This window comes from Melanotaenia boesemani, chromosome 24, assembly GCF_017639745.1.
Source record: "Melanotaenia boesemani isolate fMelBoe1 chromosome 24, fMelBoe1.pri, whole genome shotgun sequence".
NCBI lineage: Eukaryota > Metazoa > Chordata > Actinopteri > Atheriniformes > Melanotaeniidae > Melanotaenia > Melanotaenia boesemani.
In genome coordinates, this window is record NC_055705.1 from 2,232,431 (window position 1) to 2,376,609 (window position 144,179).

At 42.1% G+C, this 144,179-nt stretch overlaps 3 protein-coding genes and 8 non-coding genes across 11 annotated transcripts; 7 read left to right on the top strand and 4 right to left on the bottom strand.

Annotated features, from left to right (window-relative positions):
- Positions 1-30,214: 30,214 nt before the first annotated feature.
- On the bottom strand, positions 30,215-30,287 carry trnak-uuu. The gene has a single exon. It is a non-coding gene; the product is annotated as a tRNA-Lys (tRNA).
- A 5,959-nt stretch (positions 30,288-36,246) lies between these two features.
- trnap-cgg lies at positions 36,247-36,318 on the bottom strand. Its single transcript has one exon. It is a non-coding gene; the product is annotated as a tRNA-Pro (tRNA).
- A 5,936-nt stretch (positions 36,319-42,254) lies between these two features.
- Positions 42,255-42,365, top strand: trnal-caa. Its single transcript has 2 exons — positions 42,255-42,292; positions 42,320-42,365. It is a non-coding gene; the product is annotated as a tRNA-Leu (tRNA).
- A 384-nt stretch (positions 42,366-42,749) lies between these two features.
- Positions 42,750-42,822, top strand: trnak-cuu. The gene has a single exon. It is a non-coding gene; the product is annotated as a tRNA-Lys (tRNA).
- Positions 42,823-49,607: 6,785 nt separating this feature from the next.
- LOC121635323 (glycoprotein hormone beta-5-like) lies at positions 49,608-50,353 on the bottom strand. Its single transcript, XM_041978469.1, has 2 exons — positions 50,273-50,353; positions 49,608-49,949 (listed from the first exon to the last, which is right to left on the bottom strand). Exons 1-2 carry the CDS (start codon positions 50,299-50,301, stop codon positions 49,658-49,660), a joined length of 321 nt encoding a protein of 106 aa, XP_041834403.1. The 5' UTR covers positions 50,302-50,353; the 3' UTR covers positions 49,608-49,657.
- A 7,677-nt stretch (positions 50,354-58,030) lies between these two features.
- On the top strand, positions 58,031-58,765 carry LOC121635316 (N-lysine methyltransferase KMT5A-like). Its single transcript, XM_041978460.1, has 2 exons — positions 58,031-58,250; positions 58,391-58,765. The coding sequence occupies exons 1-2, from the start codon at positions 58,121-58,123 to the stop codon at positions 58,735-58,737; spliced, it is 477 nt and encodes a 158-aa protein (XP_041834394.1). The 5' UTR covers positions 58,031-58,120; the 3' UTR covers positions 58,738-58,765.
- A 9,106-nt stretch (positions 58,766-67,871) lies between these two features.
- Positions 67,872-67,981, top strand: trnal-caa. The gene is made up of 2 exons: positions 67,872-67,909; positions 67,936-67,981. It is a non-coding gene; the product is annotated as a tRNA-Leu (tRNA).
- A 14,191-nt stretch (positions 67,982-82,172) lies between these two features.
- Positions 82,173-82,282, bottom strand: trnal-caa. Its single transcript has 2 exons — positions 82,245-82,282; positions 82,173-82,218 (listed from the first exon to the last, which is right to left on the bottom strand). It is a non-coding gene; the product is annotated as a tRNA-Leu (tRNA).
- A 6,242-nt stretch (positions 82,283-88,524) lies between these two features.
- LOC121635314 (glycoprotein hormone beta-5-like) lies at positions 88,525-91,065 on the top strand. Its single transcript, XM_041978458.1, has 3 exons — positions 88,525-88,641; positions 89,051-89,249; positions 90,827-91,065. The coding sequence occupies exons 1-3, from the start codon at positions 88,547-88,549 to the stop codon at positions 91,016-91,018; spliced, it is 486 nt and encodes a 161-aa protein (XP_041834392.1). The 5' UTR covers positions 88,525-88,546; the 3' UTR covers positions 91,019-91,065.
- Positions 91,066-97,337: 6,272 nt separating this feature from the next.
- trnak-uuu lies at positions 97,338-97,410 on the top strand. The gene has a single exon. It is a non-coding gene; the product is annotated as a tRNA-Lys (tRNA).
- Positions 97,411-111,910: 14,500 nt separating this feature from the next.
- On the top strand, positions 111,911-111,983 carry trnak-uuu. The gene has a single exon. It is a non-coding gene; the product is annotated as a tRNA-Lys (tRNA).
- The last annotated feature ends 32,196 nt before the right edge of the window (positions 111,984-144,179 follow it).

Genomic DNA, 144,179 nt, shown 5'->3' on the forward strand with positions numbered 1-144,179 from the left:
AAAAATCACAAGAAGTGGAGAGGTTATTTTTTGGCAGAAGACAGTGTGTTGTGATTGATATCCTTGATTTTCCTGAAGGAAATGAAACGGGGAGGGTGAGTTTTATACAGAGACACACTTATTTTGAAGGAGATTAATTTATGATCAGAGAAGGGAATGTGAAGGGCTGTAGAATCAGTAGGAATTTGTACAGTTTTTAATTATTGTTAACTCTAATTTCTAGAGTGAATTGTTTGTGCTTGTAATTTGTGATCTTACGATCTGATCGGTGTACTTCCAGGCAGTTCATGCTTTCCTTCCAAGTAAAAATAAAAGAACAGAAACACTGCTTGTTTTTCCTATGTTTCCTTTCCTAAACAAAACAAGAAATAAGATAACAGTTCATTATCTAATTTCTGTATTGTGCTTAGAACGATAATAGAAAAAACTGACAAGCATCACAATTTTACATGTTTCTCCATCTGAGACAAGTTACGTGACCCAGAAATGATTTCTGGTCTGTAAATGCGTTCTTCACCACTCGTCCAAACCTGTGTTGACCTCATTTGTCATACATGCATATAGCATGTTTAAACTTGTCTCATATTTAAAACTAAATCAAGTCAAGCAACTTGTGATCCTTTCTTTTCGATTTTCGTTCTGAGGACATTGGAAAACAGATAACCGTCTTTTGGTTAGGTTTAGTAGAAGGAGGAAAACAAGAGTTTTATTTTGTGTGTTTTTTAATTTTATGTTCCAAAGGAAATAAATGAACTACCTGAAAGTAAACCAACCCTTATGGAAGTTGGATTATAGTTATACCTAAAAAAAGATGATTTTTCTCTACAGTAGGGAAGATGATAAAGTTGGTTACTTACATTGTAGTTAAAAACAGGCTGATTCTCAACTTTCTGCTGATGCAGGAAAATGTTTTTCCTTCCTAGAAAATCCACGAGTGTCGCTGTTTTCCAAAATCGTTGGTGAAAAAGCTCTGAAACAAAGCAAGTGCTTTCTCTTGGTCTGGTGTGTGACTGAAATGGAACTCTGTACTATAGAACACACGGTCAGATGCTCTTAGAATGTTCCATTGCCATAGAGAATTATGACAAACATGCAAATTAGATTATTCCTTTGATATTTAAAAAAATGCTATTTAAATTAACACAGAACTAAATGTAACACCAAGTGCTTTACAGAGTTCAAATTTAAGAATAATGTAAAATATGACTGATGACATCATTAACTATAATCTTAGTAATAATTATAAAATAAAGATGCAAACTCATGAGCCAAATAACATTAACTTTAGGCTACTGAAACTTTTGTGTTCATCTGAAAATGTGCTGAAAACGGGGTCATTGATCCAGGAGTATTATTAATTAAAGCTGCAAGCAGCGATGAAGACCCTTGCACCTACGGCACCACTCCGGCCTATTGTACCGACCCATCAGCAGGCAACCTCCCTCCTACTGCACAGCCGCTCTCGCCGTATGCCCATTCTTCAGGAGGTTATCTTCATTAAGTGGTGATTTTCCTCATGAGAGGATCAACTTGCACCTCAGTCTGACCAGTGATGACATCTGAAGCGTTCATGATGTTTCTTACAAATTGTGTTGAATTCTCACAAACCAGAGCATGATTAAATTCCACATGGCCACTGGGTGGCGCTATAGTCGTTTTTCACGTAGAGCCATGTTCAGGTTGGAACTCTAACAAGAACAGGAAAATATCACCTCCATTGGTCAACCAACGGCAGGGTTAGAGCCACTTCCTGCTTCATGGCAAATGATATAACCATGACAGGAAGCCACTTTGATGATGATACTGCAAGAAGTTAGTCATATTTTCAACCATGAGTTCATGAAGGATGATATTAATGAGTTTGAATTTGTTTTACAGGTATTAAAGGGTTAAAATGATGGGACTTCCTGTTTCCAGGGGCTTGGGCTATGGTGTTGACAACATCTGGACAAGAAGAGGCCATTTTTTTGTCCTGGGATGTTGTATTAATATGCTGAATTTCATCAATGTCAGTCATTGCAGTGGTTGGAGAGGATAAATTAAATATGGAATTTAATGGAATGGAAGAATGGAATTTAATGGAAGAATGGTGGATACCATTCGCCATGGTTCTGCTTGATGAAGGAAATTGAGGTTTTTTTCCTGTAGTGTCATGAAAGGGTTTGAGCTGATCTGAAGCACTTTTGAGTGTGTGAGGTTCATTCCTGAGGAGAGGGACCCCGGTGTCTGAAAAAGGCACTTCCTGTTTTAAGTGGGCGGGACTTAGGCCGAGACCAGAATTAGTTATATGTATCTGTTCAGGACCAGACCCTGATTAAAAACTGTAAGTGTGGTTTTGCCTGGGGCGGTCGGGCCCCGTCGGGTTCCTGGGTGGGGCTTTGCTGGGGGCAAAGGGTGGCCCTTGGGCCTGTGGGGCGCCTGCCCTCCGTGCGGCCCGCACCGCAGCGCCCGGTGTCCGCTGGGCCTGCTCGCCATCGCCCTGGGCTGCCCGGTGCCCCTGCCCCGTCGCGCCGGGGGTTCCGGTCTGGGGGCCCCTCTGCTCTGGACCGGGTGGGCCGCTGCTCTGTCTGCTTTGGCTGTCCCGGGCTTCGTACTCTGTGGATCTGCTTGGCCTTTGGGGCCTCGGGCTCCCCCCGTCCCCCGCTGATGCTTCGGGGTGCAGCGTGATCGCGGCCCCCTTGCGGGTACACATTTCCTCCTTGTTGCATGGCCACACATGCATGTTAACACGTGCGTGCTCACAAACGTGCTCGTCTCTCCATCCGCTTCTCACTAGATGTAGTTGATGTTTGTGTGTTGGTACGTTCATCTGCAGGTACGTTTGATGACTATTGTAATTTTTTATATTATCATCATTCTATCTGTCTTTCGGTATCATGTAGTACTGTGGTAGTTTATGTTGTTGTTTTTTTGTGATATGTTCTAGGCAGCATAGACAACAGTTATTTCCCGATTTTAATCCTGTCCTTTTCTCCCTTCTTTTTTCTCTCTCTTCCTCTATCTCCCTGTCAAGTTCGGCACTGACATATAAGACTAAAGAAAATAAGATAAGAATAAAAATAATAAAAATATCAAGGGCAGCCATGTATATAACATGTCTCCCTTGGTAGAGCAAATCTGTCAAGCAAAATATGGCACACAGACCACCGTTCTGTATGTTAGGATGCTGGACAGGACAGGGTTAAAAAAAAAACAAAAAAAAACTGTAAGTGTGATGGTGATTGGATGAAAATTGAGGGATTTATATTGAATAATGATGTCATGGCGTCTTATCCAACATTGCCTAAAAATTGTAATTGGCCAGAGAGTGTACTCATGTAAAGGTCGAACAGAGCGTTTCAAACACAGAAAAACAGAAAAACACGGAGAGCATTCTTCCCCTCCTCCCCCTCGGAGAGTTGCACGTAGGTTTGTGCGTGGATGGTTCTTTTATATACAGTCTATGAAGGAGGTAGAACATAGCGCCAGCAAACACCATGATGCGGAGTGAAGATGATTCACACACACACAGTAAGTTGCTATGCCTTGCAATGCTAGCGCTAACTTCAAGCGCTAATTTACGTTAGCATGAAATAGTGTAAACAAAGCCCACATTAATCAACAAATGCCACACAGCGGCAGTTTTCCCTTAGTCTCACTTAATGAATTAATTTGATAGTAATTTCATAAGTTTATAAGGACAAACACAGTATTCACTTGGCCCAAACATCATTACAGTTGTTGTAAACTAATAGCCCACCAATTTACTCCACTAATACATAAGAAACTTTGCCAGCTCAGACTTCTCCACCTTTCAAAAGATCCTCCAAAATTGATCCTCGTTTTATTCTATGTTTGGCCGTTTGCTTATTTAGCAGGATGCCGAGGCTTTTTAGGTTTTTCTGAAACTATTTCTGGTCCGGTTCTTTTACTAGTAGTTTAGAATGAATACCAGTTGTTGTTGTTAGGTAACCGTGGGGAGTCGTATATGATTGGTTAAGGAACCAGGAAGTTGGAAAGAGCAACACGGTGCACCCAAGTTATTCCTGCATGGAACTCTTATTTTGAAGGACAAAAGCTTGACAAAAACAGTGTTGATATAGGAGACAGATTGTTTATAGGGAAGCTTCCTTTTATCCCTCACAGCAAATGAGAACATTTTAAATTATTTTTAAGGAAAAAACCTCAACTATTCAGCCTTTAAGGGCCAAGGAAAGAGGGAATGGTGGGGCTGAGCAATGAAGTGAGAAAGATCTTTTCTATACGCCTGAACAGGGACTTGAACCCTGGACCCTCAGATTAAAAGTCTGATGCTCTGCCATCTGCGCTAAGGACATAGCCTGTTAGTCTAGGTAAGACTACCACGAATGCGGGAACGTAACCCGAGATCGCGAGTTCGCGTCCCGCATTCGGCAAGCCCACAAATACGCGAAAATGACCAGATGCTGCCAGAAAAATAAACATATATATACACCCATGTAAAAACGTATTCGTGTACACACTTGTCCACGTGCTTACACAACATATTACTTTGAAATATTTGTCCCTTAACCATGCCTTTTGTAGTGTTTCTAATGTTTGTTTATAATGTAATGATCTTGCAATTAAATAAAAATAAATAAATGAATAGATAACCTCTACTGCATTAATTTAAAAAGAATAGCAATGCCACATTCTTGTGACCTACATATTTTTTATTTCTACAGATTTCTACAAACATGTACATTAGTCCTATTGCATTAGTGCTATTTATTTTCATATTTAAATATTTTTTAATATTATTTATTTTTATTCAATTTTTACTAAATGTATCATGTATTAGTCCAGGTTGCATATCACTGTTCTGTGTGTGTGTGTGTGTGTGTATAACATTTTTAAGAAAGAGAATAAAGAAAGAATTAAAAGAAAAATTAATATATTTAATATACAGAAAAAACTATTTACAAATGGAGCAGAAACAATACAAAGAGAAATCACAATAACAACAGTACCCATAAATTTCCCCAAAAAACAAGTATTAAATAGAATAAAAAAATAAAATGGGTATAAAATAGGATTAAATAATAAAAGTCTTTGCCACATGACAATAATAAATTAAATTAAACTGCACTGCAAATGGACTAAACAAAAAGCAGATTTGCAGCGTACTGTGTACTGAAACTGCAGTACTAAGTGTTCCTCATTTTCTGCTTTATTTTTTTTTGTTTTGCCATACTCGCGTTTCTCCAGTAAAGCCCTCCACTCCTCATAGGACTGAGTCTCAGTCTCTTCACAGTACCAGTTATCGAAATACTGCCGATGTGTTGGTGGCTTCCTGTCCTTTTGGCACTTGCTGCAAACTATTATGACTGTCTTCTTTTTGAAATGCCTGCCTGCTCTACCTCCATTTTTCTGCGTCTGTACTGCTGAGTGGTGTAAGGAACAGCTTGTGGTGTTGACTGTGTGGGAGATGATGGTGGTATGGATATATAAATGGGTGTGTTTGCAATATTTGACAGTTTAGGCATTGCTGGAAGCCGGGGTACCATAATGGGCAGAGGAGCAGGCTGAATAAAAACAAATTGCTGTGGGGGTGCCTGATGTTGTGGCCTCCCTTTCAGCTGGGCCTGCCTAGCTGTGTTCGGTGGCAGAACGAAAAGGTGAGGCTGAGCCAAAGTGCCAAAAGCAACAGTTTGTCCTTTCTGCAGGGCAGCCGGAAGTTTTGCCGGGGCTGCCATGGGTGCTTGTTGAGCTGGAAAACCTGTTTAAGAATGTCTCTCTCCTGTGCCTTGCACCGCCTGCAGTACCTATGAAAACACAAAATAATGTATATGGAAAACCAAACTTTTCACATAGTATAATGCACAAAAAAATGAGATCTTTCTTTTGATGTGATTCATATATATTTTTGCCCCAGACTGGAATATGTAATCACGTCTCATAAAGAAAGTCTCATAATTAGTGGTCAACAAAATCAGTTCTATGCAAAGTGTAAATATGTACATTTATCTAAATCAAACTCACCGCTGTGAAACTGTAGCAGCATTTACTTCAGGCAGCTGGATTGTGGGCTCACTCATCAGCCTGGCATTTGTGATGTTTTTGTAAGCGCGTACCACCACAGTGTTTCTTGAGTCCCTCACAGCGGACAGTGCTTGGGTATATGGCAAAGAGCTTCACAAAAACAGCCTCAACCACTCTGTTGCAGTCGGGCCGCTGTGCAGGACTGATCCCAATGAAACTCCTGTAGTAAAAAATTATATGTGCAAAAAAAGTATTAGAGTGATGTGATAATATCTTTGACTTTTTACATTATCCTAATATTGTGTTTTCTTAGTTTAACTCACCTTTTGGTGCTCTCCACACCTGGAGCCACATGGGCAGGGGCAGAGGAGGGTCCTGGGACTGCAGACGTGGATGGAGTTTCCTCCACAAAGGCAGGGGAGGGTCCTGGGGCTGGAAGAGTGGATGCAGGAGGGTGACTGACAGTGGATGAGGGCTCTTTATGTGACTGCATCAAAAATAAATCAGTAAAAGACCATTTCAGCACTCTGCTGCTTAGTTGTAATAGATGAGCAAATTATTATGTATTACAAAAAAAAATTTGCAGACACTACATATACACAATGACTTACAATTAATGTATTATTTTACTACAGTTAACTTAGAAAGGGCAACTTGTTAAAAGGTTTAGCTGCAAACCTCAAATAAATTTAAATAAGTGCTGAACTATCTATATATATTTGCCCTGTAAAGGGAAAATGTCAGAGCAATGAATGAATGAATGAATAAATTGAATGAAAAAATGAATGAACAATATAGACCCATCTACAAAATAAGGGTAATATATAAGTTTAGGTTAGTTGTCAAATTACCAGAGCTAATGTAAGCCCGCTAAGTTACTGTAGTAATAGTGACCATGTCCATCCAAAAAATATACATACGTCTGTTTGTAACATTATATAACATTATATAACATTTAGTTCATTGATGAACTAAACTAGCAAAATATGCCGCCGGAAAATTTATTTTACCACTTAGCCACGACTTCAACAATGGTAGACAGCGGGTTAAAGTGCGAAAACAACCCCAGGAAAATAACCTGAGTGGGGGTTGGCCCAGGTAGTAGTCTCGTTATTACTAGCGTGGATATAATTTAAAAGCTACCGCCAGACAGTCACCCACGCCAACAATTGATACAAAAAGTGTATAGATACGGTATGTTAAACGTACTTACCTCGTAGATGTCAGTATAAGATAGAACGATGCCGTAGAAAAATAAATGTACGCTACTAAGTCCGATTCCGCTAGCCAAGAATGAAGGGAGCTCTCTGATTGGTCCATTCTTGGTAGACCTGGGCGGGACTTCAGACCGGTCCCCGAGATGCGATTGGTGGATGAGCTCAATTCTTGGTCAATTCTTGGTTACAAGCCAACATGTGATTGGCCATCACTACCAAGAATTACCAAGAATTACCTCGACCAACAAGTGCCCTGGGGAGCTACCCAGGCCCTTATGAGGTAGTTTCCTTTACTTTTTGTACCTTTGTGTTTGTCTTTGTGGTCAACCAGCTTGGCCTTCCTCAAGTCTCAGCTCTATCTCCATTATTATTTTGTCTCTACATTAATGACTTTCCACACAGTTGCCCATCTAATGTACAGTGTCAGTTATATGCAGATGATGCAATTATTTATGTCCATGCAAAAAATAAAACTCTTGCAGCTCAGGAACTAACATCTGCCTTGAACAAGGTTTCAGAATGGTTACAGAGGCAACAGCTAGTATTGAATGTATCTAAAACGGTCTGTATGTTCTTTTCTAAGAAGGCAGTTTATGATAATAATCCCCCTGTATTGATAAACGGAACAATGATTGAAACGGTTAATGAATTTAAATATCTTGGAGTAATGATTGATTCAAAACTTAATTTCAAACAGCATGTTAAAAAAGTAGTGAACAAAATGAAATTTAATCTGTCAAATTTTAGACATATTAGAGCTAATTTAACACTGGATTCTTCTAAACTTTACTTTAATGCAATGATTGTCCCTCATATGATGTACTGTATGACAAGTTGGGCTTCAGCATGTAAGACCACTCTGAAACCTGTTGAAACGGTTTATAAACAGGCCCTCAAAATTTTAGACAAAAAACCAAAGTCATATCATCATTGTCTAATTCTAAAACAACATAACATATTAGGATATGACAATATGATCAAACTGGCAGACTGCACACTTGTGTATAAAATTCTGCACGGGTTGGCTCCTACAGTTCTGCAAGAGTTTGTAAAAAAACATGAAATTAGATCTACAAGAGCAGGTTCCAGAGGTGACTGTACAATTCCTTCCAGAAAAAGCACTTTTGGACAGAATGTTTTCTCCTTTCGAGCTACTCAAACTTGGAATACTATCCCAGGAGCAATACGTGAGCTGCCCACTCTCAGCTCATTTTCAGCACAACTCAAATCATGGCTCTTAGACAATCAAATTTGTCCACACAATTACTAACCAGAATGGAGTTTAATGGTAATGCTGTTTTTCTGTTTTGTATATGTACTGTAAATGGAATTGTAAATGTAGTTTGCTAGATGTGGTGTATGAATGGACTGTGTTGTGAATGTATGTGCTATAAGTTTGTGAGAGACCTATGATCTGAGGGTGGTGGTGTATGGATGAGTTTTTAAGATGTGACAAAGCGTTTGTATTTTATACTGTGTATTTTGCGTTCGTTGTTTTTATAAGCTGTGGTGTTGCTGGATTTTTTTTCTCCAGCAATGGGACAAAGGATGGAAATTAGCACTGGCTATAATCCTGCATATTTACAGGTATGGGATTTGTCCCCCAGGCCTCTGTAATCAATATGCATTGTCCCTTTATTAAAATAATAAAATAATAAACAAGGAGCTGGAGAAGAGGGGTCCTTTATCTCCTTTTACAAAGTGACACATAAAGTTTGAAAGATCCAGTTTATCAGAAAAGCCAATTTTGCAAAAGTTGTGATGGGGCTTCAACTAAGGTGGTACTGAAGTTGAGCTAGACCCAAGAAAACGAGGAAGACACCAAGAGATGGGTTCTACTGACCGTTTGCTCCCATTTGCTGTCACTGCGAAATCACCAGAATATATGAAACGAGCAAATCAAATCAAATCAAACTTTATTTATATAGCACCTTTCATACATAAAAATAGCAACTCAAGGTGCTTTACAGAGAGTGAAATAAAATCCCCAGAACCCCAACCCAAAAACAAGAAGGCCACCCCCCACCCCTTCCATTCAGCACACACACAACACAGAGGGTTTTTACCCTCTGTGTTGTGTGTGTGTTAAGAGGTTAAGAGTGTTAAGAGTGTTAAGAGAAGTTAAGAGGAAACGCTATCATAAATTCTGGAGTCTTGTAGTGTGGGGAAACACTGAGATAAAACACTGTAAAACCAAATCTAAACAATCTAAAAAACCAACCCTGAGAATAAAAATAATATTTCTCAGTCCCATAAAATAAGAAAACCCGCAAAATAAGAGAATACAAAATGATAAAACAAATACATAAATGATAGAGGAATAGAAGCAAAATACAGCCTTTGTGTTAAGAATAAATAAATGAATAAATACAATAGTAGTAGAAAAAGAAATTTGGGTCTTGAGTCTGTTTTTAAAAATATCCACACTAGGTGCTCCCCTCACGTCCTCAGGCAGGCTGTTCCACATACGAGGGCCGTAGAAATAAAAGGAGGACTGGCCGTGGGTTTTTGTTTTTACTCTGGGAACAGTTCAAAGGCCAGTACCAGAGGACCAGAGGGGTCTAGTGGGCTCCTAAGATAAAAGCAAATCAGATAAATAAGGTGGGCTAAGACCTTTAAGAGACTTAAAAACCAATAAAAGAATCTTAAAATCAATTCTGAAGCTGACAGGGAGCCAGTGCAGAGACTTTAGAATTGGTGTAATATGGGCCTTTTTTCTGGTCTTTGTCAACAGACATGCAGCTGCGTTCTGTACATGCTGCAGCTGGTTCAGGTACTTCTTTGGAAGACCAGAAAGAAGAGCATTGCAGTAATGTAATCTTGATGTGATAAAAGCATGAATCAGTGTCTCTGCACTGGCTCGAGAGAGAAACAGCCTGACGCGGGAGATGTTCTTCAGATGATAAAAAGCAGTCTTTGTTATGTTTTTAATATGGGGCTCAAAACTGAGATCTGGGTCTAAAATCACTCCCAGGTTTTTTAATTGATTTAAATGGTTGAGTGCTACTGTTTTCAGTTTGGCCTCCAGTTTCACTCTCTCAACTTCAGGTCCAATCATTAAAACTTCTGTTTTATCCTGGTTGAGCTGCAGGAAGTTTTCTGCCATCCACCCTCTGATATCTAAAATACAATCAGGGGATCAATGGGCCTGTGCTCATCAGGAGTCACGGCAACATATAACTGTGTGTCATCAGCATAGCTGTGGAAATTTATGCCATGTCTCCTGATGACATCACCAAGAGGAAGCATGTAAAGATTAAAAAGGGTGGGGCCTAAAACTGAGCCTTGGGGTACACCACAGGTCAGTCTATATCTCTTGGACGAGGATTCCTTCATGCTAACAGAGAACTCTCTATCTGTTAGATAGGATTTAAACCAGTTAAAAACAGTACCAGTGAGGCCAACCATGTCGCGGAGTCTGTTTAAAAGAATAGTGTGGTCAACCGTGTCAAAGGCTGCGCTGAGGTCAAGCACCACTAAGACAGAGAGTTTTTTCATGTCAGTATTGAGCCTAAGGTCACTCACAACCTTGACCAGTGCCGTCTCAGTGCTGTGATTGGTCCTAATACCTGACTGAAACTTCTCAAATTTATTGTGTGAGGTAAAAAAATAATTTATCTGATAAAAAACAGATTTCTCTAAAATTTAGCTTAAAAACGACAGGTTGGATACTGGTCTGTAGTTGTTAAGAACTACAGCATTTAAATTGCTCTTCTTCAGAACAGGGGTCACCATGGCTGTCTTTAGGGAGGAAGGGAAGACACCCATCTGGAGAGAGCAATTCACAATGCCCAGTAAATCCTCCTCAAAAGAGCCACAGACAGTTGAAAAAAGGCAGTAGGGATGGGATCTAAAATACAAATTGCAGATCTTAACTGTGAAACAACATCCCTAAGCATTGCAGCATCAACGAGGGCAAAACTCTCCAGTGTTTCCCCACAGATAATCAAAACCCCAGACCATTTAAAATCTACAATGTGATGGTGATGCAGGTCAGATCTAATTTTCTCTATTTTATCTCTGAAATGGGCTGCAAACTCTTCACACCTGGCATCAGTGGGTATATCAGAAGGATTGTTAGAAACAGGGTTAATTAGGCAATTCATTATGGAGAAGAGGACACGTGGTTTGTTTTTATTTTCAGTTATGAGTTTGGAGAAGTGGGCCTGTCTTGATATTCTAACAGCCTCATTGTAAATACATAAGTGTTCATATAGAATTTGATAATTTCTTGTTAGTTTGTTTTTTTGCCACCTCCGCTCTGCTATTCTGCAGTTCCTTTTTAACCTCTTGATATCTTCAGTTTTCCAGGGAGGAGCTGGTTTTGTTGTTACTTTCTTCAGTTTTAGTGAAGAAATAAGGTGACCACTTTATCCAGGGTAGCACGTAATTTACTATTAAAATGGTCAACAATAAAATCACAGGATGAAGGTGAAATAAAAGCTGGGGCGCTGCAAAGTTGATCAGTAAAGTTTGCAGCCACTTCAGCATTAAGACAGCGTTTCCTAATAATCCGTTCAGGAATAGCTTGTTTCATAAAACCTTCAACCTTAAAAAAGACACAAAAATGGTCAGAAATACCTAAATCAACAACTGATGTTATGTTGGTAGATAGTCCATAAGTAATAACAAGGTCTAACGTGTGGCCCTTGTTGTGCGTGGGTACTCTGACATGCTGGGTAAAATTCATACAGTCTAAAAGATTTAAAAAGTCCTGGGGGAAAGAGTCTGACTGATTATCTATGTGCAAATTAAAATCACTTAAAATAACAATCCTCTCATACTGGTTGATTGAGAGCAGCTCTGAGAAGTCTGTTATGAATGATGAGCATCTTCCAGGAGGTGTATATACTGTTACTCCAAGGACAGGTGGGCTGCTGAAAACAATGGTGTGATATTCAAAAGAAGAGTATTCTTCAAACGAAATGTCTTTAAAACCAATGGAAAATGACAGGATAGAGGCTGTCCCACCACCCTTTCTGCCTTTCCTGGCCACATGTGTGAACATGTAGTTATGTGGTGATGCTTCAATTAGGGTGATGGAGGCATCTGTGCTGAGCCATGTCTCTGTTAAAAACATACAGTCAATGCTGTTGTCTAAAATCAGGTCATTTATAAGAAAGGACTTATTTAAAAGTGATCTGATGTTCAGTAGGGTCATATTCAGGGGACCAGAATGAGTGTCCTTAGAAACCGGGTGTGTGTTGGGTGGGCTGTTGAGTGTCTGTATTGACGTGAGGTTAGCAGGGTTTCTGTGGGACTTTTTACTGAGTATCTGTGTTCTGTTCGTAATTATGGACTGTATGGGGAGAGACACAGGTGTAGGTGGTGATGCCAGGTGGTACTGATAGGGCACTGGCAGGGGATACAGTGCTCAATGGTGCAGGTAGGGTGTTGTGGTTGGTAATTAGTCAGTCATGTGTAGAGCATGTACAGCATGCTGCATGTTTGCAGCTAGCACCCTGCTTCCCAGCGGGCTTGGGTGAATTCCATCGCCTCTGAAGAAAGAGGCCCGGTTCCAGAAGAGGTTAAAATTGTCAATAAAACCAACCTTGTATGCACTGCAGGAAGACAGAAGCCAGGTGTGGAGGCGAAGGATTCTGCTGAAGCGCCCCATTCCACAGGCTAGTGTTGGGATCGGACCTGAAATAAAAACAGATTTTCCGCAGCTGCTGAGAAGGTTAAAAAGGTCCCTAAAATCCTTTTTTGTCAGCTCAGACTGCTGACAGGCTGTATCATTTGTTCCCACATAAACTATGACGCGTTCAATAGAAGATGGCATAGAGTTCAGCAGCCCAGGGAGCTTGTCGAGGATGTCCAGGACCGTGGCTCCAGGAAAACAGTGTGTGGTGGCGTTAAAAAGTTTGATGTTTCTGGTGATGGAATCTCCCAGAATTATTGTTGTTGGCGCAAACAAGGGAGGAGGAGATATTGAGACGATGCTCTCCGGACAACCAGGTGTATGTTTTTGTACAGATATGGCCTTCCTCGTTTCACCCAAGCAGAGCGCACAGCCAGAGCTGGCTGGGTTCGCAGGAGAGAGGTGATCAGTGGTGGGCAGAGGGCCAGTGCCGGCCCCGGGAGTGCCATCTGAGTCAGCTGGCAAAAGTTTGCTGCGGGACCGAGCGGCCATGTTGCACGACTCTAGATGTCCCTCCTGCTTAAAGACAGAGATAGGGACGTCCATCCCCAGTCTGGGCGTAAAGTGAATCGAGCCAGGCCGAACAACCACGGACCGACGTTGGCTTTTACGTTCCATAGGAGAAGCGGGTCTCATCACTGCCTTTGTGGAAGACGGAGGGGAAGCCAGGTAGCCATCACGCTTTTAAGAGGAGCCAGACAAGCTGCGATCAGGGAGAGGAGGGAAGTCTTACTCGCTCAGGATGGAAAACTTATTTGAAGCTTGAATGGCCGACGGAGATGCCGGGCATCGCCTGATTTTGCTGCTGTGTTTCCCCTTAGCGACCGAATTCCACATCTCCTGGTTAGGAGTGGAGACAGCCATTGAGTTAGCTTTGCCCTGTTCAATCTTTTTGACTTCATGCAAAAATACAAAGACATCATTTAAATATTGTTCCCACACTGCAAAATGATCATCACTGATGGTGAGTAGCTCTGGAGGGGAGGAGTTTCTGTGAAATAACAATCCTAATGCTATCACCACTGCGGTGGAAAGCCTCTGATAGAAGAGTGGCCAATCTTCTTTTAAGACCACGTTCCTTTCCATTGACATCAGTGCTTTCTCCCTTGGAACAGAATGGAAAGACATGTATGGATTCTTGCTCCAAAAATGAAGTATGGTCTATTTTGTTGCCAAGATTTCACATGACAAATTGTGGATACCCACCTGAAAATGGAGGTATCCAAGATAGATTGGCAAAAGGTTTTCAAAGCGGCCCATTCAGTTCAGGTGGTCGATCTCGTCCGCAAACCAAGGTTGCCAAAGTTATGATGGGGGTTAAACTAAGGTGGTACTGAAGTTGAGCTTCCAGCAACAGACCCAAGAAAACTAGGAAGTGATCAGAAAATGCGTTCTATCGACCATTGCCTCGAATTTGCAGCCACCGTAAAATCAGCAGAATACATGAAGCTAGCAAGGCCTTTGCCCTGTTCAATCTTTTTGACTTTGAGAAAAACTCTAAAGACATCATTAAAACACTTCTCCCACCTATAAGGTGAGACGACAAACCTTAATGCTATCACTGCTATGATGGAAAGCTTCCCACAGAGCGGCCAACTTTCTTTTCCCATGAAATCTGCGCGTAGTCCTTTGGAACAGAATGGAAATTGATGTGTAGATTCCTGCTAGAGAACTTAAGGCACCTCTGTGCTCACAGACAGAGATTGAACACTGTAAATGGATGATAAGGTATACAACAGTGACACCACAGATTCAGAGTCACTGTGACCATGGCAGGTGGCCTTGTACATTTGCTGAACCCCAGGATCAAACCAGGGACTTTCAGATCTTCAGTCTGACGCTCTCCCAGCTGAGATACTTCGGCTTGCAGCAGCTTTTCCAGCATTCCAAAAAGAAAAATTGTAATTGGCCAGAGGGTGTCAAACATGGTGGCATGGCAGCACGGTCTTGCCATGCAGCATTGAGCAATCTCCAGATAACAACATCTAGATATAGATGTTGGAACTGAAGTGAAACATGTGCAGTTTGATGCAGACATGATAAAGAAAAATATACAATAAATATTTTCCACTGATCTGTGTTAAAAATGCATTTTCAGTATGACTCTAACCAGTGGCGTCGTCAGCCGATTTTTCCGGGGCTTTAGCCCCGGGTCTTTTGAGTCTAGCCCCGGCAGCAAAGACCGATGCTGTTAAACTTAACTGCCGCCCGCTCCTCCAGCCGCTCAGCTCCGTTATTTCTCAACAGCCGCAGGTTACACACACACACACACACACACTTATGCTCACATCCAGAGCAACGCTGGGCTGAGCAGGGCTGGACTGTGGTTTGGAGGGTCTGATTAGCCCTGTCACTAACGTAAAATTACGTTACTGGGTGTCAGATGACAGTACGTTGCTTCCATAGCGCTACAAACTCACAGCCGATAACCAGGGGGCTCTGTGTGCGCATGTGCAGAGAAGAGAGCAGCAGTCAGAGCGCGGCAAACCAGAGCTAATAAAATGGACAAAATAAAGCAGCTACAACTCCTTAGCTTTTTTAGAAGAAAAGTAAAGGGTAAGATATACAGTATTGTCCCAGATATGTGTATCTTTTGTTTGACACAAGCAGATCACCGTCGGGGGTCGCTACACAAGACATTACATTATGTTACACGCGCGCAGGTGTCAGTGTGTGCGCGCATCTTGGGGGAAACTCCGAGAGCGCGACAGAGAGATCCTCTGACATGTCATGTATATCCTATACAGTCTAGGTGCATATCAGCTAAATAACACCACACTGTTTAGTTTTTAATAAAAATAACTCAGTATAAACCGTTTATTATTACCGTAAGCAAATGAGACTTAAAGGACGTCTGCTGTGACTTCCTATTACATAGAAATCAGAATAGTTCAGTTTGATCTGGTAGGGGTATAATGTTAGGGGAAATACTGATAGTCTTTTTCTGAAGATTAGTTATGGAAACTTGGGGGTTGTCTTATAATCAGGGTTTGGAAATGTAAGCGTTTACAATAGCCAACAATCATTCTGACTTATATAGCATTTTAGTTTAGGTATGCTAGTGCTACCTAAGCTGCTATCCTTAGTTATCCTTAGTTAGAATTAGTTATCATTAGTTATACTTAGTTAGCATTAGTTATCCTGAGTTAGCATTAGTTATCCTTAGTTACAATTAGTTATCATTAGTTATCCTTAGTTAGCATTAGTTATCATTAGTTATACTTAGTTAGCATTAGTTATCATTAGTTATCCTTAGTTAGCATTAGTTATCCTGAGTTAGCATTACTTATCCTTAGTTATCATTAGTTAGAATTAGTTATCATTAGTTATCCTTAGTTAGTCTCCATGGATGGCCCGGGGGCGGGGCGGGCCGGGTGGCCTGTCGCGTTGGCCCGGGGCGTGGGCGGGCTGTCCCGGGGGGTTTGGCTGCTGGCCCTGGGGGGAAGGTGCTGTTTTGGGGGTGGGGAGTGGGGGACTGGGGCGGGGTGGGGGGGGTGGGGGCCTGGCTCGTGTCTCCTCGCCTCCTGGCTGGGGCTGTCCCCCCGCGGCGTGGGGTGGCGGGAGGATGGTGGTGGGGGGATGGTGTTTGTGTGTGTGTGTGTGTGTATGTGGGGGGGGGGGTGTGGGAGAGTGGTGTGTGTGTGGGGGGATGGGTGGTGGAGGGATGGTGTGTGTGTGTGGGAGGGTGGGGTGTGTGGAGGTGGATGTGTGGTGTGTGGGAGGGGGGGTGGTGTGGGTGTGGGAGGATGAATGGTGGAGGGATGATGTATGTGGGGGAGGATGGGGTATGTGTGGGAGAATGTATGGTGCAGGGATGGGGAGTGTGTGGGAGGATGAATGGTGGAAGAATGGTGTGTGTGCAGGAGGATGGATGGTGTATGGGAGGGAGGATGGTGTGTGTGTGGGGGAGTGGTGTATGTTTGGGAGAGTGGGTGATGGAGGGGTGGTGTGTGTATGTGTGGGAGGATGGGTAGTGGAAGGATGGTGTGTGTGTGTGTGTGTGGGAGGTGTGAAGGTGGAGGATGGTGTATGTGTGGGAGGATGAGTGGTGGAGGGATGATGTGTGTGTGGGAGGATGGGGTAGGTGTGGAAGGATGGATGGTGGAAGGATGGTGTGTGTGTGTGGGAGGACAGAGTATGTAAGGGTTGGATGGTGTATGTGTGGGAGGATGAATGGAGGAGTGGAAGGAGAGTGTGTGTGTTTGTGTGTGTTGGTCTGGGGGGGGGGGGGCAGGACTGGTTCTCGGGGTGTGAGGCTGGGCGCTGGGGTGTGGGGCTGGCCTCTGGCGGTGGCCGTCTGGGCGGGCCGGGTCCCCCCGGGTGGCGTGCTGGCCCTTGGCCTGTGGGGGTGGGGGGTGTCCCTGCGCTCCTGGGCCCGGGCCCTCTGCCCCGTCTGTCCCGGGCGGCCGGTGCCCGGGGGGGTCGGGGACTGCTGGCCTCGGCCTGCCGGGGCCGGTGCCCTGTGTCCGCGGGGCGGCTCCTGCTGGGGTCTCCTGCTGCTGCCTTCCTGGGCGGGCGAGTGGTCGTCTCTGTGGACCGGTCGGGATCTGTAGCCTACGGGGGGGCTGGTGGCCTGGGTCTCGGGACCGCTGGCCTGACTCTGGCCTCTGTTCAAGTGAGGTGGCATCTGCATGATCACTCTGCATGGTCACTCCTTCCTGAACGTCTCCACACAGTCTTTGCGTCGCCATGTGGCCGAGTTCTCCAGCATATCCACACAGGTTTCTCTGCGCGTGTTCTTAAATACAGCAGTTTCACTTATATCTATTATCATTTTTTTTTTCTTTTTTTTTATTATTTCGTTTCTTCTTATTATTATTATTACTCTTACTCTTATTATTATTACTACTACTATTATTATTATTACTATTATTGTGATTATTATTATTGTTACTATTATCAACTAGTTGTGTAATGACCTACTGGCCAGGATGATCTTAGCTATATATGTTGCAAGTAGTATGGATTACATGGTCTTCTGTATGATGTTTCAAGTCCCCACCCGCACTCCCCACACCCTTTCTGTCCCTCTCTCTCCCCTCCCTCTTCTCTCTACTTTCTTTTCTATCTCTCTCTCTCTCTGTCCCCTCCGGTCGAGTCCAGCATTAAGAGTCTGATTTAATAAAGTTTTTCATGTCATCAAGAGGGACTTTATACATGTAGTATAAATCCCTGCTGGATAGAGTAAAATTGCCCAGCACCAGACAGCAGCCAGACAATCATTCTGTTTGCAACGATGCTGGACAAGACAGGTTTAAAAAAAAAAAAAAAAAAAAAAAAAAAAAAAGTTATCCTTAGTTAGCATTAGTTATCATTAGTTATCCTTAGTTAGCATTAGTTAGCATTAGTTATACTTAGTTAGCATTAGTTATCCTTAGTTAGCATTAGTTATCATTAGTTATCCTTAGTTAGCATTAGTTAGCATTAGTTATACTTAGTTAGCATTAGTTATCCTTAGTTAGCATTAGTTATCCTGAGTTAGCATTAGTTATCCTGAGTTAGCATTAGTTATCCTTAGTTAGCATTAGTTATCATTAGTTAGAATTAGTTATCATTAGTTATCCTTAGTTATTAATTAATGCAACTGAACTGCAATATCTCAACACAAATGAAAGCTGCACATTTAAGTCCAAATTTTAATAAAAACATGTTAAGTTATCATATCTTGAGTCATGATTGCTTATGCTCTAGCAGGGGTTCTTTTTCAATACTTTACCCCTTTTGGAATATTTTTTTTCCAGTCTTGTACCCTGGACCGGATCAGGGCAAACCCCTTGTCAAGAAAAAAATGACATGGGAAATACTTCAATAGTAATGTTTTCTAGGAAATATTATTTTGTTCTTTCATGTCATTTTTTTTAATTATTAATTACTCAAAGTTTTCATTACCTGGTGTTGTATTTATCTCATGTACCTCCTGTGTACTCCATAGTACTCTTCCCATTTCTGAATGATGGCTCTAGATAGCCAGGAAAGGTTCATGCTTTCATTGTGCTGGAATATGTTGATTTAAAAAAATTGTATTATATTACAACATTGTATTATTATCAGCTTGTTTTCTGATTTTTGATTTCATTATATTGTAGACGGTAGTAAAGATTAGTTACAGACAAAGGAGGAGCCAGTAGCAGACATCCGAATCAGACATGGACATTGGTAATAGTTATTTAGCTCAGCTAAAGAAAGATAACTTTATAAGCATTTTGTGGCATCTGGTTCTTTGTTTGAATTTATAGGAGCTGCCTCAACGACTCCCTGTAAAAACCCTCAAATGTTTTCATTTTGTACCTTTTACTGTGCAGCAAGTGCATAAGGCCTCAAATGTTTAACTCACAGAAAACCTCCTGGACCAGATTTGATAGAGCCTTATTATTTGAAAAAGGCTGCTAATTTTGTTGCACAGCCTCTTACAATACTTTTTAATATTTCGATTGAAAGTAAAGAAATTCCATTGGAATGGAAGTCAGCTTTTGTTGTTCCTCTTTTAAAAGGAGGCCAGTTTTAACCAACTACAGGTCAATATCTAAGTTGTGCATTTTGTCAAAAATTATTAAAACTCTTGCGTGTGATCAACAATTTTATATTAAAATATAATACTCCTGAATATACACACACATATATATATATATATATATATATATATATATATATATATATATATATATATATCAAGCTCCCCGGGCTAAGCACAGGGTGTCCTCAAAAGCTGGAGACGCCCCTGACTCTAACACGTTTCTGACAGTTTATTAAGTAAAACTTGCCAAATTTGAGTATTTCCCGATCAAATCCAGTGCAGAAACCCCAGTGGGGACACGAGCGAGCTGTGCCTCAGCTTTGACTGTGCCATCCAATACGAACTAGGTTGTGTGACACATGCCGTTTTCTGTTCCTCAGCATATCGCCAATATGAACTTTACAGAAATATTTGTTATACACCATGACTCTCAACAGTCTGTGTAATGTATTTAATGTATTTGTGAGAAAAATATTCCCGTTTATCATACAATAAAGTGCAGAGAAAAGTCAGTAGGTGAGGCAAACAGTACTCTGCCTTACCTCGAGGGGTGCACTGCCAACTTAGCGATCTTTTTTTTGTTTGTTTTTTTTTAAAGCGACTAGCGACAAATCTAGCGACTTTTTCAGTATTGGAGACTTTTGTAGACTGACGTATGTGAAAGTAGTTTATTCTTCTCAATGAGGAGTGGGTGCTGCTGCGCAGGCCCCTCCCCTGTCCAAAAGCAATCAGAAGAGGCTTCTGGCAGCAGCAAAGCTGCATTCAGAGCAGGAGATGATCACCTGTTTCATGATAAAAATTAAACGTTCAAAGCTGGTGCAGGATGATCTTGCGCTGGCTTACAGTCATATATTAATGTCTATTAATGAAGCGTGTGGAGGAAAACAAGTGTTATGAAATGTTGCAGCCTCCTAATTAGAAAATAACCCACACTTATTAAAATTAAACTAGAATAAAACAAAATATTAACCAAAGAATTTGTTTTATTTTTATTAGTTTTGCCTTTTAAAAATTTTTTAGCTTGTCTTTTCTCTTCTATAATTCTATTCTACAGTCATTTAGCAAACGCTTTTATCCAAAGCGACTTACATTTGAGAGTAAGAACAACACAAGCATGAATTAAAACAAGATGGGACATCATAATTAAGTGATAGTCAGACTGCTTTGAGTCCAGTTGGAGCCAGGTGCTATCATGTAGTGCTAGAGGCAGTGCATAAAATAATTTAAAAAAATTTTTAAAAAGTAATTTTGTTTAAATACAAGATCACGATTTCATCACACAATATCAACTTGGGCATAAGTCCACACAGTTTCTTCAGTACTTGGTTGAGCCAAAGAGCTGGACAAATTTTTCTAACTCATTCTGTTGCGTAAAATAGTTAAGCTAAGTGTGGAAATGCTCCTTAAACAACTGAGTCTTTAGCTTGCTCTCAAAAGGATAAAAGGATAAGGACTCTGCAGATCGGACGGAGTTTGGTAGATGGTTCCACCATCGGGGGACAACAGAGGAGAAGAGTCTAGCTACTGATTTTGTGCCACCTTGTGGTGGGAGCACTAGGCGTCTTTCACTGGCAGAGCGTAACTGTGGAGAGGGAGTGTAGCTCTGGATTAAGGAGTGGAGGTAGACCGGAGCCATTTGGGTTATTGTTTTGTAAGCCAGAGGCAGAGCTTTGAATCTGATGTGCTGCAACTGGAAGCCAGTGAAGAGCGATTAGCAGCGGAGTGACATGAGCTCTTTTGGGCTGGTTGAAGACCAGACGTGCTGCTGCGTTCTGGATCATCTACAGAGGTTTAACTGAGCATGCAGGCAGGCCAGCCAGTAAGGAGTTGCAGTAGTCAATTTGTGAAATGGCCAGAGCCTGGACCAGGAGCTGTGCAGTGTGTTCAGTCAGGTAGGGTCTGATCCTCCTGATGTTGTAGAGAGCAAATCGGCAAGACCGGGAAACCGAGGCAACATGGTCCTTAAAGGTCAGCTGGTTGTCTATCATGACACCAAGATTCCTGGTAGAAGACGTAGGCACAAGTGTGATTGAGTCAAGCTGCATGCTTATCTGTGGCGGTAAGGAAGGATTGGCTGGAAAGACAATAAGCTCAGTCTTGGACAGATTTAGCTGAAGGTGGCGATCCATCATCCATGCGGAGATACCAGCAACATGCTGATATTCGCATTGAGACGGTTGTGTCGTCAGGTGTGAAAGAAAGGAAGAGCTGAGTGTCATCTGCATAGCAGTGGTAGGAGAAACCATGAGAGCTAATGATGCACTGAGTGAGGAGGTGTATAATGAAAAGAGAAGAGGGACAAGCACCGAGCCCTGAGGCACCCCCGGATTTAAGAGAGGAGGTGATAATATGGGTTATTGCAGTTTTGACTGTAGGTAAAATGCTCTGCAGGATGTCAGAGGGAACAGGATCAAGAGGAAAGGTTGTGGGTTTTGAGCTGACTAGAAGTTTAGAGACTTCGTCCTCATTTAGACAGCGGAAAGAACAGAGTGAGGCACCAGTAGCTGGTTTGGTAAGGCTGAGTTGGTCAGGTCTCGCGTTACAGCATGCTGTAAGAGGACTTCCTGTTTCTTACAGGATCCCCCGTCCAACACTACATTATCAATTTAAGAAAACATACTCCCTCTTGTCAAAAACATACAATTACATATCCTTGCAACTTATATTTTGAAGTAGTAGTAAATATCTAAATTCATACAAGTTAACTTTACAAGATAAATAAAGTCATGTTTTTCTGACAGCAACTGAACTTAAAATAGCAAGTTAATTAGACTAATATGTTCAAATTATCCCCCTTATCTCCAATAATTATTGCAAGTAGACCAATTTTCCAAAAGATTACAAGGAATTACTACTTAAATGTTCAAAAACATGTATTTTACAAATTTCTCAACTTACTGCTTGTTAATATGATGCACAAAAATAGTCTGACTACACATTAAATACCAGTTGCATTAAAAAGTCCAGCCAACTAACATCAAATGTGTTGAAACAAATTCTGCTAAACAGACCGGAGGTCTGTACTACAAAGCTGGATTTTCTCTTATGGTGGTAACTTCAGGGTTAACTCAGGGTTTTCTGTACTACGACGCTGGTTCACTTCTTACCAAGCTGTATCACTGCAGCAACAAACTGTCATGGTTCCTGGGTTTATGTTCTTTGGTTTGTGTTAGGTTTTTATCATGGTTTGGGTTTCTGGTTTTGTCATGTTTAGTTCAGTTTGTAGTTTCCCCTCATGTGCTCTGTTTTCTTTTCCTGGTTCGTTAGATCACCTGGTCTGATTCTCATTCTCTTCACCTGTTCCTCATTACTCATTATGTATATATGCCCCTTGGTTTTTAGTTGTCTTTGTCAGATCATTATGTGGTTCATCCCCTTTAACGTGTGTTTTCCTGTTCCTGAGTTTTGGGAGAATAATCCCTTTTGCCCGCACCAATTATGCCTCCTGCCTGATCTGCCTGCATCTTGGGTCCTCACCTCCTCTGCTCACAAGTGACACAGATGCTGAACGGCTAACCTGCTCCAGAGCAGGTTATGTTCTGGATAAGAGATCAGCGAGTATAAAAGCTCCTCCTCCTGACCAATCAGATCTCATGAAAAATGGCCTGCCCATTTTTAGAAGATCCCGTTGACGTTGGTGCACGGATAGTGAGGGGAGAGCTTAGGAGAGAAGGAGTCTTTAGAGACAGATCCAACCCGTTGGACTTTCCTGATGACAAACTGTACCAAAGGTACAGATTTTCAACTAATGGGCTGAGATACATGTCAGCTGTTGGAGCCGATGGTAGCAAACGTGACCCATCGTAGTCGGGTGCTTACTGCCCTGCAGACAGCATGCATCACACTGAGGTTTTTTTCCACAGGTAGGCTGATCAATCTGTCAAATTAATCCATATATGGGCTAAAATCACAAGTTGTTAGTGGGTTTCAGAAACTGTAAATCTTATGGATGGATGGATGGATGGATGGATGGATGGATGAATGGATGGATGGATGGATGGATTTGTGAGCTTACGATCTGATCGGTGTACTTCCAGGCAGTTCATTCTTTCCTTCCAAGTAAAAATAAAAGAACAGAAACACTGCTTGTTTTTCCTATGTTTCCTTTCCTAAACAAAACAAGAAATAAGATAACAGTTCATTATCTAATGTCTGTATTGTGCTTAGAACGATAATAGAAAAAACTGACAAGCATCACAATTTTTACATGTTTCTCCATCTGAGACAAGTTACGTGACCCAGAAATGATTTCTGGTCTGTAAATGCGTTCTTCACCACTCGTCCAAACCTGTGTTGACCTCATTTGTCATACATGCATATAGCATGTTTAAACTTGTCTCATATTTTAAAACTAAATCAAGTCGAGCAACTTGTGATCCTTTTTTTTAGATTTTCGTTCTGAGGACATTGGAAAACAGATAACCGTCTTTTGGTTAGGTTTAGTAGAAGGAGGAAAACAAGCGTTTTATTTTGTGTGTTTTAATTTTATGTTTCAAAGGAAATAAATGAACTACCTGAAAGTAAACCAACCCTTATGGAAGTTGGATTATATTTATCCCTAAAAAAAGATGATTTTTCTCTACAGTAGGGAGGATGATGAAGTTGGTTACTTACATTGTAGTTAAAAACAGGCTGATTCTCAACTTTCTGCTGATGCAGGAAAATGTTTTTCCTTCCTAGAAAATCCATGAGTGTCGCTGTTTTCCAAAATCGTTGGTGAAAAAGCTCTGAAACAAAGCAAGTGCTTTCTCTTGGTCTGGTGTGTGACTGAAATGGAACTCTGTACTATAGAACACACGGTCACATGCTCTTAGAATGTTCCGTTGCCATAGAGAATTATGATGTCATTTAAACATGCAAATTAGATTATTCCTTTGATATTTAAAAAAATGCTATTTAAATTAACACAGAACTAAATGTAACACCAAGTGCTTTACAGAGTTCAAATTTAAGAATGATGTAAAATACGACCGATGAGATCATTAACTATAATCTTAGTAATAATTATAAAATAAAGATGCAAACTCATGAGCCAAATAACATTAACTTTAGGCTACTGAAACTTTTGTGTTCATCCGAAAATGTGCTGAAAACGGGGTCATTGTTAGACTTAAATGATGGTCTGAATTGAGGACAGGCTGATAGATAAACCATGAATGAAACTACAGTTTCCACCTGCATCCCCAGCCATTGATCCAGGAGTATTATTAATTAAAGCTGCAAGCAGCAATGAAGGCCCTCGCACCTATGGCGCCGCTCCGCCACTAAAAGAACAGGAAAATATCACCTCCATTGGTCAACTGACGGCAGGGTTAGAGTAACTTCCTGCTTCATGGCAAATGATATAACCATCACAGGAAGCCATTTTGATGATGATACTGCAAGAAGTTAATCATATTTTCAACCATGAGTTCACGAAGGATGATATTAATGAGTTTGAATTAGTTTTACAGGTATTAAAGGGTTAAAATGGTGGGACTTCCTGTTTCCAGGGGGTGGGGCTATGGCGTTGACAACATCTGGACAAGAAGAGGCCTTTTTTTGTCCTGGCATGTTATATTAATATGCTGAATTTCATCAATGTCAGTCAATGCAGTGGTTGGAGAGGATAAATTAAATAATCATAGGGGGCTCTATAGAGCCATATAACCAGCATATGTCAATTTGAATGAATTCCAAGCCTGACCACTGTCCTCCCTGCCAGGTTTGGTGGAGATCAGTAGTACATTGGGTCAGTTACAAGTACTTCCTGTTTCATGGCGGTGGACGCCATTTGCCATGGTTCTTCTTGACGAAGGAAATTGAGTTTTTTTTCTGTAGTATCATAAAAGGGTTTGGGATGATCTGAAGCACTTTTGAGTATGTGAGGTTCATTTCTGAGGAGAGGCACCCCGGTGTCTGAAAAAGGCACTTCCTGTTTTAAGTGGGCGGGGCTTAGGACCAACAATCCACAACAGGTCAGGGACAATGGTCTTGTGTCATATGTCTGTTGTATGATGGTAGGAAAAACTTTTCACACCTTGTAAAAAAAAAAGGCTACTTACAAATGGACGAGACTTTGATCACTTAGAAGTGTTTGGAATGTGCACAGCATATGCTTTAAAGGCGAAATAAGGAGCACTGACACCTACTGTTTCAAATCAGAACTGCAGTCGAAAGAGAAAAACACGGAGAGCTTTCTTCTCCTCCTCCCCCTCGGAGAGTTTCACGTAGGTTGCCGGTTTGTGCGTGGATGGTTCTTTTATATACAGTCTATGAAGGAGGGAGAACATAGCGCCAGCAAACATCATGATGTGGAACAAAGATGATTCACACACACAGTAAGTTGCTATGCCTTGCAATGCTAGAGCTAACTTCAAGCGCTAATTTATGTTAGCATGAAATAGTGTAAACAAAGCCCACATTAATCAACAAATGCCACACAGCGGCAGTTTTCCCTTAGTCTCACTTAATGAATTAATTTGCTACTAATTTCATAAGTTTATAAGGACAAACACAGTATTCACTTGGTCCAAACATCATTACATTTGTTGTTGTAAACTAATAGGCCACCAATTTACTCCACTAATACATAAGAAACTTTGCCAGCTCAGACTTCTCCACCTTTCAAAAGATTCTCCAATATTGATCCTCGTTTTATTCCAGTTTTGGTCGTTTGCTTATTTAGCAGGATGCTGAGGCTTTTTAGGTTTTTCTGAAACTATTTCTGGTCTGCTTCTTTTACTAGCTTTCATACCTGCACGCTGCTGCTTTTTTGCCGACATAAAATACCAAACGCTGCCTTGTTGTTGTTAGGCAACCGTGGGGAGTCGCATATGATTGGTTAAGGCATCAGGAAGTTAGAAAGAGCAACACGGTGCACCCAAGTTACTCCAGCACGGAACTCTTATTTTGAAGGAGACAAACTTGACAAAGACAGTGTTGATGTAGGAGACAGATTGTTTATAGGGAAGCTTCCTTTTATCCCTCGCAGCAAATGAGAACATTTTAAATTATTTTTGGGTCATTTACGGATAAGACTTTTGAATAGGCCAATTTTAAAATACTAAAAATAAAGATATATTTGGCCATTGTTAAAACATTAGTAATATAGCGTACGTATTCATTATTACAAAAAACCCAAATAAAGAGATTTTTGTGTTTTTATACTTGAATTATTAGGACACAGCCTTATAAAAAGTAAATTTGGTGTGACCATGATTTATCTGAACATCAATATATTTCTTTAACGTTGCTAATAGTTTAACAAGTATTGCTAATTAAATTGACAGTTTGAGAAGGACAGGCATGTGTGCCTTTAAACTTTTGGAAAACTATGATTCTATAAATTTTGTCTATATTGGCACTATCTCCCTCGTAATGCAGTTACAATGCCCAATTTTTTATCTAAAACCCTTAATACTGTTTTTAAATGTGTACAGATAGTATCCACTTAACTATAGTATACCATTGATTAATATTTGAGCCAAAATGGATGGATATTGTGTTTTGAATGTAGTACAGTTATTTTCATTTGTTGGTTACTCCAAATGACAGATGGTCGCCCCAAATGATGAGAAAACCGCAGGTAGTTAGGTCTATTTAAAATGTACACAATACAGTTTAGACAGAAGAAAACTGAACAAACATTTTATTTAAACAACATTTAAACTATTTAACATCCGAATATCACAAACGATAAAAAAAAACATTAAAAATAATTTAAAGTGCAACACATTACATTCTTCAGGAGCTCACATTGGACAGGGATGAACAATTTTAGTAAAAAAAAATAAACAGTTGTATAGATGGAATAAAATCAGAACAATTTTCAAAGTAAACAAACACCATCAACATAGCTGCATGGATTAAATCAATGCTAAAAGGTAGATTTTTCTTTTACTTTTTCCTAAAGAGTAACAGAGTACAAACATCTGGCCCTGTGCCCTCCTTCCTCTCCTCTCCTACAGTTATATTAGTTTACTGTATATCACCTACATTTCTTTAACCCAGGTATTTCTAAACTTTACCCAATCTTGGCAAGTGAGCTTCGAGAAGCGTGAGGTTGCTGGCTCAGGCTCTGAGATTACAGCATGCACATCTTTCCTGTAGTAGAAAATGACATCTACAGTTTGAGGCCACATGAACAGGTTCTTGTCACCAGACTGCCTCATGCAGCTGACCTGCACTTCCTCTCCCACAACCTTGAGCACCTGGCCTACAAAAGGAGGTTCATCGTAGGTGACAATAACAAACTTGCCACACAGATCTACAACACTTTCTTGTTCCCTAGGTGGCTCAGGAGGAGAGCTTGGGGGATCCTCAGTGTGGTGCATGGTGTTCCTCAGCTCTACTGTTACTGGCTTGTAACAAGGACATGGACTCCTCTCTAAGCGCCTGCAGAAGCATGACACCTCCCTGTGAGTGATTTGTGCAGGCTGTGAAGACAAAACCTGGTGTATTTTAAATGTCCCCTTCACAGCCTCCAAGCTGTCAGGAACAAGCTCGTCACACTTTTCCATGCTCTCTCTGCTGACCCAATAGTGAGTGATGCTTGAGCCTAATCTATTGTTCAGCATCTCATACAGATCCTGTGGCGTCTGAAGCTCACCTCCTCTTTGAACGTAGAGATCCGCTTCTCTCTTTATTGCCCCACCAATCTGCTGCAGAGCTTGTTGACCAGCAGGTGCACATTTTCGTGTTCCATGCATGCACATGTGTCCCGATCTTTGGTCTTTGGCTCGGTAACATAGAAGGGGCGTCTTCTGGCAAACTGCCTGTAAGATAGGCGGAGACTCTTTTCCATCTCACCGTTGTAAAGCACATGAAGCTCTGTGAGTGGTTTTGTGAGAATTCTTCGTTGTTCTTTCATTTTGTTTTTTGTGATGGTGTCCTTCTTTCCTGGTAAAAGTCGACTGTTTTCATCTCTAGTCAGGAAACCAACAACAGCTACCTTTCTCTCGATTGCCAGTTTCTTCCCCTCTTTTGGCTTGAGCCTTTCACTCAGACCTAACCTTCCTTTTGCTCTCATCTCACTTTTTCTGGCCCTTTCCTTTTCTTTTCTTATCTCTGCTAGTTGTTTCTTCAGATGTATGTTCTGCTTTCTCAATTTACGCTTCTCAGCTTGCAGTCTTTTACAACGTTTCTCTGCTGTATTCTCTCTTTTCTCTCTGTGGTGTGGTGGGGGATACTGGTGGATTAAAATCCTCATTTAGACGTAGACAATCCACCACAGCCTGCCCTGGCCTCTCCTGCTGCTCTTCCACTACTTCTACACCTGCTGGATGTGGCAGAGTGTTCTCCATGGATGGTGGTGTCAGGTCCAGCATCACCTTTTCCATCTTTTTCCTCTCCCTGTATCCCCTGGATGCAGCCTTCCACTTGTTTCTCAGTTTTTTTCTCCCTCTCTAACAACTCGTCTGGCTTCACATATAAAATCTTGCCCTCTTGCTTTCTTCTCTGGTAACTGGAACAACATAGAGCTGTCCATCATGACAAGACAAACATTGTACGCCTGTGCTGTTCTCCCCTAATATCTCCCCTGGTGGACTACTCTTTTAAGTTCAAAATATTGCAGAAAATATTATTCCTAATCCTACTAAAATAAGTGCGTGTTACCAAGAGTTTTTTTTAACCTCTCTTTTCCTAGCAAGATATTCTGCTCTTGCTGCAGGTCTGAGTTGATCCGCTGCCTATAGCGAGCCGTCTTTTCTTTACATGTTAATGGTGCATCTAGAAAATAGGTTAAACTAGTTAAACGTGATTAATTAATTCCTAAATGGAATGTCATGCCATGCAGTTTTTACTTTTCTCTCATAAGATTGTACAATAATAAAAAATAAATGTTTATTCCTAAATAGGAATGGAAAATGACTAAATTCTGAAAAATATATATTAAAGTACACAAAGAGTTATGCTGAAACAATGCACTTTATATGAATTAATCATGTATAAAATATAAATTTACAGGAACTAAAATAAAGGAAAAGTATTTATCATGTACACTCAGCTCAGCAGTGGTCGCCCCACATGATACTCGGTCACCCCAGAAGATGTTTTCAAATTCATTCAAATATTACAGGCTAACAGTTAGCTACAGAAACCAAGCTAGGTACATTTTAAGACATGTCACTATCAAATTTATCATCAAAATATGAATTTGTAGATAATATTTATTATTTACAGTTTAAGGACGGTCGCCCCACATGATATCCAAAAGTGGCTAGTACATTACAGTAGTTAAAACAAAGATATATTTGCCAGTATGAGAAGAACTTACTAACCTCCCAGATGTTTTGCTGGGTCCCTCAAATGTGTCTGGCTGATGCAAGATCCTGTCCTTGAAGTGTTTTCAAAATAAAAGTTCAAAATTGTGTTTTTCTTGACGGTCACCCCGGATGATATTTCAGAAAATAAACATATCCGGACAAAATTCATTTATATATTTTGATGGAAATGTTTATCCAAATACTTTATAATTTTATCAATGAAAGCAAAACATGTTAGAAGTTATGCCAAATAGGGCAAGGGATATATGTAAATTGATTTAAATTGATTTTAAACCAGATGTCCAAATAGCAGTGAAGGCTGGACGGTCGCCCCACATGATGTTTTGACACTTCAGAAGCAGAAAAATGACCAATAACTAAAAGGTTTGGAGAAGTTAAAGTGGGTCTATATATAGGGAAGGTAGGACACACACAGAGTATCTTTTTATGTATTTTGAGGGTTTTTTTGCTGGAAAAATTCAGTTGGACAGAAAAAGGAGACGTCACGTCATAGACCCTTTTAAGGAGAAATTCCATCTCTTCAGTCTTTAAGGGCCCAAGGACAGAGGGAACACTGAGGCTGAGCAATGAAGTGAGAAAGATCATTTCTACACACCTGAACAGGGACTTGAACCCTGGACCCTCAGATTAAAAGTTTGATGCTCTGCCATCTGAGCTACCCAGGCCCATGTGGTATGATTTCGGTGAGTAAAATTTCCCACTCACCTTTACTTTTTGTACCTTTGTGTTTGTCTTTGTGATCAAGGAGCTGGAGAAGAGGGGTCCTTTATCTTTTACAAAGTGACACTTAAAGTTCGAAAGATCCAGTTTATCAGAAAAGCCGCAAAATGTCGCAAAAGTTGTGATGGGGCTTTAATTAAGGTGGTACTGAAGTTGAGCTAGACCCAAGAAAATGAGGAAGACACCAAGAGATGTGTTCTACTGACCGTTTGTTCCAATTTGCTGTCACTGCGAAATCACCAGAATACATGAAACGAGCAAGGCCTTTGTCCTGTTCAACCTTTTTGACTTCATGCAAAAAAAAAAACAAAGACATCATTTGAATATTGTTCCCACACTGCAAAATGATCATCACTGGTGGTGAGTAGCTCTGGAGGTGAGGAGTCTCTGTGAAATAACAATCCTAATGCTATCACCACTGTGGTGGAAAACCTCTGACAGAAGAGTGGCCAATCTTCTTTTAAGACCACGTTCCTTTCCATTGACATCAGTGCTTTCTGCCTTGTAACAGAATGGAAAGACGTGTATGGATTCTTGCTCCAAAAATGAAGTATGGTCTATTTTGTTGCCAAGCATTCACAATACAAATTGTGGATAACCACCTGAAAATGGAGGTTCCAAGATAGAATGGCAAAAGGTTTTCAAAGTGGCCCATTCAGTTCAGGTGGTCGATCTCGTCCGCAAACCAGGGTTGCCAAAGTTAGCAAGTACTAACCCCTATTCAGAGGGAGGAAACGTGGAGCTGTGGACCACTGATGCTACATGTTGGAAAGTGGTTTCATCTGTCTGCTGGGTTTAAGACAGAGGTGGTCCTGGCTAGTTTTGTGCCCTGGGCGAACCACCTGACAGATTTTGTGTTGATGTTCAAACAACAGGAGTTCCCTTCGTTCTAAAGACGACTGCATCCTGTTCTGTTATGTACAGCATTAAATACGGTTATGAAATAAGAAAACGCTGCAATAAATATCTGTATGAGTTCAGCTTGGAGTGAAATGTGTCCTGAGATCAGCTCACATCAGTTCAACAGGCCTAGATTCAGTCGGTAAGGCTGCTGTCATTAAATACTCAGTAAAGCAGCCATTGTAGGGTTTTTAAAAATACAAAAACGGATGAAAAATATTTAATAGGATAGAAAGACAAAACATCAATCCCTCTCATTTGTTCAGACTGATGTAACTAAATATTTTAATATGTAGGTGTTGACAAACATGCAGTTAATGTGGTATTTATGTATTTATTTATCCAATTTACTGGTAATTTCAGTTTGATTCACAAAGTATTCTATGAAAAAGTTACTACCCCTTCCTTTCCCCTCAGTGGAGCTGCTCTCAAAGTAATTTTCCAAACACATGAAGTTTCTGGACAAAGTACCGGTATCAGACCAGTATCGGATCGGTATCAGACCGGTATCGGATCGGTATCAGACCGGTATCAGACCGGTATCGGATCGGTATCAGACCGGTATCGGATCGGTATCAGACCGGTATCAGACCGGTATCAGATCGGTATCGCTGATACTGGCTTGTATTTTACTTGGTATCGGATCAGAAAGAAAGCGAGTGGCATCGTACATCACTACTCCAGTACTCCTGCTGGCAGCACGCGGTGTGACGGAAACCTACGAGCCTGCGTGCTCTAGTCTGGAGCTGCTCTTAAAGGGCCAGCGTCACTAAAATACCCCACACAGTTATCACAATACCAGCTTTACAAGCAGAACGAATGTGAACAGGTAAACAGTTTAAAACATTATAAGCTCTATTTCACAATGACAGATGTTTAATATTAGTTCTCTTGGCTACAGATAAATATATTTAGTTCAGTAAACGGCCTCTCGTTACACAGTTCTTACCTTTCAGTTTACCAAACCAAGACTTGGTGGTTCACATGTTGCAGCTGCAGAGCCGAATGTCGCCATGGCCAGGAAAGTGTCTCAGGTAAACTGCAATCACACATCAGCTGTTTAAAAGTGGGTTGTTAATACAAGTTACTTAGACTCTGTTTTACAGAAACAAGTCATGGAAGGTGGAGATTACTGGTTCTCCGGTCAGCACTGCCATCTCAGTGGTTTCCAACATGGGGTCCAGGACCCACAAAGAGCACAGAGGGTCCCCAAGGCTTTGGACATTCAGAGCCATTGTAATTAATGTCCACACGTTGTCCCTTTTTTAAGAAAGAAAAGTAAGGCTCTATGTTGTTAATTTAACTTTGGCTTTATCAGAAGGATGCTCCATCTTTTTCATTAATTTAACCAGATGAGTAAAAATTGCACAAGCCAGTTCATTTAGTACCGAAAACGTTTGGTGACATCGATAGAAAAAAAAGAAAAAAACTAGGGCCACGCATCCTTAAATTGTGGGCACCCAACAACACCTCAACAACCCAGTTAGCTCAGTTAATTTTCTATAATTACTCTCAACGTTAAAATACAACCACATGAAATGATAATTGTGGGTTTAACTAATACGTTTCCTCAAGTTAATGATCTCTTCCACACGCTAATAATGCTTGATCACATGATAACTTTTTTCTATCGATCTCATCAGACGGACTCGGTAGTTTTGTGCTATTAAGTTATAAAGTTTTAAGAAACCTGTTCATTTCCTCTTCAAACAGAGCGCCTCTGTTTTCTTTACAGCTGCTGTGTTAGAAACACCATGGAAACAGCAAAACACCGAACATTAAATTGTGTGGTTGATGTCACCACCGTTATTTTCAAGCCACGGATTTATTCTGAGCCGGTTAGCCTGAAACTTTTATTTGGGCTGCTTGGTAACGTTACCGGCACCAACGCTACCACATCACTGACACCAGCACCGCTACTAGCGCTGATCGTTTCTTCTGTTTTCTCTTCAGACGATGTGAGGCCAGATTTACATTTAAACCAGCTGTCCATGAATGCATCGTCTTACGGCAGGAAATCGCCAACGTTTGGTTTACCAGCGGGAGCGACGCTGCGACAGCAGAGGAAGCTCAGAGCTTAGAGAGAAGGAGAGAGATGAATCTGTAGTGGAAGTCCTCTCCCTGCTTTTAGATTTATGGCTCCGATGCAAACCTTCACTACACATTATTACACACAGCTGTCCATCACTATGACTGGGTAACACACACCTCACCAGTCTGATGCTCATTTCAGAGCTTCACCCTCCCCAAGACCAGTTTGACTTTACTGGAACTCTCATCAGATGGAAAGAGATTAAGTAGAAGAGACAGAGGAAACAATAGAGCACGGAGGGAAATGACTTATTACACTGATGCAGCTCAAACAGTCAACAAATTACAGCAACAAATCTAGTTTTTATACCTAGTATAATACTCAAATTAGAAAACTTTATTGTTACAACTAATTTTCTATTAAATGCTGCAAAAGAGACGGAAACTAACTCACCTGAGTTCATCCATCCTGATCAATAATCCACTCAGACCAATAATCCACCGCTACAATAGTCAAAAATAATCAATAACAGACCCAATATTTATTAGTTACTTAATAAATAGCTGGTGTTTAGAAAGCATCAGCACACTTCTAATCATAGGCCTATAAAAGCCACAGTAAACTTAATAAATGAATCATCAGTAATCCTAAAGTAATCTAAGAGTCAGTCCACAACAGCCCGATAATCTTTGTGTACCTAGCTTGAGACCACTCTGCTGATAAACATGTAAAACTAGTAGATGATTAACCTCGTAGGAGGAGAGTCTGTCAGGGTGGGATTTGAACCCACAGCTCCTTTTAGAGACCAGAATTCCCTGTTTTATAGAAGGAAACAACCGCTGTGTTTGGCGTCTTAGGCCGTTCAGCCTGAGTCGTATCTGACATGCAACATACCTGATGTTGAAAACCTCTGAAACCTGACAAGGAGTAAAACCTTAAACATGACAGCAATAAAAATACAGTTGTCACAGAAGAATGACTTAAACGACTATTAGAAAAGCTTTTGTCACTTCATTTTTTCCATGAGATTTTGTTGCCCCTGGAAATCTGTTTATAGTTGTTGATGTGAAGTTATGAGTTGTTGATGTTGTTATTTGTTAATGATGAACTCTGAGCAATAAAATGCTGCAAAACTTTTAATGTTTAGTAAGACTTGTGTATAGTCGTCAGTGTGTGAGAGCAGCAAGGAAAGGATGACTTCAGCTCACCTAGTTTTTTCTGGTTATTTGGTGTAGTTGTGTCCATGTCAAATCATAATCTGTTGCACCTGTAAACACGCTGTAAAGATTCGTAGCTGTAGATGTTCTCCAAGGAAGCGATCAGCTGAAGGTTCCTGACCAAGCATCACTTTATGATCAAAATTTCAACACCCAACGTGGGGCTCAAACCCACAACCCTGAGATTTAGAGTCTCATGCTCTACCGACGGAGCGAGCTGGGCCACATTTGAGGTAAACTGTTCAGAAAAAAGCCATGAAACAAAAAGTCTGATTAGGAGATGTGTAATGGATCGCATGACGTGACTATGGCTTCTTACAGAAATGGGCCTCAGTGTACTTGGAACTCTGCAAAGAGAGGATCTTTTTTATTTTAAATGTGCACCAATACATACTGAAGTTGTCAGAAGTGGGATTTGAACCCACCCCTCCAGAAGAGACTGCAATGGAAATAAAGGCAATCCATGAAAATGGGTCTTGGGAGGGTTTTTGGACAAACTTCACCTTCCTCGCATGGGCTCCCCAAGGGGGTGTAAAGATACACCGGGGGCATTTGTGTGAGCATCCCTCCCCCCTCTAGCCTACAGGAAAGGTAAGCATGCACGTACGTCTGACCATCACTAATATATAAAATCTTTCATATTTTTGCAAAAAATTCCCTTACCCATCAGCAAAGTACCATTTTGTCCATCTGCAAGGCCAGCGATGTAAAAATTTGTCCAGAAACCCTGTTTTGTATTTAAAATGTGTCATTTTGTCCATTTAAGAAGCTACAACATTTCTTTTATGTGAGTCTTAATCATCCTGCAGACTGGATTTTTCTACTGATGTTCCAAGATTCAGTAAATGACAAGAAGATCTGTCAGTGATGAATGAGACTTCTTTGGAAAGGTTATGAGCTGGTTTTTCCAGGGACAGTAACCAAAATCACACTTTATATACAGCTTTTTTAAGCGGGGCTGGAGGACAAGCAGACATCCAGCCTGCTTGTGCATGGCTGCGGCAGGCCCATCTGATCCCCAGTTTCATCTCCAGCAACAGCTGGATCCCTACTGGACCTGTGTGTGGCTGCAGCATGTACAGCTGCTAGAGCTCTGTTGGGTCTCCAGCACACACGGAGAGCTGCTGCTGGTCAAGCTGGAGATTAGGTGGGACTGCAGCAGCCATGCACAAGCATGAAGAGCCACTTGAGGTCTGCTGGGTCTCCAGTACACAGAGAGAAGCTGGTGGTTGGATGGACCTGCAGTAGCCATGCACAAGCAGGCTGGATGTCTGCTTGGCCTCCAGTCTCGCATTAAAAAGCTGTTCCTTTATATAAAGTGTTATTTGGTCACTCATATGTCCCCGAAATGCCCAGCCCATTACCTTTCTAAAGAAGTCTCATTCATCACTCACAGATCTTCTTGTCATTTACTGGACCTTGGAACATCAGTTGAAAAAAGTGTTTACTTTGGGTGATGCTGCTGTAGGATATTTATCACTGCTGCAATCACACTTCAATGATAAAGGGAAAAATGTGTTTTTATCCAGATCATCAGTTTTATCAATTCCTTCATCAATGTTAGCTGTTTTTTCTTCACTCATCACATCTGGTGGTTTTATGACAGATATGATCACCATGGAAACGGTTGGTGAGATGATTATATTATACTGCAGATGTTCTGATGACTGAATGGTGCTCTGAATAAATGTATTAAAACCACCTGAATTGTTTATAATCAGCATCTACTTTCTATGTTAAACATCTGTAATTTAGGGGCTCGTCCGGGATTTGAACCCGGGACCTCTCACACCCGAAGCGAGAATCATACCCCTAGACCAACGAGCCAGTCCGTCTGCCTGCAAGATGAAGCTGACTGGACAAAGCTCCTTTAGGGGTATAAGGAGGACACAGTCAGTATTATGTGGATTGTCAGACTCTTATGGCAGATTGGAGCCTTGTACAGTTTTGTTGATACCCTCATTGTCACTTCTGTGCTTGACCATGTCTTCTGGTTATGTAATGCAGGCCTTTAACGTGATTGTAATGGATCCAATGCTTTAACAGCCCCATGTTGATATTCTTAGCTTCTTGCCAACTGCAGAGATATTATTACCTTCTATTTATCCCCAAAGTCCTTGAAAACATATCTGGTATGAGCTAGCAGCTGAATTAGGGAACAAGTGTTTGTCTTAAGAGTTTCAGTGTGGATGAAGCATGCACCATGGTAAAAAAAATGTTTTAGGTGATAAGATATTAGATAGATTTGTGACAAGAAAGGTTTCTGTGTGGTGGTCCTGGAAATGTGCTGCTGACAAGATTGGCAATAAGTATATACAACAGAAACTTAAACATAAGACAGGTATGAAGGGCTGAAATTGGGATGGGGGTTTTGTGAAACCACCGGTGCTGTTTGAATGCATATGGGATTTGTTAAATGGTTGCTCTAAATTTAAAATACATGGGTGGTCGCTGAAGTGGTACTTCTTTCCTACAAGGATTCTGAGTTTTGTGAGGGCTCATAAATCACCCAAAGCGAGAATAATACAACTGGTCAACATTGAAACACATTCACACATACAAACACTGTTACACAGTTCATGAACCTGTTAGCTGTTAGCCACCTGCTAGCTTTTAGCCATCTGCTAGCTGTATGAGGCTGATATAAGCAGAAACATCTAATTTAGATAGAAAGTTCACAAAAAGCAGCAAATGAAGTGTTTATATGGCTCACAGCACAATGCTGCTAAAGAAATAAACTTTTATGTTTTATATACACACAATGATAACACATGCTGTTCTTTTAATTGCCACATTTTGTCCCCTAAAAAAGTGTTATTTATAATTTATTTATAATTTTTTATTTAAATTTATTTTAGTAGACAAATGAGTCAAATAATAGACACAGACATTAATATTGTAACCTTAAGCTCTAGTGATATCTGGAAAAATGTATTAAAATGCATTTAATTTCAAAACAGTTGAAAAGGAAAAAATATTCCTGGCCCAAAATGAACAGACCTAAAGTTAAAGTGTCACTCTAAGTACTTTAACTTGCAGCTCCAGCTGTTCTCTGATTAAGAGCCTGGAACATGTTACAGATCTTTTAAATTCTTTAATTTTTTCCTCCACACTCGTCATTAATAGGCAATAATATCTGACGGTAAGCCAGGACAGGATCAGCCAGCAGCAGCTTTGATTCTGGTCCTGGAGCAAAGGTGAACATTTGTTCTGACTGCAGCTGGGAGCTGGGTGCTGCTTTGGCTCCAAGCCTCCTGTGTTATTTTGGATGGGGGAGGGGCCTGCAGCAGCACTCGCTACTCATTGAGAAGAAGTAAACATGCTTTCACGTCAGTCTCCAATAATACCAGAAAAATCCACTAGATTTGTCACTAGACACTAATTTGAGATGCTAGAAGGGTCTGAAAACGCTGTAAATTTGATTTGAACATCACTGTCCATAAATGTGGACCAAGATCCACGTCTGCATTTCCTCCCTTTCATTCATTTCTTCAACTCCTTGTCTCCACAGATAATTGACCAGTACTACATGTCAGTACGACCAGACTGTATCAAAGACGTGGTGGACGAAGACGCAGATGGACATGAACGACTGTTTCTGGTGAGAAATGGAAGACCGATTAACAGTGCCACCAACGACCTCCGGCGTCTGCATGAACAGTGAGTTTATGAATCTAAATGCATTTCTTTCTAGCGTGTGATGTAAAAAGTTGGACCAAGTTTATGAGATGAAACAAAGACATTTTAGTTTCTCTTCCATTGCAGTTACAAGTTGAAAAACATCACAAGCCAGGAAACCCGCCGGGCTGTTGTTATTGTGTTGTGTCAGTGCAGCAAGTAATTGAAGGTTGGTCAGAGAATGTAACTTTTCCATTGCTGCCCTCATGTTCCTTTCTTCACTTCCACAAAGCTCAAGAAGAGTGCCTTATTTATGCGCTCCATTAGATTTCTATCAATAACCAGGGTCCTCACTGCTACAGAGAGACTTCTACAGTCATGTATGAGTTGATGTTGACAGGCTTTAATTTCACTGGGAAAAAGACTGAGCTTCAGCACCAACCGGCAGGTTTCCGAAGGTGTTTGTGTCTCCTAATGAAACCACCTGACATGGTAGTGGTATGAACAGAGAAGAGCTTGTGCAGCGTTTGAATCAAGCAGGACAGAGCTGCTAAATGCAGTCAGTGACTCCAGCAAATCATCTGCATCCAGAAAATAAACAAGAAGTTTAGTCCAGTATCCAACCATTACACTATTATTTTCCCCACAAATAGATATATGAGCATTTTCACTGCCTAATTCAGGTCAGACGGCGAGATAAAAATGAAAACAGCTGACTGTATTTACCAAAACAAGCTAATAATCAGTTAGAGTTATGTCAGGAAGTCAGGTGATTGAGTGAGGTAGAGGGAGGAGGGACTGCAGGGAGGGGACCAGATCAAGGACGGAGAAACATCCTCTTGTTCAGGCCATGAGGAAAGGTGGTTCCCAGCCTGCCAACCCAGTCCCTCTCAGCCCTCCTCTGTGCATCAGTCTAGTGTGGATTGCAGTCCAGGACTAAGGCCTGCACTGCATCCCAGCCATGGAACGCAAAGTGCTGGACCAGATGTTGATGGGTGTTTAATCTCCTCTGGAAGTTCTGCTGAATTAAAAGTATTTTAGATTTTTCCCACCAGCCTCACTGTGTGGAGAGAAGGTGGTGATAAATGGGAGAGCAGCTGAGACCTGGATGGGATTTACCTGGAGAAATGTTTTAAAACAGGACCTGAGGAAGGTCCAAGAGTGCCCCCTAGTACTTGTGTTCATTTCTGAAATTGAGTTTGATGGAGGGGTTATGTCTGTTGAGTGTGTGGATGAATGTGTTAATGTCCTCCAAAGAGTGGGTCCAGATCCCCAGATATCATCCAGAAATCTGTAGTTGATCAGGTGGTTTTAATACATTTATCCAGGCCAGCAGGCTCCCATTCAGCCATAAAAACATCTGCATGATAATATAATATAATATAATATAATATAATATAATATAATATAATATAATATAATATAATATAATAAAATATAATATAATATAATATAATATAATATAATAAAATATAATATAATATAATAAAATAAAATAAAATAAAATAAAATAAAATAAAATATAATATAATATAATCTAATATAATATAATATGATATAATATAATATAATATAATATAATATAATATAATATAATAAAACATAATATATAATAATATAATATAATATAATATAATATAATATAATATAATATAAAATTAAAGTAAAATTAGGGCTGTCAAATGATTAAAATATTTAATCAGATTAATAACAGCTTCCAAATTGCTCATGATTAATTACCATTCAGGAGTTTTTATATGCCTGAAATCTTCCTGTTTTTACTGTTTTACATCAACAAAAAGAGCCAATGCTACAGATATTTACTGTTGACTGACCTTCCCTTGGATAACTGTCAGATGTACAATGGTCAGTAAATGCAGCATGTAAAGTACTTTTATCTGTTGTTCTTAATCATTTTTACCATGATCTATATCATAATTTAGAATTCATGTATCATCGTCTCACCAACCGTCTCCATGGTGATAATATCTGTCATAAAACCAGCAGATGTGACGACTGAAGTTAAACAGCCAACATTGGTGAAGAAACTCTGATAAAACTGATGATCTGAATAAAAACATGTTTTTCTTTTATCATTGAAGTGTGTTTGTGCAGCAGTGATAAAAGTCCTACAGCAGCATCACCCAAAGAAAATACTTTTTATTCAAGTTTTTCTCCACTTGTTTACATTAGATGATCACTTTAGTTGTAATGATCAGTTCAATATTTCATAAAAAATATGAACATTTATAAGTGTTCCTGCCTGGCCCCCATCAGAACTTTTCTAGACCCGCCCCTGCATATGTGAAGTATAAACCCTGTCAACCACCAGCAGCTACTGTGTTAGAGAAGGTCCTGCTAAACACAAAACTTTGAAGTAAACATTGACGGTGTGAACCATGAACCGCTATTTTTTCTACTTTTCAAATGAACAGTAAACGGGGTGAAAGTAAGCCGGTACGGTCCGGTGGTGGTAGCAGTACCAGGAAGATGGAGAGTGGCTGCTGCTATACAGGCCAGAACCAGTCACGACTGCACTCTGTGTCAGACAATAGATCCATGAGCAACATGCTTGTCTTGAGAAACTACTTTGTGTTTAAAAATTCCTTCATTTGGAATTGTTTCTGGACTGTCAGTGCTGTTTTAGTCCATGCTGGACGGAGCTTTGACCGGGCATCTCCCTCTCTTCCTCAAGGCTCTTGCCCTGCTCCCCCCCACCTCCTCGGAGAGAGCCTGGTGGCCTCCTCTATGCCCAGCCTTGGAAATGTGAACCACATGTCTTTATATTTGTTGCTGAATGCTCAGATTTAAATCAGTAGGAGAGGAAGCAGCAAGGGGTTGGTATGTCCAGCAGGGATGCACTGGGCCAAAGGTGTACTCAAGGTCTGGCAGGGTTGAAGCAGGCTGATGGTCTAACAGGGATTCAGTGGTTGATGGATGTGTGCTGGTGTTCCTGCAGGTATGCAGGAGCTGCTGAAGGTGTGCTGGTGGCCGAGTAGGGTCCCGGCTGTTGCTGGGGGTGAAACTGGGGGCCAGATGGGCCTGCAGCAGGCACACACAGGCATGGAGAGCCACTGGAGTTCTGCTGGGTCTCCAGCAGACATGGAAAGAAGCTGGTGGTTGGGTGGGCCTGCAGCAGCCATGCAGAAGCAGGCTGGATGTCTGCTTGGTCTCCAGCCTCTCATAAAAAAGCTGTAACTTTATATAAAGTGTGATTTTGGTCTCTTATATGTCCCTGTAAAGCGCAGCCCATAGCCCTTTTAAAGAAGTCTCTTTCATCACTCACAGATCTTCCTGCCACTTACTGGATCTTGGAAAATCCAGTCTGCAGGATGATTAAGACTCACATATAAAAAGCTGTAACTTCCCAAACACACAAAATGACACTTTTTGGACAAAATGCCACGTTTTGGACACAAAATTAACATTGCTGGCATTGCAAATGGACTAAATGCCTTTTTGCTGACAGGTAAGGGCTGGAAGCCCCTCCTGAATGGGGTGAATGCTACACTTTGTAGACGGGGAGGGCTCATGGACAAAGGGAGAGGATTTGGACAGATTCTCCATCCACCTGGTGTATTTGTGCAGTCCTGCAATTTTAGTAAAAATATCAAAGATTTTTTGTCTCAGTGGTGGTCAGAGGTACACACACTCTTACCTTCCCTGTAGGCTAGAGGGGGGAGGACGCTCGCACAGATGTCCCCGGTGTATCTTTAACCCCCTCTTGGGGAGCCCATGCAGGGAAAGTAAAATTTATCCAAGCCCTCCCTAGAATCCATGTTCAGGGGTTGCCAATGGACATCTTTTGTTTTCTGTTGCAGTTTCTTGTGAAGGTGTGGGTTCAAATCCCACTTCTGACAACTTCAGTATGTATTGGTGCACATTTAAGATCAAAAAGATTCTCTCTTCACAGTAAGTGAAGTTCCAAGTACACTGAGGCCCAAAATGTCATGGAAACAATGAAGTAACAAAAGCTTTTCTAATAATCATTTAATGCATCTCAAGACGTTCTGTGACAACTGTACTTTTATAGCTGTCATGTTTTACACTTTACTCCTTGTCAGGTTTAGTCAGTAACTTCATAGTTACAAATCAGACACTATTCAGAAGATTCCTTACCACATGACAAATTTGGCTCAATGTGTGTCACGATGGCCGAGTGGTCTAAGGCGCCAGACTCAAGGGCTGTTACCTTCCCTGAAACAGGGATTTCTGGTCTCCAAAAGGAGACGTGGGTTCAAATCCCACTCCTGACAAACTTCCTAGGATGTTTATTGTAATCTAAGATCAAAATCTCTGCCAAGTATGTTCTGTTTTAAACAGCAATGGCGTCTTTATTAGCTTGTGGAAGAAAACAAAGAAATAATTTGATCAGCCTCTCTTCCATTGGCTAGTGTTTTTAAAAATGGTGGTTACCACACAAATTCAGCGAGAAGATCCAGATATCCGGCAACACGTGATCCCAAACTGATCAATTACCAGGGGTGTGTGTCGAGCCTCTGCGGAGCTATGCTGAGCCTACGGCGGTTACGCAGACAACCATAAATCCACTTAGAGTCATGTGAGGCCGTTCAGCAAACCCCTCCTAATTATATGTTTTGTTTTATGAGCTTTACTCCGAATATACTGCTTCATAAGCAGCCAGGCTAGCTCAGTTGGTAGAGCATGAGCCTCTTAATCTCATAGTCGTGGGTTTGAGCCCCACGTCAGGTGTACAAGTTTTGATCAAAAACTGATACTTGGTCAGGTACCTTCAACGGATGAAGCTGTGAGACTGTCTTTACAGCGTACTCACAGGTGCAACAGGTACGGAATTTAGCCAATCAGAGATTGAGATGACTGGAGAGCAAGGAAGGATATATAGTCCGTGTTCACGCTGTCTCCAGTCTGTTATTTCTTTCAGTTCTGGTGCCTCATTCATCAAACTGTCCATAGCACATCAAACTGTCCATAGCACAGCAAACTGTCCATAGCACAGCAAACTACAGGTGGCATCTAGAGCACAAAAAGGAAATGTGGCGCACAAAAACTTTCAGATTTATTAAAGCATGCACACGCACGTCCTACACCTTACATCCATCATTATCTGACACTTAACCAGAGTCGGGTCGCGGAGGCAGCTGCCTAAGCAGGGAAACCCAGACTTCCCTCTCCCCAGCCACATTCACCAGCTCATCCGGGGGGGATATCGAGGCGTTCCCAGACCAGCCGCGAGATGTAGTCTGTCCAGTGTGTCCTGGGTCTTCCCCGGGGCCTCTTTCCGGTGGGACGTAGCTGAGCCACCTCATCTGTTATAGACCAAACAGTGATTGCCTTATTATAACAGTGTTATTTGAAAGCTGGACCAAAGTGTTAAAGTAACCAGCGACGAATCAGCTTTCGAGCGGTTTCTGTGGTGTAGCATCTATCAGCCAACAGTTCGAAACCAGGCAGAAACATTCTGTTCTTCTGAAACCACTACACACATACAAATGAAATATTCTAAAAGAAATTCTTACAAGAAGTGGGCAGATTGAGCCAGAGATCACACCACCGTTCCCTGGTAATGATACCCATCTTTCAGAGCAAGAAGATGGGCCAACACACAGGTAACGTTTCTGAAGATACACTGCAAACAAATGTTCAAAAAAAGCAGTTGCTTCCTCAAACCCTATCTGACTGTCTCTTCTCCATTCTTCATACATTCAAATACACAGTGCTGATATTAATATGGAAGTACTGGTGATTTTGGGGCAATACAGACTCTCATCAGACATTCTGGACATCCTGCAAACAAAGCATTAAATGTTGTAGTGTACGGAGTATGTGTCATGTCCTGCTCCATATCAGGAGTATCCAGGTGGCAATCTAGAGCATTTTGACTGTGAGAAGGTATCTGCACCAGAAAAGCTGTTTGGCAAACTACAGTCTCAACACACTTTCAAGACATTGCCAAGTGTTGTGTGTGTTTTTGTGTCTTAGAAAGGGTTGGGTGGTAAGAGAATATGGCTCAGTTAAAAAGACCATTCTGCTTTTGTTACAAGCTGCCAGAGCTTCATTGGAAAAGATTACAACTTGTATACTTTGTGCCACCTTTATGGTGTCATATCTCTCTTTGATGTCACTGTTTGATATTTGTGTGTTCTTTATGCCACCTTTATGATGTCATATTCCTCTGTGATGTCACTGTTTTATCTGCATATTGTCTTTGTGCCACAGTTATAATGTAATATTTATCAGTGTGATGTCACTCTTTGATATGCGTATGTTGTCAGTGCCACCTTTGTGATGTCATATTCTCCTGTCAATGCTTTCTGCCACCTTTAACCTTTATGATGCCATAATTCTCTTTGATAAAACTGGTTTGTGTATATTCTTTGTGTAACATTTATACTGTCATATTTCACTTTGATTTCACTGTTTGATCTTTTTCAAATGAGCTTCAAACCTCAGAAATTACAAACAAAACCCAAACAAATTTTTGTAACATTGTATATGCTGTTTGTGTAAACTTTTAGATGTCATAATTCTCTGTTTTGTTGTTTATTTTTGTGGTGTAATGGCTAATACAAAAAGTATGATTCAGGCAAAATCTATGTTTCCGCCCGGTTTTGAACTGGGCAGAAAAATACCTTTGATGAAGATTGTTAACACTTAAACACACTGCTACAAACATGCAATTCAGCAATGAACTGTACATTTCTAAAAATGTGCAGAAATAGGTCAAAACCCACACCACCAGCTCCAAGGTAATGATACCCATCTGTCAGAGACACAACATGACAGATAACGTTTCAGAATATATTCTGAAAGCCAAGAACAAATGCTTCATCATATTCTGTCTGACTGTCTCTTCCCCGCTATTCATACAGTCAAATAAACAGTGCGGATATTAATATGGAAGAACTGGTCATCTTGGGACAATAGAGATTCTCATCAGGCATTTTACATCCTGCAAGCAAAGCACTAAATCTTATTCAGTGGTATTGTTCGCCATGTCCTGCTCCGTGTGAGAAGTATCCAGGTGACAAACTCCGGTCTTCTGCATGTCAGAAAGAGATACTGGTCACTATACTAATGAGGAATGCTGCATAGCTCCAAAAGCTTCATAACTGCTACCAAAGATAAACTATACAATTTAGTAGAATATTGTTTATTCTGCGTATGGAGGTCTACTTCTCCATGCTGATGTTCAATTGTTGAGTCACAGCAAAGTGCTCTTGTGTTTTTTTGCCCTGCTGCCTGAAATGAAGATTTTGACAGATAAACAAGGAATGAGGATCACCATGAACTATCAGATGATGTGTGGCTATCAAGCTCCATTTTGTGGCATTCACCCTGTGGAGAGAGGGGGCTCCTGGCCCTTAACTGTCCGCAACGTGTCATTTAGTCCATTTACACTGCCTGTAATGTTAACTTTGTCCAGAAGCCCTAATTTTACTCCAAAAAGTGTCATTTTGGCCATCTGGGAAGTTACAGATTTTTATTTTTTTTTAGTCTTTCACCTCCAACCAGCTGCACCTTGCAGGACCTCCTCCATCCACCCTGGCCTCCTGCCGACCATCAGACAGCCTACCACTACAGCGGCCCCAGGCTCACCAGCCGAATCCCCTCAACCACCCTTAAGCACCCTTCACTCTCTCCCGCAACTCAACCGTTGAACATCACCATGACGAAGCAGCTGTCCATGACTCTTTCAGAGCCACATGGCATTCCTCATTAGTATAGTGGCCAGTATCTCTGCCTGTCACGAAAAAGACTGGGGTTTGATTCCCCGATGGGGAGTGTTTCTTCTTAATTTCAGTGGTGTTCTCTTACCACCCAGCCTTTTTACAGACACCTGGGATGCAGGAGCTGCTGTTATATGACAAAGTAGATATATCACCAGTGATATTTGCAGGGCTGTCTCCAGATTCACAGCTGTGAGCCGTTCATTTGTGAGCCATTCTTTTTATATACAAATTTTTGACACTGCCTTCATCAAATCAAATCAAACTTTATTTATAAAGCGCTTTTCATGCCATAGGCAACACAAAGTTCTTTACATGATTAAAAACATTTATGCATATCTCAGTGCATATCTCTATCCCCCCTTTCCAGCAAAAAATTACTGAATGAATGAATAAATAAGTAAATAAGAAGTAGTACAGTTGAGTAAAATAAAATTATAATAAATAACATTTGTGACATCATAGACATCACGCTCCATTCATGTGAAGCATCTGTAGGCAGAGAGTATTGTTTGGAAACAAAAACTGTGAGTTCTATCCAAAACAAGAATTTGCACTGACTGCTCAGGTTTATCCTTTTTTTTATTTATATTTTTTCTATAATTTTTTAATCTTGTATAGTAGATTTCATATAGGTACATATTTTGATTGTTTGTCATTCTTATATATTGTGAAATTTTGTAAGATATTGTGAGAATGAGCCAGTCTTTTGAATGGCTCTTTGAAAGGAACGGCTCCTCAAGATCAGGCTCCCTTCAAAGACCCATAAATCCCATCTCTACTAACTGTGTGCCGAAGGGTACATATCTGCCACAACTGTAGCTGATCACGGGCTTATATGGGCGAGGAGTCCATCCGCTTGACTCAGCTGAAATGATCTGGAACTGTAGTTAACCAATCCCGATGGAGGAGGGAGGAGTATCGGTGCAGATTTCACAGTCAATACTTGAGTCGCTCCAGCTCAGCAGGATTTGCATACACGGCTCCAGCGTAACAGGCCAGGGGCCGTAACAACTTTGGACAACTTTAGTGGGCAAGTATACAGAGGACATAAGGTGCCTGCACTTTGTACAATTGGGCTCAAGATTGAAAATAGGGACCTCAGGGGGGAGCAGGAAGCTGTAGTGTGAAAATGGTGCCAATTTGAGAATGCTGAATTTTCACCCCTTGCAGCCAACTCTAAGGTCCAAGGTCAGTTTAAAAAAGGTTCAGTAAAGGTATGTTTCTGCTTAATGCTATTAATTAAGCATTGCGTTAAAGCGCCCAGCCATAATATATAAATATAAATATATATATATATAAATATATATAGATCAGTATATATAGCAGTAGCCTACTTATTTTTTTTACAACTTTATTTGTAGTTTTTATACAATATGTCTTGTTTTTCTCTCCCATTGATTGTAATGGCAGAAGAACAGCAATGTATATTTGTTCAATATTGTTTATTTGTACATTGCAATGAACCCACTGCATGAGGGAAGCAGTATTAATCGCTCGCGTGATTTTTTCTTCCCTAATTCAGGGGTATAACAATGTCACCACACGTATGTACTCTAAAATTAATCCGACATGATCATTTAAAGTCACATTTCCTCTACAACAAGTTTACACGTCCTCCTTTTTATAAAAACAGTCTGATGCTATTGATCTGTTTTACATGACGGCATGTCATAGCTGCTCCGTGTGTCCATGGCAGTAAGCACACACACGTGCACGCACACACAGGTTTCCGTCAGAGGACAGAGTGCATTCGTTGGAAAACACCAGCTGAAAATATGACAAAAATAAGAGTTTCCTAAAGTCTCTCAGCAGGTGAAGATGGAAGCAACTTGCTCCAGTCAGGAGCAGATGGAGGATTTCTCCTGCTCCGGTGTTACGCACATTCATTACTCAGGTTTAAAAAGACTTCTGTAGAAGAAAAGTATCAACTCCAAGTTTTTACCTAAGTAAAAGTGTAAAAGTACTGGTTTAAAATTACTTAAAGTATAAAAGTAAAAGTGTTGCCAGGGTGAAAAGATACCATTAAAGATTAAAACTTAAACTGTGGCACATGAGCCTACAGTGCACTCCCCCACCTCCCCCAAATAACATTTTTCTAAAGGTCGTAACGTCTATAATGTTACATCAAAATGTTAATATAGAAAAAGCTGGGATGCACTAAACTTTTTCAGCCACATAGATGCTCATGAAAAACACATTAGAAAGAAAAGTTTCTTAGTAAAGAGTTTGTGTTGTCTTTTTAACTGAAAGTAACTCAGATGTAAAGAAACTACTTTTTTGGTTGATCTTTTATCACAGGAAGGACTGATGCACTTTCCTGTAGTTCTGGTTCCCTCTCAGTTCTGCAGCTCCTCAGAATCATGTGACTACGTGGCGGATTACATCAACCTTTTCCTCCTAAATAGTGATCATTTCAAGCACTCGGGGGAAAAACTGATTAATGCTGCAACATTTAAAATGCTCAGTTTTTGCTTTATTTATAAAGAAATTATACAAACAAAGGTGGTTAGATCTTTAAAACTGTGAAGTGAAGCAAGTTTAATGAACTCTCACAACTGCACATTCAGCATATAAACTCTGCAGATTAAGATTACACAGAGAACATCGCAGGGACAATGATCATCAATTACATAACATGACCTCCATGTGGAAAACAATCTAAATTTAAAACTAATTAATTTGATATCAGGAATGAGTTGTGTTTAATGATGAGTGCAATCATGCAACGATGCCTCCTACAAGGATCAGAAGCAGAGAAGGACTCAGGAAACCAGCAGCCACCACTGAGTATAAAACACTGACCTCACCTCAGGGAAACTAAATGTTTTACTCTTTTGTCTCCTGATTCTGGGACCTTAGCTGGAACTTTTCTGTGTAGTTTCCATGATCTCCATGTGTCTGTGTGGGTTCTCTCCACATTTTCTGGTTTCCTTTGATGCATATTGGTTTACTTGGTAATTCCAAACTGGCTATCAGATTAAACAAACTTCAAATGGAAATGAATCCACTTTATTGCACATTTAACATTTTATGGATTATTTTGTTCCTCTTGTTTTAGTGACCAGTTACATGACTAACCTTCATTTTCTTATCAAATCATTTTTTCATGGGAATTTCTGGCCCACCTGCAAAGTCACTGTTAATGTATTCCTGTATGTAGTTCATCTTATTTTGTTGCTGTTTTAAGAGAGTTTATTCTGAATTTAATTCTAAGAGGAAGTAAAAATGTAAATCTTGAAGCTAATCGGTGCCTCCCTCCCTGAGTCTCTGGACCCACTTCAGTTCACTTATTGGCCAAACAGATCCACGGACGGTGTCCCAGGAACCGCACACCACCCTCACCCACCTGGACAACGGGACACAGGGGACTATGTAAGGATGTTGTTCATTGACTTTAGTTCAGCTTTCAACACTATAGTCCCCACCACACTCCACTCCAAGCTCCCTCAGTGTCCTCAGCCCTCTGCTCTTTTCCCCGTACACTCATGACTGTGTAGCCATGGACAGCTCCATCACCATAGTAAAGTTCACGGACGACGCTGTGGTGGTTGGATGCATCAACAACAATGATGAGCGGGTGTATACAGGGGAGCTGGAGAAAGCAGAGGAACTACACCTCTCTGAGGATTAGTGGGACTCTGGTGGAGAGGGTGTGCAGTTTCAAGTACCTGGGTGTGCACATCACCGAGGATCTTTCCTGGACTCTGCACATAGACAGCCAGGTGAAGAAGACGAGGCAGCGCCTTTTTCACCTCAGACAACTGAGGAAGTTCAGAGTGTGAAAATCATGAGGATGTTCTACACTGGAGTGGTGGAGAGTGTTCTGACTGGTAACATCACCCAGTGGTACGGGAACAGTACTGGTCGTGACTGGAGGGCCCTGCAGAGGCTGCTGAGGTCAGCAGAGCAAATGCCTCCCTTCTCCTCACCTCCCAGGTCTCACAGCGCCCCCAGCAGGCATCGGTGGTGATGTGCAGGCTGCCGCATCCGGGCTTCCTGGCCAGGAAAATAAACTCCCGAACTGCACAACCAATGAAACGCCGCAGGTTGACTGCTGACACATGATTACGGGAATCTGGCTGCAGAGACATCCAGAGCAGGAAGCAGCTGAGCATCAGTCCAGACCTCCTGTGGGATGAAGAGGAGTGGAGATGAAGGAGAAAATGTCTTCAGGTCAAATATCAAACGTTTACAATATGTTGTCTTTAAAACAATAAAAGGAAAATGCATCTTTTAACTCAGAGTTTTCTAAAGGAACTTAAGATTAATATTGGTTTACATTTTTGGTAACTCGGCCAAGAATCAGTTAGATAGTAAACAAAAGTGTCAGAGGTAATACAACAATGAATCCTTACTGCAGAGTTTCTTCAGTGTAAATGTTTTCCTGGTTACTTGTGTTAAATCAGTAAAAATCATCTGTACTTTGCTACATTATTTTCTGTATCACTCACCCAGGTTGCTTTTTCCTTAGGAGGGTCATCTCAGCTGTAACTCACGTTGCTGTTTGATTCAAAATAAAAAATAATCTGACAACACTATAAAAAGTAGTTGAAGTTTCTGTCTAATGAGCAGCCACTGATAATTTTTAATTCTCAGATGTTAGAGTTTGTTCCAAAGCTACTCTCTTGCTGTGTGTTCCTCAGTCCTGAACTAACTGCTGATGGAGCTGACGGTGCAAACCAGGACTTTTTATCATCTCATGTCATGACAGCCAACAGCTGAAGTCCTCACCTCACTCCTCCTCTTCTCCCAGCTCCATGAACCCCCAGGAGGGCCTTCATACCTGTCACTGCACATCCAGGTTAGTCACCAGCTTCTTCCCACTCCATTACCTTAATTAGGGAAAGATTCTGTCCTTTTGTTGATAGTCATTCACACAGAAGAAGTGGAAGAACACACTCAAACACTGTTTCTACCCCTGTCTACTCTCACTCATGCAAGCTCAATTAGCTGGCTCCAGAAACCGGCCATGTTCCTGTTCTCACATGTAGCTGCAACAATTTCACCCACACTTATTGCCTGTTTCTCATTTAGCTTCACGTTTTTGTCAGTGACATCATAGCATATATTCAGACAGAAAATACAAGCTAGCTGTTACTTAGGCTGTGGCTACCTTATTACTTATTTTATTACTTGCTACCTCATTTGATTACTTATTACAGACAGCACGGATGACGTGTTAGGGTTAGCAATGTTAGGCTCATAAGGAATTAACAGGTGAGAGGAAGATGGACCTGAACAGGTGGCCAGTCCATCACAAAACCAACACAGAGAGACAAACACCCACTCACATCCATTCCTAACACGCATGTCTTTGTACGGTGGGATGTCTTTGTACCCACGCATGGGAGAACATGCAAACTCCACAATGAAAGGCAAACTGTTCGAACCTCCCCCAACTGGTTCCAACCAAGGTCTGCAGAATAGCATCTCTGAACACACAACACGTCCAACCTTGAAGCAGACGGGCTACAGCAGCCCAGACATTTTAAACATTTTAAATCAAACTCCTCCTTTTCATCAGTGCACCACTCATACTCTATGATTATTTCGTAGCTAACAGCTCTTTAATGAATGACGTATCAGAAACTAGAATTTCCATCTCTATCAGTGGTCATGCACAAGTATGAGGGGCCGGTTGAGACATTATTCAGAATTACCCTCTCACAGACACATGTGAAATTTAAGTCATTCACACATTATACTGAAACCTCTCGTATATCATACTGAGATCATTCACACGTTATAGTAAAACCTCTCATACACTATACTGAAACTGCCTCTTATATACAATATTGAAATTCTCTTATATACTATACTGTATTATATAGTATATATAGTAACTGTGTTATTGTATTTATAACGGTATATTAAAATTTGTTTCCGGGACACAGACATTTTCAACTTGTCATCTTGTTTGCAGAAAGCATAGCAGGTGTTGCTTCTGTTCAGTGGCAGTGGGACTGTTTAATTCTATTCATGTGTCCATGAGTTTATGATGACTAAGTGAAGCAGCTGGCTTCTTCAATATTATACTGGCCTCAGCAGAGACTATGATAAGGGTTAGGTCTAACGCGACAGCAACCAGATAACTGACAGTCACAACTCTGAATGAGGACATGCTAACTAGCCACCTAGCATAACTCGGCCATTAAGATATGCAGTGCTGTCAAAGGAAGACCTGGACAGCACTGGACAACATACTCTTCACCTGTGTTTGGAATATTCTCCAGGATATGCCTTACAGTGCCCCCCCCCCCCACAGGCCGAGGGCCAGCACGCCACCCGGGGGGACCCGGGCCGCCCAGACGGCCACCACCAGAGGCCAGCCCCACACCCCAGCGCCCAGCCGCACACCCCGAGAACCAGTCCTGCCCCCCCCAGACCAACACACACACACACAAACACACACACTCTCCTTCCACTCCTCCATTCATCCTCCCACGCATACACCATTCAACCCTCACATACTCTGTTCTCCCACACACACACACCATCCTTCCACCATCCATCCTTCCACACACACACCATCCTTCCACCATCCATCCTTCCACACACACACCATCCTTCCTCCCACACACTCACCATCCTTCCACCATACACTCTCCCACACCTACCCCATCCTCCCACACACACATCATCCCTCCACTACTCATCCTCCCACACATACACCATCCTCCCTCTCATACACCATTCATCCACCTTCACACCTCCCACACACACACACACACACCATCCTTCCACTACCCATCCTCCCACACATACATCATTCTCCTACACATACACCGTCCTCCCTCTCCTACACCAAACATCCACCTTCACGTACCCCATCCTCCCACACACACACACCACCCCTCCATCACCCACTCTCCCAAACATACACCACTCCCCCACACACACACCATCCTCCCTCCCATACACCATCCATCCTCCCGCACACACACCATCCTTCCACCATCCATCCTCCCACACACTCCCCCATCCCTGCACCATACATTCTCCCACACATACCCCATCCTCCCACACATACATCATCCCTCCACCATTCATCCTCCCACACCCACACCACCCCCCCTCCCACACACCACGCATCCACCTCCACACACCCCACCCTCCCACACACCATCCCTCCACCACCCACACCACTCCCCCACCCAGCGCAACAAGCACACCTCCCACAGCCCTACCTGTGTATGTAGTGAAGAGTGGGGGAGGGGAGGGGTCAGGAGATGTAGGTCCAGAGGGGAGTAGGCCTCCCCCCTGGAAGACGACCCGCCAGTGGCCTAGGGCGCCCCCGTCCCCCGCCGGCCCCGAAGGGCGTCACTGGCCCGGAGCAGGCACCCTAACCCAGGCACGCCACGAACCCCCCCAGGGGCCAGCCACCAGCCCAAGGGGCCACTTTCCTCTTTCTGAGTGGGAGGGGGCGAGGCAAAGGAAGGGAACCCCAGGCCCACGCCCCCAACACCCGGCCAGGGCGCCCCCCAGAGGACACGTCCTAACCCCCTGCAAACGCACACACACTTTTTTTTTTTTTTTTTTTTCCCCCCAGCCACTCACACACCCTCTCACACACCTCTATACACCAACACCTCAATACGTGCACATACCTCCACACACACACTTCACGCACATACCTATAAACACACACACCGGTGCCCACATACACACACACTCTCATACCCCTCCATACACATACACCACTACATACGCACTCACATACATACCTGCATATACACACAAGCACCTCCATACATACTCACGCCTCCACCCACTCCTTCACTCCTCCACACACACCTCGACCTCCACGTGCACACACTCATATATACGCACCTTCACACACACCCACACACACCTCCCACATAGACCTCCACACACACACCCGCACACCACTCACACACACATACACGCACACACCTAGACCTTCATACACACCCACACACATATAGCACACACATCCCTCTACACCCACCCACACACCAGCATACCTACAGACACACACACACACACACACCCACCTATATACAAACACACCCCCACCCAGGTTCCGGGGCTGCGACCAAGCACCAGGGCACGGACCAACCCCTGGCACGGCACATCCGGACGGGCCCAGCCCCTTAACAACTGTATTTCTGAAGGAAGACTGTATTTAAACTTCAACCAGCTGAGCTGCCTTCACTGACTCAAATTAAATCATCCACGATACAGACTCAGAAACAAGTATAATCATTTCTGCTGCAGATGACTGAGTATTTTATTACCCAGATAAAACTGAAGCATCTCTTGGATAAACACAGTTCAATGCAAGTAAAACTTTGAATTCTCCACAACTTGAAACAGTTAAGGCCAAGATTCAAATTCCTTTCCTTATTGCCAGCTATCAGTGAAAGCACCTTCAGTTAGAGAAGCCACGGCTGAGATTGCTGCTCTGCTCTGAGACAAAGACCTCTAAATGGGCCTCTGATGGGTGGGCGTAACCCAGGTACATCACAATGGCAGAGTTTAGTTTAAACTGGTCTGATTTTATAAACCTTGCTCATTGTTTCCTGAGAGGCACAGAGTACGCTGCTGGACATCGCTGGATTTTTTCCTCATTTTGCTTTTGCTTCGTCAAGGCTTTTTGCTATGGCTCAAGACAACAAGTAAGTCAGACCAAACCTTTTCACTGCTCTTATTTCCTGTATTTTATTGTTAAACATGTTTTATAGTCACATACCTGTGGAAAACAGCAGTGTAGTTATCTGTACATGAACAATGTGTGTCATCTCTTTGTTACAGGAGCTACGATCGCCGTGTGGTTCACTGCCTGAAGTGCTTTAAGCCATGTGAGACCCTCTCTGTGCACCTCGCCAGGGTCTGCATGAAAACAAACACACCAGAGGAGCAGCAACAGGAATTATTGAAGGCCAAAGAGTCAACCAAGGCCTGGACTCGTGAGGGGAGGACCTGGGATTATGATCAAATCTGCCAGTGGTGTCCTCATGGTCCTTCCCGGTATGCTCTTGTAAAAGAGCTGAAAAGAAGAGGTTTCTTTGTCCCAAACATGTCCAAAGACATAGACTCTGCAGAAGCAGAGGAGACAACAGTAGCTGAGCAGCCATCAACCTCTGCTCCCCCACTTCCCTCTGCAGAAAACAACACCGGTGAATGCAGCCCCATCCAAGCCTCTGAAGCAGAGGAAGGCAGCTCCAGTGATCCCACCAGGCAAAGGTGAGTCCATCAACTTCCACACAGACAGGACTGAATTACTGGTCTCCTCTGTGGACATGTATGAACTACATTTCTCTGTGCTTTCTCAGGTCAACTCCCCAGTTCTCCACATCTTTGAGAATCCGGATGCAGGAAGAAAACCTGTATGCCAAGTTTCCTCCTGAGACATCAGTGTTGCAGCAGTTTAGAAATCATTTGGTTTCTGTGCTTCAGATTCCAAACTGCCAGCAGGAGGTAGGCGTCTGTTTTCTATTGTTTTCTTTTTTGCAGACCAGGCTGGTTTCTGCTCCTCTCTCTGCATGTTCATTACCATATGTATGGAGGCTTCACTCAGACACTAACTGCAGCCTGATTTGTTTTTAATTGCTGTGTCTTTACAGGTAGACAACGTGTCCAGAATGCTGAGGTACATGCAGCCAACTGGAAATGAGGTCAGCTTGGACTTCCTCCAGGACACCACAATGCTGGGGGACTACTTCAATGAGTTGAAGAGAGTGGGGCAGTCAGCAGCCACCAGGATCAACTACATTAAAAGCATGATCAAATTCATCAAGTTCCTGAAGCTGGAGCATGGCTCATCTGACCAAGGCTTAGTAAACAGCTGCAGTCATTACCTGGAGTTTCTGACTGTTCTGAGAAAGCCAATTTCAAAGACACACAACAGAGACCTCTGCAGTATAAGGTGAGTTTTTAACTTCCCCCAAACTTAATTTTCTGTCTGGTGTTTAAAGGTTATACAAATAATTCAGCCTCTCCTTCTCACTGGTGTTCTGGCCCGTCTCATCTTTCAGACATGACTACTTTGTTGGTCCGAAGAAGGCAGTTCATAGCTGCCAGAAAGTCCTCTGAGAGGCCAAGAAGGATGCTCTTGGAATTTACAGGCGACTTCTCAGTCATGAACCTGTTACAGAAGAAGAAAAGACGCAGTACCGTTATTACTGTGAAGCCATCCTCCTCCTGGGTCATTTCCAGAAGCCTGGAGCAGTGGAGGAACTGACAGTAAGTGCTTTTCCAGGCCAGGTTTTTCTCAGCATGCAGTGGACATCTTAAAACAGACAAGCTACTTTGTTCAGACCATTAATGTGTTCATGATTGTTTCTCAGGTCACAGAATGGCTTCAGAAGGAATATTGCAACGGACGGGTCGTCTTGGCCAACAATCAGGTGGCTCCATTTGCCCTGACACAGGAAGAAGCTGCAGTAAGTAACATTAAAGGCTGGTCTTTGTAGCTTAACTTATAGTTAAATTTAAATAGTTATTGTTTAAAATTTTGCTTATTTAGTAATGTATCTTTCTATTATTTTTACCACCTATTTATATGGCTTTCTGTTTTATTTTATTTTTACCCAAGTACAGTTTTTATAGAGGCCTTCATTTTATTTTTATTATTTTTCTGAACTCTTTTATCTGTATTTTTATTCTTGTGGCTTTTATCCGTTATTGTTTCTAAGTTTATTTAATCTTGTTTTCACTGTTTAACTCCAGTGTTTCCTCCTGGGGATCCTTCACACCAGTAGCCTGCTCTGTCTGCGGGGCTGTTGCCATGGTGACTGCCCTTGTCTGGGTGGCAGGAGGTCCTGCACTGCAGCCATGTGGTTGTGGTGTGGACCCCGGCCTGCTCTGACCTGGGTGGTTCCTGTGGTGGCGCACCTCTGTGGTCATGGGTGGGCTGGCTTCTGGTGTGACTGGATCCCCAAGATATCGTTTCCTCACAGCAGCATCAAACCAGATGTTTTCATTTTATCATTGTTTTTATACTTACTTTCAGTTCAGAGAGTAATTAGTGATGGGAGTTCATGTTCGTACAGAATGGGGTCTGGCGGGTGGGGGGAGGGTACATGCGCTTTGTTTGTATGTGTGTGAGTTTGTGTGTGATTATGTGTGAGCTTTTATGAGGTGAGCCTTCTTATTTTTTGTTATTCTTTGGAGTGTGAAGGCTTTTAAATTATGTTGTTAATATGCATAACTTGGTTTTTATTATGTACAGCACTTTGTGTTGCTTTGTGCATGAAAAGTGTTCTATAAATAAAATTAGATTTAATTCATAAACATCACTGTCCATAAATGTGGACCAAGATCCACGTCTGCTTTTCTTCTCTTTCATTCATTTCTTCAACTCCTTGTCTCCACAGATAATTGACCAGTACTACATGTCAGTACGACCAGACTGTATCAAAGACGTGGTGGACGAAGACGCAGATGGACATGAACAACTGTTTCTGGTGAGAAATGGAAGACTGATTAACAGTGCCACCAACGACCTCCGGCGTCTGCATGAACAGTGAGTTTATGAATCTAAATGCATTTCTTTCTAGCGTGTGATGTAAAAAGTTGGACCAAGTTTATGAGATGAACTAAAGACATGTTGATTTCTCTTCCATTTCAGTTACAAGTTGAAAAACATCACAAGCCAGGAAATCCGCCGGGCTGTGGAAACAGAATGCAACAGCATGCTGACGGATGAGCAGAAAACTGGTTTGGCCCATTATCTGGCGCACACGGAGAAGGTTGTTAAAGACCACTACCGAATGAGAGACCCAGAAAACATTGTGAACACTGCCAACTTGATGCACTTCTTAACACAAAGGTCAATAAGGTGAAACATTTAGAGTCTCTCCCAGCTGCTTCATGTTCACTTTTTCACTCAGGTCTCTTCTTTCTGCAGTTCTGATGAATCAAGAGACAACCAGCCTTGTCCTGCATCAAAAAGAGCAAGAGAGGCCCCCGAAGAAGAAGATTTTACTAAATTTCAAGTGACATTCCCGGTCACCCTGGATGGGAAGCCACCCAGCAAAGTCAGAAGAACTGCAGCTGGCTTCAGTGCTGACAGGGTTCTGTATGACAAGTGGAGAGCTCTGCAGTTCAAGATGAGGGAGAAACACCTGCTGGGTCAGTGTGGGGAATAATAAACAAGTCATATATATCTGTGATGATCATTACCTACACTATTTTAAAAGAATATTATCATATTCAATTTATATTTGATCTATTTCACAGCAAAATGGACAAGGCGCCCCCCCACCATCCCAAAGATCGACAGCGTTATCCAAAAAGAACGGTGGTATTCCAACTGCCCAACAGCTCAGGCCATCATGAGCAAGTGGAGTCCACCGGAGAAGGAGGAAGTGGAGTCCAGCGTCTCACTCATGAAGCTGGTTCGTACGCAGAAGTGGAAACATCTGGCTGTTGTTGAACCATCGCCATGGGCTGGCGAGGGGAAAGGTAACACTGTTTTATTCTGTGCATGTAAAACTCCTTCACTTCTGTATTTATGCCACAACCAATCTCATCATCCAGGCACTTATGGTTAAGCTACGTAGAAAAACATGAAGAAAACTAATGTTCTTGCCTCTGACCCACAGGAGTGGTAACCACGAAACGCTTCCCGAAGAACTCCATCTTGTGTGATTATCATGGAGCGCTTATCACAGGCGCAGAGGGGAGAAGAAGGATGGCCAACAGAAGTAGTGACACAGATTATTCCTTCTTCTTTAAGGCTGGCTCTAAGGAACTCTGTGTTGATGCCCACAACGTCCCATGCTTGTGCCACCCTGACATGGAGACTTTTGGGAGGATTATCAATCACTCCAAATGGGACACAAACGTAAGGCCTGAAATCTGCTTAATGCAGTTTCCCGAAGGATCACAACACGTCATCTTTTTCAGAGCAATGACGGATCTGGAAGTAAACGAGGAACTACTTTTTTGACTATGGGATGAGGAAAAAAATCCTTCAGGTGGGGAATTCAACAGTTCAACCTTAAACACCACAAAACAAAGTTCAAGATTCTGCTGTAAAACGTACATAAAATATTGAGACTCAAACAAATAAAGAGGTGACGTGATATATTTCTAGTCTGTCAATCATTATGTAACGCGTCATGCTTTGGTTGCTATAAGACACCTCAGGCGGAAATCTGCCTCACTGCACTGCAGCCCTACGGCTGGTAAACAATCCTTCCAGAATCAACTTTTTGAAGTATTGTGTTGTCAGTGCAGCAAGTAATTGAAGGTTGGTCAGAAAATGTAACTTTTCCATTGCTGCCCTCATGTTCCTTTGTTCACTTCCGCAAAGCTTAAGAAGAGCACCTTATTTATGCGCTCCATTAGATTTCTATCAATAACCAGGGTCCTCACTGCTACAGAGAGACTTCTACAGTCATGTGTGAGCTGATATTTGCAGACTTTGATTTCACTGGGAAAATGAGCTTCAGCACCAACCGGCAGGTTTCCGAAGGTGTTTGTGTCTCCTAATGAAACCACCTGACACGGTAGCGGTATGAACAGAGAAGAGCTTGTGCAGCGTTTGAATCAAGCAGGACAGAGCTGCTGAATTCAGTCAGTGACTCCAGCAAATCATCTGCATCCAGAAAATAAACAAGAAGTTTAGTCCAGTATCCAACCATCACACTGTTATTTTCCCCACAAATAGATATATGAGCATTTTCACTGCCTAATTCAGGTCAGACGGCGAGATTAAAATGAAAACAGCTGACTGTATTTACCAAAACAAGCTAATAATCAGTTAGAGTTATGTCAGTAAGTCAGGTGATTAAGTGAGGTAGAGGGAGGAGGGACTGCAGGGAGGGGACCAGATCAAGGACGGAGAAACATCCTCTTGTTCAGGCCATGAGGAAAGGTGGTTCCCAGCCTGCCAACCCAGTCCCTCTCAGCCCTCCTCTGTGCATCAGTCTAGTGTGGGTTGCAGTCCAGGACTAAGGCCTGCACTGCATCCCAGCCATGGAACGCAAAGTGCTGGACCAGATGTTGATGGGTGTTTAATCTCCTCTGGAAGTTCTGCTGAATTAAAAGTATTTTAGATTTTTCCCACCAGCCTCACTGTGTGGAGAGAAGGTGGTGATAAACGGGAGAGCAGCTGAGACCTGGATGGGATTTACCTGGAGAAATGTTTTAAAACAGGACCTGAGGAAGGGCCAAGAGTGCCCCCTGCTGGACAAGGTGGAGAACAGCGTTTGGGCGGCATATTTAAAATCTTCCATTTGTGTGAAGATCCAGTGGAAACTTAATACTTATGATTCAACTAATCCAGCAAAGGTGTTCTTGGGATAAAAGCTGGTTTTTTATGTTCTTTGTTCCTTAAAGTAAACTTTAATGTCTAAATGGTTGTGTTGTGAGAAATTTGGTCCTTTAAACTTGGTTGTGTCCAGAGAATTAATAGAATTATTGTCTGTTGAGTGTGTGGATGAATGTGTTAATGTCCTCCTCAGAGAGGGTCCAGATTCCCAGATATCATCCAGACATCTGTAGTAGTTCAGGTGGTTTTACATTTATCCAGAGCAGCAGTCTCCCATTCAGCCATAAAAACATCTGTATGATAATATAATATAATATAATATAATATAATATAATATAATATAATATAATATAATATAATAAAATATAATATAATATAATATAATATGATATGATATAATATAATATAATATAATATAATATAATATAATAAAATATAATATAATATAATATAATATAATATAATAAAATATAATAAAATATAATATAATATAATATAATATGATATAATATAATATAATATAATATAATATAATATAATATAATATAATATAATAAAATCAAATAAATTAAAATAAAATAAAATAAAATATAATATAATAAAATAAAATAGAATAAAATATAATATAATAAAATATAATATAATATAATATAATATGATATAATATAATATAATATAATATAATATAATATAATATAATATAATATAAAATTAAAGTAAAATTAAAGCTGTCAAATGATTAAAATATTTAATCAGATTAATAACAGCTTCCAAATTGCTCATGATTAATCACCATTCAGGAGTTTTTATATGCCTGAAATCTTCCTGTTTTTACTGTTTTACATCAACAAAAAGAACCAATGCTAAAGATATTTACTGTTGACTGACCTTCCCTTGGATAACTGTCAGATGTACAATGGTCAGTAAATGCAGCATGTAAAGTACTTTTATCTGTTGTTCTTAATCATTTTTACCATGATCTATATCATAATTTAGAATTCATGTATCATCGTCTCACCAACCGTCTCCATGGTGATAATATCTGTCATAAATCCAGCAGATGTGACGACTGAAGTTAAACAGCCAACATTGGTGAAGAAACTCTGATAAAACTGATGATCTGAATAAAAACATGTTTTTCTTTTATCATTGAAGTGTGTTTGTGCAGCAGTGATAAAAGTCCTACAGCAGCATCACCCAAAGAAAATACTTTTTATACAAGTTTTTCTCCACTTGTTTACATTAGATGATCGCTTTAGTTGTAATGATCAGTTCAATATTTCATAAAAAATATGAACATTTATAAGTGTTCCTGCCTGGCCCCCATCAGAACTTTTCTAGACCCGCCCCTGCATATGTGAAGTATAAACCCTCTCAACCACCAGCAGCTACTGTGTTAGAGAAGGTCCTGCTAAACACAAAACTTTGAAGTAAATATTGACGGTGTGAACCATGAACCGCTAGTTTTTCTACTTTTCAAATGAACAGTAAACGGGGTGAAAGTAAGCCGGTACGGTCCGGTGGTGGTAGCAGTACCAGGAAGATGGAGAGTGGCTGCTGCTATACAGGCCAGAACCAGTCACGACTGCACTCTGGGTCAGACAATAGATCCATGAGCAACATGCAGTCTTGAGAAACTTCTTTGTGTTTAAAAATTCCTTCATTTGGAATTGTTTCTGGACTGTCAGTGCTGTTTTAGTCCATGCTGGACGGAGCTTTGACCGGGCATCTCCCTCTCTTCCTCAAGGGTCTTGCCCTGCTCCCCCCCACCTCCTCGGAGAGAGCCTGGTGGCCTCCTCTACGCCCAGCCTTCGAAACGTGAACCACACGTTGTCTTTATGTTCGTTGCTGAGCTTTTGATTTAATGCGCTGAGATGTTTTCCACAACTGGTCACCAGACATGAAGAGACGCCGCCTGGACGAACAGGACGAATAATAATCACACCAACAAAATTCCACACATTGTTGTGGTTGGCTAAAACACTTTAACAACATTTAAATATCTACCAGTTTTCATCTACAGACATTTTAAATAAAAAGTTTTTGTTCGTGGCTTCATGAGGTGTTCTTAGAGACGTGTACTCTGCATGTTTATTAATGTTCCAATTAAAATAAATAATTTAGCATATCGTGGAGTGTTTTTAATTTTTCCCTGCTCCATGGGTCTACATGGAGCCTGCAGTAAAATATTGGAATAAAATACTGGAATATTTTAGCCCATATCCATTCCAAACAAGTCTCATTCATCACTCATAGGTCTTCCTGTCATTTACTGGACCTTGTAACATCAGTTGACAAATCCAGCCTGCAGGATGACATTCTGAGTCTGAGACGCACCGTCTCTTCTGTATTTTGTCAAAGTTCTGTTTGGCAGACCAGACGCACAAAAGTTGACTTTGGAAAAATTAAAAAGGGAGAAAATTTGCACTAAATGTTTCTTACTGGAGTACCAAGGGCAAAAAGCAGAGTCAGTGCAGTTCTCCCCTCTCTTTAAAGTTTTCAGTGTTTCTTCCTGGAGTACCAGGAGCACGAAGGCCAGGGCCAGGTGGAGTTGCAGAGACAGTGAAGGGTGTCTCCAGCAGACATGGAGAGAAGCTGGTGGTTGGATGGGCCTACAGCAGCCATGCCGGTTTTAGAGTCACTGCATTGGCTCCCCGTGTGTTTCAGGATCGATTTTAAGGTTCTCTTACTGGTTTTTAAATGTCTTAATAGTCTTGGGCCTTCTTATCTTTCAGATTTGCTTTTACCTTATGAACCCTCGCGGCCCCTGAGGTCTTCCGGTACTGGCCTCCTGACTGTACCTAAAGTCAGGACACATACTCACAGAGAAGCAGCTTTCCAGTGGTATGGTCCTCGTCTGTGGAACAGCCTGCCGGAGGAGGTCAGGGCTGCAGAGAACGTTAATGTTTTTAAGAGCAGGCTCAAGACCCACCTTTTTAATTTAGCTTTTACTTAATATTTATTCATGTTATTTTTATTTATTTTATTCCCCTAGCCTATTTATTTTTCTATGTTAACCCATTTTTATTTATTCTATGCTTTTATTCTATTTATATAATATATATTATTATTATTATTATTATTATATATTATATATTTTGCATCTGATGGCGGCGCGTGTGCATGCAGCAGCTCAGGGCTCTCGGCTTTTGTTTGTTTTGTTCGTGTTTTTGTTGTTGCTCCAGTCGCTGGAGGCATTAATTCAGTATGGCAGGACTGAATTAATTAACTTCGGAAGAAACTGCCAACTTTACGCACACCCTGAGCCGGATTTTATACCACCAGAGGTCCTTAGAACCACCACGGCTTTCACCATCCCTCCACTGTGGCCTAGGAGACGGAGGAGACAATGTAAACAAAAGCGGGGTAAGAGGAGCGGGGCGTGTGCTAGGCTAAAAGCCGACCCACACCGACCAGCTCTTCCCAGTCTCTTCCTGACAAATGCTCAATCACTAGCCAACAAAATCGAAGAGATTCGGCTGAGGATCGTCTCATGGAGGATGGACAGCTGTGTGGCCATCATTACGGAAACCTGGCTGGACTGCAATACACCCAACACAGCGGTGGAGCTAGCGGGTCTGCAGCCTCGGCTAAAAGCAGAGGTGGAGGGCTCGCGCACTACATCCATAACTCCTGGTGTACAGCCACACACACCATCGGAACGCACTGCACACCCGACCTGGAATATCTGGCTGTGAAATGCAGGCCATTCAAGACGGTGAGAGAGTTGTGCTCCATTTTGATCATAGCTGTTTACGTTCCACCGCGAGCTATCGCTAAGCTAGCACTAGAGGAGCTCTACTGTTTGATCACCAGGCAGATGAACTCCAACCCCGAGGCAGCTGTGATTGTGGCTGGAGACTTCAATCACGTGGAACTCAAAGCTATGCTTCCAGAATTCAAGAAGTTCATACACTTTCCCACCAGAGACAATAACATACTGGATCAGGTTTATTGCAACATCCCAGGAGCATACAAGGCGGCAGCAGCTCCTCACCTGGGCATGTCAGACCACATCTCTGTGAGGCTGATTCCAACATATAAACCTCTGATGTACAGGACAAAACCAACCACCAGAACAGTTCAAGTATGGACTGAGGAGGCTTCTTCAGCCCTACAGGACTGTTTTGAACTCACTGACTGGGAAGTGTTTAAAGATGACTCAGACCTGGAGGCCTACACATCATCTGTCCTGGACTACGTGCAGTTCTGCACTGATGCTGTTCTACCCACAAAGTCCATCAAGGTGTTTCCAAACCAGAAACCATGGTGTGACAGCACAGTGGAGTCTCTGCTCAAAGCTCGGGATGCAGCCTACAGGTCAGGTGACAGGCTGGCCTACAGCAGGACCCGGTCAGAACTGAAGAAGGGCATCCAGCAGGCCAAACACAGGTACAGACAGCGCATTGAGGAGCATTTCACTGACAACAACCCACGTGAAATGTGGAGAGGCATCAAAACCTTAACAGACTACAGGAATAGCAACCAGCAGATCAGCCATGACCCCACCCTACCTGACACCTTCAACAGTTTCTTTGCACGCTTCGACACACCTGGCAGCAGAGAGACTGTTTATCTTCCACAGCGTGAGGAGCAGCCTCTCGTCCTGCAGCAACACCAGGTTAGCTCCACCCTGAGGAGGATCAGCACCAGCAAAGCAGCAGGACCAGACAAGGTATCAGGTCGGGTTCTGAAGCTGTGTGCACAACAGCTGGCTGGAGTTTTTCTGGACATTTTCAACCTGTCCTTGCAGTTTGCTTCAGTTCCTGTGTGCCTCAAGTCCTCTATCATTGTGCCTGTGCCGAAAAAATCTACTGTCACCTGCCTCAATGACTACCGCCCGGTCGCTCTCACCCCAGTAATCATGAAGTGCTTTGAGAGGATCGTCTTAAGTCACATCAAGGACGTCATTCCTGCTACTCTGGACAGATATCAGTTCGCCTACAGGGAGAACCGATCGACAGAGGATGCAGTCTCACTGGCACTGCACACGGCTTTGACCCACCTGGAGCATCCTAACACCTACGTCAGGATGTTATTTGTGGACTTCAGTTCAGCTTTCAACACGGTGATCCCGGACAAGCTGACACCGAAACTCCACAACCTCGGACTGTCTAACCCACTATGCTTCTCGATCAGGGACTTCCTCACAAATAGGCCTCAGGTGGTGAGGATTGGGGACCGCACATCATCCACACGGTTCCTGAGCACAGGCACACCACAGGGATGTGTGCTTAGCCCGGCCCTCTTCACCCTATTCACACATGACTGTTTTGCTATCCATCCCACAAACATGGTTCTGAAGTTTGCAGATGACACCACCGTGGTGGGTCTCATATCGGACAACAATGAGACCCTCTACAGAGCGGAGATCCAGCACCTGACAGGATGGTGTTCAGACAACAACCTTGTTCTGACACACACATCGCACCTGGTGAAGAGGGCCAAACAAAGGCTCTTCTTCCTCAGGAAGCTCAAGAGGACTGGACTCTCCTCTCAGCTTCTGACAAACTTCTACAGAGCCACCATAGAGAGCATTCTCTGTCTGAGTGCAACAGTGTGGTACGGGAGCTGCACTGCACACTACAGGAAGGTCTTGGCCTGGGTGGTGAAAACAGCACAGGGGATGGTGGGGAGTCCTCTCCCGCTCCTGGACTCAATATACGACAGCCGGGTCCAGAGAAGGGCCAGTCGTATAGCTGCAGACCCACCCACCCAGGACACGAACTGTTTGTACCTCTTCCCTCTGGAAAGAGATACAGAAACATCAAAGCCCACACCAACAGACTGAAACACAGCTTCTTCCCCAGAGCTGTGAATCCATCACCCCATCTCCCCCCACCCCCCATCCCCCATCCATAGACTGAACACTAAACTCCTGCAGACAGGCAGAAGCACTCAGACTGCACTTTGGGACAATATGCTGCAATATGTGGATCACTTCCATGCCAGTCACTTTAAATACTTGTTTGATTTGCACTGTTATTCCTTTTACTCTTTTATATATATATATATATATATATATATTTATCTAAAGGTATATTTCCTTTCCATACTTTTATCTTCGTGTGTTACAGTGTTCCTTTTAAGCCGAGAACTTCTGAAACAAAATGTCGTTGTGCCTTGCACAATGACAATAAAGACTCTTGATTCTTGATATTATTTTTAGGTTATTTCTCCAGTGTTTCCTCGGAGGGGGCTCTCTGCACCGGGGGCTTTCATCGGCTGTGGCTGCTGGGGCTCTGTCCTGCAGGTTCTTTTGGTCTGGTTGGGCGGCTCCTCTGCCTCTCACTTGGCCGTGTGTCCTGGGTCGGTGTCCTGGGTCGGTGTCCTGGCGGTCGTGGCCTGTGAGCGGCTCCTGGTGCAGACGGCTCCCTGTGATAGTGTTTCCTTACCAGGCTCATCTGTGCTCAACCTCACATTACAGTAGTCTTTTAATATGTGCAAGTATGTGTGTGTGTATGCTTGCTTGTACATACTGGTATGTGAGAGGACGCGGGGAGGGAGGGGGTTGTGTGTGTGTGTGTGTGTGTGTGGTTGGAGGGGGGCATTGTTTTAACCATGGAAAGCACTTTGTGCTGCATTTTTGTATGAAAAGTGCTCTATAAATAAAGACTGATTGATTGATTGATGCACAAGCAGGCTGGATGTCTGCTTGGCCTCCAGCCTCTCATAAAAAAGCTGTAACTTATATAAAGTGTGATTTTGGTCTCTTATATGTCCCTGTAAAGCGCAGCCCATAGCCCTTTTAAAGAAGTCTCTTTCATCACACACAGATCTTCCTGCCACTTACTGGATCTTGGAAAATCCAGTCTGCAGGATGATTAAGACTCACATATAAAAGCTGTAACTTCCCAAACACACAAAATGACACTTTTTGGACACAAAATTAACATTGCTGGCATTGCAAATGGACAAAATGCCCTTTTGCTGACAGGTAAGGGCTGGAAGCCCCTCCTGAATGGGGTGAATGCTACACTTTGTAGACGGGGAGGGCTCATGGACAAAGGGAGAGGATTTGGACAGATTCTTCATCCACCTGGTGTATTTGTGCAGTCCTGCAATTTTAGTAAAAATATAAAAGATTTGTTGTCTCAGTGGTGGTCAGAGGAACACACACTCTTACTTTCCCTGTAGGCTAGAGGGGGGAGGGATGCTCGCACAAATGCCCCCGGTGTATCTTTACACCCCCTTGGGGAGCCCATGCAGGGAAGGTGAAGTTTGTCCAAAAGCCCTCCCTAGAATCCATGTTCAGGGGTTGCCAATGGACGTTCTTTTGTTTCTGTTGCAGTTTTTTGTGGAGGTGTGGGTTCAAATCCCACTTCTGACAACTTCAGTATGTATTGGTGCACATTTAAGATCAAAAAGCTTCTCTCTTCACAGAGTTCCAAGTACACTGAGACCCAAAATGTCATGGAAACAATGAAGCAACAAAAGCTTTTCTAATAGTTGTTTAATGCATCTCAAGACGTTCTGTGACAACTGTATTTTTATAGCTGTCATGTTTTACACTTTACTCCTTGTCAGGTTTAGATTAGATTAGATTAGACTTTATTAATCTCACAGTGGAGAAATTCACTTGTTACAGCAGCTCTTGTTATAGAATACAGTGCAGAAAGCAGACAGAATAAGGTGAACATGCATCACAACAAGAAGGTGCAATATAAATTATTTACAAGAAAAGTCTAAGAAAAGCAAAAAGTATGTAGCATTATAAATATAAAAGAAATATATATATATAATTAACAGTGAAGTCAGGAACTTCATAGTAAGCTTCCTTACCACATGACAAATTAGATTCAATGTGTGTCAGGATGGCCGAGTGGTCTAAGGCGCCAGACTCAAGGGCTGTTACCTTCCTGAAACAGGGATTTCTGGTCTCCAAAAGGAGACGTGGGTTCAAATCCCACTCCTGACAGACTCCCAAGGACATTCACAGTCTTTTAAGATCAAAAACTCAGCAAAGTATGTTCTGTTTAAAACATTCATGGTGTCTTTTCTAACTTGTAAAGAAGAAAACAAAAAAATAATTTTAAAAGCCTCTCATCCACTGGTTATTGTTTTTAAAAATGGTGGTTACCACAGAAATTCAGCGAGAAGATCCAGATATCCCACAACACGTGATCCCAAACTGACCAATCACTGCATAGCAAGGGTGCACATCAGGCCTGGAAGAGGTGTGTGTGGAGCCTCTGCGGAGCTACGCTGAGCCTACGGTGGTTACGCAGACATTATATCCACCTATAGCCATGTGAGGCTGTTCAGCAAACCACTCTTAATTATATTTGTGTACATGTCATCCCGTTAGCAGCCTGGCTAGATCAGCTGGTAGACTATGGTAGTCTTAATCTCAGAGTTGTCTGTTTGAGCCCCGTGTTGGACGTTGACATCTTGATCAAAAACTGATACTTGGTCAGGTACCTTCAACAGATGAAGCTATGAGACTGTCTTTACAGCGTAATCACTGGTGTAACAGGAACAGAATGTAGCCAATCAGAGATCGATATGACTGGAGAGTAAGGAAGGATAAAAAGTCCATGTTCACGCTGTCTCCAGTCTGTAATTTCTTTCAGTTCTGGGGCCTCATTTATCAAACTATGCGTAGCAAAGCAAACTACAGGTGGCATCTACAGGGCAAAAAGGAAATGTGCTGCACAAAAACTTTCAGATTTATCAAAGCATGCGTGTGCAATCTTCCATTCATCATTACCTGCCACTTAACCAGAGTCTGGTTGCAGGGCAGCTGCCTAAGCAGGGAAACCCAGACTTCCCTCTCATCCTCTCATCCGGGGGGGATATCGAGGCGTTCCCAGGCCAGCCGCGAGATGTAGTCTGTCCAGCGTGTCCTGGGTCTTCCCCGGGGCCTCTTTCTGGTGGGATGTGCCCGAGCTACCTCATCTGTTATAGACAAAACAATGATGGCCTTACTATAACAGTGCTGCAGTATGTTCTTGGTCACGTCTATTTAAATGCTGGACCCAAGTGTTAATATAAACAACGACGAATCAACTTTTCAGCGGTTTCTGTGGTGTAGCATCTATCACTGGTAACACCAGCCACCACTGAGTTCGAAACCAGGCAGAAACATTCTGTCCTTCTGAAACTACTTGCTACACACATTCATACACCTCAAATACTCTAAAAGAAATTCTTAAAAAAAAGGGCAGATTGAGCCAGAGATCACACCACCGTTCCCTGGTAACAATACCCATCTGTCAGCAAGAAGATGGGCCAACACACAGGTAACGTTTCAGAAGATACGCTGCAAACAAATGTTCAAAAAAAGCAGTTGCTTCATCAAACCCTATCTGACTGTCTCTTCTCCATTCTTCATGCATTCAAATACACAGTGCTGATATTAATATGGAAGTACTGGTGATTTTGGGACAATAGAGACTCTCATCAGACATTCTGGACATCCTGCAAACAAAGTACTAAATGTTGTAGTGTACTGAGTATGTGTCATGTCCTGCTCCATATCAGGAGTATCCAGGTGGCAATCTAAAGCATTCTGACTGTGAGAAGACATCTGCACCAGAAAAGCTGTTTGGCAAACTACAGTCTCAACACACTTTCAAGACATTGCCAAGTGTTGTGTGTGTTTTTGTGTCTGAGAAAGGGTTGGGTGGTAAGAGAATATGGCTCAGTTACAAAGACCATTCTGCTTTTGTTACAAGCTGCCAGAGCTTCATTGGAAAAGATTACACCTTCTATACTTTGTGCCACCTTTATGGTACCATAACTCTCTGTGATGTCACTGTTTGATATGTGTGTGTTCTTTATGCCACCTTTATGATGTCATATTCCTCTGTGATGTCACTGTTTGATCTGGGTATGTTGTCAGTGCCATCTTTATGATGTCATATTCCTCTGTGATGTCAATGCTTGATCTGTATATGGGCTTTGTGCCACCTTTAACCTTCATGATGCCATGATCCTCTTTGATAAAACTGGTTTGTGTATATTCTTTGTGTAACATTTATACTGTCATATTCCACTTTGATTTCACTGTTTGGTCTGTGTATGTTATTAGAGCCACATTTATGATGTCATATTGTCTTGATGTCCCTGTTTGATCTTTTTTCTTTTTCAAATGAGCTTCAAACCTCAGAAATTAGTTGAAAAAACCTAAACAAATTTCGAGAACCTTTTTAACATTGTATATGCTGTTTGTGCAACCTTTATGATGTCATAATCCTCTGTTTTGTTGTTTATTTTCTGTGGTGTAATGGCTATCACATTCACCTAACACAAAAATTCTACATCCTGCAAACAAAGCATTAAATCTTCTGGTGTATTGTTCACCATGTCCTGCTCCGTGTGACGAGTATCCAGGTGATAAACTCCGGTCTTCTGCATGTCAGAGAGACATACTGGCGACTATACTAACGAGGAATGCTGCATAGCTCCAAAAGCTTCATAACTGCTACCAAAGATAAACTATACAATTTGGTAGAATATTGTCATCCCAGGCGGCTCCTGCATCCCAGGATCCCAGGCAGCATCGATGACGTAGGCTTCAGCTGCATTTTTGCCCGGTCTGCCACACTAGGACCAACAGGAAGCTGAAAGCCACAGGCCAACTATTTATACATAGTTCTGATTGAGTGTTTTAAAATTATTATTAATTTTCTATGTAAAAGCAAAATTTCTCATAGTTAAGAGTAACATTGAACAGCACAACAGTATTACTGAATAGCTGTTAATAGTTTTAATTATTGTTTAACAGTATTTATTGAAAAACAATTCTCTTTTAAACTAGAAAACAATGTTTGTTTTTGGTCTTAATGACATTGTAAATTAAACAGTGAGTTTTAAATGATTACTGTCTTCATTATGATGAAAATATGTAAATTAACTCAAAACTGGTAAGAAAGACCCACATTGTGACATTAAACTAAATTAAATTCCCTGATGAGGAATAATCTAGTGAACATATTAATCTATAAATATATACATATGTGTGTGTGTGTGAGTGATGTATTCCACTCCATTAAAAGGGTCTTTAAAAGGTTAATAAATTCTGAAATAGGAGGTCAGCCATCCAAATCCTGCTATGACTCGCTGGCTCTGCATCTCTTCTGATTCCTGGAGAGAAGAGAGAGAAATAGAAAGTGAATTTACTATTGTAATATATTAGAACTAAAAGCAGAGCTATGTTATTGAAATATTGTTAATAGTCTTTACTTACAATTACAGACACATGTGTCCATAAAAGTATCCCTCCATATGAGGAAATATCATGTCTATTATATTAACACGATGGACGCCATGTCACGTGATCTTCCATGCCGTCCACAATGACCCGTCGCTGGTTTGCGTCCCGGTTAAAACATTCCCATTTGTGTTTAAGGCACTAAATACACATTCATTACACAGAGATTTGCATTGATTGTCTCTATTTTCCTTTCTTTCTCTCTTTTCTTCTCCCCCCCACCCCCCAATGGCTCTGATAGTTTCATTGACATAAATATTTGCTTTTGAGGAATGAACTATCTATTTTTAGCAAGTGACATGCTTTTGCAGGTTATCCACAAGCTTCTGCAGTTTGCACTAATTGTTTAGAGAAACGCACTAACTGCTATGCAAATGTAAAGTCTGGTGTGAGAAATGCACCAAAGCGACTGAGGAAAAACTGCAATCTCCACCCAGTGGTGGGTCGTGCATATCACACCTAGGCCTTCAATACCGTGTCACTTAGTCCAGCCTACATTAATGCACCTCATAATAACATCAATATGACACCATGGCTCAAGAATACATACGGAAGCACCCTTTTTAAGCCTATTCATAACAGCGGTGGCAGTAGTACTACACTTAACTGCTCAGTCGATCAGCGGGATGCTAATTTCAAGCCCAACTGCACCAGAGACGTCTGATATTTACAGTGTGTGTGATGTGCGCAGTGTTTACAAGGCACACAGCGCTGTCCATGGTGCTACTCGATCTACATGCACTTATGGAAATAGGCAGAGGCCCATGGCAAATTTGTGTCCAGGGCCCTTGGTGATGATAGTCTATGTTTTCAACCAATAAGCACACATTCACAATTAAGAGCGGGAAACTAAGATCACGGATATTGTCAAAACTCCAAAATAAAAAACAATTTTAAAAGATAAAATAAAATAAAACGCTTGCACTCACCAATGCAGATTTCCTCCACAGACCCTGGTTATTAGAAAATAAAATCCATCCTCCTTTCCTTTCTCAAGAAGACTTCAATGGCTCTGTTGTACAGTTTATCTGTGTGTTTCAGTTTCATTAATAAGTCGTTTTCTATGGACATGGAGGCTAACACTGAAAGCCGTGTCTGCCCGGTCGTATTTCTGGCATAAGTTTTAATGCGCTTTAATGCCGAGAATGACCGATCTGTTCTGTTTTAAGTCGGGGAAGATCAAACAGTACACCGTGGCTCAGTCTTAAGCTGGAGAAGGCCGTTTGGGGGAATTTTTTCCTGTATGTCTGAAAGTGCTTCGTATATCTTACAGAATCTGTCCCTCTCTCGCTCAACCGTGTCACAAAACTCCTTCACCCTTGCCATGCAGAACTGTACATCCAGCGATTTTTTCTGCAGTACTCCAAAAAGCACATCAGCATACTCAAATATTCCGCTGAATGTGTTGAGCAAAAAACAAAACTCAAAATCATCCAGACGTGCAATAAATCCATCTGTACAAAGTACAGTGTCCTGATCATACTCATCATGGTGTTCCAATATGTGATCAAACAACTCCTTTAGCACAGCTCTCTTCTCATAGACCATATTCACCAAACGTGATGTGTATCACCACCTCGTCGGCGCGACGTGAGGAAGACGCCGCTTACACAAGTCATCCCGTAGTTAAGTGCGCTTTGGAGATCTGGAGAAGAATGCAGCGAGGCCGTTCAGGTTGGCAAAAAAGACCTTTCACTCTTTCAGCTTTGAGGCCCCTTGAGTCAGTACTAGATTAAGACGATGTGCATAACAGTGAATGAATAAGGCCATAGGTACCTTCTCCTTTACTTTAGCCGCCACCCCATTGAGTCCAGAGGCCATTACCGCTGCGCCATCGTAACACTGTGCCACAACTTTGTCCAGAGAACATTCATATTCCTCAAAGAAATGAAAAATAAGAGCGGCAAGGTCATCAGCTCGCCTGCCACTGGTCACATCCACAAACTTGACAAAACGCTCCTTGACACCTGTGGCCATCACATAGTGCAGGACAAGTGAGAGCTGTGCCATGTTAGCCACGTCTGTGGTTTCGTCCACCATGACAGCAACAAAGGGGCTCTCTTGATCTCCATTTTAATCTCCTCTGCCATCACTTCAGCAATAGCATGAATTAGGTCGTTTTGTATTTTTCCTGATGTCCCAGTAAACTATGTGAAGTTGCTTGATGCAAGTTCTTGGAATTTTCAAGAAGGAGGGTTCTTCCAACAGAAATGTATAACTATTGTTTTTCCTCTTGAATCCCCAGAGTCTCTTTTTTTGTTTCAAATATGGCAATTACCACACAAACTTAGCAAGAAAATCATAAAAGTCATAAAAGTGGCACAAACAATATGCACAGTTTAAACATTGACATCAAAGAATGAATATGACATAACAAAGGTGGTACAAAAACCATACCCAGATCAAAGTGTGACATCACAGAGGAATATGATGGCAAGATGGCGCCGTCCTAGTGGCAGCCTGTTGCAGTAGTTCCACGCAGTTGTGTTAGTTTATTGTTTTTTATTGCGTTCTTCGTGCGTTTTAATTCTTTATTTTTACACTGTTCTGCGCATCATCACCACGCACAACAGTGAGATGCTTTTCATACGGATTGCACATTTTCTATTCTTTTTAATTGCACTTGGATCTCTCCGGATCACTGGGAGCTATGCCTGTTACATCTCCACCGGCATTATTTACACGCGCGACCAGCTGATGGCCCTGGGACACCCGGTTCTCTCGGCTGGAGAGAGGCCCTACATACCCGAGGAGCTTAAGAGGAGACGGCGAGGCTGCAGAGCGGGGCTTAAACGGCGGATTAAGAAAACAAAGTTTAAGCCCTACATCCCTGCAGTCATCACTGGTAACGTTAGATCACTGGCAAATAAAGTGGATGAACTGGAAGCGCTCGTCAGGACACAGAGGGAGTACCGAGAGTCCAGTATTATGTGTTTCACAGAGACGTGGCTGCACGACCAGATACCAGACTTTAACATCACCATCCCGGGCTTCCAGACAGTCCGAGCCGACAGAGACACCACCGCGACCGGCAAAAAGAAAGGACGAGGCCTGGCCGTGTTCGTAAACAACAGATGGTGTCACCCCGGTCATGTCTCCATTAAAGAGCAGCTCTGCATCCCGGACATCGAGCTTGTCGCCGTCGGACTTCGCCCATATTATTTGCCGAGGGAATTTACCAGTGTTATTGCCATAACTGTTTATATTCCACCATCTGGTAACGCAGAAGCAGCGTGTGACGTCATCCACTCTGTAACTGCGGGACTACAGATTAAACAACCTGGGGCCTTCATCGTCATCACAGGTGATTTTAACCATGTGTCTCTCTCATCCACTCTTCCAACCTTCCACCAGTTTGTTACATGCACCACCCGTGAAAATAAGACTTTGGATCTGCTGTATGCAAATGTTGAGGATGCATACAGCTCCACTGCACTGCCACCACTGGGCAGGTCAGACCACAACCTAGTCCTGCTCTCACCATCATATAAGCCTGTTGTTCAACAGCACCCAGTCACAGTGAGGACAGTGAGGAAATGGTCTCCTGAGGCCATGGAAACACTGCGTGGAGCGCTGGAGGCCACGGACTGGGATGCGCTGTATGAGCCACATGGTGAGGACATCGATGGCCTGACGGACTGTGTCTCTGACTACATTGGGTTCTGCATTGAAAACACCATCCCCACAAAAGAGGTTCGCTGCTACCCTAACAACAAACTGTGGGTTACCAGCAACCTGAAGATCCTTCTTAATGAGAAGAAGAGAGCCTTTAGATCGGGGGATCTTGCTGAACTCAAGCGTGTACAAAGGGAACTAAAACACAGCATAAGGGAGAGCAGGGACAACTACAGGAGGAAACTTGAAAGCAAACTGGGGGACAACAACACCAGGGACGTCTGGAGGGGGATGAGAGAGATCACAGGCTTTCAGAGGAGAGGTGGGGGTGCAGCCGAGGGGGACAAGCTACGTGCCAACGAGTTGAACATGTTTTTCAATAGGTTCAACTCCAACCCCTCCTCCACTGGCAGGCCCTCTTCTGCATCTCAATCTCAATACAACAACTCCCCACCTCCCCCCACCAACACCAACACCACCACCACCACCTACTGGGACCCGTTCTCATCTCCTGCCCCCAGGACTTCCTCACAGCCCCCACAGCTCTTCCCCACCTCCGGCTGCAGACACCTCTTAGCACCTCTGTTGTCACCTCCACCCCCCAGCCCACTGCTTACATCCACCTCAGAACCTGCTATACCCCCTACCCCCCAGTCTGGACTCCACATCACATCCAGCCAGGTGAAGAGAGAACTGGAGAGACTCAGACAGAGGAAAGCCGCTGGACCGGACGGACTCAGCCCTTATGTGCTGAAAGCATGTTCCGGTCAGCTCTGTGGAGTTCTCCAGCACCTCTTCAACATGAGCCTACGCCTTCAGAGAGTGCCAGTGCTCTGGAAAACATCGTGCCTGGTCCCAGTGCCCAAAAAAGGACGTCCTACTGCACTGGAGGACTACAGGCCAGTAGCACTGACCTCTCACATCATGAAGGTCATGGAGAGACTGGTTCTGGCGCACCTCAGGCCACTGGTGAGCCAATCACAAGACCCCCTCCAGTTTGCATATCAGCCCCATGTTGGGGTTGATGATGCAATCATCTACTTGCTGCAGAGGGCCTACTCCTCCCTGGATAGACCTGACACATCAGTCCGCATCATGTTCTTCGACTTCTCCAGCGCCTTTAACACCATCCAGCCTGGACTGCTGAAGGCCAAACTGCTGGACATGTGGGTGAGTGCTCCCCTCGTCGCCTGGGTAGACGACTATCTGACGGGCAGACTGCAGTTTGTGAGGTTACAGAGCTGTGTGTCTGATCGTCTGATCAGTAACATTGGGGCCCCCCAGGGAACTGTGCTGTCTCCCTTCCTCTTCACCACATACACATCAGACTTTAAGTACTGCACTGAATCGTGTCATCTGCAGAAATTCTCTGATGACACTGCCATTGTGGGATGTGTGGAGGGGGGGAGGGAGGCGGAGTACAGGGACCTGGTGGACCGCTTTGTGAGGTGGTGTGGGGAGAACCATCTACTGCTGAACGTGGCGAAGACGAGAGAGATGGTGGTGGACTTTAGGAGGAAAAAGCATCTGCCCTCTCCTGTCTGCATCAATGGGACAGATGTGGACTCAGTGGACTCATACAAATATTTAGGCGTCACACTTAACAATAAGCTGGACTGGTCCACCAACACAGACGCCATTTACAAGAAGGGGCAGAGCCGGCTTTACTTCTTAAGGAGGCTCAGGTCCTTTCACGTCTGCAATAAGATGCTGCAGATGTTTTATCAGTCTGTTGTGGAGAGCGCCATCTTCTTTGCTGTAGTGTCCTGGGGTGCGGGCATCAAGGCAAAGGACGCCAACAGACTGAGGAAACTGATCAGAAAGGCAGAGTCTGCTGTCGGCTCTAAACTTGTCACCCTGGAGGAGGTGGTGGAGGAGAGAATGCTGGCAAAACTGCTGGCAATCAGGGACAACCCCTCCCACCCCCTCCATAACACACTGGACAAGCTAAAGAGCAGTTTTAGCAGCAGACTGATCCAACCCCGCTGCTCTAAGGAACGGTACAGGAGATCGTTCCTTCCTGCTGCAATAAGACTCCATAACTCATCCACCTCTGCCAAAGCCATGATCACACAACTGGACTAAGTCAACCACTGTACTTACTGCAACCTATAGTTGTCGCTCTGATATACAATTATATAATATTTGTATCCTTTGCACATCATTCAACATTCTGTATTATCTTTGCACTTCCTTTATTTACATAGTCATATTTACATATCAATATCTGATAGCTATTTTCATTATTACTTCATCTTGCCACTGCACTTTATCTGCCAATTCACTCTGTATTCATATTTTTTTCTCTAATTTATTCCACTTTGGATTTTTTTATGTTATTACTGGACTACTGTAACAACGCAATTTTCCTTCGGGGATAAATAAAGTTGTCTATCTATCTATCTATCTATCTATCTATCTATCTATCTATCTATCTATCTATCTATCTATCTATCTATCTATCTATCTATGTCATAAAAGTAGCACAAACAACATACGCAGATCAAAGACTGACATCAAACATAAAATATGACATCACAAAGGTGGCAACAACAGCATAAAAAGATCAAACATTGACATTACAGAGGTATATGATGTCCTAAAAGTAGCACAAATGACAAACACTGATCAAACAGTGACATCACAGAGGAATATGATGTAATCGAAGTGGCACAAACCATATAAACAGATCAAACGCTGAAATCAAGTTATGTGACATCACAAATATGGCACAGACAGCATAAACACATCAAAGAGTGACATCACAGAGAACATGATGTCATAAAAGTAGCACAATCAACTAGAGCTGGTTCTGCTACTAAGCAGATTAAGTGACCACTTAGGGCCCTGCACCACTAGGGGGCCCCCTACTGAAGAAGGTTGTTTCATGGTTTATGGGCTTGGTTATGAAGAGGAATTATCCATCTAGATCAGAAAAAAATGTACAAAAAGAAGGCTAATGAAGCAGCTGTGCAACGACAAGGTAATTTCTTTTGCAGTTATACTGTAAAGTAAGGTATTAGTCCGGTGATGAAGAACAAATAGATAGATTAGACATGGGACAGCACTTTTTGATTTAGCAGCAGGTGCTAACAGGTTTACCAGCTGGTTGGGTACGGTTAGCCAGCAGTTGTAGGTAGCGGTAGGGTTGCCAACCATCCCGTAAAATACGGGATTCCTTATATGACAATTAAACATCTCCTCCCAACAAATTGTTTGTGCGTGTGTTGCGTTTATGGTTGCCTAGAGACAGACACCACATACCAGCGCTTCTCAAAACACCTGCGCCTTTTTAAAAATGTCCTCCACTCCTGATATTCCTCAAAAACGAAAATACTTCCATCCTTAGCTGGACAGCGTCAGTGGAGATGTTTACAAGACAGATTGTAAAATGTGTCGGCGCATGTTTTCAGTGGCGTGCGGTGGGCTGTCTGACATCAGACATCATGCATCAGGAGAACAACACAGAAGACTAGAGCTCAGTGTCCCAGTTCTTCATCCCTGAATCATTTCCTGAGACTGATCTGGTGTCAGACATAATGTCATGATTGATCCATGAAAGTTTTTAAAGTGGAATGAATGATCATTTATTTAATGAACAGTAGTATGAGCCATTATAACTATTATATATATGTCCATTTAAAGAAAAAGTCAGACTAATGGATTAACAGTTAATAAATGTTGTTCAGAGAAAACATTGTTTAAACAAATATAACTAAACTTTAACTTTAAAAGTTACATTAAGTTCTCAGTGTATTTAGTTTATATTTTAAAAAATTCATTGTTGCACACTCCACACAAACAGATCTCCTTTAGTTGTTGGTACTACTGCCGTGTGGTAGATTATACAGTATCTCTTAAACTAAGTTAAGTGCAGTAACTAAGTTGTGTGCATAAAGTATTTTGTTATGTATTATTTTCCTCTTCTATGTTAAATAGGGATGCATGTTGTGGGAGAGAGTGAAGGGTGCTTAAGGGTGGGTGAGCGGGTTCAGCTGGAGAGCCCGGGGTCGCTGTGCTGGTAGGATGGCCGGTGGCCGGCAGGAGGCCAGGGTGGATGGAGGAGGTCCTGCAAGGTGCAGCTGGTTGGAGGTGAAAGACTGGCATAAAAAAAATCTGTAACTTTTTGGAGAAAGATTAGGGCTTCTGGACAAAGTTAACATTACAGGCAGTGTAAATGGACTAAATGACACATTGCAGACAGTTAAGGGCCAGGAGCCCCCTCTCTCCACAGGGTGAATGTCACAAAATGGTGCTTGATAGCCACACATCATCTGATAGTTCATGGTGATCCTCATTCCTTGTTGACAGAAACTTACTTTATCTGTCAAAATCTTTATTTCAGGCAGCAGGGCAACAAAACACAAGAGCACTTTGCTGTGACTCAACAATTGAACATCAGCATGGAGAAGTAGACCTCCATACGCGGAATAAACAATATTCTACCAAATTGTATAGTTTATCTTTGGTAGCAGTTATGAAGCTTTTGGAGCTATGCAGCATTCCTCGTTAGTATAGTGACCAGTATCTCTCTCTGACATGCAGAAGACCGGGGTTTGTCACCTGGATGCTCCTCACACGGAGCAGGACATGGTGAACAATACCACTGAATAAGATTTAGTGCTTTGTTTGCAGAGTGTAGAACACCTGATGAGAATCTCTATTGTCCCAAGATGACCAGTTCTTCCATATTAATATCCGCACTGTTTATTCGACTGTATGAAGAGCGGGGAAGAGACAGTCAGACAGAGTATGATGAAGCATTTGTTCTTGGCTTGCTGAATATATTTTGAAACGTTACCTGTCATGTTGTGTCTCTGAAAGATGGGTGTCATTACCTTGGAGCTGGTGGTGTGGGTTTTGGCCTTATTCTGCACATTTTTAGAAATGTACAGTTCATTGCTGAATTGCATGTTTGTAGCGGAGTGTTTCAGTGTTAACAATCTTCATAAAAGGAATGTTACTGACCGGTTCAAAACCAGGTGGAAACATGCATTTCACCTGAAACATACTTTTGTGATAGCCATTACACCACAGAAAATAAACAACAAAACAGAGGATTATGACATCATAAAGGTTGCACAAACAGCATATACAATGTTAAAAAGGTTCTCGAAATTTGTTTGGGTTTTTTCAACTAATTTCTGAGGTTTGAAGCTCATTTGAAAGAAAAAAAAGGTCAAACAGGGACATCAAGACAATATGACATCATAAATGTGGCTCTAATAACATACACAGACCAAACAGTGAAATCAAAGTGGAATATGACATTATAAATGTTACACAAAGAATATACACAAACCAAACTGTTTTATCAAAGAGGATTATGGCATCATAAAGGTTAAAGGTGGCACAAAGCCCATATACAGATCAAGCATTGACATCACAGAGGAATATGACATCATAAAGGTGGCATAAAGAACACACACATATCAAACAGTGACATCACAGAGAGTTATGGTACCATAAAGGTGGCACAAAGTATAGAAGGTGTAATCTTTTCCAATGAAGCTCTGGCAGCTTGTAACAAAAGCAGAATGGTCTTTGTAACTGAGCCATATTCTCTTACCACCCAACCCTTTCTCAGACACAAAAACACACACAACACTTGGCAATGTCTTGAAAGTGTGTTGAGACTGTAGTTTGCCAAACAGCTTTTCTGGTGCAGATGTCTTCTCACAGTCAGAATGCTTTAGATTGCCACCTGGATACTCCTGATATGGAGCAGGACATGACACATACTCAGTACACTACAACATTTAGTGCTTTGTTTGCAGGATGTCTAGAATGTCTGATGAGAGTCTCTATTGTCCCAAAATCACCAGTACTTCCATATTAATATCAGCACTGTGTGTTTGAATGCATGAAGAATGGAGAAGAGACAGTCAGATAGGGTTTGATGAAGCAACTGCTTTTTTTGAACATTTGTTTGCAGCGTATCTTCTGAAACGTTACCTGTGTGTTGGCCCATCTTCTTGCTGACAGATGGGTATTGTTACCAGGGAACGGTGGTGTGATCTCTGGCTCAATCTGCCCTTTTTTTTAAGAATTTCTTTTAGAGTATTTGAGGTGTATGAATGTGTGTAGCAAGTAGTTTCAGAAGGACAGAATGTTTCTGCCTGGTTTCGAACTCAGTGGTGGCTGGTGTTACCAGTGATAGATGCTACACCACAGAAACCGCTGAAAAGCTGATTCATCGTTGTTTATATTAACACTTGGGTCCAGCTTTTAAATAGATGTGACCAAGAACATACTGCAACACTGTTATAGTAAGGCCATCATTGTTTTGTCTATAACAGATGAGGTAGCTCGGGCACATCCCACCAGAAAGAGGCCCCGGGGAAGACCCAGGACACGCTGGACAGACTACATCTCGCGGCTGGCCTGGGAACGCCTCGATATCCCCCCCGGATGAGAGGATGAGAGGGAAGTCTGGGTTTCCCTGCTTAGGCAGCTGCCCTGCAACCAGACTCTGGTTAAGTGGCAGGTAATGATGAATGGAAGATTGCACACGCATGCTTTGATAAATCTGAAAGTTTTTGTGCGGCACATTTCCTTTTTGCCCTGTAGATGCCACCTGTAGTTTGCTTTGCTACGCATAGTTTGATAAATGAGGCCCCAGAACTGAAAGAAATTACAGACTGGAGACAGCGTGAACATGGACTTTTTATCCTTCCTTACTCTCCAGTCATATCGATCTCTGATTGGCTACATTCTGTTCCTGTTACACCAGTGATTACGCTGTGAAGACAGTCTCATAGCTTCATCTGTTGAAGGTACTTGACCAAGTATCAGTTTTTGATCAAGATGTCAACGTCTGACACGGGGCTCAAACAGACGACTCTGAGATTAAGACTCCCATAGTCTACCAGCTGATCTAGCCAGGCTGCTAACGGGATGACATGTACACAAATATAATTAAGAGTGGTTTGCTGAACAGCCTCACATGGCTATAGGTGGATATAATGTCTGCGTAACCACCGTAGGCTCAGCGTAGCTCCGCAGAGGCTCCACACACACCTCTTCCAGGCCTGATGTGCACCCTTGCTATGCAGTGATTGGTCAGTTTGGGATCACGTGTTGTGGGATATCTGGATCTTCTTGCTGAATTTCTGTGGTAACCACCATTTTTAAAAATAATAACCAGTGGATGAGAGGCTTTTAAAATTATTTTTTTGTTTTCTTCTTTACAAGCTAATAAAGACACCATGAATGTTTTAAACAGAACATACTTTGCTGAGTTTTTGATCTTAAAAGACTGTGAATGTCCTTGGGAGTCTGTCAGGAGTGGGATTTGAACCCACGTCTCCTTTTGGAGACCAGAAATCCCTGTTTCAGGAAGGTAACAGCCCTTGAGTCTGGCGCCTTAGACCACTCGGCCATCCTGACACACATTGAGTCTAATTTGTCATGTGGTAAGTTTACTATGAAGTTCCTGACTTCACTGTTAATTGTATTTATATATTTATATATATATCTTTTATATTTATAATGCTACATACTTTTTGCTTTTCTTAGACTTTTCTTGTAAATAATTTATATTGCACCTTCTTGTTGTGATGCATGTTCACCTTATTCTGTCTGCTTTCTGCACTTTATTCTATAACAAGAGCTGCTGTAACAAGTGAAGTTCTCCACTGTGAGATTAATAAAGTCTAATCTAATCTAATCTAAACCTGACAAGGAGTAAAGTGTAAAACATGACAGCTATAAAAATACAGTTGTCACAGAACGTCTTGAGATGCATTAAACAACTATTAGAAAAGCTTTTGTTGCTTCATTGTTTCCATGACATTTTGGGTCTCAGTGTACTTGGAACTCTGTGAAGAGAGAAGCTTTTTGATCTTAAATGTGCTCAAATACATACTGAAGTTGTCAGAAGTGGGATTTGAACCCACACCTCCACAAAAGACTGCAACAGAAACAAAAGGACGTCCATTGGCAACCCCTGAACATGGATTCTAGGGAGGGCTTTTGGACAAACTTCACCTTCCCTGCATGGGCTCCCCAAGGGGGTGTAAAGATACACCGGGGGCATTTGTGCGAGCATCCCTCCCCCCTCTAGCCTACAGGGAAAGTAAGAGTGTGTGTACCTCTGACCACCACTGAGACAACAAATCTTTTATATTTTTACTAAAATTGCAGGACTGCACAAACACACTAGATGGATGAAGAATCTGTCCAAATCCTCTCCCTTTGTCCATGAGCCCTCCCCGTCTACAAAGTGTAGCATTCACCCCATTCAGGAGGGGCTTCCAGCCCTTACCTGTCAGCAAAAGGGCATTTTGTCCATTTGCAATGCCAGCAATGTTAATTTTGTGTCCAAAAAGTGTCATTTTGTGTGTTTGGGAAGTTACAGCTTTTATATGTGAGTCTTAATCATCCTGCAGACTGGATTTTCCAAGATCCAGTAAGTGGCAGGAAGATCTGTGTGTGATGAAAGAGACTTCTTTAAAAGGGCTATGGGCTGTGCTTTACAGGGACATATAAGAGACCAAAATCACACTTTATATAAGTTACAGCTTTTTTATGAGAGGCTGGAGGCCAAGCAGACATCCAGCCTGCTTGTGCATCAATCAATCAATCAGTCTTTATTTATAGAGCACTTTTCATACAAAAATGCAGCACAAAGTGCTTTCCATGGTTAAAACAATGCCCCCCTCCAACCACACACACACACACACACACACACAACCCCCTCCCTCCCCGCGTCCTCTCACATACCAGTATGTACAAGCAAGCATACACACACACATACTTGCACATATTAAAAGACTACTGTAATGTGAGGTTGAGCACAGATGAGCCTGGTAAGGAAACACTATCACAGGGAGCCGTCTGCACCAGGAGCCGCTCACAGGCCACGACCGCCAGGACACCGACCCAGGACACCGACCCAGGACACACGGCCAAGTGAGAGGCAGAGGAGCCGCCCAACCAGACTGAAAGAACCTGCAGGACAGCCGATGAAAGCCCCCGGTGCAGAGAGCCCCCTCCGAGGAAACACTGGAGAAATAACCTAAAAATAAGCTAAATAGAATAAAAGCATAGAATAAATAAAAATGGGTTAACATAGAAAAATAAATAGGCTAGGGGAATAAAATAAATAAAAATAAAATGAATAAATATTAAGTAAAAGCTAAATTAAAAAGGTGGGTCTTGAGCCTGCTCTTAAAAACATTAACGTTCTCTGCAGCCCTGACCTCCTCCGGCAGGCTGTTCCACAGACGAGGACCATACCACTGGAAAGCTGCTTCTCCGTGAGTATGTGTCCTGACTTTAGGTACAGTCAGGAGGCCAGTACCGGAAGACCTCAGGGGCCGCGAGGGTTCATAAGGTAAAAGCAAATCTGAAAGATAAGAAGGCCCAAGACCATTAAGACATTTAAAAACCAGTAAGAGAACCTTAAAATCGATCCTGAAACACACGGGGAGCCAATGCAGTGACTCTAAAACCGGCATGGCTGCTGTAGGCCCATCCAACCACCAGCTTCTCTCCATGTCTGCTGGAGACACCCTTCACTGTCTCTGCAACTCCACCTGGCCCTGGCCTTCGTGCTCCTGGTACTCCAGGAAGAAACACTGAAAACTTTAAAGAGAGGGGAGAACTGCACTGACTCTGCTTTTTGCCCTTGGTACTCCAGTAAGAAACATTTAGTGTAAATTTTCTCCCTTTTTAATTTTTCCAAAGTCAACTTTTGTGCGTCTGGTCTGCCAAACAGAACTTTGACAAAATACAGAAGAGACGGTGCGTCTCAGACTCAGAATGTCATCCTGCAGGCTGGATTTGTCAACTGATGTTACAAGGTCCAGTAAATGACAGGAAGACCTATGAGTGATGAATGAGACTTGTTTGGAATGGATATGGGCTAAAATATTCCAGTATTTTATTCCAATATTTTACTGCAGGCTCCATATAGACCCATGGAGCAGGGAAAAATTAAAAACACTCCACGATATGCTAAATTATTTATTTTAATTGGAACATTAATAAACATGCAGAGTACACGTCTCTAAGAACAGCTCATGAAGCCACGAACAAAAACTTTTTTATTTAAAATGTCTGTAGATGAAAACTGGTAGATATTTAAATGTTGTTAAAGTGTTTTAGCCAACCACAACAATGTGTGGAATTTTGTTGGTGTAATTATTATTCGTCCTGTTCGTCCAGGCGGCGTCTCTTCATGTCTGGTGACCAGTTGTGGAAAACATCTCAGCGCATTAAATCAAAAGCTCAGCAACGAACATAAAGACAACGTGTGGTTCACGTTTTGAAGGCTGGGCGTAGAGGAGGCCACCAGGCTCTCTCCGAGGAGGTGGGAGGGAGCAGGGCAAGAGCCTTGAGGACGAGAGGGAGATGCCCGGTCAAAGCTCCGTCCAGCATGGACTAAAACAGCACTGACAGTCCAGAAACAATTCCAAATGAAGGAATTTTTAAACACAAAGTAGTTTCTCAAGACTGCATGTTGCTCATGGATCTATTGTCTGACCCAGAGTGCAGTCGTGACTGGTTCTGGCCTGTATAGCAGCAGCCACTCTCCATCTTCCTGGTACTGCTACCACCACCGGACCGTACCGGCTTACTTTCACCCCGTTTACTGTTCATTTGAAAAGTAGAAAAACTAGCGGTTCATTATCCACACCGTCAATATTTACTTCAAAGTTTTGTGTTTAGCAGGACCTTCTCTAACACAGTAGCTGCTGGTGGTTGACAGGGTTTATACTTCACATATGCAGGGGCGGGTCTAGAAAAGTTCTGATGGGGGCCAGGCAGGAACACTTATAAATGTTCATATTTTTTATGAAATATTGAACTGATCATTACAACTAAAGTGATCATCTAATGTAAACAAGTGGAGAAAAACTTGTATAAAAAGTATTTTCTTTGGGTGATGCTGCTGTAGGACTTTTATCACTGCTGCACAAACACACTTCAATGATAAAAGAAAAACATGTTTTTATTCAGATCATCAGTTTTATCAGAGTTTCTTCACCAATGTTGGCTGTTTAACTTCAGTCGTCACATCTGCTGGTTTTATGACAGATATTATCACCATGGAGACGGTTGGTGAGACGATGATACATGAATTCTAAATTATGATATAGATCATGGTAAAAATGATTAAGAACAACAGATAAAAGTACTTTACATGCTGCATTTACTGACCATTGTACATCTGACAGTTATCCTAGGGAAGGTCAGTCAACAGTAAATATCTGTAGCATTGGTTCTTTTTGTTGATGTAAAACAGTAAAAACAGGAAGATTTCAGGCATATAAAAACTCCTGAATGGTGATTAATCATGAGCAATTTGGAAGCTGTTATTAATCTGATTAAATATTTTAATCATTTGACAGCTCTAATTTTACTTTAATTTTATATTTTATTTTATTTTATTTTATTTTATTTTATTTTATTTTATTTTATTTTATTTTATTTTATTTTATAAAACCACCTGAACTACTACAGATGTCTGGATGATATCTGGGGATCTGGACCCTCTCTGAGGAGGACATTAACACATTCATCCACACACTCAACAGACAATAATTCTATTAATTTTCTGGACACAACCAAGTTTAAAGGACCAAATTTCTCACAACACAACCATTTAGACATTAAAGTTTACTTTAAGGAAAAAAGAACATAAAAAACCAGTTTTCATCCCAAGAACACCTTTGCTGGATTAGTTGAATCATAAGTATTAAGTTTCCACTGGATCTTCACACAAATGGAAGATTTTAAATATGCCGCCCAAACGCTGTTCTCCACCTTGTCCAGCAGGGGGCACTCTTGGACCTTCCTCAGGTCCTGTTTTAAAACATTTCTCCAGGTAAATCCCATCCAGGTCTCAGCTGCTCTCCCGTTTATCACCACCTTCTCTCCACACAGTGAGGCTGGTGGGAAAAATCTAAAATACTTTTAATTCAGCAGAACTTCCAGAGGAGATTAAACACCCATCAACATCTGGTCCAGCAGTTTGCGTTCCATGGCTGGGATGCAGTGCAGACCTTAGTCCTGGACTGCAATCCACACTAGACTGATGCACAGAGGAGGGCTGAGAGGGACTGGGTTGGCAGGCTGGGAACCACCTTTCCTCATGGCCTGAACAAGAGGATGTTTCTCCGTCCTTGATCTGGTCCCCTCCCTGCAGTCCCTCCTCCCTCTACCTCACTTAACCACCTGACTTCCTGACATAACTCTAACTGATTATTAGCTTGTTTTGGTAAATACAGTCAGCTGTTTTCATTTTTATCTCGCCGTCTGACCTGAATTAGGCAGTGAAAATGCTCATATATCTATTTGTGGGGAAAATAATAGTGTAATGGTTGGATACTGGACTAAACTTCTTGTTTATTTTCTGGATGCAGATGATTTGCTGGAGTCACTGACTGAATTCAGCAGCTCTGTCCTGCTTGATTCAAACGCTGCACAAGCTCTTCTCTGTCCATACCGCTACCGTGTCAGGTGGTTTCATTAGGAGACACAAACACCTTCGGAAACCTGCCGGTTGGTGCTGAAGCTCAGTCTTTTTCCCAGTGAAATTAAAGCCTGTCAACATCAACTCATACATGACTGTAGAAGTCTCTCTGTAGCAGTGAGGACCCTGGTTATTGATAGAAATCTAATGGAGCGCATAAATAAGGCACTCTTCTTGAGCTTTGTGGAAGTGAAGAAAGGAACATGAGGGCAGCAATGGAAAAGTTACATTCTCTGACCAACCTTCAATTACTTGCTGCACTGACACAACACAATAACAACAGCCCGGCGGATTTCCTGGCATGTGATGTTTTTCAACTTGTAACTGCAATGGAAGAGAAACTAAAATGTCTTTGTTTCATCTCATAAACTTGGTCCAACTTTTTACATCACACGCTAGAAAGAAATGCATTTAGATTCATAAACTCACTGTTCATGCAGACGCCGGAGGTCGTTGGTGGCACTGTTAATCAGTCTTCCATTTCTCACCAGAAACAGTCGTTCATGTCCATCTGCGTCTTCGTCCACCACGTCTTTGATACAGTCTGGTCGTACTGACATGTAGTACTGGTCAATTATCTGTGGAGACAAGGAGTTGAAGAAATGAATGAAAGGGAGGAAATGCAGACGTGGATCTTGGTCCACATTTATGGACAGTGATGTTTATGAATTAAATCTAATTTTATTTATAGAGCACTTTTCATGCAAAAAGCAACACAAAGTGCTGTACATAATAAAAACCAAATTATGCATATTAACAACATCATTTAAAAGCCTTCACACTCCAAAGAATAACAAAAAATAAGAAGGCACACCTCATAATAGTTCACACATAATCACACACAAACTCACACACATACAAAGTGCATGTACCCTCCCCCCACCCGCCCTCACCCCATTCTGTACGAACATGAACTCCCATCACTAATTACTCTCTGAACTGAAAGTAAGTAAAAAACAATAATAAAATGAAAACATCTGGTTTGATGCTGCTGTGAGGAAACGATATCTTGGGGATCCAGTCACACCGGAAGCCAGCCCACCCATGACCACAGAGGGCGCCACCACAGGAACCACCCAGGTCAGAGCAGGCCGGGGTCCACACCACAACCACAGGGCTGCAGTGCACAAATGTGCTTCTAGAGGAACGGAGTAGCTGCCCACCTTTTATTCATGAATGGTTCAGTTAAAATACAGAACTATGGAATAATGAATGAAGCCATGAAGTCAGTGGTTCGATGTCGACTGGAGTCAAAACTCTTCTGCTGCTGATGTTAATTTCCATGATGATGTTTGCTCCCTGGTCCAGCAGCAGAAGTTAAATCTTGGTGTGATGTTAATATCAGGATGTTGCTCATTTGATGGACAGTAAATTAGAAATTGGGGTAGAAATTGTTAGAACATCCATTTATCTGTTCATCTCTATAAAATTTAATATAACTGAACAAAAAGAAACATTATCAGCTGACTGTGTTGATCAGAAGTCAGTCCCAGCATTACGTTCACTCATATGTAAAATCTTCATCGTGATTAAGAAAATATAATATTTTTTTACTCCTGACTTCAAGCTGGTAAGGATTTAATGTATTTACATCTAGTCTAAAGTTGGCTGAAACAACTTAAAGCTTTCTTGAAACGGCCTTTTCTCCTTCATCTCCACTCCTCTTCATCCCACAGGAGGTCTGGACTGATGCTCAGCTGCTTCCTGCTCTGGATGTCTCTGCAGCCAGATTCCCGTAATCATGTGTCAGCAGTCAACCTGCGGCGTTTCATTGGTTGTGCAGTTCGGGAGTTTACTTTCCTGGCCAGGAAGCCTGGATGCGGCAGCCTGCACATCACCACCGATGCCTGCTGGGGGCGCTGTGAGACCTGGGAGGTGAGGAGAAGGGAGGCATTTGCTCTGCTGACCTCAGCACCCTCTGCAGGACCCTCCAGTCACGACCAGTACTGTTCCCGTACCACTGGGTGATGTTACCAGTCAGAACACTCTCCACCACTCCAGTGTAGAACATCCTCATGATTTTCAGACTCTGAACTTCCTCAGTTGTCTGAGATGAAAAAGGCGCTGCCTCGTCTTCTTCACCTGGCTGTCTATGTGCAGAGTCCAGGAAAGATCCTCGGTGATGTGCACACCCAGGTACTTGAAACTGCACACCCTCTCCACCAGAGTCCCATTAATACTCAGAGGGGTGTAGTTCCTCTGCTTTCTCCAGCTCCCCTGTATACACCCGCTCATCATTGTTGTTGATGCATCCAACCACCACAGCGTCGTCCGTGAACTTTCCTATGGTGATGGAGCTGTCCATGGCTACACAGTCATGAGTGTACGGGGAAAAGAGCAGAGGGCTGAGGACACTGAGGGAGCTTGGAGTGGAGTGTGGTGGGGACTATAGTGTTGAAAGCTGAACTAAAGTCAATGAACAACATCCTTACATAGTCCCCTGTGTCCCGTTGTCCAGGTGGGTGAGGGTGGTGTGCGGTTCCTGGGACACCGTCCGTGGATCTGTTTGGCCAATAAGTGAACTGAAGTGGGTCCAGAGACTCAGGGAGGGAGGCACCGATTAGCTTCAAGATTTACATTTTTACTTCCTCTTAGAATTGAATTCAGAATAAACTCTCTTAAAGCAGCAACAAAATAAGATGAAATACATACAGGAATACATTAACAGTGACTTTGCAGGTGGGCCAGAAATTCCCATGAAAAAATGATTTGATAAGAAAATGAAGGTTAGTCATGTAACTGGTCACTAAAACAAGAGGAACAAAATAATCCATAAAATGTTAAATGTGCAATAAAGTGGATTCATTTCCATTTGAAGTTTGTTTAATCTCATAGCCAGTTTGGAATTACCAAGTAAACCAATATGCATCAAAGGAAACCAGAAAATGTGGAGAGAACCCACACAGGCACATGGAGATCATGGAAACTACACAGAAAAGTTCCAGCTAAGGTCCCAGAATCAGGAGACAAAAGAGTAAAACATTTAGTTTCCCTGAGGTGAGGTCAGTGTTTTATACTCAGTGGTGGCTGCTGGTTTCCTGAGTCCTTCTCTGCTTCTGATCCTTGTAGGAGGCATCGTTGCATGATTGCACTCATCATTAAACACAACTCATTCCTGATATCTTTCTCTCTCACTAACATGCATGCTTAAACAGTCGCTGTGTTGTCCTGCAGCTTTACTCACTGATACCTACAGTCATGTTTTTCTCAGGTTGTCTTCCTCTAGGTGCTCCTGATGATTCTCTGCTTTGTTTTCTTACAGAGGCTGTAGGATGTTTTCTGTTAAGTTTCTTTTCAGGTGTATCAGCTGATTGTCTGGTTTTTGTCTTTGGCTTTTGGTTGTTTAGTTGTTGTTTTCTATCTGGTGCATCTTTGTCTCCTTCTTCTCTTCAATCTCTACTTTTCTCTTCTGTTTACTCTCCCTCTTCAAAAGATGTTATTTTTATTCCCAGAAACCGGTCCTTGAGCCTCCGTTCATCAAGTCCTACCAGCAGGTTTGTACCTACAACACGACTCGTCTGGTCACTGTGAAACTACCCGACTGCCAGCCCCATGTGGACCCCACCTACACCCATCCTGTGGCCCTGAGATGTGACTGTGGGGTCTGTCTGACAAGCACCACTGAATGCATAACATCTGTGTGAAGAGAGGGTACATTTAGCTTTATTTACTATTTACCACAATTTAGAGCCATGTTGTTGTTCGGCTCAGTACCAGCCAAATAAATCAGTTTAAAGACACGTGTCTTCAGAAAGTTGAATTTCATATCTTTTATAAATGAAATAAATCAGATCTCTTATCTTTCTGATTATCTCAGAAAGTGAACCAAGGGGGTAATTTTATCTGTCCCTTTCACATTTATTATTTTGGCTCTGAACATTTTAATTCAAATATCACTGAAGAAAAGTATTAAAATGGGACTTTTCTATAATAAATTAATTTGTTTTAAATTTAGATGTTATGTAATTGATGATCATTGGCGCTCTGACAGACTGGCTCGTTGGTCTAGGGGTATGATTCTCGCTTTGGGTGTGAGAGGTCTTCGGTTCAAATCCCAGACGAGCCCCTGAATTACAGCTGTTTACCACAGAAAGTAGATGCTGATTATAAACAATTCAGGTGGTTTTAATACATTTATCCAGAGCACCATTCAATCATCAGAACATCTGTAATATAATATAATCATCTCACCAACCGTCTCCATGGTGATCATATCTGTCATAAAACCACCAGATGTGATGAGTGAAGAAAAAACAGCTAACATTGATGAAGGAATTGATAAAACTGATGATCTGGATAAAAACACATTTTCCCCTTTATCATTGAAGTGTGATTGCAGCAGTGATAAATATCCTACAGCAGCATCACCCAAAGTAAACATTTTTTCAACTGATGTTCCAAGGTCCAGTAAATGACAAGAAGATCTGTGAGTGATGAATGAGACCTCTTTAGAAAGGTAATGGGCTGGGCATTTCGGGGACATATGAGTGACCAAATAACACTTTATATAAAGTAACAGCTTTTTATATGAGGCTGGAGGCCAAGCAGACATCCAGCCTGCTTGTGCATGGCTACTGCAGGTCCATCCAACCACCAGCTTCTCTCTGTGTACTGGAGACCCAGCAGACCTCAAGTGGCTCTTCATGCTTGTGTTTGGCTGCTGCAGTCCCACCTGACCTCCAGCTTGACCCCCAGCAGCTCTCCGTGTGTGCTGGAGACCCAACAGAGCTCTAGCAGCTGTGCATGCTGCAGCCACACAGGTCCAGTAGGGATCCAGCTGTTGCTGGAGATGAAACTGGGGATCAGATGGGCCTGCCGCAGCCATGCACAAGCAGGCTGGATGTCTGCTTGGCCTCCAGCCTCGCTTAAAAAAGCTGTATATAAAGTGTGATTTTGGTTACTGTCCCTGGAAAAACCAGCTCAGAACCTTTCCAAAGAAGTCTCATTCATCACTGACAGATCTTCTTGTTGTTTACTGAATCTTGGAACATCAGTAGAAAAATCCAGTCTGCAGGATGATTAAGACTCAAATAAAAGAAATGTTGTAGCTTCTTAAATGGACAAAATGACACATTTTCAATACAAAACAGGGTTTCTGGACAAATTTTTACATTGCTGGCTTTGCAAATGGACAAAATGGCTCTTTGCTGACGGGTAAGGGAATTTGTTGCAAGAATATGAAAGATTTTTTATATTAGTGATGGTCAGAGGTACGTGCATGCTTACCTTTCCTGTAGGCTAGAGGGGGGAGGGATGCTCGCACAAATGCCCCCGTGTATCTTTACACCCCCTTGGGGAGCCCATGCGAGGAAGGTGAAGTTTGTCCAAAAACCCTCCCAAGACCCATGTTCATGGATTGCCTTTTTTTCCGTTGCAGTCTCTTCTGGAGGCGTGGGCTCAAATCCCACTTCTGACAACTTCAGTATGTATTGGTGCACATTTAAAATAAAAAAGATCCTCTCTTTGCAGAGTTCCAAGTACACTGAGGCCCATTTCTATAAGAAGCCATAGTCACGTCATGCGATCCATTACACATCTCCTAATTAGACTTTTTGTTTCATGGTTTTTTTCTGAACATTTTACCTCAAATGTGGCCCAGCTCGCTCCGTCGGTAGAGCATGAGACTCTAAATCTCAGGGTTGTGGGTTTGAGCCCCACGTTGGGTGTTGAAATTTTGATCATAAAGTGATGCTTGGTCAGGAACCTTCAGCTGATCGCTTCCTTGGAGAACATCTACAGCTACGAATCTTTACAGCGTGTTTACAGGTGCAACAGATTATGATTTGACATGGACACAACTACACCAAATAACCATAAAAAACTAGGTGAGTCGAAGTCATCCTTTCCTTGCTGCTCTCACACACTGACGACTATACACAAATCTTGCTAAACATTAATAGTTTTGCAGCATTTTATTGCTCAGAGTTCTTTATTAACAAATTATAACATCAACAACTATAAACAGACTTCCAGGGGAAACAAAATCTCATGGAAAAAATGAAGTGACAAAAGCTTTTCTAATAGTCGTTTAAGTCATTCTTCTGTGACAACTGTATTTTTATTGCAGTCATGTTTAAGGCTTTACTCCTTGTCAGGTTTCAGAGGTTTTCAACATCAGGTATGTTGCATGTCAGATACGACTCAGGCTGAACGGCCTAAGACGCCAAACACAGCGGTTGTTTCCTTCTATAAAACAGGGAATTCTGGTCTCTAAAAGGAGCTGTGGGTTCACATCCCACCCTGACAGACTCTCCTCCTACGAGGTTAATCATCTACTAGTTTTACATGTTTATCAGCAGAGTGGTCTCAAGCTAGGTACACAAAGATTATCGAGCTGTTGTGGACTGACTCTTAAGATTACTTTAGGATTACTGATGATTCATTTATTAAGTTTACTGTGGCTTTTATAGGCCTATGATTAGAAGTGTGCTGATGCTTTCTAAACACCAGCTATTTATTAAGTAACTAATAAATATTGGGTCTGTTATTGATTATTTTTGACTATTGTAGCGGTGGATTATTGGTCTGAGTGGATTATTGATCAGGATGGATGAACTCAGCTGAGTTAGTTTCCGTCTCTTTTACAACATTTAATAGAAAATTAGTTGTGACAGTAAAGTTTTCTAATTTGAGTATTATACTAGGTATAAAAACTAGATTTGTTGCTGTAATTTGTTGACTGTTTGAGCTGCATCAGTGTAATAAGTCATTTCCCTCCGTGCTCTATTGTTTCCTCTGTCTCTTCTACTTAATCTCTTTCCATCTGATAAGAGTTCCAGTAAAGTCAAACTGGTCTTGGGGAGGGTGAAGCTCTGAAATGAGCATCAGACTGGTGAGGTGTGTGTTACCCAGTCATAGTGATGGACAGCTGTGTGTAAGAATGTGTAGTGAAGGTTTGCATCAGAGCCATAAATGTAAAAGGAGGGAGCGGACTTCCACTACAGATTCATCTCTCTCCTTCTCTCTAAGCTCTGAGCTTCCTCTGCTGTCGCAGCGTCGCTCCCGCTGGTAGACCAAACGTTGGCGATTTCCTGCCGTAAGACGATGCATTCATGGACAGCTGGTTTAAATGTAAATCTGGCCTCACATCGTCTGAAGAGAAAACAGAAGAAACGATCAGCGCTAGTAGCGGTGCTGGTGTCAGTGATGTGGTAGCGTTGGTGCCGGTAACGTTACCAAGCAGCCCAAATAAAAGTTTCAGGCTAACCGGCTCAGAATAAATCCGTGGCTTGAAAATAACGGTGGTGACATCAACCACACAATTTAATGTTCGGTGTTTTGCTGTTTCCATGGTGTTTCTAACACAGCAGCTGTAAAGAAAACAGAGGTGCTCTGTTTGAAGAGGAAATGAACAGGTTTCTTAAAACTTTATAACTTAATAGCACAAAACTACCGAGTCCGTCTGATGAGATCGATAGAAAAAAGTTATCATGTGATCAAGCATTATTAGCGTGTGGAAGAGATCATTAACTTGAGGAAACGTATTAGTTAAACCCACAATTATCATTTCATGTGGTTGTATTTTAACGTTGAGAGTAATTATAGAAAATTAACTGAGCTAACTGGGTTGTTGAGGTGTTGTTGGGTGCCCACAATTTAAGGATGCGTGGCCCTAGTTTTTTTCTTTTTTTTCTATCGATGTCACCAAACGGTTACGGTACTAAATGAACTGGCTTGTGCAATTTTTACTCATCTGGTTAAATTAATGAAAAAGACGGAGCATCCTTCTGATAAAGCCAAAGTTAAATTAACAACATAGAGCCTTACTTTTCTTTCTTAAAGAAGGGACAACGTGTGGACATTAATTACAATGGCTCTGAATGTCCAAAGCCTTGGGGACACTCTGTGCTCTTTGTGGGTCCCGGACCCCAGGTTGGAAACCACTGAGATGGCAGTGCTGACCGGAGAACCAGTAATCTCCACCTTCCATGACTTGTTTCTGTAAAACAGAGTCTAAGTAACTTGTATTAACAACCCACTTTTAAACAGCTGACGTGTGATTGCAGTTTACCTGAGACACTTTCCTGGCCATGGCGACATTCGGCTCTGCAGCTGCAACATGTGAACCACCAAGTCTTGGTTTGGTAAACTGAAAGGTAAGAACTGTGTAATGAGAGGCCGTTTACTGAACTAAATATATTTATCTGTAGCCAAGTGAACTAATATTAAATATCTGTCATTGTGAAACAGAGCTTATTATGTTTTAAACTGTTTACCTGTCACATTCGTTCTGCTTGTAAAGCTGGTATTGTGATAACTGTGTGGGGTATTTTAGTGACGCTGGCCCTTTAAGAGCAGCTCCAGACTAGAGCACGCAGGCTCGTAGGTTTCCGTCACACCGCGTGCTGCCAGCAGGAGTACTGGAGTAGTGATGTACGATGCCACTCGCTTTCTTTCTGATCTGATACCAAGTAAAATGCAAGCCAGTATCAGCGATACCGATCCATTACCGGTGTGATACCGATCTGATACCGATCCGATACCGGTCTGATACCGATCCGATACCGGTCTGATACCGATCCGATACGGGTCTGATACCGGTGCTTTGTCCAGAAACTTCATGTGTTTGGAAAATTACTTTGAGAGCAGCTCCACTGAGGGGAAAGGAAGTGGTGGTAACATTTTCATAGAATACTTTGTGAATCAAACTGAAATTACCAGTAAATTGGATAAATATATAAATACCACAATAACTGCATGTTTGTAAACACCTACATATTAAAATATTTAGTTACCATCAGTCTGAACAAATGAGAGGGATTGATGTTTTTGTCTTTCTATCCTATTAAATATTTTTCATCCATTTTTGTATTTTTAAAAACCCTACAATGGCTGCTTTACTGAATATTTAATGACAGCAGCCTTACCGACTGAATCTAGGCCTGTTGAACTGATGTGAGCTGATCTCAGGACACATTTCACTCCAAGCTGAACTCATACAGATATTTATTGCAGCATTTTCTTATTTCATAACCGTATTTAATGCTGTACATAACAGAACAGGATGCAGTCGTCTTTAGAACGAAGGGAACTCCTGTTGTTTGAACATCAACACAAAATCTGTCAGGTGGTTCGCCCAGGGCACAAAACTAGCCAGGACCTCCTCTGTCTTAAACCCAGCAGACAGATGAAAACCACTTTCCAACATGTAGCATCAGTGGTCCACAGCTCCACGTTTCCTCCCTCTGAATAGGGGTTAGTACTTGCTAACTTTGGCAACCCTGGTTTGTGGATGAGATCAACCACCTGAACTGTTTGGGCCGCTTTGAAAACCTTTTGCCAATCTATCTTGGAACCTCCATTTTCAGGTGGTTAAACACAATTTGTCGTGTGAATGCTTGGCAACAAAATAGACCGTACTTCATTTTTGGAGCAAGAATCCATGCATGTCTTTCCATTCTGTTCCAAGGCAGAAAGCACTGATGTCAATGGAAAGGAACGTCGTCTAAAAAGAAGATTGGCCACTCTTCTGTCAGAGGCTTTCCACCGCAGTGGTGATAGCATTAGGATTGTTATTTCACAGAGATTCCTCACCTCCAGAGCTACTCACCATCAGTGATGATCATTTTGCAGTGTGGGAACAATATTCAAATGATGCCTTTGTATTTTTTTTGCATGAAGTCACAAAGATTGAACAGGACAAAGGCCTTGCTCGTTTCATGTATTCTGGTGATTTCGCAGTGACAGCAAATGGGAGCAAACAGTCAGTAGAACGCATCTCTTGGTGTCTTCCTCGTTTTCTTGGGTCTAGCTCAACTTCAGTACCACCTTAGTTGAAGCACCATCACAACTTTTGCGACACTGGCTTTTCTGATAAACTGGATCTTTCAAACTTTATGTGTCACTTTGTAATAGAAGATAAAGGACCCCTGTTCTCCAACTCCTTGACCACAAAGACAAACACAAAGGTACAAAAAGTAAAGGTGAGTGGGAAATTTTACTCACCGAAATCCTACCACAAGGGCCTGGGTAGCTCAGATGGCAGAGCATCAGACGTTTAATCTGAGGGTCCAGGGTTCAAGTCCCTGTTCAGGCGTGTAGAAATGATCTTTCTCACTTCATTGCTCAGCCTCAGCGTTCCCTCTGTCCTTGGCCCTTAAAGGCTGAAGAGATGGAATTTCTCCTTAAAAGGGTCTATGACGTGACGTCTCCTTTTTCTGTCCAACTGAGTTTTTCCAGCAAAAAAAACCCTCAAAATACATAAAAAGATACTCTGTGTGTCTCCTACCTTCCCTATATATAGACCCACTTTAACGTCTCCAAACCTTTTAGTTATTGGTCATTTTTCTGCTTCTGAAGTGTCAAAACATCATGTGGGGCGACCGTCCAGCCTTCACTGCTATTTGGACATCTGGTTTAAAATCAATTTAAATCAATTTAAATATATCCCTTGCCCTATTTGGCATAACTTCTAAAATGTTTTGCTTTCATTGATAAAATTATAAAGTATTTGGATAAACATTTCCATTAAAATATATAAATGAATTTTGTCCGGACATGTTTATTTTCTGAAATATCATCCGGGGTGACCGTCAAGAAAAACACAATTTTGAACTTTTATTTTGAAAACACTTCAAGGACAGGATCTTGCATCAGCCAGACACATTTGAGGGACCCAGCAAAACATCTGGGAGGTTAGTAAGTTCTTCTCATACTGGCAAATAAATCTTTGTTTTAACTACTGTAATGTACTAGCCACTTTTGGATATCATGTGGGGCGACCGTCCTTAAACTGTAAATAATAAATATTATCTACAAATTCATATTTTGATGATAAATTTGATAGTGACATGTCTTAAAATGTACCTAGCTTGGTTTCTGTAGCTAACTGTTAGCCTGTAATATTTGAATGAATTTGAAAACATCTTCTGGGGTGACCGAGTATCATGTGGGGCGACCACTGCTGAGCTGAGTGTACATGATAAATACTTTTCCTTTATTTTAGTTTCTGTAAATTTATATTTTATACATGATTAATTCATATAAAGTGCATTGTTTAAGCATAACTCTTTGTGTACTTTAATATATATTTTTCAGAATTTAGTCATTTTCCATTCCTATTTAGGAATAAATATTTATTTTTGATTATTGTACAATCTTATGAGAGAAAAGTAAAAACTGCATGGCATGACATTCCATTTAGGAATTATTAATCATGTTTAACTAGTTTAACCTATTTTCTAGATGCACCATTAACATGTAAAGAAAAGACGGCTCGCTATAGGCAGCGGATCAACTCAGACCTGCAGCAAGAGCAGAATATCTTGCTAGGAAAAGAGAGGTTAAAAAAAACTCTTGGTAACACGCAGTTATTTTAGTAGGATTAGGAATAATATTTTCTGCAATATTTTGAACTTAAAAGAGTAGTCCACCAGGGGAGATATTAGGGGAGAACAGCACAGGCGTAAAATGTTTGTCTTGTCATGATGGACAGCTCTATGTTGTTCCAGTTACCAGAGAAGAAAGCAAGAGGGCAAAATTTTATATGTGAAGCCAGACGAGTTGTTAGAGAGGGAGAAAAAAAACTGAGAAACAAGTGGAAGGCTGCATCCAGGGGATACAGGGAGAGGAAAAAGATGGAAAAGGTGATGCTGGACCTGACACCACCATCCATGGAGAACACTCTGCCACATCCAGCAGGTGTAGAAGTAGTGGAAGAGCAGCAGGAGAGGCCAGGGCAGGCTGTGGTGGATTGTCTACGTCTAAATGAGGATTTTAATCCACCAGTATCCCCCACCACACCACAGAGAGAAAAGAGAGAATACAGCAGAGAAACGTTGTAAAAGACTGCAAGCTGAGAAGCGTAAATTCAGAAAGCAGAACATACATCTGAAGAAACAACTAGCAGAGATAAGAAAAGAAAAAGAAAGGGCCAGAAAAAGTGAGATGAGAGCAAAAGGAAGGTTAGGTCTGAGTGAAAGGCTCAAGCCAAAAGAGGGGAAGAAACTGGCAATCGAGAGAAAGGTAGCTGTTGTTGGTTTCCTGACTAGAGATGAAAACAGTCGACTTTTACCAGGAAAGAAGGACACCATCACAAAAACCAAAATGAAAGAACAACGAAGAATTCTCACAAAACCACTCACAGAGCTTCATGTGCTTTACAACGGTGAGATGAAAAAGAGTCTCCGCCTATCTTACAGGCAGTTTGCCAGAAGACGCCCCTTCTATGTTACCGAGCCAAAGACCAAAGATCGGGACACATGTGCATGCATGGAACACGGAAATGTGCACCTGCTGGTCAACAAGCTCTGCAGCAGATTGGTGGGGCAATAAAGAGAGAAGCGGATCTCTACGTTCAAAGAGGAGGTGAGCTTCAGACGCCACAGGATCTGTATGAGATGCTGAACAATAGATTAGGCTCAAGCATCACTCACTATTGGGTCAGCAGAGAGAGCGTGGAAAAGTGTGACGAGCTTGTTCCTGACAGCTTGGAGGCTGTGAAGGGGACATTTAAAATACACCAGGTTTTGTCTTCACAGCCTGCACAAATCACTCACAGGGAGGTGTCATGCTTCTGCAGGCGCTTAGAGAGGAGTCCATGTCCTTGTTACAAGCCAGTAACAGTAGAGCTGAGGAACACCATGCACCACACTGAGGATCCCCCAAGCTCTCCTCCTGAGGCACCTAGGGAACAAGAAAGTGTTGTAGATCTGTGTGGCAAGTTTGTTATTGTCACCTACGATTAACCTCCTTTTGTAGGCCAGGTGCTCAAGGTTGTGGGAGAGGAAGTGCAGGTCAGCTGCATGAGGCAGTCTGGTGACAAGAACCTGTTCATGTGGCCTCAAACTGTAGACGTCATTTTCTACTACAGGAAAGATGTGCATGCTGTAATCTCAGAGCCTGAGCCAGCAACCTCACGCTTCTCGAAGCTCACTTGCCAAGATTGGGTAAAGTTTAGAAATACCTGGGTTAAAGAAATGTAGGTGATATACAGTAAACTAATATAACTGTAGGAGAGGAGAGGAAGGAGGGCACAGGGCCAGATGTTTGCACTCTGTCGCTCTTTAGGAAAAAGTAAAAGAAAAATCTACCTTTTAGCATTGATTTAATCCATGCAGCTATGTTGATGGTGTTTGTTTACTTTGAAAATTGTTCTGATTTTATTCCATCTATACAACTGTTTATTTTTTTTTACTAAAATTGTTCATCCCTGTCCAATGTGAGCTCCTGAAGAATGTAATGTGTTGCACTTTAAATTATTTTTAATGTTTTTTTTTATCGTTTGTGATATTCGGATGTTAAATAGTTTAAATGTTGTTTAAATAAAATGTTTGTTCAGTTTTCTTTTGTCTAAACTGTATTGTGTACATTTTAAATAGACCTAACTACCTGCGGTTTTCTCATCATTTGGGGCGACCATCTGTCATTTGGAGTAACCAACAAATGAAAATAACTGTACTACATTCAAAACACAATATCCATCCATTTTGGCTCAAATATTAATCAATGGTATACTATAGTTAAGTGGATACTATCTGTACACATTTAAAAACAGTATTAAGGGTTTTAGATAAAAATTTGGGCATTGTAACTTCATTACGAGGGAGATGGTGTCAATATAGACAAAATTTATAGAATCATAGTTTTCCAAAAGTTTAAAGGCACACATGCCTGTCCTTCTCAAACTGTCAATTTAATTAGCAATACTTGTTAAACTATTAGCAACGTTAAAGAAATATATTGATGTTCAGATAAATCATGGTCACACCAAATTTACTTTTTATAAGGCTGTGTCCTAATAATTCAAGTATAAAAACACAAAAATCTCTTTATTTGGGTTTTTTGTAATAATGAATATGTACGCTATATTACTAATGTTTTAACAATGGCCAAATATATCCTTATTTTTAGTATTTTAAAATTGGCCTATTCAAAAGTCTTATCCGTAAATGACCCAAAAATAATTAAAAATGTTCTCATTTGCTGCGAGGGATAAAAGGAAGCTTCCCTATAAACAATCTGTCTCCTACATCAACACTGTCTTTGTCAAGTTTGTCTCCTTCAAAATAAGAGTTCCGTGTATTTGGCTCATGAGTTTATATCTTTATTTTATAATTATTACTAAGATTATAGTTAATGATGTCATCAGTCGTATTTTACATTATTCTTAAATTTGAACTCTGTAAAGCACTTGGTGTTACATTTAATTCTGTGTTAATTTAAATAGCATTTTTTTAAATATCAAAGGAATAATCTAATTTACATGGTTAAATGACATCATAATTCTCTATGGCAACGGAACATTCTAAGAGCATGTGACGGTGTGTTCTATAGTACAGAGTTCCATTTCAATCACACACCAGACCAAGAGAAAGCACTTGCTTTGTTTCAGAGCTTTTTCACCAACGATTTTGGAAAACAGCGACACTCATGGATTTTCTAGGAAGGAAAAACATTTTCCTGCATCAGCAGAAAGTTGAGAATCAGCCTGTTTTTAACTACAATGTAAGTAACCAACTTCATCATCCTCCCTACTGTAGAGAAAAATCATCTTTTTTTAGGTATAACTATAATCCAACTTCCATAAGGGTTGGTTTACTTTCAGGTAGTTCATTTATTTCCTTTGGAACATAAAATTAAAAAACACACAAAATAAAACTCTTGTTTTCCTCCTTCTACTAAACCTAACCAAAAGACGGTTATCTGTTTTCCAATGTCCTCAGAACGAAAATTGAAAAGAAAGGATCACAAGTTGTTCGACTTGATTTAGTTTTAAAAATATGAGACAAGTTTTAAACATGTTATATGCATGTATGACAAATGAGGTCAACACAGGTTTGGACGAGTGGTGAAGAACGCATTTACAGACCAGAAATCATTTCTGGGTCACGTAACTTGTCTCAGATGGAGAAACATATAAAATTGTGATGCTTGTCAGTTTTTTCTATTATCGTTCTAAGCACAATACAGACATTAGATGATGAACTGTTATCTTATTTGTTGTTTTGGTTTAGGAAAGGAAACATAGGAAAAACAAGCAGTGTTTCTGTTCTTTTATTTTTACTTGGAAGGAAAGAATGAACTGCCTGGAAGTACACCGATCAGATCGTAAGATCACAAATTCATCCATCCATCCATCCATCCATCCATCCATCCATAAGATTTCCATTTTCTGAAACCCACTGACAACTTGTGATTTTAGCCCATACATGGATTAACTTGACAGATTGATCAGCCTACCTGTGGAAAAAAACCTCAATGCGATGCATGCTGTCTGCAGGGCAGTAAGCACCCGACTACGATGGGTCACGTTTGCTACCATCGGCTCCAACAGCTGACATGTATCTCAGCCCATTTGTTGAAAATCTGTACCTTTGGTACAGTTTGTCATCAGGAAAGTCCAACGGGTTGGATCTGTCTCTAAAGACTCCTTCTCTCCTAAGCACTCCTCTCACTATCCGTGCACCAACATCAACAGGATCCTCTAAAAATGGGCAGGCCATTTTTCATGAGATCTGATTGGTCAGGAGGAGGAGCTTTTATACTCGATGATCTCTTATCCAGAACATAACCTCTCTGGAGCAGGTTAGCCGTTCAGCGTCTGTGTCACTTGTGAGCAGAGGAGGTGAGGACCCAAGATGCAGGCAGATCAGGCAGGAGGCATAATTGGTGCAGGCAAAAGGGTTTATTCTCCCAAAACTCAGGAACAGGAAAACACACGTTAAAGGGGATGAACCACATAATGATCTGACAAAGACAACTGAAAACCAAGGGGCATATATACACATAATGAGTAATGAGGAACAGGTGAAGAGAATGAGAATCAGACCAGGTGATCTAACGAGCCAGAAAAAGAAAACAGAGCACATGAGAGGAAACTACAAACTGAACTAAACATGACAAAACCAGAAACCCAAACCATGATAAAAACCTAACACAAACCAAAGAACATAAACCCAGGAACCATGACAGTTTGTTGCTGCGGTGATACAGCTTGGTAAGAAGTGAACCAGCGTCGTAGTACAGAAAACCCCGAGTTAACCCTGAAGTTACCCCGATAAGAGAAAATCCAGCTTCGTAGTACAGACCTCTGGTCTGTTTAGATTAGATTAGATTAGATTAGATTAGATTAGATTAGATTAGACTTTATTATCTCACAGTGGAGAAATTCACTTGTTAGCAGAATTTGTTTCAACACATTTGATGTTAGTTGGCTGGACTTTTTAATGCAACTAGTATTTAATGTGTAGTCAGAATATTCTTGTGCATGAAGTCTCTAAACTTCTAGTCAGCTCAAAACCCACAACCTGTCCTCTTGATCCTGTTCCCTCCGACATCCTGCAGAGCATTTTACCTACAGTCAAAACTGCAATAACCACATATTATCAACTCCTCTCTTAAATCCGGTGTCTTTCCTTCTGCCTTCAAGCAAGCTCGGGTTACCCGCTGCTGAAGCTGGCTGACAACAGGGGTGCCTCAGGGCTCGGTGCTTGTCCCTCTTCTCTTTTCATTATACACCTCCTCACTCAGTGCATCATTAGCTCTCATGGCTTCTCCTACCACTGCTATGCAGATGACACTCAGCTCTTCCTTTCTTTCACACTTGACGACACAACGTCTCAATGCGAATATCAGCATGTTGCTGATATCTCCGTATGGATGATGGATTGCCACTTTCAGCTAAATCTGTCCAAGACTGAGCTTATTGTCTTTCCAGCCAATCCTTCCTTACCGCCACAGATAAGCATGCAGCTTGACTCAATCACACTTGTGCCTACGTCTTCTACCAGGAATCTTGGTGTCATGGTAGACAACCAGCTGACCTTTAAGGACCATGTTGCCTCGGTTTTCCGGTCTTGCCGATTTGCTCTCTACAACATCAGGAGGATCAGACCCTACCTGACTGAACACACGACCCGGCTCCTGGTCCAGGCTCTGGTCATTTCACGCATTGACTACTGCAACTCCTTACTGGCTGGCCTGCCTGCATGCTCAGTTAAATCTCTGTAGATGATCCAGAACGCAGCAGCACGTCTGGTCTTCAACCAGCCCAAAAGAGCTCATGTCACTCCGCTGCTAATCGCTCTCCACTGGCTTCCAGTTGCAGCACATCAGATTCAAAGCTCTGTTTCTGGCTTACAAAACAATAACCCAAATGGCTCCGGTCTACCTTCACTCCTTAATCCGGAGCTACACTCCCTCTCCACAGTTACGCTCTGCCAGTGAAAGACGCCTAGTGCTCCCACCACAAGGTGGCACAAAATCAGTAGCTAGACTCTTCTCCTCTGTTGTTCCCCGATGGTGGAACCATCTACCAAACTCCGTCCGATCTGCAGAGTCCTTATCCTTTTATCCTTTTGAGAGCAAGCTAAAGAACCAGTTGTTTAAGGAGCATTTCCACACTTAGCTTAACTATTTTACGCAACAGAATGAGTTAGAAAAATTTGTCCAGCTCTTTGGCTCAACCAAGTACTGAAGAAACTGTGTGGACTTATGCCCAAGTTGATATTGTGTGATGAAATCGTGATCTTGTATTTAAACAAAATTACTTTTTAAAAATTTTTTAAATTATTATATGCACTGCCTCTAGCACTACATGACAGCACCTGGCTCCAACTGGACTCAAAGCAGTCTGACTATCACTTAATTATGATGTCCCATCTTGTTTGAATTCATGCTTGTGTTGTTCTTACTCTCAAATGTAAGTCGCTTTGGATAAAAGCGTTTGCTAAATGACTGTGGAATAGAATAATAGAAGAGAAAAGACAAGCTAAAAAATTTTTAAAAGCCAAAACTAATAAAAATAAAACAAATTCTTTGGTTAATATTTTGTTTTATTCTAGTTTAATTTTATTGTGTGGGTTATTTTCTAATTAGGAGGCTACAGCATTTCATAACACTTGTTTTCCTCCACACGCTTCATTAATAGACATTAATATATGACTGTAAGCCAGCGCAAGATCATCCTGCACCAGCTTTGAACGTTTAATTTTTATCATGAAACAGGTGACCACCTCCTGCTCTGAATGCAGCTTTGCTGCTGCCAGAAGCCTCTTCTGATTGCTTTTGGACAGGGGAGGGGCCTGAGCAGCAGCACCCACTCCTCATTGAGAAGAATAAACTACTTTCATATACGTCAGTCTGCAAAAGTCTCCAATACTGAAAAAGTCGCTAGATTTGTCGCTAGTCGCTTTTAAAAAAAACAAACAAAAAAAAAGGTCGCTAAGTTGGCAGTGCACCCCTTGAGGTAAGGCAAAGTACTGTTTCCCTCACCTACTGACTTTTCTCTGCATGTTATTGTACGATAAACGGGAATATTTTTCTCACAAATACATTAAATACATTACACAGACTGTTGAGAGTCATGGTGTATAACAAATATTTCTGTAAAGTTCATATTGGCGATATGCTGAGGAACAGAAAACGGCATGTGTCACAAAACCTAGTTCGTATTGGATGGCACAGTCAAAGCTGAGGCACAGCTCGCTCGTGCCCCCACTGGGGTTTCTGCACTGGATTTGATCGGGAAATACTCAAATTTGGCAATTTTTACTTAATAAACTGTCAAAAACGTGTTAGAGTCATACTGAAAATGCATTTTTAACACAAATCAGTGGAAAATATTTATTGTATATTTTTCTTTATCATGTCTGCATCAAACTACACATGTTTCACTTCAGTTCCAACATCTATGTCTAGATGTTGTTATCTGGACATTGCTCAATGCTGCATGGCAAGACCATGCTGTCATGCCACCATGTTTGACACCCTCTGGCCAATTACAATTTTTCTTTTTGGAATGCTGGAAAAGCTGCTGCAAGCCGAAGTATCTCCGCTGGGAGAGCGTCAGACTGAAGATCTGAAAGTCCCTGGTTCGATCCTGGGGTTCAGCAAATGCACAAGACCACCTGCCATGGTCACAGTGACTCTGAATCTGTGGTGTCACTGTTGTATACCTTATCATCCATTTACAGTGTTCAATCTCTGTCTGTAAGCACAGAGGTGCCTTAAGTTCTCTAGCAGGAATCTACACATCAATTTCCATTCTGTTCCAAAGGACTACGTGCAGATTTCACGGGAAAAGAAAGTTGGCCGCTCTGTGGGAAGCTTTCCATCATAGCAGCGATAGCATTAAGTTTTGTCATCTCACCTTATAGGTGGGAGAAGTGTTTTAATGATGTCTTTAGAGTTTTTCTCAAAGTCAAAAAGATTGAACAGGGCAAAGGCTTTGCTTGCTTCATGTATGCTGCTGATTTTACGGTGGCTGCAAATTTGAGGCAATGGTCGATAGAACGCATTTTCTGATCACGTCCTAGTTTTCTTGGGTCTGTTGCTGGAAGCTCAACTTCAGTACCACCTTAGTTTAACCCCCATCATAACTTTGGCAACCTTGGTTTGCGGACGAGATGGACCACCTGAACTGAATGGGCCGCTTTGAAAACCTTTTGCCAATCTATCTTGGAACCTCCATTTTCAGGTGGGTATCCACAATTTGTCATGTGAAATCTTGGCAACAAAATAGACCATACTTCATTTTTGGAGCAAGAATCCATACATGTCTTTCCATTCTGTTCCAAGGGAGAAAGCACTGATGTCAATGGAAAGGAACGTGGTCTTAAAAGAAGATTGGCCACTCTTCTATCAGAGGCTTTCCACTGCAGTGGTGATAGCATTAGGATTGTTATTTCACAGAAACTCCTCCCCTCCAGAGCTACTCACCATCAGTGATGATCATTTTGCAGTGTGGGAACAATATTCAAATGATGTCTTTGTATTTTTGCATGAAGTCAAAAAGATTGAAGAGGGCAAATCTAACTCAATGGCTGCCTCCACTCCTAACCAGGAGATGTGGAATTCGGTCACTAAGGGGAAACACAGCAGCAAAATCAGGCGATGCCCCGCATCTCCGTCAGCCATTCAAGCTTCAAATAAGTTTTCCATCCTGAGCGAGGAAGACTTCCCTCCTCTCCCTGATCGCAGCTTGTCTGGCTCCTCTTAAAAGCGTGATGGCTACCTGGCTTCCCCTCCGTCTTCCACGAAGGCAGTAATGAGACCCGCTTCTCCTATGGAACGTAAAAGCCAACGTCGGTCCGTGGTTGTTCGGCCTGGCTCGATTCACTTTACGCCCAGACTGGGGATGGACGTCCCTATCTCTGGCTTTAAGCAGGAGGGACATCTAGAGTCGTGCAACATGGCCGCTCTGTCCCGCAGCAAACTTTTGCCAGCTGACTCAGATGGCACTCCCGGGGCCGGCACTGGCCCTCTGCCCACCACTGATCACCTCTCTCCTGCGAACCCAGCCAGCTCTGGCTGTGCGCTCTGCTTGGGTGAAACGGGGAAGGCCATATCTGTACAAAAACATACACTTGGTTGTCCGGAGAGCATCGTCTCAACATCTCCTCCTCCCTTGTTTGCGCCAACAACAATAATTCTGGGAGATTCCATCACCAGAAACATCAAACTTTTCAACGCCACTCCCTGGGCTGCTGAACTCTATGCCATCTTCTATTGAACGCGTCATAGTTTATGTGGGAACAAATGATACAGCCTGTCAGCAGTCTGAGCTGACAAAAAAGGACTTTAGGGACCTTTTTAACCTTCTCAGCAGCTGCAGAAAATCTGTTTTTATTTCAGGTCCAATCCCAACACTAGCCCGTGGAATGGGGCGCTTCAGCAGAATCCTTAGCCTCCACACCTGGCTTTTGTCTTCCTGCAGTGCCCACAAGGTTGGTTTTATTGACAATTTTAACCTCTTCTGGAACCGGGCCTCTTTCTTCAGAGGCGACAGAGTTCACCCAAGCCCGCTGGGAAGCAGGGTGCTAGCTGCAAACATGCAGCATGCTGTACATGCTCTACACATGACTGACTAATTACCAACCACAACACCCTACCTGCACCATTGAGCACTGTATCCCCTGCCAGCGCCCCCTATCAGTACCACCTGGCATCACCACCTACACCTGTGTCTCTCCCCATACAGTCTATTATCACGAACAGAACACAGATACTCAGTAAAAAGTCCCACAGAAACCCTGCTAACCTCACGTCAATACAGACACTCAACAGCCCACCCAACACACACCCGGTTTCTAAGGACACTCCTTCTGGTCCCCTGAATATGGCCCTACTGAACATCAGATCACTTTTGAATAAGTCCTTTCTTATAAATTACCTGATTTTAGACAACAGCATTGACTGTATGTTTTTAACAGAGACATGGCTCAGCACAGATGCCTCCATCACCCTAATTGAAGCATCACCACATAACTACATGTTCACACATGTGGCCAGGAAAGGCAGAAAGGGTGGTGGGACAGCCTCTATCCTGTCATTTTCCATTGGTTTTAAAGACATTTCGTTTGAAGAATACTCTTCTTTTGAATATCACACCATTGTTTTCAGCAGCCCACCTGTCCTTGGAGTAACAGTATATACACCTCCTGGAAGATGCTCATCATTCATAACAGACTTCTCAGAGCTGCTCTCAATCAACCAGTATGAGAGGATTGTTATTTTAAGTGATTTTAATTTGCACATAGATAATCAGTCAGACTCTTTCCCCCAGGACTTTTTAAATCTTTTAGACTGTATGAATTTTACCCAGCATGTCAGAGTACCCACGTACAACAAGGGCCACACGTTAGACCTTGTTATTACTTATGGACTATCTACCAACATAACATCAGTTGTTGATTTAGGTATTTCTGACCATTTTTGTGTCATTTTTAAGGTTGAAGGTTTTATGAAACAAGCTATTCCTGAACGGATTATTAGGAAACGCTGTCTTAATGCTGAAGTGGCTGCAAACTTTACTGATCAACTTTACAGCGCCCCAGGTTTTTTTTTCACCTTCATCCTGTGATTTTATTGTTGACCATTTTAATAGTAAATTACCTGCTACCCTGGATAAAGTGGCCCCACTAAAACTGAAGAAAGTAACAACAAAACCAGCTCCTCCCTGGAAAACTGAAGATATCAAGAGGTTAAAAAGGAATTGCAGAATAGCAGAGCGGAGGTGGCAAAAAAACAAACTAACAAGAAATTATCAAATTCTACATGAACACTTATGTATTTACAATGAGGCTGTTAGAATATCAAGACAGGCCCACTTCTCCAAACTCATAACTGAAAATAAAAACAAATAAAGTGTCCTCTTCTCCACAATCAATCCTAATTAACCCTGTTTCTAACAATCCAGCTGATATACCCACTGGTGCCAGGTGTGAGGAGTTTGCAGCCCATTTCAGAGATAAAGTAGAGAAAATTAGATCTGACCTGCATCAGATTTTAAATGGTCTGGGGTTTTCATTACCTGTGGGGAAACACTGGAGAGTTTTGCCCTGGTTGATGCTGCAATGCTTAGGGATGTTGTTTCACAGTTAAGATCTGCAACTTGTATTTTAGATCCCATCCCTACTGCCTTTTTTCAAAACTGTCTGTGGCTCTTTTGAGGAGGATTTACTGAGCATTGTGAATTGCTCTCTCCAGATGGGTGTCTTCCCTTCCTCCCTAAAGACAGCCATGGTGACCCCTGTTCTGAAGAAGAGCAATTTAAATGCCGCAGTTCTTAACAACTACAGACCAGTATCCAACCTGTCGTTTTTAAGCAAAATTTTAGAGAAATCTGTTTAAAAAATTATTTTTTTACCTCACACAATAAATTTGACAAGTTTCAGTCAGGTTTTAGGACCAATCACAGCACTGAGACGGCACTGGCCAAGGTTGTGAGTGACCTTAGGCTCAATACTGACATGAAAAAACTCTCTGTCTTAGTGGTGCTTGACCTCAGTGCAGCCTTTGACACAGTTGACCACATTATTCTTTTAAACAGACTCCACGACATGGTTGGCCTCACTGGTACTGTTTTTAACTGGTTTAAATCCTATCTAACAGATAGAGAGTTCTCTGTTAGCATGAAGGAATCCTCGTCCAAGAGATATAGACTGACCTGTGGTGTACCCCAAGGCTCAGTTTTAGGCCCCACCCTTTTTAATCTTTACATGCTTCCTCTTGGTGATGTCATCAGGAGACACGGCATAAATTTCCACAGCTATGCTGATGACACACAGTTATATGTTGCAGTGACTCCTGATGAGCACAGGCCCATTGATTCCCTGTTAGATTGTATTTTAGATATCAGAGGGTGGATGGCAGAAAACTTCCTGCAGCTCAACCAGGATAAAACAGAAGTTTTAATGATTGGACCTGAAGTTGAGAGAGTGAAACTGGAGGCCAAACTGAAAACAATAGCACTCAACCATTTAAATCAAGTAAAAAACCTGGGAGTGATTTTAGACCCAGATCTCAGTTTTGAGCCCCATATTAAAAACATAACAAAAACTGCTTTTTATCATCTGAAGAACATCTCCCGCGTCAGGCTGTTTCTCTCTCGAGCCAGTGCAGAGACACTGATTCATGCTTTTATCACATCAAGATTACATTACTGCAATGCTCTTCTTTCTGGTCTTCCAAAGAAGTACCTGAACCAGCTGCAGCTTGTACAGAACGCAGCTGCACATCTGTTGACAAAGACCAGAAAAAGGGCCCATATTACACCAATTCTAAAGTCTCTGCACTGGCTCCCTGTTAGCTTCAGAATTGATTTTAAGATTCTTTTATTGGATTTTAAGTCTCTTAAAGGTCTTAGCCCACCTTATTTATCTGATTTGCTTCTATCTTAGGAGCCCACTAGACCCCTCTGGTCCTCTGGTACTGGCCTTTGAACTGTTCCCAGAGTAAAAACAAAAACCCACAGCCAGTCCTCCTTTTATTTCTACGGCCCTCGTATGTGGAACAGCCTGCCTGAGGACGTGAGGGGAGCACCTAGTGTGGATATTTTTAAAAACAGACTCAAGACCCAAATTTCTTTTTCTACTACTATTGTATTTATTCATTTATTTATTCTTAACACAAAGGCTGTATTTTGCTTCTATTCCTCTATCATTTATGTATTTGTTTCATCATTTTGTATTCTCTTATTTCGTGGGTTTTCTTATTTTATGGGACTGAGAAATATTATTTTTATACCCAGGGTTGCTTTTTTAGATTGTTTAGATTTTGTTTTATAGTGTTTTATCTCAGTGTTTCCCCACACTACAAGACTCCAGAATTTAAGACAGCGTTTCCTCTTAACTTGCTTTTACCCTCTGGGTTGTGTGTGTGCTGAATGGAAGGGGTTGGGGGTGGCCTTCTTGTTTTTGGGTTGGGGTTCTGGGGGATTTTATTTTATTCTCTGTAAAGCACCTTGAGTTGCTATTTTTATGTATGAAAGGTGCTATATAAATAAAGTTTGATTTGATTTGATTTGCTCGTTTCATGTATTCTGGTGATTTTGCAGTGACAGCAAATGGGAGCAAATGGTCAGTAGAACCCATCTCTTGGTGTCTTCCTCGTTTTCTTGGGTCTAGCTCAACTTCAGTACCACCTTAGTTGAAGCACCATCACAACTTTTGCGACACTGGCTTTTCTGATAAACTGGATCTTTCAAACTTTATGTGTCACTTTGTAATAGAAGATAAAGGACCCCTGTTCTGCAGCTCCTTGACCACAAAGACAAACACAAAGGTACAAAAAGTAAAGGAAACTACCTTATGAGGGCCTGGGTAGCTCAGATGGCAGAGCATCAGACTTTTAATCTGAGGGTCCAGGGTTCAAGTCCCTGTTCAGGCGTATAGAAAAGATCTTTCTCACTTCATTGCTCAGCCCCACCATTCCCTCTTTCCTTGGCCCTTAAAGGCTGAATAGTTGAGGTTTTTTCCTTAAAAATAATTTAAAATGTTCTCATTTGCTGTGAGGGATAAAAGGAAGCTTCCCTATAAACAATCTGTCTCCTATATCAACACTGTTTTTGTCAAGCTTTTGTCCTTCAAAATAAGAGTTCCATGCAGGAATAACTTGGGTGCACCGTGTTGCTCTTTCTAACTTCCTGGTTCCTTAACCAATCATATACGACTCCCCACGGTTACCTAACAACAACAACTGGTATTCATTCTAAACTACTAGTAAAAGAACCGGACCAGAAATAGTTTCAGAAAAACCTAAAAAGCCTCGGCATCCTGCTAAATAAGCAAACGGCCAAACATAGAATAAAACGAGGATCAATTTTGGAGGATCTTTTGAAAGGTGGAGAAGTCTGAGCTGGCAAAGTTTCTTATGTATTAGTGGAGTAAATTGGTGGGCTATTAGTTTACAACAACTGTAATGATGTTTGGGCCAAGTGAATACTGTGTTTGTCCTTATAAACTTATGAAATTACTATCAAATTAATTCATTAAGTGAGACTAAGGGAAAACTGCCGCTGTGTGGCATTTGTTGATTAATGTGGGCTTTGTTTACACTATTTCATGCTAACGTAAATTAGCGCTTGAAATTAGTGCTAGCATTGCAAGGCATAGCAACTTACTGTGTGTGTGTGAATCATCTTCACTCCGCATCATGGTGTTTGCTGGCGCTATGTTCTCCCTCCTTCATAGACTGTATATAAAAGAACCATCCACGCACAAACCTACGTGCAACTCTCCGAGGGGGAGGAGGGGAAGAACGCTCTCCGTGTTTTTCTGTTTTTCTGTGTTTGAAACGCTCTGTTCGACCTTTACATGAGTACACTCTCTGGCCAATTACAATTTTGTTGGATAAGACGCCATGACATCATTATTCAATATAAATCCCTCAATTTTCATCCAATCACCATCACACTTACAGTTTTTTTTTTTTTTTTTTTTTAACCCTGTCCTGTCCAGCATCCTAACATACAGAACGGTGGTCTGTGTGCCATATTTTGCTTGACAGATTTGCTCTACCAAGGGAGACATGTTATATACATGGTTGCCCTTGATATTTTTATTATTTTTATTCTTATCTTATTTTCTTTAGTCTTATATGTCAGTGCCGAACTTGACAGGGAGATAGAGGAAGAGAGAGAAAAAAGAAGGGAGAAAAGGACAGGATTAAAATCGGGAAATAACAGTTGTCTATGCTGCCTAGAACATATCACAAAAAAACAACAACATAAACTACCACAGTACTACATGATACCGAAAGACAGATAGAATGATGATAATATAAAAAATTACAATAGTCATCAAACGTACCTGCAGATGAACGTACCAACACACAAACATCAACTACATCTAGTGAGAAGCGGATGGAGAGACGAGCACGTTTGTGAGCATGCACATGTTAACATGCATGTGTGGCCATGCAACAAGGAGGAAATGTGTACCCGCAAGGGGGCCGCGATCACGCTGCACCCCGAAGCATCAGCGGGGGACGGGGGGAGCCCGAGGCCCCAAAGGCCAAGCAGATCCACAGAGTACGAAGCCCGGGACAGCCAAAGCAGACAGAGCAGCGGCCCACCCGGTCCAGAGCAGAGGGGCCCCCAGACCGGAACCCCCGGCGCGACGGGGCAGGGGCACCGGGCAGCCCAGGGCGATGGCGAGCAGGCCCAGCGGACACCGGGCGCTGCGGTGCGGGCCGCACGGAGGGCAGGCGCCCCACAGGCCCAAGGGCCACCCTTTGCCCCCAGCAAAGCCCCACCCAGGAACCCGACGGGGCCCGACCGCCCCAGGCAAAACCACACTTACAGTTTTTAATCAGGGTCTGGTCCTGAACAGATACATATAACTAATTCTGGTCTCGGCCTAAGTCCCGCCCACTTAAAACAGGAAGTGCCTTTTTCAGACACCGGGGTCCCTCTCCTCAGGAATGAACCTCACATACTCAAAAGTGCTTCAGATCAGATCAAACCCTTTCATGACACTACAGGAAATAAAACCTCAATTTCCTTCATCAAGCAGAACCATGGCGAATGGTGTCGACCATTCTTCCATTAAATTCCATTCTTCCATTCCATTAAATTCCATATTTAATTTATCCTCTCCAACCACTGCAATGACTGACATTGATGAAATTCAGCATATTAATACAACATCCCAGGACAAAAAAATGGCCTCTTCTTGTCCAGATGTTGTCAACACCATAGCCCAAGCCCCTGGAAACAGGAAGTCCCATCATTTTAACCCTTTAATACCTGTAAAACTAATTCAAACTCTTTAATATCATCCTTCATGAACTCATGGTTGAAAATATGACTAACTTCTTGCAGTGTCATCATCAAAGTGGCTTCCTGTCATGGTGATATCATTTGCCATGAAGCAGGAAGTGGCTCTTACCCTGCCGTCGGTTGACCAATGGAGGTGATATTTTCCTGTTCTTGTTAGAGTTCCAACCTGAACATGGCTCTACGTGAAAAACGACTATAGCGCCACCCAGTGGCCATGTGGAATTTAATCATGCTCTGGTTTGTGAGAATTCAACACAATTTGTAAGAAACATCATGAACGCTTCAGATGTCATCACTGGTCAGACTGAGGTGCAAGTTGATCCTCTCATGAGGAAAATCACCACTTAATGAAGATAACCTCTTGAAGAATGGGCATACGGCGAGAGCGGCTGTGCAGTAGGAGGGAGGTTGCCGGCTGATGGGTCGGTACAATAGGCCGGAGTGGTGCCGTAGGTGCAAGGGTTTTCATCGCTGCTTGCAGCTTTAATTAATAATACTCCTGGATCAATGACCCCGTTTTCAGCACATTTTCAGATGAACACAAAAGTTTCAGTAGCCTAAAGTTAATGTTATTTGGCTCATGAGTTTGCATCTTTATTTTATAATTATTACTAAGATTATAGTTAATGATGTCATCAGTCATATTTTACATCATTCTTAAATTTGAACTCTGTAAAGCACTTGGTGTTACATTTAGTTCTGTGTTAATTTAAATAGCATTTTTTTAAATATCAAAGGAATGATCTAATTTGCATGTTTAAATGACATCATAATTCTCTATGGCAACGGAACATTCTAAGAGCATGTGACCGTGTGTTCTATAGTACAGAGTTCCATTTCAGTCACACACCAGACCAAGAGAAAGCACTTGCTTTGTTTCAGAGCTTTTTCACCAACGATTTTGGAAAACAGCGACACTCGTGGATTTTCTAGGAAGGAAAAACATTTTCCTGCATCAGCAGAAAGTTGAGAATCAGCCTGTTTTTAACTACAATGTAAGTAACCAACTTCATCATCCTCCCTACTGTAGAGAAAAATCATCTTTTTTTAGGTATAACTATAATCCAACTTCCATAAGGGTTGGTTTACTTTCAGGTAGTTCATTTATTTCCTTTGGAACATAAAATTAAAAAACACACAAAATAAAACTCTTGTTTTCCTCCTTCTACTAAACCTAACCAAAAGACGGTTATCTGTTTTCCAATGTCCTCAGAACGAAAATCGAAAAGAAAGGATCACAAGTTGCTTGACTTGATTTAGTTTTAAATATGAGACAAGTTTAAACATGCTATATGCATGTATGACAAATGAGGTCAACACAGGTTTGGACGAGTGGTGAAGAACGCATTTACAGACCAGAAATCATTTCTGGGTCACGTAACTTGTCTCAGATGGAGAAACATGTAAAATTGTGATGCTTGTCAGTTTTTTCTATTATCGTTCTAAGCACAATACAGACATTAGATAATGAACTGTTATCTTATTTCTTGTTTTGTTTAGGAAAGGAAACATAGGAAAAACAAGCAGTGTTTCTGTTCTTTTATTTTTACTTGGAAGGAAAGCATGAACTGCCTGGAAGTACACCGATCAGATCGTAAGATCACAAATTACAAGCACAAACAATTCACTCTAGAAATTAGAGTTAACAATAATTAAAAACTGTACAAATTCCTACTGATTCTACAGCCCTTCACATTCCCTTCTCTGATCATAAATTAATCTCCTTCAAAATAAGTGTGTCTCTGTATAAAACTCACCCTCCCCGTTTCATTTCCTTCAGGAAAATCAAGGATATCAATCACAACACACTGTCTTCTGCCAAAAAATAACCTCTCCACTTCTTGTGATTTTTCCCCTCCTGATAATTTAGTTTCTCACTACAATGAAAACCTCAACAACCTTCTTAACATCTTCGCTCCACCGAAACACAGATGTGTTTCCTTCTCCCACTCTGCTCCATGGTTCACTCCCGCCTTGCGCTAGCTTAAAGCCAAAGAACGCCGGCTTGAACGCCTTGCCAAGAAAACTGGACTCACCATTCATAAGGACATGTACAATAGCCACATTCATCTATATGAGGACTGTATTGCTTCAGCAAAATCCACATACTATTCAGGTTCAATCTGTTCTAATGAAGGAAATTCTAAATCTCTCTTTTCACTGTTCAATAATATCACAAAACCTCCGGACACCTTCCCTCCTCATCTTTACTCAGCTGACTTCTGTAATTCTCTTTTGTCCTTCTTTACCTCAAAAATCTGAAATATCCATCAGCAGCTCACCACTGGAGGAGCTCAGGAAATCTAAACCTTCCACCTGCCTGCTCGACCCTCTCCCTACAGTCCTAGTTAAAGCGTGTCTCCCTTCAGTGGTTCCTCTCATCACTGCCATCATTCATTCCTCCCTCAACACCGGATATGTTCCACTAACCTTCAAGACTGCTGCTGTCACTCCGATCATCAAAAAACCTGGTGCTGATCCGTCTGACTTCAATAACCTTCGTCCCATTTCTAATCTTCCCTTCCTCTCCAAAATTCTCGAAACTCCACAAACACCTCACTAATAATAACCTTTATGAACAATTCCAGTCTGGCTTCTGTCCTTTTCACAGCACAGAATCTGCTCTGTTAAAAATCACCAATGATCTGCTGATGGCAGCTGACTCCGGTCTTCTCACAATCCTCATCCTCTTAGATCTCAGTGCAGCATTCAACACCATCTCACACAGCATCCTCCTAAATAGACTGGCAACCCTTGGTGTTTCTCATACTCCTCTTACTTGGTTCTCCTCGTATCTCTCTAACCGCACACAGTTTATTCAACTCAAGGCCCACACTTCAGAGTCACTCCCTGTCTCGGCTGGTGTACCCCAGGGATCAGTCCTGGGCCCCCTTCTCTTCATCACTTATCTTCTCCCCCTTGGCTATATTTTCCATAAATATAATATCAACTTCCACTCCTATGCAGACGACACCCAGCTGTACATCTCCTCCAAACCATACTCCTCTCGCCCACCTTCCTCTCTCTCTGACTGTCTCCGTGAAATCAAAGCATGGTTCTCCTCCAATTTTCTCAAACTCAACAGCAGTAAAACTGAGGTTCTACTTGTCGTCACGCCCTCCACTCCAACCAAGTCTCACAGTTTCTCCATCAACATTGACAGTTCTGCCATTTCCCTCTCCCCTCAGGTCAAGAGTCTCGGCGTCATTCTCGACAGCACCCTATCTTTTCAAGGCCACATCAGTAGCATTACTCGGTCTGCTTACTTCCACCTTTGTAATATCAACCGTCTGCACTCATCATTCACTCCGCGTGCTGCTACAATCCTTATCCATAGTCTTGTCACATCCCGCATTGACTACTGTAACTCACTCTTCGGTCTTCCCAATAAATCACTTCAGAAACTGCAGCTTCTCTAGAACTCTGCTGCTCCTATCCTGACTCACACCCCTTCCTTTAAACATATCTCCCCTGTACTTCAACAACTCCACTGGCTCCCAATAAAATACAGAATTAACTATAAGTTACTGGTCCTCACTTTCAAAGGTATTCACAATCTGGCCCCGCCTTATCTGTCTGATCTCCTCCATATTACCACTCCCTCCCTCCTGTGCTCTTAGGTCATCCTCCTCCGTTCACCTTACTGTTCCCCCGGTCTGTCTCTCTAAAATCCCACCCGAGATTCGGAACATCAACTCTCTGCTATCATTCACATCTGTACTCAAAACCCACCTGTTTAAACTGGCCTACTCCCTGTAAATCATGTAAACTGACTGTTTTTTTGTCATTTTTATATCAATGTCCTTTATCTGTGTTTAACTCTTATATAATTTATTTTTATTTTCTTTTTATTTATTTTTCCTTTTGTGTATGGTGACCTGTGTATGGTTATCAACATCGCGATGGGGAGAGACAGTGGTTCAGCACTCAGAGAGTATCTGGTGTCAACTCTGAAGTCTCAACCCCAGCACAGCCTTTTTATTCAGCAGATTATGCAAATCACATGAATCAGTAGTGCAAGCAAGTCAGAATGAAAAACACAGCATTCATCATTTCATTATCATGAAGAGCAGTTGTAACCACACCCTGTTATCTACAGAGCAGGCAAGACTGCAAGTCATTACAAGTTTAAAAGAGGAACTTTAAGATGTCAACACCTCTGCTTGCTTTAACAGTAACTCTTCTTTTTCATCTGACTGTAACTTTTCTTTTTCATCTGATTGGAACTTCTGTTTCTTCTGGTCCAAGAGGAAATGCAAGAACTTGGATTATTTTGTTTTTCATCACATCGATTGCAGAGTTGGACTGCTTTAATTCTTGTAAATACTCTTGGGAGTTTCTGAGTTCATCATCAATTGAGTTTATTATCAATGTCCTCATTTTTTATCTGCACTGGATTGAATTTGTTTTTCATCACATCACATGCGGATTCAAAGTGCTTTTGTTTTCACAAATCCTGTTGGAGTTTTTGATTTTGTTCATTGAGGTGCTCATTTTGTTTCTGCAGTGATTTGATGTGCTTTTTCATCACATATTTTGTGGATTCAGAGTGCTTTAGTTCCTCCCCGTCTGCATCTCAATTCTATTTCATGTCTTTACCTTAATTTTCTTCTTAATTCTTCCTCATGTCTTCACGTCTTCCTCTTCATCTCCTTGACTCTCTGGTCCTCTGTTTGCTCCATTGTCGTCACCTACATCTGCTTCTTGATTCGTCTTCATGACTTTTGTTAAAGCAAGCAGAAGTGTTGACATCTTAAAGTTCATCTTTTAAACTTGTGTAATGACTCGCAGTCTTGCCTGTTCTGCAGGAAACAGGATGTGGCTACAACTGCTCTTCGTGATGAAGGCTATGAAATGATGAATGCTGTGTTTTATGAAGGTAAAAATGTGCCAAAATGAACAAACTTGTAGATTTGATGTGAAAACTATTAGAATAAAATGTGAGAAGTTGTGCATCAAAAATCTGAACTTGTATGTCAAAATTTTCTGCTGTAAAGAAAACTCACACACACGTGAACTGAATTTGAAGTTACAGAGAAAAAATAGTCCATCTGACAAATTATCTTCCATAGTTTACTTGTAATTAATTTTTTTTTTAAGTATTCATTTTGCTTTACAACTTCAACTTAGCGATTACAACTTCCTGAATCTGCTGCTGCAAGTCACAAATGTACTCTCGCGAGTCACAGCGTGATAAAACTGTGGCCTGACTTTTGGCTCATTCCTTGCCAGATATTTGTGCCAAAACTAACTTGTGTCTGAAGATGTGAGAGCAGAGGAGGGGGGAGGGTGGGGGGTGTGGGGTTCGGGGCTTAACCAATCAGAGTGAATGGTTGTGAGCCCAACGTGGGTCATCAATAGTTGAGCCAATCAGAGTGAACGGTCGTGAGAACAACGTCTCCAGAGTTTCTCTTGTCGGACCTCTTGGCAGCTATCGCTATTGCGCACCAACCTGCGGTAAGTTACTTCATTAACCATCGTTTTGACTACCCCACTGTGTATTTTAGGAGTAAACAAACATATGCTCTAACAAAATGTATAAAGAATTACATTAAGATCAAGTGAATACGCTCTTTGGTGTGTATGAAAGGTGACTGCTGGCTAGCTGAACAAATCTGAACAGTTCTAACTTATAAATGACCAAAAACTAGCCCTGCATGGTACCCAAACTGATTTAATAGACCACGTTGGAAATGGCACTCAGTTCCGTTAAGGGGAGAGGGAGGTTACAACATTTCACATGAACCTTTTAAATTATGTTTACCCGTTCCCAGAGGTGGTGCTACGCGGCTTTTCTATTTTTTATGTCAGTGCGTCTGCTAAAGTGGTCGTGGCAAGTGAGCTTGTTAGATGAACACAAGTGAACATTAATACATCCATAAGTAGATGCTGTGATTACTTTATACTGGTGAAAAAGACCACAACAGGCACTCCAAAACAATAAGAATAATCATATGTAATGATATCTTTTGTGCAAATTCAAGTGTTACAGCAATACAATATTTACATGGTAAACTAGTCAAATTATGACTAAACACAAATGGTACAGAATGTAGATTTTATACAGTTTTTTGATGCATTGCACCTATGAAAAACCACCCTAATAGAAATAAATGTTATAGTGCACCTGTAATAGACCCTGTAGCTAGTGTGGTCATTTGTAGACTTCTGAGGCAAATCTATTGAAATAACATTTGGAAAACTTATGATTGATAAGGTTGTGCAGATAGACTTGAGCAGAAAACTGACAGCCCGACACATTTACCTACAACATTAATGCTGCATTGCTACGTGTTGAGAATGAGTTATTACATTTACTGACATTACAGACCCTTTATAATTTATTTTATGTCTTGTTAGGATCAACAGAATGCAGATATTGAAACTGCTGTGAGAAATCTTCTCAGCTGTATTCGAAGACGTCCAGTGAAACAGTCCACTGTAAATGTGGGACGGCCGAACAGTTCAACAGGAGCAAGTCGATCCGTGGAAGCTGAGGCTATTACCCCCAGCACCTCTGGTCCCAGCCAGCCTGCTACACAAAACACAGCTCAGCAGGAGATGCAAACGTACGGAAGAGTGACCTGAAAGCCCTATTCCAACATTTTATGGATGAACTGTTTAAGTGAGCAATAGTCATATACATTTCCTGTCAAAGTTTGGATATACACTTGCTCATTAATTGTAATTGGAAAGTGTACCCAAACTTTTGACTGATAGTGTAAACCCCCTCCCCTCTAATTTGCTGTTATATGTACATAAAAAGTCTTTAAAAGAAGGATAAATTTAGAATTTAGACACATTTATTCATCTTTCTTTTGTCCTTATATGTTGTCTTTCTATTTTAAAGTCTTTTCCAGCAATATTTACTGGAAACCGGGCACGTTTTAAAAGAAAGTCACTTACACCACCAAGACCAGCATGTTCACGTTTGCTAGAACTCCAGTTCTGCCTTTTACCAGAAAGTTCAACCAGAACTCCAAAAGATGAAGCTGTGCTCTTACAAGCTGGATTAGGAAGGAGAACTGTCACTCTTGTAGATGATGCTGATCATGCAGAGGTGAAGCAGTTTGTATAATACATAATTAATTGTGGGGAAGTAATAAAATACATTCTGTCATTCAGTTTATATTTCTCAGTGTTGTTCAGTGTTATGTTTTTGTAAGGGTCCTCACTTTTTTCTTAACATAATCTTAATAAAATGGAACAGGACAATGTTTTAGATTCAAACCACTTTCCATGAAAACTTTATATTGGTATAATTACATAAGCAGAAAAATGTTATTATAACTTAAACTCATTCAGTAATGAGCACCAGAAACGTGAACTCACATCTCACTGTCAGTAATGTGTTCATAGAATGTGGTATCATTACACAACTGAAACCAAGCCAGGTGTGTTTATTCTCGGATAACCAAGGTTCTACTTGATGAATACTCGAAAATGTGACATTTGCTGGCTTCTTCAAAAAGCCACTGGTGAGAATATGATGTCTTGTTTTTTGGTTAAATAAACTGTCCACCTATGCCAATTTAATATTTACATATTTTTAGACTTTTGGAAGAATACTTGCCTTGACAAATAATAATAATTTAGCATAAATGTTTTCTTTGTAGGTGGGAGGGGCCAAAGGAAGACCACTCCGTTGCCCCAGTCCTCGATGGGCTACAACTCAAAAATACTGAAGTCCTCCTCCAACAATGGAAAGAACACCATATATATTGTCCCCTTACAAGAAAAGACAGACACAGTCCCTTTACCATATAATGCATTTGAAAATATGCCTAAAAATAACTGCATGACCTGTGAAATATCAGTTCCTCTGCAGCTGCTACCTTTTCACATTGAGTCCTGTCAGTGTGATGATGTGAGTGATTCAGTGTTGTGAAGGCTACATTACATGTAATATTTGAGATTCATAAGCTAAACCTGTCCCTTGAATCGAACCTTAAAATGTGTTTAGTTGAATTTTAAATATTGTAATATGGTAGTTATGTTTGTATGGTTTGTATGTTTGTATGATAAATATAATATATATAACCCCCACTCCCCCTTTGCTTTTTTAGAATTTGGAGCCTGTTGGAGCCAGTTGGCATTTGTATGATAGGCAATCATTAACATAAAAAAATTTAAAGGTTAGCAAATAATGAAGGGATCACGTAAAAAAAAGTTCATTAAGTTTGTCACAGATATGAATAAAATGTGAGTCTCTGTGTGTGGGGACCTACCTACATCAGAATTATTTTGATCTAAAAAGTCTGTCAGTGTGGTTTATAGTGTTAACTTGGGTGTCGCCCTCTCTCCAGGATTCCTGCCCCAAATGTGGAGACAAGTTCTCAACTGAGATAATGACCCTCCATGCAAGTTCTTGTGGGGAAGGCTGGTTTCTGTCTGTAACTCTTTTTTAAATTTTGAGTGTACCCATGTAATCTGGTTTTGATTAAATACAATAAAACAAATTTTTGGTAAACTGCATTAAACAAGTTTCAGTCAGGTTACTATCACAACTTCTTTTTCATGATATTTATTTAACATGTCTCTAATGCATTTTCTTAATCGCCAAAATTACTTAACAATGTTAAATGTTAAATTGTGTGTTTTGCTATTTAGCCTTCCTCTGATGGATCACCAGTTCCATTAGAGCAAAGTTCATCACTGGGGATGATTCCCATGAGCAGCAGTATCGGCAAAAGCAGCGTTGTTAGACCATCTGGGCCATCACTTGGAGTAAATGATGAAATTTTATTTTTAATTCTACTTTTCTCAAACAACATCACAGAAATGTGATTGATGGATTGATTGATTGATTGATTGATGGGTTGATTGATTGATTGATTGATTGATTGATTGATTGATTGGTTGATTGATTGATTGATTGATTGATATATTGATTGAATGATTGATTGATTGATTGATTGATTGATTTATTGATTTATTGATTTATTGATTGAATGATTGATGGATTGATGGATTGATGGATTGATGGATTGATTGATTGATTGATTGATTGATTGATTGATTGATTGATTGATTGAATGATGGATGGATGGATGGATGGATGGATGGATGGATGGATGGATGGATGGATGGATGGATTGATTGATTGATTGATTGATTGATTGATTGATTGATTGATTGTCTTTCTATCAGAATGTCTTAATAGGATGTAATTCTGATTTTAACCTTTTTCAGCCTGGAAAAGAGCTGAAGCTCCAGAGAGGCGTCAGTGCTGTACAGGAAGTGTTTACTGGAGCAAAAAGAAGATGAGTTAACTCTGAAAGTCAAACTTGATTTGAGAGAAGATGTTGAGGAACAGGAGGAGAGACTAAACTTTTACAAGGTCCATAAAGTAGACTGGACCAGACCAATCCATTGCAGATTGGAAGGTAACTTCCTCCAAAACCTAATCCACGTTTTCCCTGGATGTCCATTTATTTGCTTCATATTATATTAAATTATTATTATTATATTAGTTATTAAAAAAATCTGTTAACTGGAGGTTGTTGTAGTAAGTACAACTTGATCTGCTATCATGCTGGTTTCTGTCTGGTGATGTAGCCTCTGGAGAGGGTGTAAAACACCATTTCTTCAGTCTAGTGATGCACAAGTTGCAAACTGGATTTTCTAAGGATTTTGGTAAGTCTTCTGAATGAAGCTCAGAATTCCCCATTTAAAGATTTTTTTCTTTCTTTTTTTTTTGCTTGTTTCTGTTTTTTTTTTCTCTCCTTTGAAACCTTGGTTTGGCAAATCCAAAGATCCTAACAAGGACTTATCAGAGACAAATTGGGAGGGTGGGGAGTTGTGGGAGTGGGCAGGTTAACACTTCATGTTAATATGACTCAGTCATTCCTTTATTTATGCCTGTTTTTTAGTTTTTGTTTTTTTCTTATAAACATCTTTAATTTCAGGTGACAAAAAATTTAATAATTTTTCTTTCTTCTGTGTTTAAAAAAAATATAAAAATGGTCAAAAGAACTATTTACTGTAATTGTTGTTTTTCTTAAATATGTCACATAGGTCTAGATACATATTACTGAACAAGTATAACAAAAGGCAAAACGCAGATTTACAAATTTTCTATTAACCTGTCTAATTCTGTTGCCTAAGAAATGGATTAATTTCCACTGGTCTGTAGCCCTCATCACTGGGCTGGGCTTTTTTTATCTGTTCATGCAGGAAATAGAACAGGAACTTTATTATTTGAGGGCCAAGCTGACCCTCTCATTCCTTCCACCTCAAAAGTGCTTGTGCAGAGTGACTTGTTCAAGATGGCAGGCAGGATGATAGGTCCCTCTTTTCTCCATGGTGGTCCACCACTAACAGGGATCAGTCCTGAAGTCCTGCATGTGTTGCTAGGGGGCTTCCCTGAGACAGCACCCATCGTGTTGGAAGATGTGGCAGACATTGACGTCCGAGAGACAATAGAGCTGGTGGGTTTAAACTGTAACTTCATGTATGCTTCACAAAGAGAGATATGCATCTCCCTGTATTCAAGTTTGTGGTCTCAACTTTCTCCAATTAGCTCACAACAGATGATCAGAGAGAGGTCTTCATTCTCACAGAGGATCAAAAGGCAGCTGTGGATCACGTGGCTTTATCTTGGGACCTTCCTGTACTGACAACAAACAACCATGCCCGGCTTTTACAAAGTCTTCTTCAACATGCGGTGAAGTCAAATGAACGATAGATGGTTATTAAAAATTATACACAACAGCAATTACTTCATTTGCTCTGTCAGGTCTTCACTTGTTTAATTTTAGGATCAAAGTTGCAGCAAAACTTCTGACTGATTGAAACAGAAGAGCTCGTGTAACCACTGCTTTAAAGCTGCTTCACTGGTTCCCACCTGATTTTAGAATCCATTTTAAAATCTTGGTCCTATCAGAGCTCTTCATGGTCAGGCTCCTCGTTATACTTCTGAGCTTTAGCTTATTCATCCTGATGCAGTCTGAGGTCATCCAATCAGAATATTTTAGTGGACCCTCATACCCACTTCAGATCTCGATGGACAATCTTTCCAAGCAGTGGCTTCCAGGCTGTGGAATATTTTTAAAAATCAGCTGAGGACATTTTTAACTTTTAGTTATGTTCGGGCTCTTATGATTGGTTTTACATTTTATACTTCTATTTTATACATTTTATTTTGTGTATTTTATTAAGTTATGAATTTGATTGTCTTACTGTCCCTGTGAAGGACTTTGAGACGACTGTCAGGGAAAGGTGTTACACAAATAAACTTTACTTAAAAAGTCTTGGAAGTAAGCTACTGTATGTCAACAATGAACAAATGTAACCACAGTGTTATGCACTGTGTTGTTTTTGTTGCTCAAACCACAGTAAACATTTTCTTTTCTGTTAAGCTTATCACATAGAGACTATTTCAAAATTAAAGTCATTACTTTAAAGTAACATAGTAATTGTCATTTTTTCCCTATAAGAATAGATTATTCTATATTTATCCAGTCTTAACTCCTAGTTATAATTAAATGATGTATACAATCTTTTTGCAGGTGCTTGGGAGAACAGCACAGCAAACACAGCAGCTGAGGCCGGCCTGCAACAGTCTTTGTTATTGTCATGGTTGGAGGCGAGGCCAGATGTTGTAGATGTGGTTTTCCCATGTCAGAAAATGGCTGAATGCAGTGCTCAGGTATTTTCTTTAGCACTCAAATTAAACCATCTCACTTCTGAATTCAGTCTTACTTTAAACATTTTATTTTTAATGAAGATGGTCCTACAAACATAATCAGGCCTGAAGAAGGGTAGGAGGATGAGGGCGGATGCTCGGTTGGTGTAAAACCCTTAGTTGCTGCCTACCTACGCTGATTTGTGGAGACTGGTATATTGTGTGTTTTCCAGAATATGTGCCTTAAGGATGCTCAGGTTTATTTAGAACAAATTTTATATTTAGAGCATGATTGTAAGAATATTTACCTCAAACTGTCTAAATGACTTTAAAAGCTGCCTACAAAGGTTTCTATAAACCTCAGTAATACACAAGAACGAAATGTGTATTGGAAAACTTTACTAATAATCGAAATATTGAATTTTTGGTCTTAATCATAATTTTGTCATTTCTTCACGTTTAGTGATGGAAAACACACGGAAGCAGTTGATAAAATTGTGGGTTGGCTGGGAGATACCCATGCAGGACATGCGGGTGGAGGTGGTACAAGCAGACCATCCGACATCTTCCACCTGCTTCCACATCCTACGCTTGCATAGCCACTAAATACGATCAGTTCCAACACTGTCTGGAAGGCTGCATTACAACTAATGACTCTGACTTTGGACTAATATGAAATCTAAAACATGACATCACAAGCAGTTTGGCTGCATTCTTTTGTTAGGCCACTTTACACAGATTGTACAACACCAGAATTAGTTAAAAGCATCCATTTTGTTAATGGTAAGTATAGTAAGTTTTTATTACAAATGGTATCAAAACGAAAATGTTTTTCATGCATGCAGCGCTGGCGTTGAAGTCTGCCGTCCCACAGAGACATCAGAGTTGGTGACCCCTGACTGGAATGCAGGCACTGGGTCCTAAGGCCCACGGGGATGGAAACACTGTTCTAATCCTCATGTTCATGAAAAAAACCAGGAAATGATTTTTATGTTGTTTGCATCTTCATTCTTAATTTTCAAACCTGTTTGGTTTTCTCTAAAATTGCAAGTTAGAGTCTGTTTTACCATTTTAGACAACATTAAGAATAGAAAATATTGGGTCATTGAATTTGTGTAAAGTTTTGCAGTTTGATTGCAGTTTCTATTGTACATGGTAATAAACTTTACCAAAAACCATCTAAAGAAGCCGACTCAGTTCAGGAGAAAGATTTTTGGGACCGATTAAACCAGGGGTCTGTGACCTTTACAATCCAAAGAGCCAGTTTTCCCTCAGTCCAGCTAAATAAAACTCTTTAAAAAAACAACTTTTGATAAATATCTACTACAGGAAATTGTCATTTTTAAATAACCACATTTTTATTTCTATTTTTAGCTTTTAAAATAAACATAAAACTTTTGAAAAATAGGATAGACAGACTTTCTTCTATGGTATGTAGATATTTGTGGAAAATGATGCATAAGAAAAACAGCCCAGAGTTTCTGACCTTATGACACGGTACTTTTAGTGTCATTATGTTGTGGAAATTCAATGCAATTTTTCCATGAAAAAAATAAAAACAAAAATGCTAAAAACCTGCATTTATTATATCTATATTTAAAAACATTAGGTATTTCTTTAGCATGTTTAGCCATGTATTAAGAGCCATTGTGGAAGGTCCAAAGAGCCACTTGTGGCTCCGGAGCCGCAGGTTGCAGACCTCTGGATTAAACTAAAATCAACTTGTACCAGAATGGTGGGAAGAAGAAAGTATGGATCAGGCCGGGAACTAATCACATACTGTGGAAGCAACAAAGGATTTTTTTAAAGATAAAGAAGTATATTATTCTGCAATGGATGAGTCAGTCATCAGATATCAACACTACTGGCCATGAAGGTCCCTTGCTTTAGACAAAACTTAAAGCAGAAAGACCCACAAACAGCCAACAACAGAAGACAGTTGCTGTAAAGGTGGAGAAACAGATCACAGAGGAGAAAACCAAATGTTTGATTATGTCCATGGGTTCCAGACTTTATTCAGTCGTTGCTTGCAAAGGATTTTCACACATTAACAAACATTTATGGTAAAGTTGACTGATCCATTAACTTTTGAGCCCATGAACTGAGGATAATTCCCATAAAATTTCATAGCATATTTTTTTTCCAACTACTTGAATTATAATTGAAAGGCTGCACTTCAATTACATCTTGGTTGGTTCAAATCAAGTCCTGTGTGGTGGCATGCAGAGCCCAAATCATGGTAATTGTTGTACACCAGTTACTGTGGTATATAGTTTTCATTCTATTGCATTTGTATTTAATATTTGTATTTTTTTTAATCTGCTTTTCTCCCTCTTTTTTTCTGTAGTTGATTTATAGTAACACACAAATTTACCTGTTGTGGGATTAATAGGTTTTTTCTTATCTTTTATTATGCTGTTCTTCTATAAGTACAATATACTATAGTAAATATAGTAGTATATATACTTTATTATCAATATTATTAAATATAGATGCTATTAATTTAGTGTGTCTCATTGTAATGCATAGGTTGGTGCTCAGTGTGGTTTCAGACAATAATGTATGTATGTCGACATCTGTGAAGAAAGAATTCTTTCTTTCTTTTATTTCTTTAGAAAATATAAAACAAATTTAATCTATATCTGAATCTGTATCCTGGCATATGGCTGGAGATGTAAACACACCAGCAGACCACATGGTTACTGGAACAATGCAGACAATCCTTCAGCAGAGACCAGTGATGAACTGGAGGGTCTGCTCTTATTCTTTACTGATTGGATGATCACGGTTCACTTTTACTGGCTGTACAAAAAAGGGGCTGGAATAATTATAATACAACAAAACGGCGCTTTTTATGTGCGTTAAAGTGCGACAAAACTATGGAAGCCGAATGGACCAAAACGTCTATTTTGACGTTCGTGTTAAGACGAACAAAATTAACATCTAAAGATGTAAAAAATTGGGTGCTACCACTTCATCAGTTTCTGAGGGGAATTCTTACATACAATCCCTGCAAATGATAAATTGATGTTTTTTTGACAAACGCCACTAGATGACGCTGCGGTACTGCAGTTACCATTTTGGGCTAGAGACACCAATGAGACCCAATGACACAGCACAGGACCTACAGACAGAGACAACCTGAGCCAAAAAGAAAAGTTGGATAACAAATCAATCTTCAGTAAACCACTGCAAAAAAACAAAAGGACAAACACATTTTGTTTAATAGCTGTTGGCATCCAGCTTATCGGTCTTTGTCAAACACATGACCTAACTAGTCGACACACACCCCTGGGCCGTATAATTTGCACCTCGGATATAAACAAGCAACACCAGGAGCTGTACTTTAGTTACTAATACGTTTTAAAACCGTTTACTCGGTCATCAATATGGATAAAAAGAAGAATGATGAGAGGATACCGTACAGGGACAAGCTTATCAAGGAGGCCCGGGATCGGTATTTGGCCAAATTGTCAACAATCAATAACATAGATCCTTACGACCTCAAAGCTAAGGAATGGAGCTCTGATGCTACATTACTACCTCCAACCTCATCGCTGGACATAAGCTACGAACAGTTCAGAAACTACAAATTTCTGGAAGCTCACGGACGTTTCAGGAATGTCTGGATGCAGATCTGTTCACATTTCCACCGCAGGACTGAACAACACCGTCTCACTGCAAAGGTAAGCTCACCTGCTGTTCCTGAAGTTATGATGCTGCTTAGGGTTACTTTACTTGTGTTGTCTGATTTCTTTACTTATTTAAACTCTGAGAAAAAAGGATTCATGTGCATTACAATGTTGCAAAAGAAACAACTTCATATGTATTTTACATAACTCAGAAAAAGATTTAAATGATCTAATGATCCTACCACATGTTCATACATGGGGGCCTGGGGGTGGTGGGCCGCGGGTCTGCCGCTGTCCCCATCCTCTCATTCCCCGTTAGGGGTGTGGGAGGGTGGGAACTTTCTGGGGTGGGTGGCGGCTCACTGGCTGCGGTCCCTGAATGGCCCGGTCGTGGGGGGCGGCCTCTCCTGGCCTGTCTTGCCCTGGGGGGCCTCCTGGGGAGCAGGGGTGCCAAATGCCACTAAAGGCTGATCAAGTTTGCTTCCCTCTGGACGTACATCCCCGGACCCCTCTTACTTCCTGCTCTCTCTGTCTCACACACACACACACACGTAGGGAGTTGGGAGGCGTGGAGCCGTGCGGGGTGGAACGGAGGAGACCATTCAGTGGTCTCCTTGGATGCACCCCGTGGCTGCTTGCCTCTCAGTTTTAATTGCACCGAGACACCAAAACACAACACACAAACAACACCTGGGGGGCATGGCATTCGGTGCATGGCGGGCGGGGCCACTTAGGTGGCCCGGCTCCAGGCTCATTGCGGTCACTGCCCCTCAATTTTAATTGCACACAACACACACTACATAAACAGTCAGGAGCGGGGAGGGAGAGGGTATTGGGGACCTCTTACACCCCTGGTCCTCCTGTGTGTGGCTGGGGGCGGGCAGGGGTGGTTGCCCCGGGGCCGGGTCCCGGGGTGGCTGCACTGGTGGGCTGCTGGCTCTGTGGGGGTTGGGTCGGGGGGGGGGGGTGCTTGGGGCTCGCTGTCCGCTGGTCCGCCTGGGGCGTCCCCCACGGGGCATGGTGGGTGGGGCCGATAGCACCCTGGTTCCCGGGGTGTGCGGCTGGAACATCGGGGTGTGTGCTGGCCTACGCCATGTGGCTGTCTGGGGGGGCCTGGTCCTCCTAGGCATGTTGCGGGCCCTCTGCCTTTGGGGGGTGGGGCGGCCGCCTCTGGGCTCCTGGGGCCCTGGGCCCTTCGCTTGGGCTGCCCTGGGTGGGCCGGTCCCTGGTGGGGCCGGCGGCTGCTGATCTTGGCCCACTGGGGCCTGTGCCCCGGGACCGTGGGGGGCTCTTGCTGGGGCACTCCTCTGCCGCCCTTCGGGTGGGGCTGGAGTCGTCTTTGTGGTGGGGTGGCTTGGGTTGGTGCTCCGGGTCTGCTGCTGAGGGCCCGGCCCAGGCCCTGGTCTGCCTCTGGCCTCCGTGGAGGCGAGGTCGCATTTGCATGATCTCACTCACCACTCTTCATCACTGATCCCTCCTTGTTTCTCATGCTCTGCATGCTGACACAGTCACTGAGTTGTCTAGTGGGTTTTTAATACTAAGCGATAATTATAAAAAAAAAATTTTTGTATTTTTCCTGTGAGTTAGTATCTGGTCGCTGTTATGTCTTTTTGATTTGGTTATTATTTAAATACTCTTAATGACTGGCAGCCCTGTTTTTTTTTTTTCGTTTGTTTTTTTTTCTGTGTGTGTGTTTCTGCTTTTGTAAAAGTTGTAGGAAATTTTCTGGTGTGTTCATGTACAGGTGTAACAGTTTGTTGTCTGGTGATGGTGGATTGAAGGTCGTTTCCTTCTGTCTGTGATCTTTTTGTCTCCTTTCTTCTTTCCCTTTTGCTCTTTTTGCTATTTTCTATCTTTTTCTGTCCCCTCCGGTCAGGTCCAGCAAGATTACATAGATTCCGTGATTCAAAGTAAATAAATAAATAAATTAATCACATTATCAAGAGGAGCCTTGGTGGACTCCATCTCTGCTGCTTGCAGTGTCTCTTTCCTCAGCTGATGCGTCTTCTTCGTCTTGCAGATGTGCAGCGTTTGTGGGTGGAACTGATGTGTGTCCTAGAAGCAGGAATGGTGCACAGTCTTAAGCTGGTTGACCTGCAATCATATATTTGGTGTTATTAAAAAACTAGTTAAAATTGGTGCTTCCATTATATTTCACAATCTTAACCACTTAATCCAACCAGTTAACCATCCAATCAGATCTCAAAGAGCACTCTTGGTATTTACATGTGTGGCAGGTCTAGTGGGGTGGGAGGAATTGAATGAATGAGACAACTCCATCGGAGGTGCATTCAGCCCTCTAACCAAAAAAGGGGTTAAACATGCAACAGAACATGCATTACTTAAATCAAAATTAAAACGGGCAACCAAGGAAAACTCAAACAACGTTACATCCTGGGCAGCACCCACAATAATGATCAGTCTGTGCTTTACCCCTCACTGGGGCACAAGAGCATATTTGTCAGTCTCAGAAGTTAAGCTCCACCTGCCGATGCACCGAAGGAGCCAATAGGAAATCACATGGAGACAAAACAGGAAGGTATCCACACACAGATAGCTTGGGTCGCGCTAGTCCCCTGACCTAAAAGAGAAACAGACCCTGTTATTACCTACATTAATGTTCTGCTCTGCCTGCAGAGCAAATGCCGTCTTACCCGTAGCTACAACCCCCTCTCGTAGGGAGGGAGAAAGAAGAAAAGTCTCCCGACACCTGAATAATTTTCTTCAGCAGAGTGACAGAACACCCAGTCCCTCAAAGTTTCCTCCAGATTTATCTCAGTTCTACATGTCTCACTTACATATTCTGACAACAGAAACAGAAACCACCATGAAGCTCTTCAAAGATCATCCACCAACTCTGGCTGATCTATCATGACAAGACTTTGTATTTCAGCTGCAGGGTCACTTTTCTCAGTCTCGGTTCAAACCATAGTTCTAGTCTTTTCTCCTTGTATAAATTCTCAGTTTTGTAATAAAGAAGTCTTTAACTCCACGTAACAATCTGATAATGTAACAGAGGAACGTCTTGCTGCTTGATGAACAGCAAACATGTTGGCAGCAAATCTCAAAAGCTGAGAGGCTGCTGCAGGAAATCCTCCACCACTGTGATCAAAGTGATGCAGGTTGAGCAGCTGTGGTGGTGAGGTGGTGCTGAGATCTGTTGTTTAACATCATCATCAAATGGATAACTGGCTGGATCATTTGAAAGCTGAGTGTACATAAATTAATGTATGTATGCATGAAGCAGAGACATAGAAGAAAAAAAAACATCACTAATAAAATCCTTCTTTCTCTTCCTCATCACAGCAATTTATTTCTAACATTTTAACCATTTTAGGAGTACTGCAGCAGGTCTGGATGAACTGCCCTGGCACCAAACTCGATTGTTAAGCAGTACGCCGCCGAAGTGAAACTACATGGAATGCAGCATTCAACACGGCCTGGACAGCCAGTGGACTGCAACAGTTTGCAGGGGAGATGATATTGACACTGGCACGCAACCTGCCAGCAAATAAAGCTTACTCATTAACATTACTTACACAATAAAATCAACAAAAACAACAAAAACTCTCCTACTTGCCTTTATGAAAATGTCGAGCAAACATGCATGAAGGGAGATGGTGGTGACAGTGATGTCCTTCTCTCACCGCTGTGACCCAGGCCATAACCTGCTGTCCAAAGCCTTGTTTACAAGTGGAAAGCTGAAAAAAACGTTGTGGGCTACTTTTTAAAAGTTTTTGTCGTCTTTTTGCAGTCTTTCACACAACACGAGACTCCCATTTTATCAAAGATTATAACGCAGGCAAAGACGATACACAGCTGCTAACAACAATGCAACCAACATGGCGACCGACTCGCCACCTTCTGCTCCAGACTTTGGAACAGACAATAGACTTGCTACATTTCCCCCGCATTAATAGACTGTCCCAAACAGTGAATCACAGTTGCGTATACAACAGCTGACAGGTACGTAGCCCAAACATATCCAATAGTAAGAGCGCATAAGACCAGAACGTAGGTAAAGTACAGCCCAACGTAGCACTGACGTACTATGAGGGGAGGGTATGTTGATGCCAACCAATCAGATGGAAACCTTAAGGTCCAAACATCTTAAGATGTTAACTTTGTACGTCTTAACACGTAAAAAATGTACGTTTTAACACGAACGTCAAAATAGACGTTTTGGTCCATTCGGCCTTCCATACAAGTCCAAGGCCAGGAGGCGGGCTTATCGCACCAAACATCTGACTCCAGGTTGGCTTGCCTCTGTTGTTAGGCAGAGTTTCTTCTTATCAGTCACTGCTCTTTGATCTGGACCTGTGTGTGACTGGAGACTCACAGAGAGTTTGCACACCAAAAACTGCAGTTATTAAGAGTACCCACCCTTTTTGGAGTCCAGGGACTCCCTCGTTCTGCTTGGGGACTTCAATGCCAACGTGGGCAATGACAGCAAGACCTGGAGGGGTGCGATTGGGAGGAATGGCCCCCCTGATCTAAATCCAAGTGGTGCTTGTCATGGATTGTCCATAACGAACACCTTGTTCAGGTATAAGAGCGTCCACACGTGCACCAAGACACTGTAGGCCGCAGTTCAACTTTGTAGTCGTGTTGTCTGACTTGCAGCTGCATGTCTTGGACACTCGGGTGAAGAGAGGGGCGGAGATGTTAACTGATGACCACCTGGTTGTGAGTTGGCTCAGATGGTGGGGGAGGATGCCAGTCAGGCCTGGCAGACCCAAGTGTGTTGTGAGGGTCTGCTGGAAACGTCTGGCGGAGTCCCCTGTCAGAAAGAGTTTCAACTCCCATCTCCGAGAGAGCTTCAACCATGTCCTGGGTGAAGCGTGGGACATTGAGTCCAAGTGGGCTGTGTTCGGTGCTTCTATTGTTGAGGCGGCCAGCCACAGCTGTGGCAGCAAGGTCTTTGGTACCTGTCGTGGCGATGACTCTCGAACTCATTGGTGGACACCAGCAGTGAGGGATGTTGTCAAGCCGAAGGAGGAGTCCTATGGGGCCTTTTTGGCCTGTGGGACTCCAGAGGCAGCTGATGAGTATCGACGGGCTAAGTGGAGCACAGCTTCAGCAGTCACTAAGGCAAAAACTCACGCATGGGAGGAGTTTGGAGAGGCCATGGAGAATGACTTCCGGACGGCTTCAAGGAGATTCTGGTACACCATCCGGCGGCTCGGGAGGGGAAAGCAGTGCTTCGTCAACACTGTGTACAGTAGGGATGGGGGGCTGCTGACCTCAACTTGGGACGTTGTGTGGCAGTGGGGGGAATACTTTGAAGACCTTCTCAATCCCACCAACACGTCTTCTGATGTGGAACCCAGGTAGCAGACAGGTCTGGGCCAGATCTGGTATCACGCCGGCACTTCTGGCCAACTGCTGGCATGGCAAGTGGTATGTCAACCGGATCTGGGCCAGGTCTGGCAATGATTGCTCTGTTTATACCATGGCATGCCATATGTGGCCCAAATATGATTTGGTATATGTGGCCCAGATCTGTCCATACCATATGCGGGCCAATTGTCGTTAAGCTCATGTTGCCCATATCAGTTTCTTAACATGTGTTAAACACAAACAAATAGTTAAGTCTTACTTTTAAAATGTATTTCTATGTGTCTCACTCACCACCACCATACTCCTAATTCAATTTAGTTTTTCAGTATATAGCAAGTGCATTCAAACTCATAAACACACCACATCACATGCTCCAATACTTAGTATTAATACCGACAGAAAACTTTTTTTTCCCCTTAGAATAGAATGGATTAAAACAGAGGGTCCTTATCTTACCCATTACTAAATTACACAACAACTTTGCGTTTGTTTGTTGAGAAATTAAATCTATCACTATTTTGCAGACTGCCTGCTAATGCCTCCCTGACAATAAACTAATAAAACAACAGAATGACCATTCACCCAGGTAGCAAAATTGGTCTGTCCCGGTTCTGGCCCACACAATATACTTAAACCTGGCCCACATACCGCAAAGAATGACGGCCCTTTGCTGGCCCAGATCTGGCTTGCCAAAGGTGGCCTACACATGGGCCAGCCTGAGGCCAGATGCAGACACAGTGGTGGCCCTTTACTGGCCCAGAACAGTTTCCACACTGGCACCAGATGTCAGCCTAATGGTGGCCCTGTACTGGCCCAGAACAGTTTCCACACTGGCACCAGATGTCAGCCTAATGGTGGCCCTGTACTGGCCCAGAACAGTTTCCACACTGGCACCAGATGTCAGCCTAATGAATACCTTAATAAAACTGTGCAATATTCAGCCTAGATTAAAAATACTTCAACAATGGTGATACAATTATACAAATAACATTTATTTTTATTTGAATAACTTGTTCAAAATAACAATATATAATAAATAACAATATAAAAATCAAATAATAAAAAAAACAAATAAAACAAACCAACCAACCATTAGTCATTAGATGTCATTACCCATCTCTCAACACGTGACCTATTGTGTCCTATGCTCTGATTGGGTCAAGATACTTCCTATTGTTAAACGCGCGTTTGTCAACCGCCAATACAGAAGAAGAAGAAGACGACAACAAAGAAGAAGAAGAAGCGCGAATAGAACCGGATGTGTTGCATTGAGCCGAGAGAGACAAACAAAGTCAAGGTGAGTTTACGGTTTTATTTATTTAATGTGTACAGTATATTTATGATTAAAAAACATACTTCGTATTTTAAAGTGCATTCCATTTGAACGGGGAGGCGGGAATTTCCCACTTTGCTAGGGACGTCACCCACTCAGGGTAACGTATTTGGTGGAAGCTTAAGTGAGTGAGCGTGCTATTGCTCTTTCGTATTTTGGGTTGTCCATGGGTTATAGTTAGTGTCTATACTGGAGGCTACGTAGCTATTGTAAGTTTGTTTGTGTTTTTTCCCCCCGCATCGTTGTAAATATATACATGTGGATGTCCGCTCTGACGCTGTTGTCCGGAACAATGCGTTGAAGCGGCCGCCATCTTGGGCCGGGGTAAGTCGCGTCTATTACTGCATTAGTCAACAGAGGCAATCTATCAACGATTAAAATCACAATAACTTGCTGAACTTTCAACCGATTTTCAGTCGGTTTGGTTTATTGGAAATGTCACACGCATTTATATAATATAACAGATTATTTTCATTTTTTTTTTTTATTTTGAGGTTGCCTCATTTTTTCCCATTTACTCATTTTGTAGGGCTGTGCAGGCCAGTGTAAAGACAAAGAACGTGTAAGGTACAGTACAATCACTTATCATGATTGCAAGTCATTAAAATGGGTACAGACATCTGTAATCTATTGCAGTGGTTCCCAAATTGGGGTCAGTGATACAGTATTGGGTTTGCCATGTCATTGCAGCTCAGTGCCTAGTGCACCAAAGATCCTTCATGTGTTTGGCCCAGATCCCAGAGGGAATGATTCTGAGGATGAAGCTGTCTTACCAACAAGAAAACAGTAAACTATTATTATTTTTAATTTAATAAGCTGTTTAAATTTAAGGAATGTCTGGAAAGCTTTGCTCTTTTCTTTTTTGTATACAAGATGGACTGTTTAATGCAGATGTACTCAGTTACACTTTAACCCCAAAATGTGCAAAGGTGCCACAAATTAAGTTTTCTTGTGGGGGTGAGGGTGTGCTCAGCGCTGTGTGCGTTGACGTGTCTGTGTGTGTCTGGGCGCATCAGGGCAAACACTCTAGGATACAGAGCAGAGGAGAATTGCGCGCTCTCTCCAATATAAAGGTGGGGGGGCACTGACATTTATAGCCAGGCATCTCATGGGCCATGACACAATCACTGGTCTACCTCTTGAGTAGGTCTAATGCATCAGAAATATTTATTTATAATTCCTGAAGAACCTATTCCAATTAGATAAACACCAACAAAGGAAGGGCATTTTGCAATCCAAACACCCCCCAAAAAGTAAATAAAATCTAATGCTGATCATGCTACTCTTGCAGAGTGCACCATACTGGAGCTGGACCAGAGAGGCCAAGCGTCCCGTAGCCTGCACCAGGGAAGGATTTCATCGACTGACCTGCACCAGGGAAAGACTGTTTCCTCTGAGCCACATCAGTTGATAAGAAGACCACAAACCAGTCTTCATATATGTGAGTATTATATTTTATTCGTAGGCTGTGCTCTGCTGTTGGCCTGAACACATTTTTATGAGACCTGTTGTTTATTTACTTATCCACAATTCTTTTTTCTTCCTAGCACACCTAGGCCTACCACATCCAAGGCTTGAAATCTGTAACTGAAGAAGAGGTGTTGAACCAAATCTGCTACCATTAGCTGATCGCCAGTCTGTCCAAAGCATGGAGGAGCGGCTCAGAAATAGTGCTGACCTCAAAAATCATCTGGTAAGAATGTCATGTCAAAATATCCTTGTGAACTGGAAAGCCAAAAATAATTTGTGTATTCAGCCTTATACCCATAAGCCTCCCCTTGGCAAAGCAAATTTGTTTGGCACAACACAGCAGCCACACTTTCATTCTGCTGCCATGATGCTGGGCAGGACAGGTTAAAATAAAAGAATGTCATGTCAGTTAACCTTCTGGAGAAAAGTTATACAATGACAAACCATGTTCTTGATTAAATAGGCTTTAAATAACATTGCTGGGACATACAGTATAAAATTGAGAAACTATTTAGTATATGGGGGAAAAGGCAATCATAATTACACAGATAAATTTAACAGTTTCACGGCACCACAGGCACACTATTATCAAAGTAGTTGAAACCATAGGAAGACTGACTTCACTCTGCATCCTCATCCTTTAGTTTACTTTACAAATTATTACTGTTGTGCTTTCATTGCATAAATTATGCTGGTCAGACTATCAGACCAGTTCAGATTTGCTGCTGATATTTTCAAACATGTTTAAAAGAGTTAGGGCATATGTACTGCTGATAAACTAACAAACAAATATCAATTCACAGAGAACTGCACTGGCTCTTAAAGGAGGGGGAGACGTTAAAGAGTGTAAAGAGTGTCATGTGCAACCTTAACACTCTCTCGCCAAGAATGTCAACATGCTCGGTATAAATGGCAAGATTGGCTTCCAGCACCTGCAAATAAAGGATGTTGTAATTGGTAAGTTTGTCTTAACAAACACTGACTCCCTCAGAGACCATGCATTTTTTATTTATTTGTTATGGCTAGATTTAAACTGTAGGTCTGGATGCACAGCTCTGAATTTTTTCTCTCTTCTTTTTTTTAGAAGTCCACGGTGGGAATGATGGACTCACGGACAGCGCTGCTTCATTTGGACTTCTGTGCCCTTTGTTAATTTTTTACTAAGACTTTAACCTCCCTGATTTTATTTGTTTTCCTTTTGTTATCCTTAAGCTCACATTCCTTTAATGTATTTTAATTATTGATCTTATAATTTTATTGGGTTGAAAGCATAACATTTTTTTCCATCCCCACTTAATGTTGTTTCCCTCTGTTCACCTTGTTCGCTCTCCAACAGTGTCACATATTATTTGATTTTTATATTGTTATTTATTATATATTGTTATTTTGAACAAGTTATTCAAATAAAAATAAATGTTATTTGTATAATTGTATCACCGTTGTTGTAGTATTTTTAATCTAGGCTGAATATTGCACAGTTTGATTAAGGTATTCATTAGGCTGACACCTGGTGCCAGTGTGGAAACTGTTCTGGGCCAGTACAGGGCCACCATTAGGCTGACATCCGATGCCAGTGTGGAAACTGTTCTGGGCCAGTACAGGGCCACCATTAGGCTGACATCCGATGCCAGTGTGGAAACTGCTCTGGGCCAGTACAGGGCCACCATTAGGCTGACATCAGGTGCCAGTGTGGAAACTGTTCTGGGCCAGTACAGGGCCACCATTAGGCTGACATCCGATGCCAGTGTGGAAACTGTTCTGGGCCAGTACTGGGCCACCACTGTGTCTGCATCTGGCCTCAGGCTGGCCCATGTGTGGGCCACCTTTGGCAAACCAGATCTGGGCCAGCAAAGGGCCGTCATTCTTTGGGGTATGTGGGCCAGGTTTAGGTGTATTGTGTGGGCCAGAACCGGGCCAGACCAATTTTGCTACCTGGGAAGCAGAGTCTGGGGACCCTGGTGTTGGCTTTCCCATTTCTGGGGCTGGTTAAAAAGCTCCTCGGTGGCAGGGCTCTTGGGGTGGATGAGGTCCGCAGTTGCGCCATGCATCCACCAGAGGGTGGGATTCCCAACACCCATTCAACCCGGAAAGTGGGTTTCCCCTGGACGGGCGTGTGTGAAATTCACAGGACGGGCTCTTTGGACGGGTCAGAACCAGTCCGGAGAGTTTCGTGTCTGTGGGGCAACGCCGTTCTTAGAACCGAGCTTTTAAGTACCGTGTCCTCTGTCCTATACCTCAACATGGGCCGGACGTACCGATCCGCGGACAGCGGCCTCTGGCGGGGCCGTTTCAGAACCGATCGGGCCGAAACTCGCAGGACACGTGCGGGGGATCTCGCCGGACCTGCCCTGTGATTTTCAGCTCCCTAGAGCGAGGCGTTCGCCAGTAATGGTCCGAAAACCTCTCGGCGGCCATCTTGAAAAGTCCGGCCGTTCCGACACATTGACGGAAGGAAAGGGGCTATTGCGAGCTCATTTCTGGACAGATCGGTCTGAAATCAGTGTGGCCGTGTGACTGGACCTCCTGGACCCTGTGTGTGGAGTTTCAGCTTTCTACGTGACCGTAGGACTACGCTAGGTCCGTGTACACGAAGTGGACCTAAGGCTGCCATTGTAAAGTCCCAGCCGTGGACACCAGTTTCTGTTGGACATACGGTGGACATATGTGAACGGATCGATCTGAAATTAAAGTCACACAAGCACGGGGGGATGCTGAACACATATCTGGAGTTTCATCCATTTCTGTCCGGGAGAAATTTATTTATTTGACCGCCTCCATCTTGTATTAAAGTCATCTCCAAAGTGCATTTAACGATCTTTTTCTGCTGGTCTGATCCTCACCAAACTTCACACACCTGTTGGGAATAGTTCAAGGACCCCAAATATTAATTCCCATCCATTTCGGAGCATATTTGGGGAAGTTATGACCTCTTGTACACGGGTGAGACTTGACATTGAAAAGCCAGGTCGACTTCGTGGACAGCGGCTATAACTCGGTAATTCCTGGACAGATCGGTATGAAATCAGTGTGGCCGTGTGAGTGGACCTCCAGGAGTCTGAATCTGGAGTTTCAGCTTTCTACGTGCACGTACGGCCGAGTTATAATCGTGTCCTTGAACTCGACCTGAGTTTGAATGGCAAGTATCAGACGTGTACACCTGTTTCAAAGTGTCATAACCGGACTGTACTTTGTCCGATTTGTTTCAAACTTGGAGCACTTGTTTGGCCTTCAACAAGGACCTTAAATATGAATTCCCATCCATTTCGGAGCATATTTGGGGAAGTTATGGCCTCTTGTACACGAGTAGGAATTGGGGGCCGTCAGTTGCGGTTCGTGGACAGAGGCTGTTACTCGGTCATTTCTGGACAGATCGGTATGAAATCGGTGTGACAGACTCTTTGGATGTTGGGAAAGATCTGTGAATTTTTTCATAATTTTCTGGCCAGCGGTTTTGCCGTTACAAGCCCCAGTTGTTAGACCGGGGACCAGCGGAAAACGCTGGCCGGCATCAGAGCACTGTGCAGCGGGTAGAAGGCTGAGTAACGTCGGGGCAGCGTCCGGAGGCCACAGCGCAGGCATTTCTGCACGGATCGAGCTGAAATCGGTGTGACAGACTCTTTGTATGTTGGGGAAGGCCTGTCATTTCTTTCATAATTTTCTGACCGGCGGTTTTGCCGTTATAAGCCCGACTTGGTCGACCGGGGACCAGCGGAGGAGGCTGGCCGGCATGAGAGCACTGTGCAGCGGGTAGAAGGCTGAGGAACGCTCGGGCCCGCTTCAGAGACCACAGCGCAGGCTGAAATCAGTGTCACACAAGCACGGGGGGTTTGGGAACATAAATCTGGAGTTTCATCCATTTCTGTCCAGTATAAGTCCAGTTCTGAGCTCAAACGTGACGGACACCATGTTTAAATAAAGACAAGTTCCAAAGTACAGTTTGGCGATCTTTTTCTGCTTGTCTGATCGAGCCCCCGAGGCACACACTTGTTGGGAATGGTACAAGGACCCCGAATATTAATTTTCATCCATTTTGGTTCAGATTTGGGGAAGTTATGGCCTATTGAAGTCAATGTGTACTCTGCTAATACTTTAACATTGAGGTCCGGTTCCAGGTGGAGGACAGAGGCCAGAACTGGGTCCAACGTGGTCCTGGTGGGCTGAAACTCGCTAGGTGGACTCAGGGGAGTCCACTGAGTGTGTGGTATCAGTTTCAGCACGATATCTTCATAAATCACCAAGTTACAGCCCGTGTCCTCGGCCTGGAATTGGAATCCAATGTTAAGGTATTAGCCGAGTACAGATTTCTATAAAACGTTCATCTTTTAAGATATCGGGCTGAAACTGATATCATACAGTCAGGGGACGTACATGAGCCCCCCTAGTAAGTTTCAGCCCCCTGGGACAAAGTCTGGCCGAGTTACAGCCCGTGTCCTCCACCTGGAACTGTAAGCCAATGTGCAATTCCAGGTGGAGGACAGGGGCTGTAACTTGGTCAAACATGGTCCCAGGAGGCTGAAACTCACTAGGTGGACTCAGGGGAGTCCCCTGAGTGTGTGATATCAGTTTCAGCCCGATATCTTAAAAGATGACCGAGTTACAGCCTCTGTCCTCCACCTGGAACTGTAAGCCAATGTCCAATTCCAGGTGGAGGACAGGGGCTGTAACTTGGTCAAACATGGTCCCAGAAGGCTGAAACTCGCTAGGTGGACTCAGGGGAGTCCCCTGAGTGTGTGATATCAGTTTCAGCCCGATATCTTAAAAGATGACCGAGTTACAGCCTCTGTCCTCCACCTGGAACTGTAAGCCAATGTCCAATTCCAGGTGGAGGACAGGGGCTGTAACTTGGTCAAACATGGTCCCAGAAGGCTGAAACTCGCTAGGTGGACTCAGGGGAGTCCCCTGAGTGTGTGATATCAGTTTCAGCCCGATATCTTAAAAGATGACCGAGTTACAGCCTCTGTCCTCCACCTGGAACTGTAAGCCAATGTCCAATTCCAGGTGGAGGACAGGGGCTGTAACTTGGTCAAACATGGTCCCAGAAGGCTGAAACTCACTAGGTGGACTCAGGGGAGTCCCCTGAGTGTGTGGTATGAGTTTCAGCACGATATCTTCATAAATGACCGAGTTACAGCCCGTGTCCACCACCTGGAATTGGAACCCAATGTCCAATTCCAGGTGGTGGACACGGGCTATAACTCGGTCACACATGGTCCCAGGAGGCTGAAACTTGCTGGGGGGGCTCATGTACGTCCCCTGAGTGTGTGGTATGAGTTTCAGCTCGATATCTTAAAAGATGACCGAGTTACAGCCCGTGTCCACCACCTGGAACTGGACATTGGGTTCCAATTCCAGGTGGTGGACACGGGCTATAACTCGGTCACACATGGTCCCAGGAGGCTGAAACTTGCTGGGGGGGCTCATGTACGTCCCCTGAGTGTGTGGTATGAGTTTCAGCCCGATATCTTCATAAATGCCCCAGTTATAGCCCCTGTACTCGACCTGCACCTGAGCCACAATGTCAAGGTATTAGTCGTGGACGCAGATTTTCAAACTGGCCTAGCTCGGTCATTTTTAATGCTAGAGACCTGGGATTTGAATGAGGGGTTCCTGGGGGCCTCGGGAACACGTGGGTGATGATGAAACAAAGTCAAAGTGTTTTAAAACTTTGAGGTCAGTTTCCTTTGGCGGCCATGTTGTTTACATGTGTGTGGAAGCCTGGCGCGTTGCGCACGCACGAGTTAGCTTCACCCTCCCAACGCACACTCGTAGGGCATGTCCTTGGGGATTACTGACCCGAGTTTGGGGTCTCCAGACCCTTCCAGGGCCCAGATATTTAGATGTGTGTTTCCTCCCATACTTTAACATGGAGGCCTGTTTTCTGCAGTGAGAAACGGGCTGGCGTTCGGCGCACGAATGATTTGGCGTCACCCTCCCAACGCACCCTCGTAGGGCATGTCCTTAGGTATTACTGACCCGAGTTTGGGGTCTCCAGACCCTTCCAGGGCCCAGATATTTAGATGTGTGTTTCCTGCCATACTTTAACATGGAGGCCTGTTTTCTGCAGTGAGAAACGGGCTGGCGTTCGGCGCACGAATGATTTGGCGTCACCCTCCCAACGCACCCTCGTAGGGCATGTCCTTAGGTATTACTGACCCGAGTTTGGGGTCTCCAGACCCTTCCCGGGCCCAGATATTTAGATGTGTGTTTTTCCTCCCATACTTTAACATGGAGGCCTAAGGCCTGTTTTCTTCAGTGAGAAACGGGCTGGCGTTCGGCGCACGAATGATTTGGCGTCACCCTCCCAACGCACCCTCGTAGGGCATGTCCTTAGGTATTACTGACCCGAGTTTGGGGTCTCCAGACCCTTCCAGGGCCCAGATATTTAGATGTGTGTTTTTCCTCC

Excerpts from the sequence above, each read along its gene's own strand:
- LOC121635316 (XM_041978460.1), top strand. The coding sequence starts at position 58,121 with ATGAGCAAGTGGAGTCCACCGGAGAAGGAGGAAGTGGAGTCCAGCGTC. Across the intron at positions 58,251-58,390 it reads ATGGGCTGGCGAGGGGAAAG|GAGTGGTAACCACGAAACGC; the intron begins GTAACACTGTTT and ends TCTGACCCACAG.
- LOC121635314 (XM_041978458.1), top strand. The coding sequence starts at position 88,547 with ATGAATGGTTCAGTTAAAATACAGAACTATGGAATAATGAATGAAGCC. Across the intron at positions 88,642-89,050 it reads GAGTCAAAACTCTTCTGCTG|GAGGTCTGGACTGATGCTCA; the intron begins CTGATGTTAATT and ends TTCATCCCACAG. Across the intron at positions 89,250-90,826 it reads GGCGCTGTGAGACCTGGGAG|AAACCGGTCCTTGAGCCTCC; the intron begins GTGAGGAGAAGG and ends TTTTATTCCCAG.
- LOC121635323 (XM_041978469.1), bottom strand. The coding sequence starts at position 50,301 with ATGACCCTCCTAAGGAAAAAGCAACCTGG. Across the intron at positions 49,950-50,272 it reads CTAAGGAAAAAGCAACCTGG|GAGGTCTGGACTGATGCTCA; the intron begins GTGAGTGATACA and ends TTCATCCCACAG.